General features: G+C 48.7%; 3 protein-coding genes across 7 annotated transcripts in view; all 3 read left to right on the top strand.

The window, feature by feature from the left end:
- The window catches only part of GIGYF1 (GRB10 interacting GYF protein 1), a 38,908-nt gene extending 24,447 nt beyond the window's left edge, over positions 1–14,461 (top strand). The window contains exons 2-26 of one of the 2 annotated variants that reach the window (XM_075261178.1): positions 2,110–2,168; positions 7,167–7,219; positions 7,371–7,500; positions 7,587–7,682; positions 7,761–7,872; positions 7,953–8,061; positions 8,463–8,503; positions 8,629–8,805; positions 8,885–9,105; positions 9,206–9,314; positions 9,452–9,634; positions 9,711–9,850; positions 9,922–10,072; positions 10,162–10,328; positions 10,409–10,500; positions 11,767–11,862; positions 12,240–12,343; positions 12,424–12,506; positions 12,589–12,717; positions 12,796–12,966; positions 13,046–13,209; positions 13,315–13,463; positions 13,547–13,701; positions 13,794–13,923; positions 14,009–14,461. In XM_075261178.1, the coding sequence (XP_075117279.1) occupies positions 7,185–7,219; positions 7,371–7,500; positions 7,587–7,682; positions 7,761–7,872; positions 7,953–8,061; positions 8,463–8,503; positions 8,629–8,805; positions 8,885–9,105; positions 9,206–9,314; positions 9,452–9,634; positions 9,711–9,850; positions 9,922–10,072; positions 10,162–10,328; positions 10,409–10,500; positions 11,767–11,862; positions 12,240–12,343; positions 12,424–12,506; positions 12,589–12,717; positions 12,796–12,966; positions 13,046–13,209; positions 13,315–13,463; positions 13,547–13,701; positions 13,794–13,923; positions 14,009–14,061 (2,997 nt within the window). In that variant the 5' untranslated portion in view covers positions 2,110–2,168; positions 7,167–7,184 and the 3' untranslated portion in view covers positions 14,062–14,461. The remainder of the gene's footprint in view (positions 1–2,109; positions 2,169–7,166; positions 7,220–7,370; positions 7,501–7,586; positions 7,683–7,760; positions 7,873–7,952; positions 8,062–8,462; positions 8,504–8,628; positions 8,806–8,884; positions 9,106–9,205; positions 9,315–9,451; positions 9,635–9,710; positions 9,851–9,921; positions 10,073–10,161; positions 10,329–10,408; positions 10,501–11,766; positions 11,863–12,239; positions 12,344–12,423; positions 12,507–12,588; positions 12,718–12,795; positions 12,967–13,045; positions 13,210–13,314; positions 13,464–13,546; positions 13,702–13,793; positions 13,924–14,008) is intronic. The other variant, XM_075261180.1, reaches the window with a different exon arrangement.
- Positions 14,462–32,473: 18,012 nt separating this feature from the next.
- Positions 32,474–62,128, top strand: ACTL6B (actin like 6B). Of its 3 annotated transcripts, XM_075261193.1 has the most exons (15): positions 32,474–32,551; positions 45,308–45,384; positions 45,551–45,713; positions 49,448–49,548; positions 50,323–50,420; positions 52,548–52,642; positions 52,722–52,828; positions 53,162–53,251; positions 53,869–53,930; positions 54,012–54,126; positions 60,061–60,141; positions 60,255–60,350; positions 61,604–61,690; positions 61,779–61,879; positions 61,911–62,128. In XM_075261193.1, exons 1-14 carry the CDS (start codon positions 32,527–32,529, stop codon positions 61,857–61,859), a joined length of 1,278 nt encoding a protein of 425 aa, XP_075117294.1. In that variant the 5' UTR covers positions 32,474–32,526; the 3' UTR covers positions 61,860–61,879; positions 61,911–62,128. The 3 variants fall into 3 exon arrangements, with proteins under 3 accessions (XP_075117294.1, XP_075117293.1, XP_075117295.1); XM_075261192.1 differs by having other exon boundaries at positions 61,779–62,128; XM_075261194.1 differs by lacking the exons at positions 45,308–45,384; positions 45,551–45,713 and having other exon boundaries at positions 61,779–62,128.
- A 14,762-nt stretch (positions 62,129–76,890) lies between these two features.
- On the top strand, positions 76,891–116,925 carry TFR2 (transferrin receptor 2). 2 transcript variants are annotated; one of them, XM_075261185.1, is made up of 18 exons: positions 76,891–76,938; positions 78,352–78,526; positions 87,964–88,156; positions 88,805–88,945; positions 91,833–91,941; positions 99,029–99,151; positions 99,223–99,300; positions 100,283–100,422; positions 100,547–100,722; positions 102,797–102,916; positions 102,999–103,081; positions 103,155–103,218; positions 105,776–105,843; positions 111,567–111,643; positions 112,064–112,148; positions 112,231–112,458; positions 112,714–112,854; positions 116,182–116,925. In XM_075261185.1, exons 1-18 carry the CDS (start codon positions 76,906–76,908, stop codon positions 116,413–116,415), a joined length of 2,268 nt encoding a protein of 755 aa, XP_075117286.1. In that variant the 5' UTR covers positions 76,891–76,905; the 3' UTR covers positions 116,416–116,925. The 2 variants fall into 2 exon arrangements, with proteins under 2 accessions (XP_075117286.1, XP_075117285.1); XM_075261184.1 differs by lacking the exons at positions 102,797–102,916; positions 102,999–103,081; positions 103,155–103,218 and having other exon boundaries at positions 76,912–76,938.
- Positions 116,926–144,179: the final 27,254 nt, after the last annotated feature.

Raw genomic sequence — 144,179 nt, 5'->3', positions numbered from 1 at the left:
TCCTGTATTATACCCCAGAGCTGCGCTCACTATTCTGCTGGTACAGTCACTGTATACATACATACATTACATTACTTATCCTGTATTATACTCCAGAGCTGCGCTCACTATTCTGCTGGTACAGTCACTGTGTACATACATTACATTACTTATCCTGTATTATACTCCAGAGCTGCGCTCACTATTCTGCTGGTGCAGTCACTGTGTACATACAATACATTACTTATCCTGTGTTACACCCCAGAGCTGCGCTCACTATTCTGCTGGTACAGTCACTGTGCACATACATTACATTACTTCTCCTGTATTATACCCCAGAGCTGCGCTCACTATTCTGCTGGTACAGTCACTGTGCACATACATTACTTCTCCTGTATTATACCCCAGAGCTGCGCTCACTATTCTGCTGGTACAGTCACTGTGTACATACATTACATTACTTATCCTGTATTATACTGCAGAGCTGCGCTCACTATTCTGCTGGTGCAGTCACTGTGTACATACAATACATTACTTATCCTGTATTACACCCCAGAGCTGCGCTCACTATTCTGCTGGTACAGTCACTGTGTACATACATTACATTACTTCTCCTGTATTATACCCCAGAGCTGCGCTCACTATTCTGCTGGTGCAGTCACTGTGTACATACATTACATTACTTCTCCTGTATTATACCCCACAGCTGCGCTCACTATTCTGCTGGTACAGTCACTGTGTACATACATTACATTACTTATCCTGTATTATACCCCACAGCTGCGCTCACTATTCTGCTGGTACAGTCACTGTATACATACATACATTACATTACTTATCCTGTATTATACTCCAGAGATGCGCTCACTATTCTGCTGGTACAGTCACTGTGTACATACATTACATTACTTATCCTGTATTACTCCCCAGAGCTGCGCTCACTATTCTGCTGGTACAGTCACTGTGTACATACATTACTTATCCTGTATTATACTGCAGAGCTGCGCTCACTATTCTGCTGGTACATTCACTGTATACATACATTACATTACTTATCCTGTATTATACTCCAGAGCTGCGCTCACTATTCTGCTGGTACAGTCACTGTGTACATACATTACATTACTTATCCTGTATTATACTCCAGAGCTGCGCTCACTATTCTGCTGGTGCAGTCACTGTGTACATACATTACATTACTTATCCTGTATTATACTCCAGAGCTGCGCTCACTATTCTGCTGGTGCAGTCACTGTGTACATACATTACATTACTTCTCCTGTATTATACTCCAGAGCTGCGCTCACTATTCTGCTGGTGCAGTCACTGTGTACATACAATACATTACTTATCCTGTATTACACCCCAGAGCTGCGCTCACTATTCTGCTGGTACAGTCACTGTGTACATACATTACATTACTTCTCCTGTATTATACTCCAGAGCTGCGCTCACTATTCTGCTGGTACAGTCACTGTGTACATACATTACTTCTCCTGTATTATACCCCAGAGCTGCGCTCACTATTCTGCTGGTACAGTCACTGTGTACATACATTACTTCTCCTGTATTATACCCCAGAGCTGCGCTCAGTGTTGCTTGTTCTGGTGATTTGCATCTATCTTTCCTGCAGTTCTTGTAGTGACTTTCCGTCTTGCTCGCCTGTACTGTTAGCGTTTTGTTCACAAGCTTGCTGACTGTTTCCACTGACAGTTCTTGGTCTCTGCTCTTCATGTCTTTGGTGTGGACCATTTTGGGGTTCCTGTAATGAGATGTGATGTCATCAGTACGTCGCCATGATCAGAGTTGTTAGCTGTATACTTGGTTGTGTTAGTTGTCACATTACTGATGGTTTCCAGTCTGTGTGGTAGGAGCTGTGCCCGCTGGTATGACATCACACGTCCCCTCACATGTAGCCTGCAGATTTGGGTTTTACATTAACCCTTCTTGTTCTGCCTGTGACCCCTTTTTTTTAGAGCCATCTTTAATGGGTCCTCCCCTTGCAGTGGCTGCTCCTCTGTACACACTGCTTTGTTGGTCCTCTCCACTGCTCCCCCTGCAGGTTGGGGTGTATAGTGTCCCCCATGTGTACGCTGCGCCCCCCCTCATTCACGCTCTGTCTCTCATCAGGTCCGGTCGGCAGTTTCATCCCATGAACAGAGATCACTGACGGAGCATTCCAGAAACAGGTGCGTTTCTAGTGGGCGGAGCTCTTACCCCAAGTATATGGATGGTGGGTGGAGCCTGGCACCAGTTGTATGTGTATAATGTGGAGAGGCTTCATACTTAAAGGGGTTGTACAGGCAACGACGGGCAGGCTTTGCAACATTGCAATAAGCTCGGATCAGTGAAAAATAAAGAAATTACCTCCTCGCCCGTCCTAAGCTCCGGCGCCTCCCGGCTCATCTTCTCGGCAGGTCTCTTCTGCGTTGTGCTGGTCAGTGGTCGTGACTGCCGAGACCAAACAGAAGCTTCAGCGCAACACAGAGGAGACCCGGGACAGCAGATGGACCAGGAGGAAGCGGGAGACCCCGGAGCAAAGCGCACAGGCCAGGATGTGCTTTCTATTACTATTGAAACATTAAAAGGGTTGTCCATTTTTGCCTGGACAACCCCTTTAAGACTGTCCAGATACTTTGTACATTCCGCAATACTCCGCTCCATCTCACACTTGTACATTACACCCTCCATCTGACACTATACATTGTACATTACACCCTCCATCTGACACTATATATTGTACATTACACCCCTCCATCTGACACTATATATTGTACATTACACCCTCCATCTGACACTATATATTGTACATTACACCCCTCCATCTGACACTATATATTGTACATTACACCCCTCCATCTCACACTTGTACATTACACCATCTGACACTATACATTGTACATTACACCCCTCCATCTGACACTATACATTGTACATTACACCCCTCCATCTCACACTTGTACATTACACCATCTGACACTATACATTGTACATTACACTCCTCCATCTGACACTATATTGTACAATATACCCTCCATCTGACACTATATATTGTACATTACACCCTCCATCTGACACTATATATTGTACATTACACCCCTCCATCTGACACTATATATTGTACATTACACCCCTCCATCTGACACTATATATTGTACATTACACCCTCCATCTGACACTATATATTGTACATTACACCCTCCATCTGACACTATATATTGTACATTACACTCCTCCATCTGACACTATACATTGTACATTACACCCCTCCATCTGACACTATATATTGTACATTACACCCCTCCATCTGACACTATACATTGTACATTACACCCCTCCATCTGACACTATATATTGTACATTACTCCCCTCCATCTGACACTATACATTGTACATTACACCCCTCCATCTGACATATATTGTACATTACACCCTCCATCTGACACTATATATTGTACATTACACCCCTCCATCTGACACTATATATTGTACATTACACCCCTCCATCTGACACTATATATTGTACATTACATCCCTCCATCTGACACTATATATTGTACATTACACCCCTCCATCTGACACTATATATTGTACATTACACCCTCCATCTGACACTATATATTGTACATTACACCCCTCCATCTGACACTATATATTGTACATTACTCCCCTCCATCTGACACTATACATTGTACATTACACCCCTCCATCTGACATTATATATTGTACATTACACCCTCCATCTGACACTATATATTGTACATTACACCCCTCCATCTGACACTATATTTTGTACATTACACCCCTCCATCTGACACTATACGTTGTACATTACACCCCTCCATCTGACACTATATGTTGTACATTACACCCTCCATCTGACACTATATATTGTACATTACTCCCCTCCATCTGACACTATACATTGTACATTACACCCCTCCATCTGACACTATATATTGTACATTACACCCCTCCATCTGACACTATACATTGTACATTACACCCCTCCATCTGACACTATACATTGTACATTACACCCTCCATCTGACACTATATATTGTACATTACACCCCTCCATCTGACACTATATATTGTACATTACACCCCTCCATCTGACACTATATATTGTACATTACACCCTCCATCTGACACTATATATTGTACATTACACCCTCCATCTGACACTATATATTGTACATTACACTCCTCCATCTGACACTATATATTGTACATTACACCCCTCCATCTGACACTATATATTGTACATTACACCCCTCCATCTGACACTATATATTGTACATTACACCCCTCCATCTGACACTATATATTGTACATTACACCCCTCCATCTGACACTATATATTGTACATTACACCCCTCCATCTGACACTATACATTGTACATTACACCCCTCCATCTGACACTATACATTGTACATTACACCCCTCCATCTGACACTATACATTGTACATTACACCCCTCCATCTGATACTATATATTGTACATTACACCCCTCCATCTGACACTATATATTGTACATTACACCCCTCCATCTGACACTATATATTGTACATTACACCCCTCCATCTGACACTATATATTGTACATTACATCCCTCCATCTGACACTATATATTGTACATTACACCCCTCCATCTGACACTATATATTGTACATTACATCCCTCCATCTGACACTATATATTGTACATTACACCCCTCCATCTGACACTATATATTGTACATTACACCCTCCATCTGACACTATATATTGTACATTACACCCCTCCATCTGACACTATATATTGTACATTACTCCCCTCCATCTGACACTATACATTGTACATTACACCCCTCCATCTGACATTATATATTGTACATTACACCCTCCATCTGACACTATATATTGTACATTACACCCCTCCATCTGACACTATACTTTGTACATTACACCCCTCCATCTGACACTATACGTTGTACATTACACCCCTCCATCTGACACTATATGTTGTACATTACACCCTCCATCTGACACTATATGTTGTACATTACTCCCCTCCATCTGACACTATACATTGTACATTACACCCCTCCATCTGACACTATATATTGTACATTACACCCTCCATCTGACACTATACATTGTACATTACTCCCCTCCATCTGACACTATATATTGTACATTACACCCCTCCATCTGACACTATACATTGTACATTACACCCCTCCATCTGACACTATACATTGTACATTACACCCCTCCATCTGACACTATATATTGTACATTACACCCCTCCATCTGACACTATATATAGTACATTACACCCCTCCATCTGACACTATACGTTGTACATTACACCCCTCCATCTGACACTATATATTGTACATTACATCCCTCCATCTGACACTATACGTTGTACATTACACCCTCCATCTGACACTATATATTGTACTTTACACCCCTCCATCTGACACTATACATTGTACATTACACCCTCCATCTGACACTATACATTGTACATTACACCCCTCCATCTGACACTATACATTGTACATTACACCCCTCCATCTGACACTATATATTGTACATTACACCCCTCTATCTGACACTATATATTGTACATTACACCCCTCCATCTGACACTATATATTGTACATTACACCCCTCCATCTGACACTATATATTGTACATTACACCCTCCATCTGACATTATATATAGTACATTACACCCCTCCATCTGACACTATATATAGTACATTACACCCCTCCATCTGACACTATACATTGTACATTACACCCCTCCATCTGACACTATATATTGTACATTACACCCTCCATCTGACACTATATATTGTACATTACACCCCTCCATCTGACATTATATATAGTACATTACACCCTCCATCTGACACTATATATTGTACATTACACCCCTCCATCTGACATTATATATAGTACATTACACCCCTCCATCTGACACTATATATTGTACATTACACCCCTCCATCTGACATTATATATAGTACATTACACCCCTCCATCTGACACTATACATTGTACATTACACCCCTCCATCTGACACTATATATTGTACATTACACCCTCCATCTGACACTATATATTGTACATTACACCCTCCATCTGACACTATATATTGTACATTACACCCCTCCATCTGACATTATATATAGTACATTACACCCCTCCATCTGACACTATACATTGTACATTACACCCCTCCATCTGACACTATATATTGTACATTACACCCCTCCATCTGACACTATATATTGTACATTACACCCTCCATCTGACACTATACATTGTACATTACACCCTCCATCTGACACTATACATTGTACATTACACCCTCCATCTGACACTATATATTGTACATTACACCCTCCATCTGACACTATATATTGTACATTACACCCCTCCATCTGACACTATACATTGTACATTACACCCTCCATCTGACACTATATATAGTACATTACACCCCTCCATCTGACACTATACATTGTACATTACACCCTCCATCTGACACTATATATTGTACATTACACCCTCCATCTGACACTATATATTGTACATTACACCCTCCATCTGACACTATACATTGTACATTACACCCTCCATCTGACACTATACATTGTACATTACACCCTCCATCTGACACTATATATTGTACATTACACCCTCCATCTGACACTATATATAGTACATTACACCCCTCCATCTGACACTATATATTGTACATTACACCCCTCCATCTGACACTATATATTGTACATTACACCCTCCATCTGACACTATACATTGTACATTACACCCTCCATCTGACACTATACATTGTACATTACACCCTCCATCTGACACTATATATTGTACATTACACCCCTCCATCTGACACTATACATTGTACATTACACCCTCCATCTGACACTATACATTGTACATTACACCCTCCATCTGACACTATACGTTGTACATTACACCCTCCATCTGACACTATACGTTGTACATTACACCCGGCGTTGTGCTCCCTGTGGCGGTGTATAGTTTATAGGATATTTTGTGTCGCGCAGACCCTGTGACCTCCCGATCAGACTCGGTCAGGCTGGGACTATTTTTTGTCTTCCGGGTTTTCCTCGGCTGCTCATCCTTCTGCTTTCTTTCCCAGGTACCTTCAGTTCACACCATGGCTGCTGAAACACTAAATTTTGGGCCAGAATGGTGAGTGGTTGTTACTTGTGCTGGGGTAGTTGTGCACGTTGCCAGGCAGCACTACTGGAGGGTCATGTAGAGTGATGTAGTCAGTGTTTGGGGCTGCAGAGCGCCCCCTGCCTGTGACATGCTGCCAATCTGTGTCTGTTTCTCTCTCCAGGCTTCGCGCACTATCCAGTGGGGGATCCGTCGCTTCCCCTCCTCCTTCCCCCGCTATGCCAAAGTATAAACTGGCGGAGTATCGCTATGGACGAGAGGAGATGTTGGCACTTTATATAAAAGAGAACAAGGTGAGACCCTCGTTTTGGCAGCGCTGCCCCCCTCGGCCTCATGTGATGCTTACTCCAGACTAAGCCTCTCCATCTGACTTCTGCAGGTCCCTGAGGAAATGCAAGACAAGGAGTTTGCTGTGATCCTGAATGAGGAGCCGCTGCAGCCTCTCGCCCTCCTGCCGCTCACAGAGGAGGAGCAGGTACTGATGGGGGGTCTAGAGAACCCCGTCCGCCCTCTCCAGTCTCCCCCATTTCACATCACTTTTCCTTTTCTCCAGAGGAACTTTTCGCTGTCTGTAAACAGTGTTCCTGTGCTACGTCTGATGGGTAAAGGAGCGGCGCCCGCCCCAGGAGGAGTGAGCCGGGGCAGGGGCACTGCACGTGGTCGGGGTAAGCAATGGCTGGTCAGGATCTGATGAGACCCCACTGATCAGGCATAAAGTACTGATATTTCTTTCTGCCCCCATCAGGCCGCGGTCGGGGGGATACTGCTGTCTACCAGCGGGCTCTGGACGATGGGGACTCTGGATTCGGCCGTGGAGGTCGGGAGATTCACCGGAGCCAGAGCTGGGATGACAGGTGAGGGGGCTGTTCACATTAAAGTGTCAGGGATGTATGGTAGGGTATCAGATGAGGATCAGCAGGAGTCAGTCACCCAGACCCCCCAGCCTATCAGCTCTTGCCGTGATTGGGGCGAGTGCTACGGTCCTGTCACTGAAAGCCAAGCACAGCGCCATCAGTCATGTAGTGGCTGTGCTTGGTATGACAGCTCATCACCAGTCACTAGAATGGGACTGAGTTGCCAACAGGCCACGTGACCGATGTATGTAACATCACAGGGCTTTAGGTTTTGGATGGTCCCAGGTGTCGGACACCCACTGGTCTTCAGTCACTGTCCAAGGTATAAGGCCTGCAAATCCCTTTAATGATGCGTACTGATCACATGACCCAGTGTCACTTTGTCATTGTTCTTGTTTCAGGGGGGAGAGACGATTTGAGAAGCCCATCAGGAGGGAAGCAGGTAGGTCACATGAGAGAGCAGCAGTCCTGCGTGGACCATACATGGGGCTTGTCCTGGACATTGGCCGGTGACCCCGACCCCCCCCCCCCCCCCCCCCCCTGAAGTTCTGTGTTCTGTCTCTGCAGTGCGTGTGGGCTTTGAGGAGAGCGCTGGTCCATCTAGGAAAGAGTTTGCCCGTTCAGACAGTGATAACTGGCGCACACTGCGTGACGGCCAAGAGGAGGATGAGGACGGTAACTGGAGGCTGTCTGTGTCCAGGAGAGATGACCGCTGGCGATCTACAAGCCCTGGAGGAAGTACAGGTAAGGTTGGTGGTCCTGGGCCCCCCGCCCCTCACCTCGGTCATATCTCTTCTCATGTATCTTATATGTTAATATTCAGAGGGGCCGCGGTCTGCAGGATGGAGGGATCACGGTGACCGCCGTCGCAAGTTTGACTTTGAGGTGGTGCGGGAGGAGGGTGGCGCAGCTCCACGGGGAAGTGGGCGTGGCAGTGACAACGCACAGGAAGAGGACAGGGACGGGCTCCCCGAATGGTGCATGGAGGATGAAGATGACGAAATGGGAACCTTTGACTCCTCCGGGGCCTTCTTATCATTCAAGGTATTTACATGAGTAGGGGCTGGATGGTCTCGGACCAGTAAAATGGCGGCCATTGTGGGGGTGGACCTTTCCATGACATTGACCATTACTTCCATTACAGAAAAGCCCCAAAGAGACCATTGTAGAAGAGCAGGAGCTGGAGTTCCAGGGTGTGGAGGAAGAAGAAGAGGAGGAGAGAACAGAAGATGCCGACAGAACCGCTCTCAATAGTAAGTTAGGCAGACTCTGCAGCAGCACAGAGCATTTCAGCTGATGTATGCACTGACCCTTCGGGTGGAGGGAAGAACTGGATCCAACAGCAGCACAAAGTATTTCAGAAGTTGACGTACTCTATCGCTTCCTATAGGTGACGAACAGCCGACTCCACCAGAAGATGCTCAGCAGGATCTCCCTTCAAAATCCCCTGAGCAGAACACGTCTGTGTGGTCCACAGGGGGGTATACAGAGGGGGAGCGAGCCCCAGATATATCCCCTACAAATGGAGAAGATGGGACTTTGGTGGAGCCTCCGCCATGTCCCCTAGAAGAAGGTGCGTGTGTGGAGGTCAGCACTGAGGGGAAGGTCAGTGGTTTAAGACGCCCACTAACTCTCCTCCTAACTTATAGGTAACCCCGGACCATTCGCTCCTTCCTCAATCTCCCCACTTTCCTCTCTGCCGACCCCTCCATCTCCCCCCACAGTTGCTGCTACTGAATTTTCTGTGGGGGATCCGGAGGAGGATGAAGGCATGAAACATCTCCAGCAGGTAAGTCTCCGCTATCACTGCTGACATTGGCGTGTGTGGCCGGCCATGACTGATATCCCCCCCTCTTTTAGGAAGCTGAGAAGTTGGTGGCTTCCCTGCAAGATTCCTCCCTAGAAGAAGATGCCTTCTCCTCTAGTCGCTCACATAGTGCTGCTGCTCTGCCCCTGTCCCACGAGGCTGCCATGAAGTGGTTCTACAAGGACCCTCAGGGGGAGATCCAAGGTCTGTGCGTCTTATGACGGCTGGCTGTATGGCGCCCCTTATCCTGTTCTCCTTATCTCACCCCCTTACCCTTTGTTTCTCGCCCGCAGGTCCGTTTAGTACACAAGAGATGGCAGAGTGGTGCCAGGCGGGATATTTCACTATGTCACTCTTAGTGAAGCGAGGCTGCGATGAGGGCTTTCAGCCTTTGGGTGAAGTCATCAAGATGTGGGGTCGGGTACCTTTTGCCCCAGGGCCATCTCCGCCACCCCTGCTGGTGAGTTGTGGTCTTGTAGTTTTTCCACTCTGTGTTGTTCCTCCACCAGTTGCTCTTCAGCATCTTCTCCTTTTTTCTAGGGTAACATTGATCAGCAGTGCCTGAAAAAACAGCAGGAATTAGCTTTGTATCAGCAGATGCAACATCAGTACTTGCTGCAGCTTTTTAGCAGGTAATCCCCTTATTACAAGAGCTTTAGGTGACGGCCCTTGTCTTTCTCTTTCCTCCTCTTTATATCTTTATCACTCTGATCGCTCCCCAATTGTCTTGTATCTTCCTTCTGTGATTCCTCTTTTTATCTCTGCTCCTTTACTTCCTGCAGCAGTGACACTTTGTACAGTAATGTCCAGATAATTGCTGATTCTTATCCTGTTTTGGTTAATGGCTACCATCTTCTCCTTATCTTCCTGATCACACGTATATTGTCGTGTATCTTCACTTTGTGATTCTCCTTTACTCTCTGCAGCATAGGACCTTTGTATAGTAATGTTATACGTGCCAGTTCTGATGACTATTACCATATTCCCCGGCTCCTCCATTTCGCGCACACTTATTGTTGTGTATCTTCCCGTATCTCTGCTCCTTTACTCCCTGCAGCATGGCCCCTTTGTATAGTAATGTTATACGTGCCAGTTCTGATGACTATTACCATATTCCCCGGCTCCTCCATCACACACACTTATTGTTGTGTATCTTCCCGTATCTCTGCTCCTTTACTCCCTGCAGCATGGCCCCTTTGTATAGTAATGTTATACGTGCCAGTTCTGATGACTACTACCATATTCCCCGGCTCCTCCATCACACACACTTATTGTTGTGTATCTTCCCGTATCTCTGCTCCTTTACTCCCTGCAGCATGTCCCTATGTATAGTAATGTTATATGTGCCAGGTCTGATGACTACTACCATATGTCTCCCCTCCCCCGGCTCCTCCATTTCGCGCACACTTATTGTTGTGTATCTTCCCGTATCTCTGCTCCTTTACTCCCTGCAGCATGGTCCCTATGTATAGTAATGTTATACGTGCCAGTTCTGATGACTACTACCATATTCCCCGGCTCCTCCATCACACACACTTATTGTTGTGTATCTTCCCGTATCTCTGCTCCTTTACTCCCTGCAGCATGGTCCCTATGTATAGTAATGTTATATGTGCCAGGTCTGATGACTACTACCATATGTCTCCCCTCCCCCGGCTCCTCCATCACACACACTTATTGTTGTGTATCTTCCCGTATCTCTGCTCCTTTACTCCCTGCAGCATGGTCCCTTTGTATAGTAATGTTATACGTGCCAGGTCTGATGACTACTACCATATTCCCCGGCTCCTCCATTTCGCGCACGTATATTGCTGTGTATCTTCCCGTATCTCTGCTCCTTTACTCCCTGCAGCATAGGCCCTCTCTTTAGTAACGTTGAGCATTGCTGTGTATTGCAGGCAGCAGTATTCTCAGCAGAAATCCAGTGATCTAACTGCTCAGCAACAACAGCAGCTGACACTGTTCCTCCAGCAACTGAACCCCTCAAAATCCAGGTGGGGGTCTCCATTTCACTGTTGTCCTGTCACGCCCCTTGCCACTCCCCCTACTGTAGTTACTTCACCTCTTATATCTACAAGCATTTTGAGGTTCTAAGGGGTTGTTGGGGCTAATATGCACCCTGTGTTAGGAGGAGGGGTAAAGCCGATGACCTGGGGGGGGGGGGCCCCTCATAGATTGAATACTAGTACAATGTCAGTCAGCTGCTGCTAAGCCACTCATACTCTGTAGTGAAGGGACCCCCAGTTCTGGACAGGTGGGGAGAAGGAACTGCTGCCCACCCTGTCCAGAACTGGGGGTCCCTTCACCTACAGAGTCTGCGTGGCTTTGCAGGCAGCTGACTGACATTGTACTAGTATTCAATCTTCTGCAGGGGCTCCCAGGATGCTGCCCTCCTCCCCTCTATGAACCGATCTCTCTCTGTGCCAGACACTGGATCCTTATGGGATCTGAATACCTCAAACACACCGACAGCAGGTAAGTGTCACCTATATATTTGTATCCTCCCCACCCCTGGTCCAGTTCTCGCCCGCATTAACCCTTTGTTTCTCTGTAAGGTGGGGACTCTGCACTGTGGGACCTGCCTGTGACTGCGGTATCTCAGGGGCCAATATTGGAGCAGCTGCAACTGCAACAGAAGGTATTGTTACTGTCCTGACATAGCAGAGCCGCGCGGGTGCGCAGGGTGTAGTGTTTGTACTCATAGTGGGGGATTCACTTAGTTGCAGGAGCGCAGAGAAGCAGAACTCAGGGCCAAGAGAGAAGAGGAGGAGAGGAAGAGGAGGGAGGAGAAGCGGCGTCAAGAGGAGCAGAAGCGCCGGGAGGAGGAGGAGATGTACAGGAGGAAGCAGGTGAGCCTTGTCGTCATCTCGCCCACACTGCCGGAGCTTTCCTTACACCCAGGTCCTTACCCAGACACTCTTTTTCAGTGTCGTCAACAGCAGGAACTTCTTCTGAAACTGATCCAGCAGAGCGGGCAGTCTTCACCCTCCGCCCCGGTGTGGGCCAGTCACGGGAAAGGCGTCTCCCTAAAAGCCATGCTGGAAATGCAGGAGCGTGAGGGGCAGATGCTGAAGCAGAGGGCGCAGTCTGCGCGGACGGTGGGTGGTGTGGGTGTGGGGCTAGTGCTGGATCCTCAGCCTTATGTGTCTGTGTATTGACTGTGTTTTTCCTCCTCAGCATGGTGGTCTAGGGATGTCTGGTGCCCCCATCATTCCCTCTCAGTGGGGGTCTGACTTGGGTTCACTGTGGGGGGGGCTGGAGAAGAGCCCTTGGGAGGAAAGTGTCAAAAGTGGAGCAAGCAGCCGGGGCCTAAGGAATAGCAGAAGTAGCCCCTCGCTGACGTGAGTACTGACCACCCCCCACCATCCTGCATTGTAGCCCATCAGTCTGTATGTGATGTCTCTGTATTACTACCATCACCCGCCATCACTTCTTTCTCCCCGCAGTGACTCCTACACCGCTACCGCCCGCCGCAAAAAAACCGATGACGAGGAGAAGCTTCTGAAACTACTGCAGGGAATCAAACCGTCAGATGGGTTCACTCAGTGGTGCGAGCAGATGTTACACATCCTGAATACATCCAACAACCTGGACGGTGAGAGACGAGCCGCCGCCACGCCGCTCCTGCCAACACGCCCCATCTCCTCGCCCTAACTCCCCTGTCCTCTCTCCCCACAGTCCCCACATTAGTGGCCTTCCTAAAAGAGCTCGAGTCTCCGTACGAGGTCCATGACTATATCCGCTCTTGTCTTGGGGAAACACTTGAAGCCAAAGAATTCGCTAAACAGTTTTTGGAACGACGAGCAAAGTACAAAGCCAGCCAACGTCAGCAGGTGAGTCCGGGGCGCCCCCGCGCCAGGCCTTGTGCTCTAGTCACAGCCAAAGCTCAGAGCCTCACATTCACCCGCTCTCTATTCCGCTGCAGGAAGCCGCCTGGTTAGCGCCCTCCATGTTTCCACAGTCACAGAATTCCAAACCGAGCAGCGGATACGACGTGCAGAGCAGTAAGATGAAGAGGCGGATTCACATGTTACACTCAGATCCCAGCATACTAGGTGGGTGCGGGGAGGGGGAGGGGCTGTCACCACTTGTCACCCACCAATTCCAGGGGCTGACACTTTCTCTTGTCTTTGGGTCCAGGTTACTCTCTTCATGGCTCTCCAAACGAGATGGAAGCTATCGACGACTACTGAGGCGTTCACCTTCCTTCTGACGCCATCTTTACTTAACCCCTGCCGATTTCTTTTTTGTTTTTGTTTTTTTCGGCAGTTGTACTGCACTGCAAACTTTACCCCTTCCCTCTGCACGAGGTGGGGCAGAGACTTGGAAAAAGGAGGGGGTGGGTGTATATCCCACCCAGAGCCAGGGAGGAGGGGGGAGCTAGGCCCTGTTGGTTCCCTCCCCCCACTCCCCTAAACATAATGCACTCATTTTAAAGCACCTTAAAAAAAAATGCACTTTACAGAAACTGATCAAAAAAAAAATCTAATTTTTTTTTTCTTTTGTTTTTTTTCTTTTTATCTAAGAAAATAAAAAAAAAACACCCGAAAGGAGGGAAAACTGGATTTATTGACTTGTGACTGTTTATTAGAAGTGTAAACTTTGTTTTTTTTTTTCTTTAATTCTTAATGTTTTGTTTTTTTTTTTAACTTGACAGTTTCTGACTTTTTTTTTTCCCTTTTTTTGCATTTTAATTTTTTTTTTTTTTGTATCAAAAAGTGAAGTATTCCGGTAACGGATCTGTTAAAAAATAGTAAAAAGAAAAAAAAAAAAAATATTTTGGGAAAAAAAAAAACAGCCAAAAACACTTTCCTCAAAAAAAAAATTTTTGTTTTTGCTAAATATATTTTGTTAAAAAAAAAAGAAAGAAAAAAAACTTAAAAAAAAAGAAAAAAAAACTATAAAAAAAAAAAAATTTCAGCGCTTCTTGCAAAATGACAACGCTCTGCTTTGAGTTCCCTGTTATGTTGGGGAGGGTCGAAGGGGAGAAAAAAAAAAATCCATCAAAACTTGAAGAATGCACTTAGCAATTTTGAAGGGGGGAGGGGTTCGGCATTTTTAATGGTTATTTTTTGCACAGATACAAAAATGTTGTGATTTTTTTTTTTTTTTTTGTTACAAAAATAGCTGAAAAAAAACTCAAAAAAAAAAATATCCTGAACTGTTAAAAAAAAAAAAAAAAAAAAAATATGGTGTCTCCCCTTCCCCCGGTCTAAAGGATGCACTTACTTTTACTTTTCAATACAAGATGCCCATGAAGGATGGCCGACGCTGTTAGCATTACTGAGTGCCAGGACTTGTCGGGGCCCCCGGCGGACGCCCTGACCACATGTTTTATGTCGTGGCCCCCAGCAGGGCGAGTCACCCGATTTTTGGGCCTTTCAGTGTTTATTTGGAGGATTTGCACCCTGCCTTCTGTGTGTGATTTTTTTTTTTTGTTTTTTTGAGGACACGGTACCTGTTCTTACCCCCGATTTTCCCAGAAATGTGGAACGTTTTGTGTTTTCTTCCCCCCTCCCTCGGTTCATGTTTTTATTCTGCTTTTGTTTACAAATGTCCTGACATGGACACCAATGGCGGAGAGGACGGGATGGTGGAAACCCTTGGAAGGAAGCGCCCGGAGAAGACGACAATACAAGAGATGCTTTTGGGTGTGAATGGTGCCGTTGCCTTAATATTGACACCACAGCTCTCCGCCACCCCGTACCGCAACCTTCTCCCCTCTATGGACCATACGGGACCAGCTCAAGAGCTTCTGCAGCAGTCAGGAAGGCGACTCGCGGGCTGCAGGTCCCATCACAAACTCTAGGAGCGCCACCTCCGATCAAGCTAAAGGGTTAATCTGCGGACAAGCCGAGAAATTACTACCCGCCAATGTGGGGGGGAGGGGGATCAGAAATTAACCCTTCGAGGAGGTGCGCTCCGACATCGCAGTGTTTAAAGGCCGCTGGACATTGAGGTGGGGGAGATGGGGACCCCAATGTCTCCTCTTCTCCCCCCGAAACCTTGCAAACTTTATGGAAATATACTGTGTACATAGAACTGCTAAAGGAAAAACAAACAAAAAAAACGCTAATTTGCCTAAAACCGGAGAAGACGCTGATGATGTTTGCTGTGTGGTTTCATGTTTCTCTTCACCACAAGAATGTATTAGGGCAGGAGCTGGTATCCAGCAAATCCACTGCTCCTGGTCCCCCCACCCCGAGCCCTTGCTATCATGGGAGGGGGACGTGTATATAGTCGGTGCCCTTGTTTTCTGGGGGTGTATACAGTGAGGCCCGCACTCACTGACTTGTATATAGTTGGGGATTCTTCTCGTACAGCTTACAAGTATATTGTGCTGAATGTATAATGTGTGTATATATAATGTCTGTGTACGGCTATACCTATGTGTGGGGAGGGGCTCACACCCTATAGTGTGGACCCCTCTCCCCGTCTCGTGTATAGACCCAGGGCAGATATGGGCACAGAGCGTGTGGTCATATCTGCTCCCCGATCCACGACTCCTGTATCCTAGGTGGGGGCTTCACCTGTGATCCGGGGGGTCCGTGTCTGTGTGTACGTGTTAGGGCATACATACGCGTTCACACTCTACCGCTATTTTGCCTGCTTAATTCCTCTTGAGGTTTTTTTTCTCCTGTTTTTGTGATATTTTTGCCTTATTTCAGTATTAAAAAAAAAAAAAAAAGTTTAAAAAAAAAAAGTTGAAGTGACGAGAATTAGCTTTACACGCTCGGAAAGTGTCACCAGCACGAGGTCTTGTCACGGCAGCGCAACGTCAATCCCACCAACCACAAGACTGGACTGGTACCATCTATTATATAGTAGGAGTGGGGAGGGGGCAATAGTCGCCACCAGGAGTCCAGACACTTAGAGGAACCCAACTGGGCTGTAATCTACTCCTGTCACCCCCAGAGCTGCTGCTGTCACTACTATTGTCTGCCCCGAGCCCGTAGCGTTCCCGCTGTATCGTATTGTGGGGGATGTGGCGTTTTTTTGTTTTGTTTTTTTCTTCTTCTCTACCATACAGTGCCTGGTTAGAAACACTACATCTCCCAGAATGCACTGCAGCCGGTTACACCTCGTACCAATACTGAAACTGGCTGCAGCTCTGGATGTTACTGGAGTAGAAAAATTACTGTAGTTTTAAACATTTTTGTAGGTTTAGCCTGGAAAGCGGTGATCGGAAGTCGTGCGCTGCGTCAGGGATCGCCCCGGGAAGTGCGAGGAGTCGAGAGGTCACCCCCAGACTTAGAGCTGTACCTCACAGGCGTCCGCAGGGCCCATGGGGGGAGGGTTAGTAGTAATAAGTTTCATCATTCGACCACAGGATGGCGCTGTTGTATTGATGTCTCTATGATGGAGCAGCTACCACTATGATGAATAAAGAAGCTTCTCTGTGCAGATATAAAGCTGTCGCCCATGTGTTTTATTGCTGAACGTAGAAAATGTGACAATAAACCAGACTGTACAAATACAGGCTGTGTGTCTTGTGTCCGGGGGGCGCTAGTGAGGTTGTTTTGTCTAATAAAGCCTTCTGTGCTTGGCAGGAGAACCTTCAGTTTGTGGGGTAACTTGGTGCACGCTCACACAGTTGTGGCGGCCATGACTTCATGTCTAGTTCATCTCCTGCCTGACTCTTAGAAACCTTACAAACTTCTTACGTGGCAGTGAGCATGTGACTATGGAAAGACCAGAGCCCCGAATGTTGGGCTGTGAGGGCCCCGATAATGCGTACACAACGTACAGGAACGTGGAGGTCGGGATCTTCGTGTGTGACTGTGGACTGAAGGACGACTTTGTAAGAAATACGACCCACTGACTCGGACTACAAGAATTGGGCGGCATCAGGTTTTGCATATCAAGGCCCATGAATTTGGGGTCAGTTATGGAGGCACTCCAAGTGATCCTTCAAAGTGGCACTGGAGAGAGCTGCCATGTTTGTAAGGTGGGACCTGCAGGGATAATAACACTACAACGCTTACTGATAAATCACTGACTTTGGTAGACTCGATATTCCTACATGGCGAAATATATACTTGTAAGTGTAGTGGAAACAAGACGGACATGTCTGCCGCTTATACTGAGTCACTCATTCAGAATAATAGCAGGGAAAGGGCTCAATGGGTGACCCCATTCATTCTGTGGAATAGTGTGGCAATTGTGGCCCATAGTTAAGGTAGGAAGGGCAAATAGCAGGTTAGTTATAGTGCTCAAACTTCTGAAGTAACTGGAAGAGAGAAGTCCAGCAAATCCAAGGCTGCTCAACTAAAACTACCTGAAAAGTGACAACTGAAACCTGAACGACACAGAAGGAGGCGGAGAACTGCTGGTCCAATAAATGAAGAATAGCCAAAATGGCAAATGCTTAGCCAATGATCAACACCAGGAAGACAAAAGATGTGACGTCACCGGAGATCACAACCAGAAGATGTGAGGTTACCAGTGAGAACTACTACAACCAGAAGATGTGAGGTTACCAGTGTGTGCTACTACAACCAGAAGATGTGAGGTTACCAGTGAGAACTACTACAACCAGAAGATGAGGTTACCAGTGTGTGCTACTACAACCAGAAGATGTGAGGTTACCAGTGAGTACTACTACAACCAGAAGATGTGAGGTTACCAGAGAGTACTACTACAACCAGAAGATGTGAAGTTACCAGTGAGTACTACTACAACCAGAAGATGTGAGGTTACCAGTGAGTACTACTACAACCAGAAGATGTGAGGTTACCAGTGTGTGCTACTACAACCAGAAGATGTGAAGTTACCAGAGAGTACTACTACAACCAGAAGATGTGAGGTTACCAGTGAGTACTACTACAACCAGAAAATGTGAGGTTACCAGTGAGTACTACTACAACCAGAAGATGTGAGGTTACCAGTGTGTGCTACTACAACCAGAAGATGTGAAGTTACCAGAGAGTACTACTACAACCAGAAGATGTGAGGTTACCAGAGAGTACTACTACAACCAGAAGATGTGAGGTTACCAGTGAGTACTACTACAACCAGAAGATGTGACGTTACCAGTGAGTATTACTACAACCAGAAGATGTGAGGTTACCAGAGAGTACTACTACAACCAGAAGATGTGACGTTAACAGTGAGTACTACTACAACCAGAAGATGTGAGGTTACCAGTGAGTACTACTACAACCAGAAGATGTGAGGTTACCAGTGAGTACTACTACAACCAGAAGATGTGAGGTTACCAGTGTGTGCTACTACAACCAGAAAATGTGAAATTACCAGAGAGTACTACTACAACCAGAAGATGTGAGGTTACCAGTGAGTACTACTACAACCAGAAGATGTGAGGTTACCAGTGTGTGCTACTACAACCAGAAGATGTGAGGTTACCAGAGAGTACTACTACAACCAGAAGATGTGAGGTTACCAGTGAGTATTACTACAACCAGAAAATGTGAAATTACCAGAGAGTACTACTACAACCAGAAGATGTGAGTTTACCAGTGAGAAATACTACAACCAGAAGATGTGAGGTTACCAATGAGTACTACTACAACCAGAAGATGTGACGTTACCAGTGCGTACTACTACAACCAGAAGATGTGACGTTACCAGTGAGTACTACTACAACCAGAAGATGTGAAATTACCAGAGAGTACTACTACAACCAGAAGAAGATGTGACGTTACCAGTGAGTACTACTACAACCAGAAGAAGATGTGACGTTACCAGTGAGTACTACTGCAACCAGAAGATGTGAAGTTACCACTAACTATCAGTAGTTGGAACATACAAGGGCTGAACGCCTCAGCCTTTGTATCTAAACCAAAAGATCCAGACTTCATAGACAGACTAAAAAACATACACATCCAAATCCTCCTAGAGACATGGACCCGGGTAGAAAACGAGTCCCTAACGCCAAAGGGCTACAAGGAATTTTCCATGCCCGCTCAGAAAAATAAGACCACCAAACATGGCCGCCACTCAGGAGGCATACTAATATGGTTTAAGGAGGAGCTCAAAGAACACGTAAAAGCTACCAAATGGAAAACCAATCACATATGGATAAAAATAAGCAGCTCCATCCTCAGCGGCCAGCAGGATATCTATCTCTGTGCAGTATACATCCCCCCACCAGGGTCCCCCTACCATGACACCGACGAGGGCCTACAAAGGGAAGGTGCCCAATTCCAACCCAAAGGCAGAGTACTAATATGCGGAGACCTCAACGCAAGGACAGGCACAGAGATGGACTACCTGCCCCCTGACGACAACCCACATACGCACGGTAGTGAGATCCACCACCCAGAACCCACACAGACAAGAAGAAACAGCCAAGACAGAATTGTCAACAAGAGTGGGAGACAACTGCTGAACATGTGCCGAAGCCTAGGACTGTGCATAATGAACGGACGTATCAGTGGCGGCTCCAGAGGACTCTTCACACTAAACTCCCAAGTGGGCAAAAGCGTGGTGGACTATGCCATTACAGACGCAGACCTGTCAGACATTGAAGACTTCACAATCGCACCTGACTCCCATCTATCAGACCACAACCAGATCCTACTATACATGAGAACCAGGAACAAAACACCCACACATGAGCCCCAACAGTCCGGCCTCTACAACCTACCAAGACATTTCAAATGGGCCAACCACCAGGCCATAGAATATACCAACGCAACCAACCGACCCAAAATCAAGACATTACTCACAAACTTCCATACAAACACCTATCAGCCAGACCAACAGGGAGTCACCAGAGCTGTGAAGGATCTCAAGTACATCCTACAGACCACAGCAGAACTAGCAGGCCTGAAACCAACCAAACCCATAAGACAAACCAACAAACAGTCCCACAAATGGTTCGACAGCGACTGCAGAGCACTACGCCATACCCTAAGAACAGCCTCCAACCAAAAACACAGGGACCCCAACAACAAGGAGGTGAGGGAAGCCTACAACAATCTATGCAAGCAATACAAGGGCACCCTCAGAGAGAAGAAACAGAGGTACCTCTCCCACAAAATACAGAAACTAGAGGATTCCCTCCAGGACAGCTCTTTCTGGGAGACCTGGCACCACATGGGCACAAAGCCCAAGAAAAACTCTCTCCACATCCAAAATGGCAATATCTGGCTCAACTACTTCAGAGGTCTCTACAAAAACATCCCGGAAGAAGAACTAACTCCAGAACAGCAACAGATAATCACCAAACTGAGGGACATGGAGAAAGTCATCAAAGACTTCCAGAACCCTCTGGACTCGCCAATCACCATAAAAGATATACAGGAAAGAATTGTCCTGCTGAAAGGCAAAAAGGCCAGTGGCCCTGACGGCATCCTACCAGAGATGATCAAATACAGCCCTCCAGCAATACACGCGGCACTGGCAAAGCTATTCACCCTCGTGCTCAATGCTGGACACTTCCCCGAAGACTGGAACAAAGGGCTCATAACCCCCATCTACAGGAATGGGGACCAATATGACCCCAACAACTACAGAGGGATCTGCGTCAGCAGCACGCTGGGGAAACTGTTCAACAGCATCATCAATAACAGAATCCTCACCTTCCTCACACAACACGGGGTCCTCAGCAAGAGCCAAGCAGGGTTCATGCCAAACCACCGCACCACAGACCATATCTACACCCTGCACAGCCTCATCAAGACGCACGTCCACAACACCAGAAGAGGCAAGATATTCGCCTGCTTCGTGGACTTTAAGAAGGCGTTCGACTCAGTATGGCACCCAGGCCTACTCCTAAAACTCCTAGAGAGTGGAATAGGAGGAAGAACGTACGACGTCATCAAGAGCTCCTACACCGGAAACCAGTGCAGTGTGAAGGTGAATGGGAAAAGGACAGCATACTTCCAACAGGCCCGAGGGGTCAGACAAGGCTGTAGCCTGAGCCCAACGCTCTTCAACATCTACATCAATGAACTGGCTACAGCCCTGGAGGCCTCACCAACCCCAGGCCTCACCCTGAACGACCGTAAGGTGAAGTTCCTGCTATACGCCGACGACCTCCTACTCCTGTCCCCCACCGAGAAAGACCTCCAAGAAAGCCTGTCATTGCTGGAAAAATTCAGCACCACATGGGCCCTACCCATCAACCAGAAGAAGACCAAAGTCATGGTATTCCAGAAGAAGGGCCACAATAAAGCCTCCACCACCTCACAATTCACACTGAACGGCTCCACACTGGAGAAAACCAACAACTACACCTACCTGGGGCTGGAGCTCAGCCAATCAGGAAGCTTCAAAGCAGCAATAGAAACCCTGAAAGCAAAAGCCTGCAGAACCTTCTATGCCAGGGGTAGGGAACCTTTGGCTCTTCAGCTGCTGTGAAACTACAACTCCCAGCATGCTCCATTCACTTCCATGGGAGTTCCAAGAACAACAGAGCAAGTATGCATGCTGGGAGTTGTAGTTTTGCAACAGCTGGAGAGCCGTACGTTCCCTACCCCTGTTCTATGCCATCAGAAGACAACTGTACCACCTCAAACCACCGGTGAGGGTCTGACTGAAGATATTTGACGCAGTCATCGCTTTGATCTTTCTCTATGGCAGTGAGGTTTGGGGCCCAGCCACCTACCCAGACCAGAAAAAAATGGGACTCTAGCCCAACAGAGACCTTCCACCTGGAGTTCTGCAAATACCTGCTCCATGTCCACCGCAACACCACCAACATGGCCTGCAGGGCAGAGCTAGGCAGACTCCCCCTATGGCTCACCATATAGAAGAGGGCGCTAGCTTTCCAGGCACACATCCAGGGGAGCAAGCCCGACTCCTACCACCACCAAGCATGGCTAAGCCACCTGAGCAAACCAGACACCCACCAACCAAACAGCCAACCACCCAACCAAAAACACCAACAGATGATAACCAAGGCCGAAATAAAGGCGACCACAGAGGCAAACAGAGAGCGGTACATTGAAGAATGGAGAAATGAAATAAATAACTCCAAGAAACTCACCGTGTACCAATCCCTACAAAGGGACTACACCATGGCCACCTACCTGGAGAGAATACACCACCCCAAGCACAGACATACCCTGAGCCGGTACAGACTGAGCGCCCACAACCTAGAGATAGAGACGGGGCGATACAGGCAGACGTACAAGCCACGGGAGAACAGACTGTGCCAGCACTGTGACCAGGGGGCCCTAGAAGACCAGACCCACTTCCTGCTACACTGCACCAAATACTCAGCTGTGAGGGCCGTCTACTACCAAAGACTCTCTGCCCACATCCCAGACTGGGAGAAGAGAAAAACTCTACATCCTACTGGGAGAAGAAGAGGCCACTGTGGAGATCGCTGCCCAATACGTGTCCAGCTGTCACCAACTAAGAGGAAGATGAGACGCATGGACTATCAAACTCCCCATGGACTATTAAACCCACCACCCAAAAGACCACTAAGCCCATCACCCGTCTACCCCATACGCACCGATACACACATGCCCCAAACAAGAATGACGAGATCCTAAGGACACTCAAACCCCCAACCCACGGACCCCGTACCCACCCCCCTCCACCACCCCAACCCTCCTTTTTACTTAGGCAACACCAAACGTTCTATTCTTTGGTAACGCTAATAAAGCTCATCTGTATCTTGTACAACTAGATGTTGTAAATGTCCTGAACACATGGAAGAAAGAAATCTGAGCCTGGCAATTGTCTGCTGTCCCAATAAGGTGTTGTGATTGTAAGTGTCCCTCGTGTCTGAGTCCGGCCTGGCACCCCTGGATGTGTTTCACTGTAGATGTGTTGGGGCACCCTTACAATATTGTGTTTGGGATTTCTCCGGTCTCCGCTCCGTGTCCTCACTGCTATTCCATACTCCTCCTCTGCCAAGATGAGCCTGAGATCTACTCCATGCATGGCTGATCCCATCGTAAACTATCGTATTGGTCACCTCACAAAGTTTTGTAAGAGGCGCAGATGCCCTCACAATAAGTCACCTCCATAGTCTGAGGCAGATTTGCTTCATGTTAATATTCTAGAGGGAACAACAAATCCTCAGATGTTCATCCTTAGTCATTACCATCAAAGAGGACATAACACGATGGAGCTTATGAGACCAGAAGTCCAACCCCTAGCAGAATTCTTGTGTCGTTTGGAGATGGCATCTCCTCTTCTGTTCTGCTGGAGCTAAAGCCAAGCAGTATAAATAGTAGAAGGTCCAAAAACCACCCTCACACCTGTATACCTCCCATCTCCTAGACCATGCCACCACCACCCTCACACCTGTATACTTCCCATCTCCTAGACCATGCCACCCTCACACCTGTATACCTCCCATCTCCTAGACCATGCCACCACCACCCTCACACCTGAATACCTCCCATCTCCTAGACCATACCAGCACCACCCTCACACCTGTATACTTCCCATCTCCTAGACCATACCACTACCACCCTCACACCTGTATACCTCCCATCTCCTAGACCATGCCACCACCACCTCACACCTGTATACCTCCCATCTCCTAGACCATGCCAGCACCACCCTCACACCTGTATACCTCCCATCTCCTAGACCATACCAGCACCACCCTCACACCTGTATACTTCCCATCTCCCGGACCATACCAGCACCACCCTCACACCTGTATACCTCCCATCTCCCGGACCATACCAGCACCACCCTCACACCTGTATACCTCCCATCTCCCGGACCATACCAGCACCACCCTCACACCTGTATACTTCCCATCTCCAGGACCATACCAGCATCACCCTCACACCTGTATACCTCCCATCTCCAGGACCATACCAGCATCACCCTCACACCTGTATACCTCCCATCTCCAGGACCATACCAGAACCACCCTCACACCTGTATACCTCCCATCTCCTAGACCATACCAGCACCACCCTCACACCTGTATACCTCCCATCTCCTAGACCATACCAGCATCACCCTCACACCTGTATACCTCCCATCTCCTAGACCATACCAGCACCACCCTCACACCTGTGTACTTCCCATCTCCCGGACCATACCAGCACCACCCTCACACCTGTATACTTCCCATCTCCAGGACCATACCAGCACCACCCTCACACCTGTATACCTCCCATCTCCCGGACCATACCAGCACCACCCTCACACCTGTATACTTCCCATCTCCTAGACCATGCCAGCACCACCCTCACACCTGTATACCTCCCATCTCCTGGACCATACCAGCACCACCCTCACACCTGTATACCTCCCATCTCCTAGACCATGCCACCACCACCCTCACACCTGTATACTTCCCATCTCCTAGACCATGCCACCACCACCCTCACACCTGTATACCTCCCATCTCCTGGACCATACCAGCACCACCCTCACACCTGTATACTTCCCATCTCCCGGACCATACCAGCACCACCCTCACACCTGTATACTTCCCATCTCCAGGACCATACCAGCACCACCCTCACACCTGTATACCTCCCATCTCCTAGACCATGCCACCACCACCCTCACACCTGTATACTTCCCATCTCCTAGACCATGCCACCACCACCCTCACACCTGTATACCTCCCATCTCCTGGACCATACCAGCACCACCCTCACACCTGTATAGTTCCCATCTCCAGGACCATACCAGCACCACCCTCACACCTGTATACTTCCCATCTCCAGGACCATACCAGCACCACCCTCACACCTGTATACCTCCCATCTCCTGGACCATACCAGCACCACCCTCACACCTGTATACTTCCCATCTCCCGGACCATACCAGCACCACCCTCACACCTGTGTACCTCCCATCTCCTGGACCATACCAGCACCACCCTCACACCTGTATACTTCCCATCTCCTAGACCATGCCACCACCACCCTCACACCTGTATACCTCCCATCTCCTGGACCATACCAGCACCACCCTCACACCTGTATACCTCCCATCTCCTGGACCATACCAGCACCACCCTCACACCTGTATACCTCCCATCTCCTGGACCATACCAGCACCACCCTCACACCTGTATATCTCCCATCTCCTAGACCATACCAGCACCACCCTCACACCTGTATACCTCCCATCTCCTAGACCATGCCACCACCACCCTCACACCTGTATACTTCCCATCTCCTAGACCATGCCACCACCACCCTCACACCTGTATACCTCCCATCTCCTGGACCATACCAGCACCACCCTCACACCTGTATACTTCCCATCTCCAGGACCATACCAGCACCACCCTCACACCTGTATACTTCCCATCTCCAGGACCATACCAGCACCACCCTCACACCTGTATACCTCCCATCTCCTGGACCATACCAGCACCACCCTCACACCTGTATACTTCCCATCTCCCGGACCATACCAGCACCACCCTCACACCTGTGTACCTCCCATCTCCTGGACCATACCAGCACCACCCTCACACCTGTATACTTCCCATCTCCCGGACAATACCAGCACCACCCTCACACCTGTATACTTCCCATCTCCTAGACCATGCCACCACCACCCTCACACCTGTATACCTCCCATCTCCAGGACCATACCAGCACCACCCTCACACCTGTATATTTCCCATCTCCTAGACCATGCCACCCTCACACCTGTATACTTCCCATCTCCCGGACCATACCAGCATCACCCTCACACTCTTATACCTCCCATCTCCTAGACCATGCCACCCTCACACCTGTATACCTCCCATCTCCTAGACCATGCCACCACCACCCTCACACCTGTATACTTCCCATCTCCCGGACCATACCAGCACCACCCTCACACCTGTATATCTCCCATCTCCTAGACCATACCAGCACCACCCTCACACCTGTATACCTCCCATCTCCTAGACCATGCCACCACCACCCTCACACCTGTATACCTCCCATCTCCTGGACCATACCAGTACCACCCTCACATCTGTATACCTCCCATCTCCTGGACCATACCAGCACCACCCTCACACCTGTATACTTCCCATCTCCTAGACCATGCCACCCTCACACCTGTATATTTCCCATCTCCTAGACCATGCCACCCTCACACCTGTATACCTCCCATCTCCTAGACCATACCAGCACCACCCTCACACCTGTATACCTCCCATCTCCTGGACCATACCAGCACCACCCTCACACCTGTATACCTCCCATCTCCTGGACCATACCAGCACCACCCTCACACCTGTATACTTCCCATCTCCCGGACCATACCAGCACCACCCTCACACCTGTATACCTCCCATCTCCTGGACAATACCGGCACCACCCTCACACCTGTATACTTCCCATCTCCCGGACCATACCAGCACCACCCTCACACCTGCATACTTCCCATCTCCTAGACCATGCCACCACCACCCTCACACCTGTATACCTCCCATCTCCTGGACCATACCAGCACCACCCTCACACCTGTATAGTTCCCATCTCCAGGACCATACCAGCACCACCCTCACACCTGTATACTTCCCATCTCCAGGACCATACCAGCACCACCCTCACACCTGTATACCTCCCATCTCCTGGACCATACCAGCACCACCCTCACACCTGTATACTTCCCATCTCCCGGACCATACCAGCACCACCCTCACACCTGTATACTTCCCAACTCCTAGACCATGCCACCACCACCCTCACACCTGTATACCTCCCATCTCCTGGACCATACCAGCACCACCCTCACACCTGTATACCTCCCATCTCCTGGACCATACCAGCACCACCCTCACACCTGTATATCTCCCATCTCCTAGACCATACCAGCACCACCCTCACACCTGTATACCTCCCATCTCCTAGACCATGCCACCACCACCCTCACACCTGTATACTTCCCATCTCCTAGACCATGCCACCACCACCCTCACACCTGTATACCTCCCATCTCCTGGACCATACCAGCACCACCCTCACACCTGTATACTTCCCATCTCCAGGACCATACCAGCACCACCCTCACACCTGTATACTTCCCATCTCCAGGACCATACCAGCACCACCCTCACACCTGTATACCTCCCATCTCCTGGACCATACCAGCACCACCCTCACACCTGTATACTTCCCATCTCCCGGACCATACCAGCACCACCCTCACACCTGTGTACCTCCCATCTCCTGGACCATACCAGCACCACCCTCACACCTGTATACTTCCCATCTCCCGGACAATACCAGCACCACCCTCACACCTGTATACTTCCCATCTCCTAGACCATGCCACCACCACCCTCACACCTGTATACCTCCCATCTCCAGGACCATACCAGCACCACCCTCACACCTGTATATTTCCCATCTCCTAGACCATGCCACCCTCACACCTGTATACTTCCCATCTCCCGGACCATACCAGCATCACCCTCACACTCTTATACCTCCCATCTCCTAGACCATGCCACACTCACACCTGTATACCTCCCATCTCCTAGACCATGCCACCACCACCCTCACACCTGTATACTTCCCATCTCCCGGACCATACCAGCACCACCCTCACACCTGTATATCTCCCATCTCCTAGACCATACCAGCACCACCCTCACACCTGTATACCTCCCATCTCCTAGACCATGCCACCACCACCCTCACACCTGTATACCTCCCATCTCCTGGACCATACCAGCACCACCCTCACACCTGTATACTTCCCATCTCCTAGACCATGCCACCCTCACACCTGTATATTTCCCATCTCCTAGACCATGCCACCCTCACACCTGTATACCTCCCATCTCCTAGACCATACCAGCACCACCCTCACACCTGTATACCTCCCATCTCCTGGACCATACCAGCACCACCCTCACACCTGTATACCTCCCATCTCCTGGACCATACCAGCACCACCCTCACACCTGTATACTTCCCATCTCCCGGACCATACCAGCACCACCCTCACACCTGTATACCTCCCATCTCCTGGACAATACCGGCACCACCCTCACACCTGTATACTTCCCATCTCCCGGACCATACCAGCACCACCCTCACACCTGCATACTTCCCATCTCCTAGACCATGCCACCACCACCCTCACACCTGTATACTTCCCATCTCCTAGACCATGCCACCCTCACACCTGTATATTTCCCATCTCCTAGACCATGCCACCCTCACACCTGTATATCTCCCATCTCCTAGACTATGCCACCCTCACACCTGTATACTTCCCATCTCCCGGACCATACCAGCATCACCCTCACACTCTTATACCTCCCATCTCCTAGACCATGCCACCCTCACACCTGTATACCTCCCATCTCCTAGACCATGCCACCACCACCCTCACACCTGTATACCTCCCATCTCCTAGACCATGCCACCACCACCCTCACACCTGTATACTTCCCATCTCCCGGACCATACCAGCACCACCCTCACACCTGTATATCTCCCATCTCCTAGACCATACCAGCACCACCCTCACACCTGTATACCTCCCATCTCCTAGACCATGCCACCACCACCCTCACACCTGTATACTTCCCATCTCCTAGACCATGCCACCACCACCCTCACACCTGTATACCTCCCATTTCCTAGACCATGCCACCACCACCCTCACACCTGTATACCTCCCATCTCCTAGACCATACCAGCACCACCCTCACACCTGTATACCTCCCATCACCTAGACCATGCCACCACCACCCTCACACCTGTATACCTCCCATCTCCTAGACCATACCAGCACCACCCTCACACCTGTATACCTCCCATCACCTAGACCATGCCACCACCACTCTCACACCTGTATACCTCCCATCTCCTAGACCATGCCACCACCACCCTCACACCTGAATACCTCCCATCTCCTAGACCATGCCACCACCACCCTCACACCTGTATACCTCCCATCTCCTAGACCATGCCAGCACCACCCTCACACCTGTATACCTCCCATCTCCTGGACCATACCAGCACCACCCTCACACCTGTATACTTCCCATCTCCTAGACCATGCCACCCTCACACCTGTATATTTCCCATCTCCTAGACCATGCCACCCTCACACCTGTATACCTCCCATCTCCAGGACCATGCCACCCTCACACCTGTATACTTCCCATCTCCCGGACCATACCAGCATCACCCTCACACTCTTATACCTCCCATCTCCTAGACCATGCCACCCTCACACCTGTATACCTCCCATCTCCTAGACCATGCCACCACCACCCTCACACCTGTATACCTCCCGTCTCCTAGACCATGCCACCACCACCCTCACACCTGTATACTTCCCATCTCCCGGACCATACCAGCACCACCCTCACACCTGTATACTTCCCATCTCCTAGACCATACCAGCACCACCCTCACACCTGTATATCTCCCATCTCCTAGACCATACCAGCACCACCCTCACACCTGTATACCTCCCATCTCCTAGACCATGCCACCACCACCCTCACACCTGTATACTTCCCATCTCCTAGACCATGCCACCACCACCCTCACACCTGTATACCTCCCATCACCTAGACCATGCCACCACCACCCTCACACCTGTATACCTCCCATCTCCTAGACCATACCAGCACCACCCTCACACCTGTATACCTCCCATCACCTAGACCATGCCACCACCACTCTCACACCTGTATACCTCCCATCTCCTAGACCATGCCACCACCACCCTCACACCTGAATACCTCCCATCTCCTAGACCATACCAGCACCACCCTTACACCTGTATACCTCCCATCTCCTAGACCATACCAGCACCACCCTCACACCTGTATACCTCCCATCTCCTAGACCATGCCACCACCACCCTCACACCTGTATACTTCCCATCTCCTAGACCATTCCACCACCACCCTCACACCTGTATACCTCCCATCTCCTAGACCATGCCACCACCACCCTCACACCTGTATACTTCCCATCTCCCAGACCATACCAGCACCAACCTCACACCTGTATACCTCCCATCTCCAGGACCATACCAGCACCACCCTCACACCTGTATACTTCCCATCTCCTAGACCATACCACCACCACCCTCACACCTGTATACCTCCCATCTCCTAGACCATACCAGCATCACCCTCACACCTGTATACTTCCCATCTCCCAGACCATGCCACCACCACCCTCACACCTGTATACTTCCCATCTCCCGGACCATACCAGCACCAACCTCACACCTGTATACCTCCCATCTCCTAGACCATACCAGCATCACCCTCACACCTGTATACTTCCCATCTCCTAGACCATGCCACCACCACCCTCACACCTGTATACCTCCCATCTCCTAGACCATGCCAGCACCACCCTCACACCTGTATACCTCCCATCTCCTAGACCATGCCACCACCACCCTCACACCTGTATACCTCCCATCTCCTAGACCATGCCAGCACCACCCTCACACCTGTATACCTCCCATCTCCTAGACCATACCAGCACCACCCTCACACCTGTATACCTCCCATCTCCTAGACCATACCAGCATCACCCTCACACCTGTATACTTCCCATCTCCCAGACCATGCCACCACCACCCTCACACCTGTATACCTCCCATCTCCTAGACCATGCCACCACCACCCTCACACCTGTATACCTCCCATCTCCTAGACCATGCCAGCACCACCCTCACACCTTTATACCTCCCATCTCCTAGACCATGCCACCACCACCCTCACACCTGTATACCTCCCATCTCCTAGACCATGCCACCACCACCCTCACACCTGTATACCTCCCATCTCCTAGACCATGCCAGCACCACCCTCACACCTGTATACCTCCCATCTCCTAGACCATACCAGCACCACCCTCACACCTGTATACCTCCCATCTCCCGGACCATACCAGCACCACCCTCACACCTGTATACCTCCCATCTCCAGGACCATACCAGCACCACCCTCACACCTGTATACCTCCCATCTCCCGGACCATACCAGCACCACCCTCACACCTGTATACCTCCCATCTCCTAGACCATGCCACCCTCACACCTGTATACCTCCCATCTCCTAGACCATGCCACCCTCACACCTGTATACTTCCCATCTCCTAGACCATGCCAGCACCACCCTCACACCTGTATACTTCCCATCTCCTAGACCATGTCACCACCACCCTCACACCTGTATACCTCCCATCTCCTAGACTGTGTAGGGCCCCCCACTTTCTGTACCTCCAGGCACTGTAATCGTCACTCTTGGTACATGACCCAAAGTTGCTATTTGCTCTTAAGGAGCCTTATATAATCACAGCAGCACAACCAGGCGCCTTCCACTCCCTCGGTGGATATTGTTTTATACCCTGGGTGTATATAGTTTACATGTACTGGTTGGTAACCTCTACCCCCCACCTTACATACTAGCGGCTGCTCCCCTGGATAGTGTCAGCCACCCTCCTCTTCTGCAGCTTGCTATACAGAGCTGTATGACTGTATGCTATATGTCATCAGCTGGTGAGTTATTTGTACGCTGCCCCTTTAAGAGCCCCCCCTTCTTCTTGAGAATGGTTTAATGTCAGCCGACACAGTCGTTTCTTAAAGATCCTCTGAGTGACTTTCCTGTAGACCAATGAGGAGACAGAAATGAGTCAGGCCTGAACACCCATTGGAGCATCCCCAGAGCTGGCAGCAGGAGGGCGGACCCCACTTAAAGGGGCAGAAGGTAATGATCAGAGCTGCCCAGACATTGTGTCCTCAGGTGTCCAGACAGAATGAGTGGAGGAGTGTATGGGGGAGGTAAAATCTGCACTGCATCCTCCGCTGCCTGCCCACTGCATGCTGGGAACTCACCCTGTCTATGTAGCATGTCACCATTAACCCCTGGTTACCCATCTACCTCATGTTTCCTCTCAAATGCATCCTATAGTGCCTGCTCTGCCTGCTGCAATACCCTGCGCCCACAACACCCTCTGCACAGCCTGAAGCCTGCTCTACCTGAACTGAGTATATCCTAATTTACCTGTACTCACTACATCCTGCTCTACCTGTACTCACTACATCCTGCTCTGCCTGTACTCACTACGTCCTGCTCTACCTGTACTCACTACATCCTGCTCCACCTGTACTCACTACGTCCTGCTCTACCTAAACTGACTACATCCTGCTCTACCTGTACTCACTACGTCCTGCTCTACCTAAACTGACTACATCCTGCTCTACCTGTACTCACTACGTCCTACTCTACCTGTACTCCCTACATCCTACTCTACCTGTACTCCCTACATCCTGCTCTACCTGTACTCACTACGTCCTGCTCTACCTGTACTCACTACATCCTGCTCTACCTGTACTGACTACATCCTACTCTACCTGTACTCACTACATCCTGCTCTACCTGTACTCACTACATCCTACTCTACCTGTACTCCCTACATCCTGCTCTACCTGTACTCACTACATCCTGCTCTACCTGTACTCACTACATCCTGCTCTACCTGTACTGACTACATCCTGCTCTACCTGTACTCACTACATCCTGCTCTACCTGTACTCACTATATCCTGCTCTACCTGTACTCACTACATCCTGCTCTACCTGAACTGAGTATATCCTAATTTACCTGTACTCACTACATCCTGCTCTACCTGTACTCACTACATCCTGCTCTACCTGTACTCACTACATCCTGCTCTGCCTGTACTCACTACGTCCTGCTCTACCTGTACTCACTACATCCTGCTCCACCTGTACTCACTACGTCCTGCTCTACCTAAACTGACTACATCCTGCTCTACCTGTACTCACTACGTCCTACTCTACCTGTACTCCCTACATCCTACTCTACCTGTACTCCCTACATCCTGCTCTACCTGTACTCACTACATCCTGCTCTACCTGTACTCACTACGTCCTGCTCTACCTGTACTCACTACATCCTGCTCTACCTGTACTGACTACATCCTACTCTACCTGTACTCCCTACATCCTGCTCTACCTGTACTCACTAAATCCTGCTCTACCTGTACTCACTACATCCTACTCTACCTGTACTCCCTACATCCTGCTCTACCTGTACTCACTACATCCTGCTCTACCTGTACTCACTACATCCTGCTCTACCTGAACTGAGTATATCCTAATTTACCTGTACTCACTACATCCTGCTCTACCTGTACTCACTACATCCTGCTCTACCTGTACTGACTACATCCTGCTCTACCTGAACTGAGTATATCCTAATCTACCTGTACTCACTACATCCTGCTCTACCTGTACTCACTACATCCTGCTCTGCCTGTACTCACTACGTCCTGCTCTACCTGTACTCACTACATCCTGCTCTACCTGTACTCACTACATCCTGCTCCACCTGTACTCACTACGTCCTGCTCTACCTAAACTGACTACATCCTGCTCTACCTGTACTCACTATGTCCTGCTCTACCTAAACTGACTACATCCTGCTCTACCTGTACTCACTACGTCCTGCTCTACCTAAACTGACTACATCCTGCTCTACCTGTACTCACTACGTCCTGCTCTACCTAAACTGACTACATCCTGCTCTACCTGTACTCACTACGTCCTACTCTACCTGTACTCCCTACATCCTACTCTACCTGTACTCCCTACATCCTGCTCTACCTGTACTCCCTAAATCCTGCTCTACCTGTACTCCCTACATCCTGCTTTACCTGTACCCACTACATCCTGCTCTACCTGTACTCACTACATCCTGCTCTACCTGTACTCACTACATCCTGCTCTACCTGTACTCACTACGTCCTGCTCTACCTGTACTCACTACATCCTACTCTACCTGTACTCACTACGTCCTGCTCTACCTAAACTGACTACATCCTGCTCTACCTGTACTCACTACGTCCTACTCTACCTGTACTCCCTACATCCTACTCTACCTGTACTCCCTACATCCTGCTTTACCTGTACTCACTACATCCTGCTCTACCTGTACTCCCTACATCCTGCTCTACCTGTACTCACTACATCCTGCTCTACTTGTACTCACTACGTCCTGCTCTACCTGTATTCACTACATCCTGCTCTACCTGTACTGACTACATCCTGCTCTACCTGTACTCACTACATCCTACTCTACCTGTACTCCCTACATTCTGCTCTACCTGTACTCACTACGTCCTGCTCTACCTGTACTCACTACATCCTACTCTACCTGTACTCACTACGTCCTGCTCTACCTAAACTGACTACATCCTGCTCTACCTGTACTCACTACGTCCTGCTCTACCTGTACTCCCTACATCCTACTCTACCTGTACTCCCTACATCCTGCTTTACCTGTACTCACTACATCCTGCTCAACCTGTACTCCCTACATCCTGCTCTACCTGTACTCACTACATCCTGCTCTACTTGTACTCACTACGTCCTGCTCTACCTGTACTCACTACGTCCTGCTCTACCTGTACTCACTACATCCTGCTCTACATGTACTGACTACATCCTGCTCTACCTGTACTCACTACATCCTACTCTACCTGTACTCCCTACATCCTGCTCTACCTGTACTGACTACATCCTGCTCTACCTGTACTCACTACATCCTGCTCTACCTGTACTCACTACATCCTGCTCCACCTGTACTCACTACATCCTACTCTACCTGTACTCACTACATCCTGCTCTACCTGTAATCACTACATCCTGCTCTACCTGTACTCACTACATCCTGCTCTACCTGTACTGACTACGTCCTGCTCTACCTGTCCTCACTACGTCCTGCTCTACCTGTACTCACTACATCCTGTTCTGCCTGTACTCACTACGTCCTGCTCTACCTGTACTCACTACATCCTGCTCTACCTGTACTCACCACATCCTGCTCTACCTGTACTCACTACATCCTGCTCCACCTGTACTCACTACATCCTACTCTACCTGTAATCACTACATCCTGCTCTACCTGTACTCACTACGTCCTGCTCTACCTGTACTCACTACATCCTGCTCTACCTGTATTCACTACGTCCTGCTCTACCTATACTCACTACATCCTACTCTACCTGTACTCACTACATCTTGCTCTACCTGTACTCACTATTTCCTGCTCTACCTGTACTCACTACATCCTGCTCTACCTGTACTCACTACATCATACTCTACCTGTACTCACTACATCCTACTCTACCTGTACTCACTACATCCTACTCTACCTGTACTCACTACGTCCTGCTCCACCTGTACTCACTACATCCTACTCTACCTGTACTCACTACATCCTGCTCTACCTGTGCTGACTACATCCTAATCTACCTGTACTGACTACGTCCTGCTCTACCTGTACTCACTACATCCTGCTCTACCTGTACTGAGTATATCCTAATCACCTGTACTCACTACATCCTAATCTACCTGTACTCACTACATCCTGCTCTACCTGTACTGACTACATCCTACTCTACATGTACTCACTACATCCTACTCTACCTGTACTCACTACATCCTGCTCTACCTGTGCTCACTACATCCTACTCTACCTGTACTCACTATATCCTGCTCTACCTGTACTCACTACATCCTGCTCTACCTGTACTCACTACATCCTGCTCTACCTGTAGTGACTACGTCCTGCTCTACCTGTACTCACTACATCCTGCTCTACCTGTACTCACTATTTCCTGCTCTACCTGTACTGAGTAAATCCTAATCTACCTGTACTGACTACGTCCTGCTCTACCTGTACTCACTACATCCTGCTCTACCTGTACTCACTATTTCCTGCTCTACCTGTACTGAGTATATCCTAATCACCTGTACTCACTACATCCTAATCTTCCTGTACTCACTACATCCTGCTCTACCTGCACTCACTACATCCTGCTCTACCTGTACTCACTATTTCCTGCTCTACCTGTACTGAGTATATCCTAATCACCTGTACTCACTACATCCTAATCTTCCTGTACTCACTACATCCTGCTCTACCTGTACTCACTACATCCTGCTCTACCTGTACTCACTATATCCTGCTCTACCTGTACTCACTACGTCCTGCTCTTCCTGTACTCACTACATCCTGCTCTACCTGTACTCACTACATCCTGCTCTACCTGTACTGACTACATCCTACTCTACCTGTACTCACTACATCCTACTCTACCTGTACTCACTACATCCTGCTCTACCTGTGCTGACTACGTCCTACTCTACCTGTACTCACTACATCCTGCTCTACCTGTACTCACTATTTCCTGCTCTACCTGTACTGAGTATATCCTAATCTACCTGTACTGACTACGTCCTGCTCTACCTGTACTCACTACATCCTACTCTACCTGTACTCACTACATCCTGCTCTACCTGTACTCACTATTTCCTGCTCTACCTGTACTGAGTTTATCCTAATCTACCTGTACTGACTACGTCCTGCTCTACCTGTACTCACTACATCCTGCTCTACCTGTACTCACTATTTCCTGCTCTACCTGTACTCACTACATCCTGCTCTACCTGTACTCACTATTTCCTGCTCTACCTGTACTGAGTATATCCTAATCTACCTGTACTGACTACGTCCTGCTCTACCTGTACTCACTACATCCTACTCTACCTGTACTCACTACATCCTGCTCTACCTGTACTGACTACATCCTACTCTACCTGTACTCACTACATCCTGCTCTACCTGTACTCACTACATCCTGCTCTACCTGTACTGAGTATATCCTAATCACCTGTACTCACTACATCCTGCTCTACCTGTACTCACTACATCCTGCTCTACCTGTACTCACTACATCCTACTCTACCTGTACTCACTACATCCTGCTCTACCTGTACTCACTACATCCTACTCTACCTGTACTCACTACGTCCTGCTCCACCTGTACTCACTACATCCTGCTCTACCTGTACTCACTACATCCTACTCTACCTGTACTCACTACGTCCTGCTCTTCCTGTACTCACTACATCCTGCTCTTCCTGTACTCACTACATCCTGCTCTACCTGTATTCACTACATCCTGCTCTACCTGTACTCACTACGTCCTGCTCTTCCTGTACTCACTACATCCTGCTCTACCTGTACTCACTACATCCTGCTCTACCTGTACTCACTACATCCTGCTCTACCTGTACTGACTACGTCCTGCTCTACCTGTACTCACTACATCCTGCTCTACCTGTTCTCACTACATCCTGCTCTACCTGTACTCACTACGTCCTGCTCTACCTGTACTCACTACATCCTGCTCTACCTGTACTCACTATGTCCTGCTCTACCTGTACTGACTACATCCTGCTCTACCTGTACTGACTACATCCTGCTCTACCTGTATTCACTACATCCTGCTCTACCTGTACTGAGTATATCCTAATCACCTGTACTCACTACATCCTAATCTACCTGTACTCACTACATCCTGCTCTACCTGTACTCACTACATCCTGCTCTACCTGTACTCACTACATCCTGCTCTACCTGTACTCACTACATCCTGCTCTACCTGTACTCACTACATCCTACTCTACCTGTACTCACTATATCCTGCTCTACCTGTACTCACTACATCCTGCTCTACCTGTACTCACTACATCCTGCTCTACCTGTACTCACTACATCCTGCTCTACCTGTACTCACTACATCCTACTCTACCTGTACTCACTACATCCTGCTCTACCTGTACTCACTATTTCCTGCTCTACCTGTACTGAGTATATCCTAATCTACCTGTAATGACTACGTCCTGCTCTACCTGTACTCACTACATCCTACTCTACCTGTACTCACTACATCCTGCTCTACCTGTACTCACTATTTCCTGCTCTACCTGTACTGAGTATATCCTAATCTACCTGTACTGACTACGTCCTGCTCTACCTGTACTCACTACATCCTGCTCTACCTGTACTCACTACATTCTACTCTACCTGGACTCACTACATCCTGCTCTACCTGTACTCACTATTTCCTGCTCTACCTGTACTCACTACATCCTGCTCTACCTGTACTCACTATTTCCTGCTTTACCTGTACTGAGTATATCCTAATCTACCTGTACTGACTATGTCCTGCTCTACCTGTACTCACTACATCCTAATCTACCTGTACTGACTACATCCTACTCTACCTGTACTCACTACATCCTGCTCTACCTGTACTCACTACATCCTGCTCTACCTGTACTGAGTATATCCTAATCACCTGTACTCACTACATCCTGCTCTACCTGTACTCACTACATCCTACTCTACCTGTACTCACTACATCCTGCTCTACCTGTACTCACTACATCCTACTCTACCTGTACTCACTACGTCCTGCTCCACCTGTACTCACTACATCCTGCTCTACCTGTACTCACTACATCCTACTCTACCTGTACTCACTACGTCCTGCTCTTCCTGTACTCACTACATCCTGCTCTACCTGTACTCACTACATCCTACTCTACCTGTACTCACTACGTCCTGCTCTTCCTGTACTCACTACGTCCTGCTCTTCCTGTACTCACTACGTCCTGCTCTTCCTGTACTCACTACGTCCTGCTCTACCTGTACTCACTACATCCTGCTCTACCTGTACTCACTACATCCTGCTCTACCTGTACTCACTACATCCTGCTCTACCTGTACTGACTACGTCCTGCTCTACCTGTACTCACTACATCCTGCTCTACCTGTACTCACTATATCCTGCTCTACCTGTACTCACTACGTCCTGCTCTACCTGTACTCACTACGTCCTGCTCTACCTGTACTCACTACATCCTGCTCTACCTGTACTCACTATGTCCTGCTCTACCTGTACTGACTACATCCTGCTCTACCTGTACTGACTACATCCTGCTCTACCTGTATTCACTACATCCTGCTCTACCTGTACTCACTATATCCTGCTCTACCTGTACTCACTACATCCTAATCTACCTGTACTCACTACATCCTGCTCTACCTGTACTCACTACATCCTGCTCTACCTGTACTCACTATATTCTACTCTACCTGTACTGAGTATATCCTAATCTACCTGTACTCACTACATCCTGCTCTACCTGTACTCACTACATCCTGCTCTACCTGTACTCACTATTTCCTGCTCTACCTGTACTCACTACGTCCTGCTCTACCTGTACTGACTATGTCCTGCTCTACCTGTACTGACTACGTCCTGCTCTACCTGTACTGACTACGTCCTGCTCTACCTGTACTGACTATGTCCTGCTCTACCTGTACTGACTATGTCCTGCTCTACCTGTACTGACTACGTCCTGCTCTACCTGTACTCACTACATCCTGCTCTACCTGTACTCACTATATCCTGCTCTACCTGTACTCACTACGTCCTGCTCTACCTGTTCTCACTACGTCCTGCTCTACCTGTACTCACTACATCCTGCTCTACCTGTACTCACTATATCCTGCTCTACCTGTACTCACTACATCCTGCTCTACCTGTACTCACTACATCCTGCTCTACCTGTACTCACTACATCCTGCTCTACCTGTACTCACTATATCCTGCTCTACCTGTACTCACTATATCCTGCTCTACCTGTACTCACTACGTCCTGCTCTACCTGTACTCACTACGTCCTGCTCTACCTGTACTGACTACATCCTGCTCTACCTGTACTGACTACATCCTGCTCTACCTGTATTCACTACATCCTGCTCTACCTGTACTCACTATATCCTGCTCTACCTGTACTCACTACATCCTAATCTACCTGTACTCACTACATCCTGCTCTACCTGTACTCACTACATCCTGCTCTGCCTGTACTCACTACGTCCTGCTCTACCTGTACTCACTACATCCTGCTCTACCTGTACTCACTACGTCCTGCTCTACCTGTACTGACTATGTCCTGCTCTACCTGTACTGACTACATCCTACTCTACCTGTACTCACTACATCCTGCTCTACCTGTACTCACTACGTCCTGCTCTACCTATACTCACTACGTCCGGCGCTACCTGTACTGACTACATCCTACTCTACCTGTACTCACTACATCCTACTCTACCTGTACTCACTACATCCTACTCTACCTGTACTCACTACATCCTACTCTACCTGTACTCACTACATCCTGCTCTACCTGTACTCACTATTTCCTGCTCTACCTGTACTGAGTATATCCTAATCTACCTGTACTGACTACGTCCTACTCTACCTGTACTCACTACATCCTGCTCTACCTGTACTCACTATTTCCTGCTCTACCTGTACTGAGTATATCCTAATCTACCTGTACTGACTACGTCCTGCTCTACCTGTACTCACTACATCCTGCTCTACCTGTACTCACTACATCCTGCTCTACTTGTACTCACTACATCCTGCTCTACCTGTACTCACTACATCCTACTCTACTTATACTCACTACATCCTGCTCTACCTGTACTCACTACATCCTGCTCTACCTGTACTCACTACATCCTGCTCTACCTGTACTGAGTATATTCTAATCTACCTGTACTGACTACATCCTGCTCTACCTGTACTCACTACATCCTGCTCTACCTGTACTCACTACATCCTACTCTACCTGTACTCACTACATCCTGCTCTACCTGTACTCACTATTTCCTGCTCTACCTGTACTCACTACATCCTGCTCTACCTGTACTCACTATTTCCTGCTCTACCTGTACTGAGTATATCCTAATCTACCTGTACTGACTACGTCCTGCTCTACCTGTACTCACTACATCCTAATCTACCTGTACTGACTACATCCTACTCTACCTGTACTCACTACATCCTGCTCTACCTGTACTCACTACATCCTGCTCTACCTGTACTGAGTATATCCTAATCACCTGTACTCACTACATCCTGCTCTACCTGTACTCACTACATCCTACTCTACCTGTACTCACTACATCCTGCTCTACCTGTACTCACTACATCCTACTCTACCTGTACTCACTACGTCCTGCTCCACCTGTACTCACTACATCCTGCTCTACCTGTACTCACTACATCCTACTCTACCTGTACTCACTACGTCCTGCTCTTCCTGTACTCACTACATCCTGCTCTTCCTGTACTCACTACATCCTGCTCTACCTGTATTCACTACATCCTGCTCTACCTGTATTCACTACATCCTGCTCTACCTGTACTCACTACGTCCTGCTCTTCCTGTACTGACTACATCCTGCTCTATCTGTACTCACTACATCCTGCTCTACCTGTACTCACTACATCCTGCTCTACCTGTATTGACTACGTCCTGCTCTACCTGTACTCACTACATCCTGCTCTACCTGTACTCACTATATCCTGCTCTACCTGTACTCACTACATCCTACTCTACCTGTACTCACTACATCCTGCTCTACCTGTACTCACTACATCCTACTCTACCTGTACTCACTACATCCTACTCTACCTGTACTCACTACGTCCTGCTCTACCTGTACTCTCTACATCCTGCTCTACCTGTACTCACTATGTCCTGCTTCACCTGTACTGACTACATCCTGCTCTACCTGTACTGACTACATCCTGCTCTACCTGTATTCACTACATCCTGCTCTACCTGTACTCACTATATCCTGCTCTACCTGTACTGAGTATATCCTAATCTACCTGTACTGACTACGTCCTGCTCTACCTGTACTCACTATATCCTGCTCTACCTGTACTCACTATTTCCTGCTCTACCTGTACTCACTACATCCTGCTCTACCTGTACTCACTACATCCTGCTCTACCTGTACTCACTATTTCCTGCTCTACCTGTACTCACTACATCCTACTCTACCTGTACTCACTACATCCTGCTCTACCTGTACTCACTACATCCTGCTCTACCTGTACTCACTATATTCTACTCTACCTGTACTGAGTATATCCTAATCTACCTGTACTGACTACGTCCTGCTCTACCTGTACTCACTACATCCTGCTCTACCTGTACTCACTATTTCCTGCTCTACCTGTACTCACTACATCCTGCTCTACCTGTACTCACTACATCCTGCTCTACCTGTACTCACTATTTCCTGCTCTACCTGTACTCACTACATCCTGCTCTACCTGTACTCACTACATCCTGCTCTACCTGTACTCACTATTTCCTGCTCTACCTGTACTCACTACATCCTACTCTACCTGTACTCGCTACATCCTGCTCTACCTGTACTCACTACATCCTGCTCTACCTGTACTCACTACGTCCTGCTCTACCTGTACTCACTACATCCTGCTCTACCTGTACTCACTATTTCCTGCTCTACCTGTACTCACTACATCCTGCTCTACCTGTACTCACTACATCCTGCTCTACCTGTACTCACTATTTCCTGCTCTACCTGTACTCACTACATCCTGCTCTACCTGTACTCACTACATCCTGCTCTACCTGTACTCACTATTTCCTGCTCTACCTGTACTCACTACATCCTACTCTACCTGTACTCACTACATCCTGCTCTACCTGTACTCACTACATCCTGCTCTACCTGTACTCACTACGTCCTGCTCTACCTGTACTCACTACATCCTGCTCTACCTGTACTTACTACATCCTGCTCTACCTGTACTCACTACGTCCTGCTCTACCTGTACTGACTATGTCCTGCTCTACCTGTACTGACTACATCCTACTCTACCTGTACTCACTACATCCTGCTCTACCTGTACTCACTACGTCCTGCTCTACCTATACTCACTACGTCTGGCGCTACCTGTACTGACTACATCCTACTCTACCTGTACTCACTACATCCTACTCTACCTGTACTCACTACATCCTACTCTACCTGTACTCACTACATCCTGCTCTACCTGTACTCACTATTTCCTGCTCTACCTGTACTGAGTATATCCTAATCTACCTGTACTGACTACGTCCTACTCTACCTGTACTCACTACATCCTGCTCTACCTGTACTCACTATTTCCTGCTCTACCTGTACTGAGTATATCCTAATCTACCTGTACTGACTACGTCCTGCTCTACTTGTACTCACTACATCCTGCTCTACCTGTACTCACTACATCCTGCTCTACCTGTACTTACTACATCCTGCTCTACCTGTACTGACTACGTCCTGCTCTACCTGTACTCACTACATCCTGCTCTACCTGTACTCACTACATCCTGCTCTACCTGTACTCACTACATCCTGCTCTACCTGTACTCACTACATCCTGCTCTACCTGTACTTACTACATCCTGCTCTACCTGTACTGACTACGTCCTGCTCTACCTGTACTCACTACATCCTGCTCTACCTGTACTCACTACATCCTGCTCTACCTGTACTGACTACGTCCTGCTCTACCTGTACTCACTACATCCTACTCTACCTGTACTCACTACATCCTGCTCTACCTGTACTCACTATTTCCTGCTCTACCTGTACTGAGTTTATCCTAATCTACCTGTACTGACTACGTCCTGCTCTACCTGTACTCACTACATCCTGCTCTACCTGTACTCACTATTTCCTGCTCTACCTGTACTCACTACATCCTGCTCTACCTGTACTCACTATTTCCTGCTCTACCTGTACTGAGTATATCCTAATCTACCTGTACTGACTACGTCCTGCTCTACCTGTACTCACTACATCCTAATCTACCTGTACTGACTACATCCTACTCTACCTGTACTCACTACATCCTGCTCTACCTGTACTGACTACGTCCTGCTCTACTTGTACTCACTACATCCTGCTCTACCTGTACTCACTACATCCTGCTCTACCTGTACTCACTACATCCTGCTCTACCTGTACTCACTACATCCTGCTCTACCTGTACTTACTACATCCTGCTCTACCTGTACTGACTACGTCCTGCTCTACCTGTACTCACTACATCCTGCTCTACCTGTACTTACTACATCCTGCTCTACCTGTACTGACTATGCCCGGCGCTACCTGTACTCACTACATCCTGATTAGAAATGTAGGCCACAACATCATGTTTTATTAGGAAATGTAGGCATCAGCATCTATTAGAGATTTCCACCCAGGTCCATCAGCAGTGTAGACTTTGACATCAGAGATCTTCAGCTAGGCCCTCAAGGGTGTAGGCCTAAGCATCAGACACCAATAGAGATCTCCATCTAGGTCCCTCAGGGGTGTAGGCCTAAGCATCAGACACCAATAGAGATCTCCATCTAGGTCCCTCAGGGGTGTAGGCCTCAGCATCAGACACCATTAGAGATCTCCATCTAGGTCCCTCAGGGGTGTAGGCCTCAGCATCAGACACCATTAGAGATCTCCATCTAGGTCCCTCAGGGGTGTAGACCTCAGCATCAGACACCATTAGAGATCTCCATCTAGGTCCCTCAGGGGTGTAGGCCTCAGCATCTGACACCATTAGAGATCTCCATCTAGGTCCCTCAGGGGTGTAGGCTTCAGCATCAGACACCATTAGAGATCTCCATCTAGGTCCCTCAGGGTTCAGACCACACCTCTGCCTGAGACAGAACTGTAAGACGAGGTTTACAGTGATTGGATCTTTCTATTTGTGGGCGGAGTTATTTTTGGTCGCTGAGTGTATTATTCCGATTTCCTTTTCTCTTCTTCTCTTCTCGTAGATGAGGTCGGGGCTCTCGTATTTGATATTGGATCCTACTCAGTTCGGGCTGGTTATGCCGGCGAAGATTGTCCCAAGGTATCAACCTACTGAAGAAATTTTGGGCGTCTATAGTTATGGTTTTCGCAGCCTAAGTGAGGTGTCCCCCATGGTTCGGGGTGTTTTGGCCACTGGGTGCAGATGAGGTTGTCTCCCTGCCCCACACAACAACCACCATCATGTATTCTGCTTCTTTATTGTTTAGGCCGACTTTCCGACCACCTTGGGGGTTTTCTCTCCAGATGAGTCTCTATCCTCAGAGCTGGAGAAGGATCGGAAGCTGAGCCGGGTGTATTACATCGATACAACATGTCTACATGTCCCGCGGCCGCTGACCGAGGTCACGTCACCGCTGAAGAACGGCATGAGTGAGACCGATACGCCAAACCAAGCCATGTGTGTTGTCTGCCAGCTCTCCGCCCATCATGTGCCATCCTGTGCTTCCCGGCTGCTCCTTACTGCAATCATTACCCATAATCCTCCATTCCCATGGGTGAGGGCATCTGTAGGGTCAGGGGACAGACATGAAATCGGTAGCCAGTCCCACCCCTAACATGGAAGACAACCCCGAAATGTGGAGGAAAACATGGCTGCCACTCACAAGATAAAACTCAGTGTCACAAAATAGCTACTGAGTGACATAACGATAGTCACATGACCACAGTCACATGATCCAGCTGAGGTAGATTTGCATCACCTCCTCCATAACCTCCTCCTTCTTCATGACCTCCTCCATCACCTCCTCCATAACCTCCTCCTTCTTCATGACCTCCTCCATCACCTCCTCCTTCTTCATGACCTCCTCCATGACCTCCTTCATTACCTCCTCCTTCTTCATGACCTCCTTCATCACCTCCTCCATCACCTACTCCTTCTTCATGACCTCCTCCATCACCTCCTCCATGACCTCCTCCATCACCTCCTCCACCTCCATCACCTCCTCCACCTCCATCACCTCCTCCATCACCTCCATCACCTCCTCCACCTCCATCACCTCCTTCATCACCTCCTCCATTACCTCCTCCACCTCCATCACCTCCTCCATTACCTCCTCCATCACCTCCTCCACCTCCATCACCTCCTCCACCTCCATGACCTCCTCCATCACCTCCTCCACCTCCATCACCTCCTCCATCACCTCCATCACCTCCTCCATTACCTCCTCCTCCACCTCCATCACCTCCTCCATTACCTCCTCCACCTCCATCACCTCCTCCACCTCCATCACCTCCTCCATTACCTCCTCCATCACCTCCTCCACCTCCATCACCTCCTCCATTTCCATCACCTTCTCCATCACCTCCTCCATCACCTCCTCCACCTCCATCACCTCCTCCTTCTTCATGACCTCCTCAATCACCTCCTCCATTACCTCCTCCTTCTTCATGACCTCCTCCATCACCTCCTCCAACTCCATCACCTCCTCCTCCTCCATTACCTCCTCCACCTCCATCACCTCCTCCACCTCCTCCATCACCTCCTCCATCTCCTCCTCCACCTCCATCACCTCCTCCATTACCTCCTCCTCCACCTCCATCACCTCCTCCATTACCTCCTCCACCTCCATCACCTCCTCCACCTCCATCACCTCCTCCATTACCTCCTCCATCACCTCCTCCACCTCCATCACCTCCTCCATTTCCATCACCTTCTCCATCACCTCCTCCATCACCTCCATCACCTCCTCCTTCTTCATGACCTCCTCAATCACCTCCTCCATTACCTCCTCCTTCTTCATGACCTCCTCCATCACCTCCTCCAACTCCATCACCTCCTCCTCCTCCATTACCTCCTCCACCTCCATCACCTCCTCCACCTCCATCACCTCCTCCATCACCTCCTCCATCTCCTCCTCCACCTCCATCACCTCCTCCATATCCTCCTCCACCTCCATCACCTTCTCCATCACCTCCTCCACCTCCATCACCTCCTCCATATCCTCCTCCACCTCCATCACCTCCTCCACCTCCATCACCTCCTCCATCACCACCTCCATCACCTCCTCCTTCTTCATCACCACCTCCATCACCTCCTCCTTCTTCATCACCACCTCCATCACCTCCTCCACCTCCATCACCTCCTCCATATCCTCCTCCACCTCCATCACCTCCTCCACCTCCATCACCTCCTCCATATCCTCCTCCACCTCCATCACCTCCTCCACCTCCATCACCTCCTCCACCGCCATCACCTCCTCCATCACCACCTCCATCACCTCCTCCTTCTTCATCACCACCTCCATCACCTCCTCCTTCTTCATCACCACCTCCATCACCTCCTCCACCTCCATCACCTCCTCCATATCCTCCTCCACCTCCATCACCTCCTCCACCACCATCACCTCCTCCACCGCCATCACCTCCTCCATCACCACCTCCATCACCTCCTCCTTCTTCATCACCACCTCCATCACCTCCTCCTTCTTCATCACCACCTCCATCACCTCCTCCACCTCCATCACCTCCTCCATATCCTCCTCCACCTCCATCACCTCCTCCACCTCCATCACCTCCTCCATATCCTCCTCCACCTCCATCACCTCCTCCACCTCCATCACCTCCTCCACCGCCATCACCTCCTCCATCACCACCTCCATCACCTCCTCCTTCTTCATCACCTCCTCCATTACCTCCTCCTTCTTCATGACCTCCTCCATCACCTCCTCCAACTCCATCACCTCCTCCTCCTCCATTACCTCCTCCACCTCCATCACCTCCTCCACCTCCATCACCTCCTCCATCACCTCCTCCATCTCCTCCTCCACCTCCATCACCTCCTCCATATCCTCCTCCACCTCCATCACCTTCTCCATCACCTCCTCCACCTCCATCACCTCCTCCATATCCTCCTCCACCTCCATCACCTCCTCCACCTCCATCACCTCCTCCACCGCCATCACCTCCTCCATCACCACCTCCATCACCTCCTCCTTCTTCATCACCACCTCCATCACCTCCTCCTTCTTCATCACCACCTCCATCACCTCCTCCACCTCCATCACCTCCTCCATATCCTCCTCCACCTCCATCACCTCCTCCACCTCCATCACCTCCTCCATATCCTCCTCCACCTCCATCACCTCCTCCACCTCCATCACCTCCTCCACCGCCATCACCTCCTCCATCACCACCTCCATCACCTCCTCCTTCTTCATCACCACCTCCATCACCTCCTCCTTCTTCATCACCACCTCCATCACCTCCTCCACCTCCATCACCTCCTCCATATCCTCCTCCACCTCCATCACCTCCTCCACCACCATCACCTCCTCCACCGCCATCACCTCCTCCATCACCACCTCCATCACCTCCTCCTTCTTCATCACCACCTCCATCACCTCCTCCTTCTTCATCACCACCTCCATCACCTCCTCCACCTCCATCACCTCCTCCATATCCTCCTCCACCTCCATCACCTCCTCCACCTCCATCACCTCCTCCATATCCTCCTCCACCTCCATCACCTCCTCCACCTCCATCACCTCCTCCACCGCCATCACCTCCTCCATCACCACCTCCATCACCTCCTCCTTCTTCATCACCACCTCCATCACCTCCTCCTTCTTCATCACCACCTCCATCACCTCCTCCACCACCATCACCTCCTCCACCGCCATCACCTCCTCCATCACCACCTCCATCACCTTCTCCTTCTTCATCACCACCTCCATCACCTCCCTCTTCTTCATCACCTCCTCCTTCTTCATCACCACCTCCATCACCTCCTCCATCACCACCTTCATCACCTCCTCCTTCTTCATCACCTCCTCCATCATCTCCTCCTTCTTTATGACCTCCACCACTACATTGTCCTTCAGATCCTCCTCCTCTTCCATCAGCAGCACAGAGGAGACCGCTCAGATATCTGCAGATACCATCAGACATTTCTCCTCCCACAATGCAGTGCAGCAGGACAGTCTGACTTTAGCTGTATGTGTGATGTCTTTGACTGCAGCTCTGGAGGTGACTAGAGGATAACTACAATGTGACCCTATGTAGATTTAGTGTGGGTCATGGTAATTAGGGGGTGTAGCTTATGACTCCACATTTGGGGTGTTTCTCTGTCCCCCTTATCACTGCTCACTCCTGTTTTCCTCCTATAGTTGAGGACTGGGACGCCTTCCAGGCCATCCTGGACCACACCTTCAACAAGCACCTGAAGTCTGACCCCGCCCTACACCCCATCCTCATGTCCGAAGCACCCGTGAGTATTATCAACCTGTAGGGGGTGGGGCAGGCTCATAGCTCCTCCTGTCTGTATCACCCTGTGGTGGGCGGGGCAATGTCATAGCTCCTCCTGTCTGTATCACCCTGTAGGGGGTGGGGCAGGCTTATAGCTCCTCCTCTGTATCACCCTGCAGGGGGCGGGGCAGCTCATAGCGCCTCCTGTCTGTATCACCCTGCAGGAGGCGAAGAAGGATCATAGCTCCTCCTCTGTATCACCCTGCAGGGGGCGGGGCAGGCTCATAGCTCCTCCTGTCTGTATCACCCTGTAGGGGGTGGGGCAGGCTCCTAGCTCCTCCTGTCTGTATCACCCTGCAGGAGGTGGGGCAGTTCATAGCTCCTCCTGTCTGCATCACCCTGCAAGGGGCGGGGCAGTTCATAGCTCCTCCTGTCTGCATCACCCTGAAGGAGGCGGGGCAGGATCATAGCTCCTCCTCTGTATCACCCTGCAGGGGGCGGGGCAGGCTCATAGCTCCTCCTCTGTATCACCCTGCAGGGGGCGGGGCAGCTAATAGCTCCTCCTCTGTATCACCCTACGGGGGGGGGGGGCAGTCTCATAGGTATATCCTATCTGTATCACCCTGCAGGGGGCGGGGCAGGCTCATAGCTCCTCCTCTGTATCACCCTGCAGGGGGCGGGGCAGCTAATAGCTCCTCCTCTGTATCACCCTACGGGGGGGGGGCAGTCTCATAGGTATATCCTATCTGTATCACCCTGCAGGGGGCGGGGCTTTATTATTCTTTTTGTTTTTCAGTGGAACGCCCGGGCCAAGCGGGAGAAGTTGACAGAACTGATGTTTGAACATTATAATATTCCGGCTTTCTTCCTGTGTAAGACGGCTGTACTGACCGCGTATCTTTTAGGATGACAGAGGGACTAGGGTACAGCTCTCCATGGGAAGATGTCTTGCGGGTTGACATCTTGGGGGGTGATGGTCTGAGGGACGACGTCTCGGGGGTGATGGTCTGAGGGACGACGTCTCGGGGGTGATGGTCTGAGGGATGACGTCTCGGAGCTGATGGTCTGAGGGACGACGTCTCGGGGGTGATGGTCTGAGGGACGACATCTCGGGGGTGATGGTCTGAAGGACGACATCTCGGGGGTGATGGTCTGAGGGACGACGTCTCGGGGGTGATGGTCTGAGGGACGACGTCTCGGGGGTGATGGTCTGAAGGACGACGTCTCGGGGGTGATGGTCTGAGGGACGACGTCTCTGGGGTGATGGTCTGAGGGACGACGTCTCGGGGGTGATGGTCTGAGGGACGACGTCTCGGGGGTGATGGTCTGAGGGACAACATCTCAGGGGTGATGGTCTGAGGGATGACGTCTCGGGGGTGATGGTCTGAGGGACGACGTCTCGGGGGTGATGGTCTGAGGGACGACGTCTCGGGGGTGATGGTCTGAGGGACGACGTCTCGGAGGTGATGGTCTGAGGGATGACGTCTCGGAGGTGATGGTCTGAGGGACAACGTCTCTGGGGTGATGGTCTGAGGGACGACGTCTCGGGGGTGATGGTCTGAGGGACAACATCTCAGGGGTGATGGTCTGAGGGATGACGTCTCGGGGGTGATGGTCTGAGGGACGACGTCTCGGAGCTGATGGTCTGAGGGATGACGTCTCGGAGCTGATGGTCTGAGGGACAACGTCTCTGGGGTGATGGTCTGAGGGACGACGTCTCGGGGGTGATGGTCTGAGGGATGACGTCTCGGAGCTGATGGTCTGAGGGATGACGTCTCGGAGGTGATGGTCTGAGGGACAACGTCTCTGGGGTGATGGTCTGAGGGACGACGTCTCGGGGGTGATGGTCTGAGGGACAACATCTCAGGGGTGATGGTCTGAGGGATGACGTCTCGGGGGTGATGGTCTGAGGGACGACGTCTCGGGGGTGATGGTCTGAGGGACAACATCTCAGGGGTGATGGTCTGAGGGACGACGTCTCTGGGGTGATGGTCTGAGGGACGACGTCTCGGGGGTGATGGTCTGAGGGACAACATCTCAGGGGTGATGGTCTGAGGGACAACATCTCAGGGGTGATGGTCTGAGGGACGACGTCTCGGGGGTGATGGTCTGAGGGATGACGTCTCGGAGGTGATGGTCTAAGGGACAACGTCTCTGGGGTGATGGTCTGAGGGACGACGTCTCGGGGGTGATGGTCTGAGGGACAACATCTCAGGGGTGATGGTCTGAGGGATGACGTCTCGGGGGTGATGGTCTGAGGGACGACGTCTCGGGGGTGATGGTCTGAGGGACGACGTCTCGGGGGTGATGGTCTGAGGGATGACGTCTCGGGGGTGATGGTCTGAGGGACGACGTCTCGGGGGTGATGGTCTGAGGGACGACGTCTCGGGGGTGATGGTCTGAGGGATGACGTCTCGGAGGTGATGGTCTAAGGGACAACGTCTCGGAGCTGATGGTCTGAGGGACGACGTCTCGGGGGTGATGGTCTGAGGGACGACATCTCGGGGGTGATGGTCTGAGGGACGACGTCTCTGGGGTGATGGTCTGAGGGACGACGTCTCGGGGGTGATGGTCTGAGGGACGACGTCTCGGGGGTGATGGTCTGAGGGACGACGTCTCGGGGGTGATGGCCTGAGGGACGACGTCTCGGGGGTGATGGTCTGAGGGACGACGTCTCGGGGGTGATGGTCTGAGGGACGACGTCTCGGGGGTGATGGTCTGAGGGACGACGTCTCGGGGGTGATGGTCTGAGGGACGACGTCTCGGGGGTGATGGTCTGAGGGACGACGTCTCGGGGGTGATGGTCTGAGGGACGACGTCTCGGGGGTGATGGTCTGAGGGACGACGTCTCGGGGGTGATGGTCTGAGGGACGACGTCTCGGGGGTGATGGTTTGGGATCCGAATACTTGGGGGTGATGGTCTGAGGGACGGCGTCTCGGGGGTGATGGTTTGGGATCCGAATACTTGGGGGTGATGTCCTGCAGGTTTTTGTGTTTTCCTTAACCCCTTGTTCGCTGCAGCTTTGCTAACGGCAGATCCACAGGCTTAGTATTAGATAGCGGAGCCACACACACCACCGCCCTCCCGGTGCATGATGGGTATGTTCTCCAGCAAGGTGAGTGACCTCCTGATCCCCCATACTGGGCGTGTACCACTTCTCACCCCAGTAACTTGGAGCCTTTGTCCTATGGCAGGTATCGTGAAGTCGCCCCTGGCCGGAGATTTCATCACTATGCAGTGCAGGGAGTTATTCCAGGAGATGGGAGTAGAAATCGTCCCGCCCTACATGATCGCCTCAAAGGTAATCAGCAGGCAGCCAGGAGGGGGCGCAGTCACTGTATACATGTATACATACAGAGTAAGTGTGAAGGTGCCAAGTATAACCCCACATCTAGAGCCAGAGACATCACATATTAAGGGGGTGTCCTCTATACTGAGAGCAAAGAGTGACCCTATTCACATAGGACCTAGAACACCCCTCGCCCTACCAATATTCAGCCGCGGTGCACCCCATGAAAGGGACACTCATGGGGCAGAGTTGTATGAACCTTGCATCTTTGTAGTCTGGTTGTGGTGACTGTTGTAAAGTACCAGACATGGCCGACACTCTGACCCGTGTCCTCTCTGTGCTCAGGAACCCGTGCGGGAAGGATCCCCCCCAAACTGGAGGAAGAAGGAGAAACTGCCGACTGTCACCAAGTCCTGGCAAAACTACATGAGTAACGTGAGTGTCGCTGATAGTGTGTACACGTGTGTGATTGTATCTGAGTGTGTGACTATATATCAGTGTGTGGCTGTGTCTGACTGTATGTGAGTGTGTAATATAGTATAGTCAGTGTAGTGTGACTATATATCAGTGTGCGATTGTATCTGAGTGTGTGACTGTGTCTGACTGTATGTGAGTGTGTAATATAGTATAGTCAGTGTTGTGTGTGACTATATATCAGTGTGCGATTGTATCTGAGTGTGTGACTGTGTCTGACTGTATGTGAGTGTGTAATATAGTATAGTCAGTGTTGTGTGTGACTATATATCAGTGTGCGATTGTATCTGAGTGTGTGACTGTGTCTGAGTGTATGTGAGTGTGTAATATAGTATAGTCAGTGTAGTGTGTGACTATATATCAGTGTGCGATTGTATCTGAGTGTGTGTGTGAGTCTGCTTGTATGAAGCACAGCTACTTGTGTTACATGAGGAGAAGGAGTCAGAGGGTGATGAGGGTAGTTGTTGTAGCAGTTATGTTGGATGATGAGAGTGGTAGTATTTGTGTATATGATGCAGTATTGTGTGGGATGCTTAGGGTAGTAGTTGTGTACTACATGTGTTGTTGTTGACCCTCAGGAGGTGATTCAGGATTTCCAGGCTTCAGTCCTTCAGGTCTCTGATTCTCCTTATGATGAACAGTAAGCTCACCTATATCCATATGTACTAACTGTATATTACATACTGGGGATGATACAGTCTGACTACAACTCTCTCTGCAGAGTGGCTGCTCAGATGCCAACAGTCCATTATGAGATGCCCAATGGCTACAACACGGACTATGGAGCAGAGAGACTGCGGATCCCAGAGGGACTCTTTGACCCGTCCAATGTAAAGGTCTGTGAATATATCTTTAGATATCACACATGTAATACAGACTCTGCTCCTCCTTATGTAATATCACACATGTAATACAGACTCTGCTCCTCCTTATGTAATATCACACATGTAATACAGACTCTGCTCCTCCCCTGTGTAATATCACACATGTAATACAGACTCTGCTCCTCCTCCCCTGTGTAATATCACACATGTAATACAGACTCTGCTCCTCCCCCCGTGTAATATCACACATATAATACAGACTCTGCTCCTCCCCTGTGTAATATCACACATGTAATACAGACTCTGCTCCTCCCCCTGTGTAATATCACACATATAATACAGACTCTGCTCCTCCTTGTGTAATATCACACATATAATACAGACTCTGCTCCTCCTCCCATGTGTAATATCACACATGTAATACAGACTCTGCTCCTCCTCCTCTGTAATATCACACATGTAATACAGACTCTGCTCCTCCCCCCGTGTAATATCACACATGTAATACAGACTCTGCTCCTCCTCTCCAGTGTAATATCACACATGTAATAAGGACTCTGCTCCTCCTCCAGTGTAATATCACACATGTAATACAGACTCTGCTCCTCCTTGTGTAATATCACACATATAATACAGACTCTGCTCCTCCCCCCGTGTAATATCACACATGTAATACAGAATCTGCTCCTCCCCCCCGTGTAATATCACACATGTAATACAGACTCTACTCCTCCTTCCCCTGTGTAATATCACACATGTAATACAGACTCTGCTCCTCCTTGTGTAATATCACACATATAATACAGACTCTGCTCCCCCCTGTGTAATATCACACATGTAATATAGACTCTGCTCCTCTTCTCCAGTGTAATATCACACATTTAATAAAGACTCTGCTCCGCCCCATGTAATATCACACATGTAATACAGACTCTGCTCCTCCCCCTGTGTAATATTACACATGTAATACAGACTCTGCTCCTCCTTGTGTAATATCACACATTTAATAAGGACTCTGCTCCGCCCCATGTAATATCACACATGTAATACTGAGTCTGCTCCTCCTCCCCCTGTGTAATATCACACATGTAATACAGACTCTGTTTCTCCCCCTGTGTAATATCACCCATGTAATACAGACTCTGCTCCTCCCCCCGTGTAATAGTAATATCACACATGTAATACAGGCTCTTCTCCTCCCCCTGTGTAATATCACACATATAATACAGACTCTGCTCCTCCCCCCTGTGTAATATCACACATGTAATATAGACTCTGCTCCTCCACCTGTGTAATATCACACATGCAATACAGACTCTGCTCCTCCTGTGTAATATCACACATGTAATACAGACTCTGCTCTCCCTGTGTAATATCACACATGTAATACAGTCTCTGCTCCTCCTCCCCTGTGTAATATCACACATGTAATACAGACTCTGCTCCTTCCCCTATGTGATATCACACATGTAATACAGACTCTGCTCCTCCCCCTGTGTAATATCACACATGTAATACAGACTCTGCTCCTCCTCCTCCCTGTGTAATATCACACATGTAATACAGACTCTACTCCTCCCCCTGTGTAATATCACACATGTAATACAGACTCTGCTCCTCCCCCTGTGTAATATCACACATGTAATACAGACTCTGCTCCTCCCCTGTGTAATATCACACATGTAATACAGACTCTGCTCCTCCTCCCCTGTGTAATATCACACATGTAATACAGACTCTGCTCCTCCTCCCCTGTGTAATATCACACATGTAATACAGACTCTGCTCCTCCTCCCCTGTGTAATATCACACATGTAATACAGACTCTGCTCCTCCTCCCCTGTGTAATATCACACATGTAATACAGACTCTGCTCCTCCCCTGTGTAATATCACACATGTAATACAGACTCTGCTCCTCCCCTGTGTAATATCACACATGTAATACAGACTCTGCTCCTCCTCCCCTGTGTAATATCACACATGTAATACAGACTCTGCTCCTCCCTCTGTGTAATATCACACATGTAATACAGACTCTGCTCCTCCCCCTGTGTGATATCACACATGTAATACAGACTCTGCTCCTCCCCCCTGTGTAATATCACACATGTAATACAGACTCTGCTCCTCCTCCCATGTGTAATATCACACATGTAATACAGACTCTGCTCCTCCTCCCTGTGTAATATCACACATGTAATACAGACTCTGCTCCTACACCCCTGTGTAATATCACACATGTAATACAGACTCTGCTCCTCCCCCTGTGTAATATCACACATGTAATACAGACTCTGCTCCTCCCCTGTGTAATATCACACATGTAATACAGACTCTGCTCCTCCCCTGTGTAATATCACACATGTAATACAGACTCTGCTCCTCCCCTGTGTAATATCACACATGTAATACAGACTCTGCTCCTCCTCCCCTGTGTAATATCACACATGTAATACAGACTCTGCTCCTCCCTCTGTGTAATATCACACATGTAATACAGACTCTGCTCCTCCCCCTGTGTGATATCACACATGTAATACAGACTCTGCTCCTCCCCCCTGTGTAATATCACACATGTAATACAGACTCTGCTCCTCCTCCCATGTGTAATATCACACATGTAATACAGACTCTGCTCCTCCTCCCTGTGTAATATCACACATGTAATACAGACTCTGCTCCTACACCCCTGTGTAATATCACACATGTAATACAGACTCTGCTCCTCCCCCTGTGTAATATCACACATGTAATACAGACTCTGCTCCTCCCCGGTGTAATATCACACATGTAATACAGACTCTGCTTCTCCTCTCTGTGTAATATCACACATGTAATACAGACTCTGCTCCTCCCCCTGTGTGATATCACACATGTAATACAGACTCTGCTCCTCCCCCCTGTGTAATATCACACATGTAATACAGACTCTGCTCCTCCTCCCATGTGTAATATCACACATGTAATACAGACTCTGCTCCTCCTTGTGTAATATCACACATGTAATACAGACTCTGCTCCTCCCCCCGTGTAATATCACACATGTAATACAGACTCTGCTCCTCCCCCTGTGTGATATCACACATGTAATACAGACTCTGCTCCTCCTCTCTGTGTAATATCACACATGTAATACAGACTCTGCTCCTCCCCCTGTGTAATATCACACATGTAATACAGACTCTGCTCCTCCCCCTGTGTAATATCACACATGTAATACAGACTCTGCTCCTCCCCCCTGTGTAATATCACACATGTAATACAGACTCTGCTCCTCCCTCTGTGTAATATCACACATGTAATACAGACTCTGCTCCTCCCCCTGTGTGATATCACACATGTAATACAGACTCTGCTCCTCCCCTGTGTAATATCACACATGTAATACAGACTCTGCTCCTCCTCCCCTGTGTAATATCACACATGTAATACAGACTCTGCTCCTCCCTCTGTGTAATATCACACATGTAATACAGACTCTGCTCCTCCCCCTGTGTGATATCACACATGTAATACAGACTCTGCTCCTCCCCCCTGTGTAATATCACACATGTAATACAGACTCTGCTCCTCCTCCCATGTGTAATATCACACATGTAATACAGACTCTGCTCCTCCTCCCTGTGTAATATCACACATGTAATACAGACTCTGCTCCTCCCCCTGTGTAATATCACACATGTAATACAGACTCTGCTCCTCCCCTGTGTAATATCACACATGTAATACAGACTCTGCTCCTCCCCTGTGTAATATCACACATGTAATACAGACTCTGCTCCTCCCCTGTGTAATATCACACATGTAATACAGACTCTGCTCCTCCTCCCCTGTGTAATATCACACATGTAATACAGACTCTGCTCCTCCCTCTGTGTAATATCACACATGTAATACAGACTCTGCTCCTCCCCCTGTGTGATATCACACATGTAATACAGACTCTGCTCCTCCCCCCTGTGTAATATCACACATGTAATACAGACTCTGCTCCTCCTCCCATGTGTAATATCACACATGTAATACAGACTCTGCTCCTACACCCCTGTGTAATATCACACATGTAATACAGACTCTGCTCTTCCCCCTGTGTAATATCACACATGTAATACAGACTCTGCTCCTCCCCTGTGTAATATCACACATGTAATACAGACTCTGCTCCTCCCCTGTGTAATATCACACATGTAATACAGACTCTGCTCCTCCCCTGTGTAATATCACACATGTAATACAGACTCTGCTCCTCCTCCCCTGTGTAATATCACACATGTAATACAGACTCTGCTCCTCCCTCTGTGTAATATCACACATGTAATACAGACTCTGCTCCTCCCCCTGTGTGATATCACACATGTAATACAGACTCTGCTCCTCCCCCCTGTGTAATATCACACATGTAATACAGACTCTGCTCCTCCTCCCATGTGTAATATCACACATGTAATACAGACTCTGCTCCTCCTCCCTGTGTAATATCACACATGTAATACAGACTCTGCTCCTACACCCCTGTGTAATATCACACATGTAATACAGACTCTGCTCCTCCCCCTGTGTAATATCACACATGTAATACAGACTCTGCTCCTCCCCGGTGTAATATCACACATGTAATACAGACTCTGCTTCTCCTCTCTGTGTAATATCACACATGTAATACAGACTCTGCTCCTCCCCCTGTGTGATATCACACATGTAATACAGACTCTGCTCCTCCCCCCTGTGTAATATCACACATGTAATACAGACTCTGCTCCTCCTCCCATGTGTAATATCACACATGTAATACAGACTCTGCTCCTCCTTGTGTAATATCACACATGTAATACAGACTCTGCTCCTCCCCCCGTGTAATATCACACATGTAATACAGACTCTGCTCCTCCCCCTGTGTGATATCACACATGTAATACAGACTCTGCTCCTCCTCTCTGTGTAATATCACACATGTAATACAGACTCTGCTCCTCCCCCTGTGTAATATCACACATGTAATACAGACTCTGCTCCTCCCCCTGTGTAATATCACACATGTAATACAGACTCTGCTCCTCCCCCTGTGTGATATCACACATGTAATACAGACTCTGCTCCTCCCCCCTGTGTAATATCACACATGTAATACAGACTCTGCTCCTCCTCCCATGTGTAATATCACACATGTAATACAGACTCTGCTCCTCCCCCTGTGTAATATCACACATGTAATACAGACTCTGCTCCTCCCCCCGTGTAATATCACACATGTAATACAGACTCTGCTCCTCCCCCTGTGTAATATCACACATGTAATACAGACTCTGCTCCTCCCCCTGTGTGATATCACACATGTAATACAGACTCTGCTCCTCCCCCTGTGTAATATCACACATGTAATACAGACTCTGCTCCTCCCCCTGTGTGATATCACACATGTAATACAGACTCTGCTCCTCCTCTCTGTGTAATATCACACATGTAATACAGACTCTGCTCCTCCCCCCGTGTAATATCACACATGTAATACAGACTCTGCTCCTCCCCCCGTGTAATATCACACATGTAATACAGACTCTGCTCCTCCCCCCGTGTAATATCACACATGTAATACAGACTCTGCTCCTCCCCCTGTGTAATATCACACATGTAATACAGACTCTGCTCCTCCCCCTGTGTAATATCACACATGTAATACAGACTCTGCTCCTCCCCTGTGTAATATCACACATGTAATACAGACTCTGCTCCTCCCTGTGTAATATCACACATGTAATACAGACTCTGCTCCTCCCCCTGTGTAATATCACACATGTAATACAGACTCTGCTCCTCCCTGTGTAATATCACACATGTAATACAGACTCTGCTCCTCCCCCTGTGTAATATCACACATGTAATACAGACTCTGCTCCTCCCCCTGTGTAATATCACACATGTAATACAGACTTGTATTCTCTTATAGGGTCTCTCTGGAAACACGATGCTGGGGGTTGGACATGTGGTCACCAGTAGTATTGGCATGTGTGATATTGACATCCGACCTGTAAGTATCCGACTTTCTCATGACAACTCACTACAAATTGCAAAGATATGGTTTTCACTCTGTACATAAGCATATTAAATACACCCCTTCCCCCCACCATGTTATCCTCACAGGGTCTGTACGGAAGTGTCATTGTCACTGGGGGAAATACACTACTCCAGGGCTTCAATGACCGACTGAATCGTGAGCTGTCTCAGAAGACCCCACCGGTAAGACCAGCAGTTTCTCCATATCCACCTCGTGATTGTGTTTCCTAGAAGTTCCAGAGATCTAAAGACTCATGGTGGAGGGCCCAGGAGAGGCACCAGAGATCTATAGATGCTCTTGACAGGCCCAGGAGGGGCTCCAGAGATCTAAAGACAGGGATGGAGGAGGCAGGAGAGGCTCCAGAGATCTATAGACACAGGTGGAAGGCCCAAGAGAGGCACCAGAGATCTATAGATACAAGTAGAAAGCCCAGGAGAGGCTCCAGAGATCTAAAGATAGGGGTGGAGGGGGCAGGAGAGGCACCAGAGATCTATAGACACAGGTGGAAGGCCCAGGAGGGGCTCCAGAGATCTAAAGACAGGGATGGAGGAGGCAGGAGAGGCTCCAGAGATCTATAGACACAGGTGGAAGGCCCAAGAGAGGCACCAGAGATCTATAGATACAAGTAGAAAGCCCAGGAGAGGCTCCAGAGATCTAAAGATAGGGGTGGAGGGGGCAGGAGAGGCACCAGAGATCTATAGACACAGGTGGAAGGCCCAGGAGGGGCTCCAGAGATCTAAAGACAGGGATGGAGGAGGCAGGAGAGGCTCCAGAGATCTATAGACACAGGTGGAAAGCCCAAGAGAGGCACCAGAGATCTATAGATAGGGGTGGAGGGGGCAGGAGAGGTACCAGAGATCTATAGACACAGGTGGAAGGCCCAGGAGAGGCTCCAGAGATCTAAAGATAGGGGTGGAGGGGGCAGGAGAGGCACCAGAGATCTATAGACACAGGTGGAATGCCCAGGAGAGGCTCCAGAGATCTATAGATGCGGGTGGAGGGCCCAGGAGAGGCTCCAGAGATCTATAGACAGGGATGGAGGAGGCAGGAGAGGCTCCAGAGATCTATAGACACAGGTGGAAGGCCCAGGAGAGGCTCCAGAGATCTATAGACAGGGATGGAGGAGGCAGGAGAGGCTCCAGAGATCTAAAGATAGGGGTGGAGGGGGCAGGAGAGGAACCAGAGATCTCTGGACGGGGGTGGAAGGCCCAGGAGAGGCACCAGAGATCTCTGGACGGGGGTGGAAGGCCCAGGAGAGGCACCAGAGATCTCTGGACGGGGGTGGAAGGCCCAGGAGAGGCACCAGAGATCTCTGGACGGGGGTGGAAGGCCCAGGAGAGGCTCCAGAGATATATGTATGTATAGACAAAGGCCCAGGAGAGGCACCAGACTGTGGACTGGTCCTGTTGTGTCTTATTTTGCTCTTCTCCCGCAGAGCATGCGCCTGAAGCTCATCGCCAGTAACAGTTCCATTGAGCGGCGCTTCAGCTCCTGGATCGGGGGATCTATCCTGGCCTCCCTGGTGAGATCTGTGTCTCCATTCTGAGGGTTTGTTACAATGTGCCACTGCCCAGAAGCTGGATGATAAACCTCCTCCTGTCTTCTTGTAGGGAACGTTCCAGCAGATGTGGATATCAAAGCAGGAATATGAGGAAGGAGGGAAGCAGTGTGTGGAGCGGAAGTGTCCGTAAGACCCCTGCCCGGACCCTGAGTCCAGCTGTCCTAGAACCCAGAATATCCAGCCTCTACTTATCTCTGCTCCTGGGAAAGCTGAGTAGCATTCAGATCAGCGGCCTTTATAGGTCTGGGGTTGTCACTCAGCTTTCCCATGAACAGAAATGATGGTCAGCTACAATTGGACACAAGGGGGCGACTCAAGGACTGACTATATCTCTCTTAAAGGGAAACATCCCTTATACTTATCTCATCATCTATAAGATCTAACCTGGAGATGGAATAAAAGGACAAGAAAATCCAAGTGTGAGGCTGAATGTGTCCTGTCACCTAATGTACGAGCTCTGACAACCAGCTGTATATATCATGTCTGAGAGGTAGTCACAGCCCCGCCCCGTTACTGACAACCAACCTGTATATATCATGTCTGAGAGGTAGTACAAGCCCCGCCCCCTGTATATATCATGTCTGAGAGGTAGTCACAGCCCCGCCCCCTGTATATATCATGTCTGAGAGGTAGTCACAGCCCCGCCCCCTGTATATATCATGTCTGAGAGGTAGTCACAGCCCCGCCCCCTGTTACTGACAACCAACCTGTATATATCATGTCTGAGAGGTAGTCACAGCTCCGCCCCCTGTTACTGACAACCAACCTGTATATATCATGTCTGAGAGGTAGTCACAGCCCCGCCCCCTGTTACTGACAACCAGCTGTATATACCATGTCTGAGAGGTAGTCACAGCCCCGCCCCCTGTATATATCATGTCTGAGAGGTAGTCACAGCCCCGCCCCCTGTTACTGACAACCAGCTGTATATATCATGTCTGAGAGGTAGTCACAGCCCCGCCCCCTGTTACTGACAACCAGCTGTATATACCATGTCTGAGAGGTAGTCACAGCCCCGCCCCCTGTATATATCATGTCTGAGAGGTAGTCACAGCCCCGCCCCCTGTATATATCATGTCTGAGAGGTAGTCACAGCCCCGCCCCCTGTTACTGACAACCAACCTGTATATATCATGTCTGAGAGGTAGTCACAGCCCCGCCCCCTGTTACTGACAACCAGCTGTATATACCATGTCTGAGAGGTAGTCACAGCCCCGCCCCCTGTATATATCATGTCTGAGAGGTAGTCACAGCCCCGCCCCCTGTATATATCATGTCTGAGAGGTAGTACAAGCCCCGCCCCCTGTTACTGACAACCAACCTGTATATATCATGTCTGAGAGGTAGTACAAGCCCCGCCCCCTGTTACTGACAACCAACCTGTATATACCATGTGTGAGAGGTAGTCACAGCCCTGCCCCTGTATATCATGTCTGAGAGGTAGTCACAGCCCCGCCCCCTGTTACTGACAACCAGCTGTATATATCATGTCTGAGAGGTAGTCACAGCCCCGCCCCCTGTATATATCATGTCTGACAGGTAGTCACAGCCCCGCCCCTGTATATATCATGTCTGAGAGGTAGTCACAGCCCCGCCCCCTGTATATATCATGTCTGAGAGGTAGTCACAGCCCCGCCCTCTGTATATATCATGTCTGAGAGGTAGTCACAGCCCCGCCCCCTGTATATATCATGTCTGAGAGGTAGTCACAGCCCCGCCCCCTGTATATATCATGTCTGAGAGGTAGTCACAGCCCCACCCCCTGTATATATCATGTCTGAGAGGTAGTCACAGCCCCGCCCCCTGTATATATCATGTCTGAGAGGTAGTCACAGCCCCGCTCCCTGTATATATCATGTCTGAGAGGTAGTCACAGCCCCGCCCCCTGTATATATCATGTCTGAGAGGTAGTCACAGCCCCACCCCCTGTATATATCATGTCTGAGAGGTAGTCACAGCCCCGCCCCCTGTATATATCATGTCTGAGAGGTAGTCACAGCCCCGCTCCCTGTATATATCATGTCTGAGAGGTAGTCACAGCCCCGCCCCCTGTATATATCATGTCTGAGAGGTAGTCACAGCCCCACCCCCTGTATATATCATGTCTGAGAGGTAGTCACAGCCCCGCCCCCTGTTACTGACAACCAGCCTGTATATATCATGTCTGAGAGGTAGTCACAGCCCCGCCCCCTGTATATATCATGTCTGAGAGGTTGTCACAGCCCCGCCCCCTGTATATATCATGTCTGAGAGGTAGTCACAGCCCCGCCCCCTGTATATATCATGTCTGAGAGGTAGTCACAGCCCCGCTCCCTGTATATATCATGTCTGAGAGGTAGTCACGGCCCCGCCCCCTGTATATATCATGTCTGAGAGGTAGTCACAGCCCCGCTCCCTGTATATATCATGTCTGAGAGGTAGTCACAGCCCCGCCCCCTGTATATATCATGTCTGAGAGGTAGTCACAGCCCCGCCCCCTGTTACTGACAACCAACCTGTATATATCATGTCTGAGAGGTAGTCACAGCCCCGCCCCCTGTTACTGACAACCAGCTGTATATACCATGTCTGAGAGGTAGTCACAGCCCCGCCCCCTGTATATATCATGTCTGAGAGGTAGTCACAGCCCCGCCCCCTGTTACTGACAACCAACCTGTATATATCATGTCTGAGAGGTAGTCACAGCCCCGCCCCCTGTTACTGACAACCAGTCTGTATATATCATGTCTGAGAGGTAGTCACAGCCCCGCCCCCTGTATATATCATGTCTGAGAGGTAGTACAAGCCCCGCCCCCTGTTACTGACAACCAACCTGTATATATCATGTCTGAGAGGTAGTACAAGCCCCGCCCCCTGTTACTGACAACCAACCTGTATATACCATGTGTGAGAGGTAGTCACAGCCCCGCCCCTGTATATATCATGTCTGAGAGGTTATCACAGCCCCACCCCCTGTTACTGACAACCAGCTGTATATATCATGTCTGAGAGGTAGTCACAGCCCCGCCCCCTGTATATATCATGTCTGAGAGGTAGTCACAGCTCCGCCCCCTGTTACTGACAACCAGCTGTATATATCATGTCTGAGAGGTAGTACAAGCCCCGCCCCCTGTTACTGACAACCAACCTGTATATACCATGTGTGAGAGGTAGTCACAGCCCCGCCCCCTGTTACTGACAACCAGCTGTATATATCATGTCTGAGAGGTAGTCACAGCCCCGCCCCCTGTATATATCATGTCTGACAGGTAGTCACAGCCCCGCCCCCTGTTACTGACAACCAACCTGTATATATCATGTCTGAGAGGTAGTCACAGCCCCGCCCCCTGTATATATCATGTCTGAGAGGTAGTACAAGCCCCGCCCCCTGTTACTGACAACCAACCTGTATATATCATGTCTGAGAGGTAGTACAAGCCCCGCCCCCTGTTACTGACAACCAACCTGTATATACCATGTGTGAGAGGTAGTCACAGCCCCGCCCCTGTATATATCATGTCTGAGAGGTTATCACAGCCCCACCCCCTGTTACTGACAACCAGCTGTATATATCATGTCTGAGAGGTAGTCACAGCCCCGCCCCCTGTATATATCATGTCTGAGAGGTAGTCACAGCTCCGCCCCCTGTTACTGACAACCAGCTGTATATATCATGTCTGAGAGGTAGTACAAGCCCCGCCCCCTGTTACTGACAACCAACCTGTATATACCATGTGTGAGAGGTAGTCACAGCCCCGCCCCCTGTTACTGACAACCAGCTGTATATATCATGTCTGAGAGGTAGTCACAGCCCCGCCCCCTGTATATATCATGTCTGACAGGTAGTCACAGCCCCGCCCCTGTATATATCATGTCTGAGAGGTAGTCACAGCCCCGCCCCCTGTATATATCATGTCTGAGAGGTAGTCACAGCCCCGCCCCCTGTATATATCATGTCTGAGAGGTTGTCACAGCCCCGCCCCCTGTATATATCATGTCTGAGAGGTAGTCACAGCCCCGCCCCCTGTACATATCATGTGTGAGAGGTAGTCACAGCCCCGCCCTCTGTATATATCATGTCTGAGAGGTAGTCACAGCCCCGCCCCCTGTATATATCATGTCTGAGAGGTAGTCACAGCCCCGCCCCCTGTATATATCATGTCTGAGAGGTTGTCACAGCCCCGCCCCCTGTATATATCATGTCTGAGAGGTAGTCACAGCCCCGCCCCCTGTATATATCATGTCTGAGAGGTAGTCACAGCCCCACCCCCTGTATATATCATGTCTGAGAGGTAGTCACAGCCCCGCCCCCTGTTACTGACAACCAGCCTGTATATATCATGTCTGAGAGGTAGTCACAGCCCCGCCCCCTGTATATATCATGTCTGAGAGGTTGTCACAGCCCCGCCCCCTGTATATATCATGTCTGAGAGGTAGTCACAGCCCCGCTCCCTGTATATATCATGTCTGAGAGGTAGTCACAGCCCCGCCCCCTGTATATATCATGTCTGAGAGGTAGTCACAGCCCCGCCCCCTGTTACTGACAACCAGCTGTATATATCATGTCTGAGAGGTAGTCACAGCCCCGCCCCCCTGTATATATCATGTCTGAGAGGTAGTCACAGCCCCGCCCCCTGTATATATCATATCTGAGAGGTAGTCACAGCCCCACCCCCTGTATATATCATGTCTGAGAGGTAGTCACAGCCCCGTCCCCTGTATATATCATGTCTGAGAGGTAGTCACAGCCCCGCCCCCTGTATATATCATATCTGAGAGGTAGTCACAGCCCCGCCCCCTGTATATATCATGTCTGAGAGGTTGTCACAGCCCCGCCCCCTGTATATATCATGTCTGAGAGGTTGTCACAGCTCCGCCCCCTGTATATATCATGTCTGAGAGGTTGTCACAGCCCCGCCCCCTGTATATATCATGTCTGAGAGGTAGTCACAGCTCCGCCCCCTGTATATAGCATGTCTGAGAGGTAGTCACAGCCCCGCCCCCTGTATATACCATGTCTGAGAGGTAGTCACAGCCCCGCCCCTGTATATACCATGTCTGAGAGGTTGTCACAGCCCCGTCCCCTGTATATATCATGTCTGAGAGGTTGTCACAGCTCCGCCCCCTGTATATATCATATCTGAGAGGTAGTCACAGCCCCGCCCCCTGTATATATCATATCTGAGAGGTAGTCACAGCCCCGTCCCCTGTATATACCATGTCTGAGAGGTTGTCACAGCCCCGTCCCCTGTATATATCATGTCTGAGAGGTAGTCACAGCCCTGTCCCCTGTATATATCATGTCTGAGAGGTAGTCACAGCCCCGCCCCCTGTATATATCATGTCTGAGAGGTTGTCACAGCCCCGCCCCCTGTATATATCATGTCTGAGAGGTAGTCACAGCCCCGCCCCCTGGTCCTGACATATAATGCCGCCATATTACACAGACCCCATTAGTTGGTGATAGTGGCTGTTACTGACGGCAGGTATCGGGGGTAGCGATGAGGTTTGGGCACCCTGGCACATGGTAGTGTAGCGGTGTGGGCGCCCCCTGGTGCTGATTGGCGCCCTGTGTCCAGGTGAGTGACCCTGAGCGGTGGCGCCAGGAGGCTGCAGACAACAGGCCGCTGACTAGGGGGGGCCGACGCTGTGACATCACATGTTTACCAGACACGAGGCGTCCGCTCTGCCACAAGTCTTTGGCGTAACTTCACTTACACAACACACTGAGGTCCGGGACGTGTCGCAGCCGCTCGGGGTGGACTTTGCTTTACCTGTATTTAGACATCGGAGGAGAGCGAGGAGCGAGGTGAGTGGAGCCGCCATGTATATATGTATATAGGGGCTGGGGTCGCGACCTCAGAGCGGGGCGGGGGAACATGTCTACATATGGGGCTGATATATATATACACAAGTAGCTGGTACTGTCTGAGTATACAGCAGGTGGATTCAGCAACACCAATGTGCCCCAACACCATAACATGTAATGGAGGACGAGGCGCCTGAAATCTCCATGGCAACCAGATGTCACCTGGGCAAGGAAAATGAAAGCAGTCACCTGATTGGTGGAGAGCGGCGAGATGACAGAGCGCTGTATATAGATATATATACTGTCCTGTGTGTAAGATACATATATATATATATACCACCCCCACACACGTGTTCTGCCACCGCCACCGCTTACGTCAGCTCTCAGTGTCGCCATCTCTTGGTCATGGTCGGCACATCAAGAAATTCTGAAGCAGAAACAACAAACTTTATTCGTCTCTTCACAGAGCGACACATACAACAAGACCCCCAGCCCACTACCCAGTATATACACAGTGTTATATACTAATACAATGTTGTGCCACTGCCCAGTATATATATACGCACAGTGTGTGATATACATATCTATATAGTGTGTGATATACAGTATATATATCTACACCACAGCAGAACTAGCAGGCCTGAGACAGACAAAGCCCAAGAGACCGACTAACAAACAGTCCCACAAATGGTTCGACAGCGACTGCAGAGCACTACGCCATACCCTAAGAAGAGCCTCCAACCAAAAACACAGGGACCCCAACAACAAGGAGGTGAGGGAAGCCTACAACAATCTATGCAAGCAATACAAGGGCACCCTCAGAGAGAAGAAACAGAGGGACCTCTCCCACAAAATACAGCAACTAGAGGACTCCCTCCAGGACAGCTCATTCTGGGAGACCTGGCACCACATGGGCACAAAGCTCAAGAAAAACTCTCTCCACATCCAAAATGGCAATATCTGGCTCAACTACTTCAGAGGTCTCTACAAAAACATCCCGGAAGAAGAACTAACTCCAGAACAGCAACAGATAATCACCAAACTGAGGGACATGGAGAAAGTCATCAAAGACTTCCAGAACCCTCTGGACTCGCCAATCACCATAAAGGATATACAGGAAAGAATTGCCCTGCTGAAAGGCAAAAAGGCCAGTGGCCCTGACGGCATCCTACCAGAGATGATCAAATACAGCTCTCCAGCAATACACGCGGCACTGGCAAAGCTATTCACCCTCGTGCTCAATGCTGGACACTTCCCCGAAGACTGGAACAAAGGGCTCATAACCCCCATCTACAAGAATGGGGACCAATATGACCCCAACAACTACAGAGGGATCTGCGTCAGCAGCACGCTAGGGAAACTGTTCAACAGCATCATCAATAACAGAATCCTCACCTTCCTCACACAACACGGGGTCCTCAGCAAGAGCCAAGCAGGGTTCATGCCAAACCACCGCACCACCGACCATATCTACACCCTGCACAGCCTCATCAAGACGCACGTCCACAACACCAGAAGAGGCAAGATATTCGCCTGCTTCGTGGACTTTAAGAAGGCGTTTGACTCAGTATGGCACCCAGGCCTACTTCTAAAACTCCTAGAGAGTGGAATAGGAGGAAGAACGTACGACGTCATCAAGAGCTCCTACACCGGAAACCAGTGCAGTGTGAAGGTGAATGGGAAAAGGACAGCATACTTCCAACAGGCCCGAGGGGTCAGACAAGGCTGTAGCCTGAGCCCAACGCTCTTCAACATCTATATCAATGAACTGGCTACAGCCCTGGAGGCCTCACCAACCCCAGGCCTCACCCTGAACAATCGAGAGGTGAAGTTCCTGCTATACGCCGACGACCTCCTACTCCTGGCCCCCACCGAGAAAGACCTCCAAGAAAGCCTGTCAGTGCTGGAAAAATTCAGCACCACATGGGCCCTACCCATCAACCAGAAGAAGACCAAAATCATGGTATTCCAGAAGAAGGGCCACAATAAAGCCTCCACCACCTCACAATTCACACTGAACGGCTCCACACTGGAGAAAACCAACAGCTACACCTACCTGGGGCTGGAGCTCAGCCAATCAGGAAGCTTCAAAGCAGCAATAGAAACCCTGAAAGCAAAAGCCTGCAGAACCTTCTACGCCATCAGAAGACAACTGTACCACCTCAAACCACCGGTGAGGGTCTGGATGAAGATATTTGACGCAGTCATCTCCCCGATCCTTCTCTATGGCAGTGAGGTTTGGGGCCCAGCCACCTACCCAGACCAGTCACAGTGGGATTCCAGCCCAACAGAGAACTTCCACCTGGAGTTCTGCAAATACCTGCTCCATGTCCATCGCAACACCTCCAACATGGCCTGCAGGGCAGAGCTAGGCAGACTCCCCCTATGGCTCACCATGCAGAAGAGGGCGCTATCATTCTGGACACACATACAGGGCAGCAGTCCTGGCTCTTACCACCACCAAGCCTGGCTGAGCCACAGAGCCCCGAGAAAAACTAATACCCCCCAACCAAACAACAGCCATCTGCCAAGCCAAAACCCCCAACATGCCCTGAACAAGGCTCAAATAAAAGGAGTCATTGAGAGAGACAGAGAGCGGTACATCGAGGAATGGAGAAGCGCAATAAATAACTCCAAGAAACTCACCGTGTACCAATCCCTACAAAGGGACTACACCATGGCCACCTACCTGGAGAGAATACGCCACCCCAAGCACAGACAGACCCTGAGCCGGTACAGACTGAGCGCCCACAACCTAGAGATAGAGACGGGGCGATACAGACAGACGTACAAGCCACGGGAGAAGAGACTGTGCCAGCACTGTGACCAGGGGGTCCTAGAAGACCAGACCCACTTCCTGCTACACTGCACCAAATACTCAGCTGTGAGGGCCGTCTACTACCAAAGACTCTCTGCCCACATCCCAGACCGGGAGAAGAAGAAACTCTACATCCTACTGGGAGAAGAAGAGGCCACTGTGGAGATCGCTACCCAATACGTGTCCAGCTGTCACCAAACCAGAGGAAGATGAGACTCCACGGACTGTTATATTTATCCCAAAACACCCGCCCCACCCCCACCCCCACCTCCCCATATAGCAGTCACCAACTAAGAGGAAGATGAGACTCCACGGACTGTTATGCCCCAAACCACACTATATACTGTAAGAGAGGTCACACTATATACTGTATACTGTAAGAGCGGTCACACTATATACTGTATACTGTAAGAGAGGTCACACTATATACTGTATACTGTAAGAGAGGTCACACTATATACTGTATACTGTAAGAGAGGTCACACTATATACTGTATACTGTAAGAGCGGTCACACTATATACTGTATACTGTAAGAGCGGTCACACTATATACTGTATACTGTAAGAGAGGCCACACTATATACTGTATACTGTAAGAGAGGTCACACTATATACTGTATACTGTAAGAGCGGTCACACTATATACTGTATACTGTAAGAGCGGTCACACTATATACTGTATACTGTAAGAGCGGTCACACTATATACTGTATACTGTAAGAGAGATCACACTATATACTGTATACTGTAAGAGCGGTCACACTATATACTGTATACTGTAAGAGCGGTCACACTATATACTGTATACTGTAAGAGCGGTCACACTATATACTGTATACTGTAAGAGCGGTCACACTATATACTGTATACTGTAAGAGCGGTCACACTATATACTGTATACTGTAAGAGAGGTCACACTATATACTGTATACTGTAAGAGCGGTCACACTATATACTGTATACTGTAAGAGCGGTCACACTATATACTGTATACTGTAAGAGCGGTCACACTATATACTGTATACTGTAAGAGCGGTCACACTATATACTGTATACTGTAAGAGCGGTCACACTATATACTGTATACTGTAAGAGAGGTCACACTATATACTGTATACTGTAAGAGCGGTCACACTATATACTGTATACTGTAAGAGCGGTCACACTATATACTGTATACTGTAAGAGAGGTCACACTATATACTGTATACTGTAAGAGTGGATATACTGTATACTATAAGAGTGGTTACTATGGATTGCACTGTCAGTGAGTATATATGTATATTATTGTTGGTTCTGTGTTATATTCTCTCTGTACATGTTGTGGACAGTTTGGCGGTATTCTGTGGCCCCTCTACCACTTGCTATATGACATCTCTTCTGACCCCCCCCAGACTTCTCATTCCTCGTATTTCTTGCTGTGTTTCGATGATGTCCTGATGTATAAGATGCCTTTGGGTGATTTTCTGCTGATATTGGGCTCTGGGGTGAGGGTGTGACCCCATTACGGTTCCACATTAGCCACATGTGTATGTACCGATAGTCTTATCACAGGCGTGTCTATGGCGGAGACGCTGGATAGAAATATCCTGTGAATATTACTGGGAACTCCCCCCATCTCTCAGAATCTGCTGACTAGGCACACCCCGAGACGGAGCTGGATACAGCCCTATATGTGGTACAAGGCAGCACGGGGGCAGTCACTGATCTGTCTTCCATTGGGAAGGGTTGGGGGGTGATGGGGTCTGTGGCCATTCTAAACATCTCACCTGGTAGATGAGGAGCAGGAGTGAAGGATTCCCTAGATGAGCTGTCAGATAGAGGAGGAGAGAAGCGGCTGACAACATTTCTAGTGGCTTCTATCTCATGGTAACAAGCAACTGAGATCCAACATATCAATCCAGGGGCAGAGGGGCACGGACCACACAAAAGAACCAAGATGACTCCTTCTATACATGTGTGATGCCAATATAAAGCCACTGGTAGAGCACCACCTTTAGACCACCACTGATAGACCATATCCTGAAGACCACCCCCTGTAGACTGCCACTGGTAGACGACCCCCTGTAGACTGCCACTGGTAGACCACCCCCTGTAGATCACCACTGATAGACAATCCCCGGAAGACCACCCACTGTAGACTGCCACTGGTAGACCACCCCCTGTAGACCACCACTGATAGACCAACCCCTGTAGACTGCCACTGGTAGACCACCCCCTGTAGACCACCACTGATAGACCATCCCCTGAAGACCACCCACTGTAGACTGCCACTGGTAGACCACCCCCTGTAGACCACCACTGATAGACCAACCCCTGTAGACTGCCACTGGAAGAGCACCGCCTGTAGACTGCCACTGGTAGAGCACCGCCTTTAGACCACCACTGATAGACCATCCCCTGAAGACCACCCCATGTACACTGCCACTGGAAGAGCACCCTTTTTAGATCGCCACTGATAAACCACCTCCTGTAGACTCCCCCTGTAGACAACCATCCTCATGAAGGTCTACAATATATCCAACTCTACAAAATCATCATATTATTCTGATAGTAGGTACATCCACTGGCCCCTCCATGATAGCAGCTACACCCACCGGCCCCTCCATGATAGCAGCTACATCAACCGGCCCCTCCATGATAGCAGCTACATTCACCGGCCCCTCCATGATACCAGCTACATCCACCGGCCCCTCCATGATAGCAACTACATCCACCGGCCCCTCCATGACACCAGCTACATCCACCGGCCCCTCCATGATACCAGCTACATCCACTGTCCCCTCCATGATACCAGCTACATCCACTGTCCCCTCCATGATAGCAGCTACATCCACTGTCCCCTCCATGATAGCAGCTACATCCACTGTCCCCTCCATGATACCAGCTACATCCACCGGCCCCTCCATGATAGCAGCTACATCCACTGTCCCCTCCATGATAGCAGCTACATCCACCGGCCCCTCCATGATAGCAGCTACATCCACCGACCCCTCCATGATAGCAGCTAAATCCACCGGCCCCTCCACAATAGCAGCTACATCCACCGGCCCCTCCACGATAGTAGCTACATCCACCGGCCCCTCCACGATATCAGCTACATCCACCGGCCCCTCCACGATAGCAGCTACATCCACCGGCCCCTCCATGATAGCAGCTACATCCACCGGCCCCTCCATGATAGAGCTACATCCACCGGCCCCTCCATAATAGCAGCTACATCCACCGGCCCCTCCATGATAGCAGCTACATCCAACGGCCCCTCCATGATACCAGCTACATCCACCGGCCCCTCCATGATACCAGCTACATCCACCGGCCCCTCCATGATATCAGCTACATCCACCAGCCCCTCCATGATAGCAGCTACATCCACCGAACCCTCCATGATAGCAGCTACATCCACCGGCCCCTCCATGATAGTAGCTACATCCACCGGCCCCTCCATGATAGCAGCTACATCCACCGGCCCCTCCATGATAGCAGCTACATCCACCAGCCCCTCCATGATAGCAGCTACATCCACCGGCCCCTCCATGATAGTAGCTACATCCACCGGCCCCTCCATGATAGCAGCTACATCCACCGGCCCCTCCATGATAGCAGCTACATCCACCAGCCCCTCCATGATAGCAGCTACATCCACCGACCCCTCCATGATAGCAGCTACATTCACCGGCCCCTCCATGATAGCAGCTACATCCACCGGCCCCTCCATGATACCAACTACATCCACCAGCCCCTCCATGATAGTAGCTACATCCACCGGCTCCTCCATGATAGTAGGTACATCCACCGGCCCCTCCATGATAGCAGCTACATTCACCGGCCCCTCCATGATAGCAGCTACATCCACCGGCCCCTCCATGATAGTAGCTACATCCACCGGCCCCTCCATGATAGCAGCTACATCCACCAGCCCCTCCATGATAGTAGCTACATCCACTGGCCCCTCCATGATAGCAGCTACATCCACCGGCCCCTCCCGGATAGTAGCTACATCCACCGGCCTCTCTATGATAGCAACTACATCCACCGGCCCCTCCATGATACCAGCTACATTCACCGGCCCCTCCATAATAGCAGCTACATCCACCGGCCCCTCCATAATAGCAGCTACATCCACTGGCCCCTCCATGATAGCAACTACATCCACCGGCCCCTCCATGATAGCAACTACATCCACCGGCCCCTCCATGATAGAGCTACATCCACCGGCCCCTCCATGATAGCAGCTACATCCACTGGCCCCTCCATGATAGCAACTACATCCACCGGCCCCTCCATGATAGTAGCTACATCCACCGGCCCCTCCATGATACCAGCTACATCCACTGGCCCCTCCATGATAGTAGCTACATCCACCGGCCCCTCCATGATACCAGCTACATTCACTGGCCCCTCCATGATAGTAGCTACATTCACCGGCCCCTCCATGATAGCAGCTACATCCACCGGCCCCTCCATGATAGCAGCTACATCCACCGGCCCCTCCATGATACCAGCTACATCCACCGGCCCCTCCATGATAGCAGCTACATTCACCGGCCCCTCCATGATAGCAGCTACATCCACTGGCCCCTCCATGATACCAGCTACATCCACCGGCCCCTCCATGATAGCAGCTACATCCACCGGCCCCTCCATGATAGCTGCTACATCCACCGGCCCCTCCATGATAGCAACTACATCCACCGGCCCCTCCATGATAGCAGCTACATCCACCGACCCCTCCATGATACCAGCTACATCCACCGGCCCCTCCATGATAGCAGCTACATCCACTGGCCCCTCCATGATAGTAGCTACATTCACCGGCCCCTCCATGATAGCAGCTACATCCACCGGCCCCTCCATGATAGCAGCTACATCCACCGGCCCCTCCATGATACCAGCTACATCCACCGGCCCCTCCATGATACCAGCTACATCCACCGGCCCCTCCATGATAGCAGCTACATCCACCGGCCCCTCCATGATAGCAGCTACATCCACCGGCCCCTCCATGCTAGCAGCTACATCCACCGGCCCCTCCATGATACCAGCTACATCCACCGGCCCCTCCATGATAGCAGCTACATCCACCGGTCCCTCCATGATAGCAGCTACGTCCACCGGCCCCTCCATGATAGCAGCTACATCCACCGGCCCCTCCATGATAGCAGCTACATCCACCGGCCCCTGCATGATAGCAGCTACATCCACCGGCCCCTCCATGATAGCAGCTACATCCACCGGCCCCTCCATGATAGCAGCTACATCCACCGGCCCCTGCATAATAGCAGCTACATCCACCGGCCCCTCCATGATAGCAGCTACATCCACCGGCCCCTCCATGATAGCAGCTACATCCACCGGCCCCTCCATGATAGCAGCTACATCCACCGGCCCCTCCATGATAGCAGCTACATCCACTGGCCCCTCCATGATAGCAGCTACATCCACCGGCCCCTCCATGATACCAGCTACATCCACCGGCCCCTCCATGATAGCAGCTACATCCACCGGCCCCTCCATGATAGCAGCTACATCCACCGGCCCCTCCATGATACCAGCTACATCCACCGGCCCCTCCATGATAGCAGCTACATCCACCGGTCCCTCCATGATAGCAGCTACGTCCACCGGCCCCTCCATGATAGCAGCTACATCCACCGGCCCCTCCATGATAGCAGCTACATCCACCGGCCCCTGCATGATAGCAGCTACATCCACCGGCCCCTCCATGATAGCAGCTACATCCACCGGCCCCTCCATGATAGCAGCTACATCCACCGGCCCCTCCATGATAGCAGCTACATCCACCGGCCCCTCCATGATAGCAGCTACATCCACTGGCCCCTCCATGATAGCAGCTACATCCACCGGCCCCTCCATGATACCAGCTACATCCACCGGCCCCTCCATGATAGCAGCTACATCCACCGGCCCCTCCATGATAGCAGCTACATCCACCGGCCCCTCCATGATACCAGCTACATCCACCGGCCCCTCCATGATAGCAGCTACATCAACTGATCCCACCATGATAACTACCACCACCACTGACCCCACCATGGTAATTACCACCACCACTGACCCCACCATGGTAACTACCACCACCACTGACCCCACCATGGTAACTACCACCACCACTGACCCCAACATGGTAACTACCACCACCACTGACCCCACCATGGTAATTACCACCACCACTGACCCCACCATGGTAACTACCACCACCACTGACCCCACCATGGTAACTACTACCACCACTGACCCCACCATGGTAACTACCACCACCACTGACCCCACCATGGTAATTACCACCACCACTACTACTACCACCCACCCCAGTGGCCTAGTCTGAGATGAGTTTGTACTTTTCCTCCTATGGAGATGCTGTGGATGGCTCAGGTGGGGGCTGTCACGTGTATTTGCACCACATCTTCTAAATGCCACATTTGGTCCATATTTCATATTTCACCCTCTTCCATGCCTTATAGTTGGGAGTGGTCCTCTATTGGGCGGGTCTCCATATGGCCACTCAGATATGTGACACTTCTCATATACTCTCTGCAGGTTATGATATGGAATCAGTGCGACAGATATTCCACGGCGCGGTGAGTGCACGCTGTATATTATCCATGTATATATTCACCCCCTTTATATGTATCCATATCCTCCTCTCTTTATCATATATGTATATAATCCTCTGTATATTACATATGTCCATATCCTCCTCTACATATGATACACATATATTATCACCCCCTGTATATTACATGTGTCCATATCCTGATTTATATGATACATGTATGTAATGACCCCCTGTATATTATGTATGTCCATATCCTCCTCTATATATGATATTTGTATGTAATGACCCCCTGTATATTATGTATGTCCATATCCTCTATATATGATATTTGTATGTAATGACCCCCTGTATACTACATGTGTCCATATCTTCCTCTATATACGATATTTGTATGTAATGACCCCCTGTATACTACATGTGTCCATATCCTCCTCTATATATGATATTTGTATGTAATGACCCCCTGTATATTACATATGTCCATATCCTCCTCTACATATGATACACATATATAATCACCCCCTGTATATTACATGTCTCCATATCCTGATTTATATGATACATGTATGTAATGACCCCCTGTATATTATGTATGTCCATATCCTCCTCTATATATGATACATGTATGTAATGACCCCCTGTATACTACATGTGTCCATATCCTCCTCTATATATGATATTTGTATATAATGACCCCCTGTATACTACATGTGTCCATATCCACCTCTATATATGATATTTGTATGTAATGACCCCCTGTATACTACATATGTCCATATCCTCCTCTATATATGATATTTGTATGTAATGACCCCCTGTATATTATGTATGTCCATATCCTCCTCTACATATGATACACATATATAATCACCCCCTGTATATTACATGTCTCCATATCCTGATTTATATGATACATGTATGTAATGACCCCCTGTATATTATGTATGTCCATATCCTCCTCTATATATGATACATGTATGTAATGACCCCCTGTATACTACATGTGTCCATATCCTCCTCTATATATGATACATGTATGTAATGACCCCCTGTATACTACATGTGTCCATATCCTCCTCTATATATGATACATGTATGTAATGACCCCCTGTATACTACATGTGTCCATATCCTCCTCTATATATGATACATGTATGTAATGACCCCCTGTATATTATGTATGTCCATATCCTCCTCTATATATGATATTTGTATGTAATGACTCCCTGTATACTACATGTGTCCATATCCTGCTCTATACATGTTACATTTGTGTACTAGTCATATCATGGTGTGCGATGTCCCATTAGATTTAACAGGAGACTTTAGTGTTTGGTTTGTTATCTAGTGAGGTATTAGATTCGGTCATGGGTGCACATACTTTTGCACTGTACATGTGATGTATGCCATCCTTATCTCTTCTCACCCTATACAGATGCCATCCCAGTCATATTCTGTATATCGTGGGGTAGAAGAGGAGGATGAGGCCGAGCTTCACATCGCGGAGGCTCCTTATGGGGCCCAGAGGTCAAATCCAAAGTTTTCCAAGTTGTGGATCTCACCGCTGTACCTAAAAGTCCTGTGTGGCGTCATCGTGGCAGCGTGTATTGGTCAGTGCCCGGGGTATATCTGTGGTGTGGTATATACAGATATAGTAAGAGAGAGGGAAGTATTATATCATCTGTCCCAAGGCTGAGAGGATGTGCGACGTGCAAATGTAGCCCCACCCACTTGTACATTCACTCCACTCATTTCCATCTCTTTCAGCCCCTCACAATATAATCCATCTATAGTCACATTATTACAATATTATCTACCCACACACTATAAAGTCCCCTCTCCTGGTGCACCCACAGTTTAATCTCCCCCTCCAGCTGCCCCAGTATAACTGGGGGCAACTAGAGGGTGACAGAAGTCTGTGGGGGTAGTTGGTTGGGACATTAAACTGTGGGGGTAGTTGGGGGAAACTCCTCACTCCCTTCGCTCTCCTTCTCCCCTCTCCTCTCCCCTCACCTTGCTCTCCCTCTCTCCTCACCTTGCTCTCCCTCTCCCCTCACCTTGCTCTCCCTCTCCCCTCACCTTGCTCTCCCTCTCCCCTCTCCTCATTCCCCGCTCCTCCCCTTGTTTTCCTTCTCCTCCCCTCTCTGCTCCTCTCCCCCTCCATTCACTCTCCTCTCCTCTCTGCTCCTCTCCTCTCCCCCTCTCTCCTCATTCCCCCGCTCCTCCCCTCTCTGCTCCTCTCCTTGCTCTCCTTCTCCCCTCTCCCCTCTCCTCTCCTCACCTCTCCTTGTTCTCCTTCTCCTCCCCTCTCTGCTCCTCTCCCCCTCGCTCTCCTTCTCCCCTCACTACCCCACTCCTCACCTCCTCTCCTCGCTCCCCTGCTCCTCCCTGTCAGGATCTGAGATGTATATAAAATCGTCTTGAATGTGGTTGTATATATTTGCTGGTTTGGTCTGGGTATTTGAGTCGGTGTCCTGAGACTCTCTGGTCGTTCTCTTTACCTCTGAGCTGTTCAGTTAGATGTTGGGTCTCGGCCTCAGTGTATACTTGAGCTGGCTTTGTGTCTCAGTAGATGCGGCTTCAGGTGTCATCAACCTATCCGGTTAATGACACCTGAAGCTGAGATAAGAGCAGTGTAATATTGTATATGAACATAAATTCATAACAGTAGTGAAGCCATGTCATTTATCAGGATACAAAGTAGCCGATGTGTTACTCCAGGTTACAGAGTATCTATGGGGCAAATCTCATCCAAGTGAGTAGGATATACAGTATAAGACTATATATAATAGTAGTAGGATATACAGTATAAGACTATATATAATATGAGTAGGATATAAAGTATAAACTATATATAATATTAGTAGGATATACAGTATAACACTATATATAATAGTAGTAGGATATACAGTATAACACTATATATAATAGTAATAGGATATAAAGTATAACACTATATATAATATTAGTAGGATATACAGTATAACACTATAATATGAGTAGGATATACAGTATAACACTATAAATAATATTAGTAGGATATACAGTATAACACTATATATAATAGTAGTAGGATATACAGTATAACACTATATATAATAGTAGTAGGATATACAGTATAACACTATATATAATAGTAGTAGGATATGCAGTATAACACTATATATAATAGTAGTAGGATATACAGTATAACACTATATATAATATTAGTAGGATATAAAGTATAAACAATATATAATATTAGTAGGATATACAGTATAACACTATATATAATAGTAGTAGGATATACAGTATAACACTATATATAATATGAGTAGGATATACAGTATAACACTATATATAATATGAGTAGGATATACAGTATAACACTATATATAATATTAGTAGGATATACAGTATAACACTATATATAATAATAGTAGGATATACAGTATAACACTATATATAATATGAGTAGGATATACAGTATAACACTATATATAATATGAGTAGGATATACAGTATAACACTATATATAATATTAGTAGGATATACAATATAACACTATATATAATAATAGTAGGATATACAGTATAACACTATATATAATAGTAGGATATGCAGAATAACACTATATAGAATAGTAGTAGGATATACAGTATAACACTATATTTAATAGTAGTAGGATATACAGTATAATACTATATATAATAGTAGTAGGATATACAGTATAACACTATATATAATATTAGTAGGATATACAGTATAACACTATATATAATATTAGTAGGATATACAGTATAACACTATATATAATAGTAGTAGGATATACAGTATAACACTATATATAATAGTAATAGGATATAAAGTATAACACTATATATAATATTAGTAGGATATACAGTATAACACTATAATATGAGTAGGATATACAGTATAACACTATAAATAATATTAGTAGGATATACAGTATAACACTATATATAATAGTAGTAGGATATACAGTATAACACTATATATAATAGTAGTAGGATATACAGTATAACACTATATATAATAGTAGTAGGATATACAGTATAACACTATATATAATAGTAGTAGGATATACAGTATAACACTATATATAATATTAGTAGGATATAAAGTGTAAACAATATATAATATTAGTAGGATATACAGTATAACACTATATATAATAGTAGTAGGATATACAGTATAACACTATATATAATATGAGTAGGATATACAGTATAACACTATATATAATATGAGTAGGATATACAGTATAACACTATATATAATATTAGTAGGATATACAGTATAACACTATATATAATAATAGTAGGATATACAGTATAACACTATATATAATATGAGTAGGATATACAGTATAACACTATATATAATATGAGTAGGATATACAGTATAACACTATATATAATATTAGTAGGATATACAATATAACACTATATATAATAATAGTAGGATATACAGTATAATACTATATATAATATTAGTAGGATATACAGTATAACACTATAATATGAGTAGGATATACAGTATGACACTATATATCATATCAATAGTGTATACAGTATAACACTATATATATTATTAGTAGTATGTACAGTATAACACTATATATAATATTAGTGGTATATGCAGTATAACACTATATATAATAGTAGTAGGATATACAGTATAACACTATATATAATATCAGTAGGATATACAGTATAACACAATATATAATAGTAGTAGGATATACAGTATAACACTATATATAATATCAGTAGGATATACAGTATAACACAATATATAATAGTAGTAGGATATACAGTATAATACTATATATAATAGTAGTAGGATATACAGTATAACACTATATATAATAGTAGTAGGATATACAGTATAACACTATATATAATAGTAGTAGGATATACAGTATAACACTATATATATTAGTAGTAGGATATGCAGTATAACACTATATATAATATCAGTAGGATATACAATATAACAATATATATAATAGTAGTAGGATATACAGTATAACACTATATATAATATGAGTAGGATATACAGTATAACACTATATATAATATTAGTAGGATATACAGTATAACACTATATATAATAGTAGTAGGAAATACAGTATAACACTATATATAATAGTAGTAGGATATACAGTATAACCCTATATATAATAGTAGTAGGATATATAGTATAACCCTATATATAATAGTAGTAGGATATACAGTATAACACTATATATAATATGAGTAGGATATACAGTATAACACTATATATAATAGTAGTAGGATATACAGTATAACCCTATATATAATAGTAGTAGGATATACAGTATAACCCTGTATATAATAGAAGTAGGATATACAGTATAAACTATATATAATAGTAGTAGGATATACAGTATAACACTATATATAATAGTAGTAGGATATACAGTATAACACTATATATAATAGTAGTAGGATATACAGTATAACACTATATATAATAGTAGTAGGATATACAGTATAACACTATATATAATATCAGTAGGATATACAGTATAACACTATATATAATAGTAGTAGGATATACAGTATAACACTATATATAATAGTAGTAGGATATACAGTATAACACTATATATAATAGTAGTAGGATATATAGTATAACACTATATATAATAGTAGTAGGATATACAGTATAACACTATATATAATATTAGTAGGATATACAGTATAACACAATATATAATAGTAGTAGGATATACAGTATAACACTATATATAATAGTAGTAGGATATACAGTATAACACAATATATAATAGTAGTAGGATATACAGTATAACACTATATATAATAGTAGTAGGATATGCAGTATAACACTATATATAATATCAGTAGGATATACAGTATAACCCTATATATAATAGTAGTAGGATATACAGTATAACACTATATATAATAGTAGGATATACAGTATAACACTATATATAATAGTAGTAGGATATACAGTATAACACTATATATAATATTAGTAGGATATACAGTATAACACTATATATAATATCAGTAGGATTTACAGTATAATACTATATATAATAGTAGTAGGATATACAGTATAACACTATATATAATATTAGTAGGATATACAGTATAACACTATATATAATAGTAGTAGGATATACAGTATAACACTATATATAATAGTAGTAGGATATACAGTATAACCCTATATATAATAGTAGTAGGATATACAGTATAACACTATATATAATAGTAGTAGGATATACAGTATAACACTATATATAATATTAGTAGGATATACAGTATAACACTATATATAATAGTAGTAGGATATACAGTATAACACTATATAGAATAGTAGTAGGATATACAGTATAACACTATATATAATAGTAGTAGGATATGCAGTATAACACTATATATAATAGTAGTAGGATATACAGTATAACACTATATATAATAGTAGTAGGATATACAGTATAACACTATATATAATAGTAGCAGGATATACAGTATGACACTATATATAATAGTAATAGGATATACAGTATAACACTATATATAATAGTAGCAGGATATACAGTATAACACTATATATAATAGTAGTAGGATATGCAGTATAACACTATATATAATAGTAGCAGGATATACAGTATAACACTATATATAATAGTAGTAGGATATACAGTATAACACTATATATAATATTAGTGGTATATGCAGTATAACACTATATATAATAGTAGTAGCATATACAGTATAACACTATATATAATATCAGTAGGATATACAATATAACAATATATATAATAGTAGTAGGATATGCAGTATAACACTATATATAATAGTAGTAGGATATACAGTATAACCCTATATATAATATTAGTAGGATATACAGTATAACACTATATATAATAGTAGTAGGATATACAGTATAACCCTATATATAATAGTAGTAGGATATACAGTATAGCACTATATATAATAGTAGTAGGATATACAGTATAACACTATGTATAATATCAGTAGGATAAACAGTATAATACTATATATAATAGTAGTAGGATATACAGTATAATACTATATATAATAGTAGTAGGATATACAGTATAACACTATATATAATAGTGGTAGGATATACAGTATAACACTATATATAATATGAGTAGGATATACAGTATAACATTATATATAATAGTAGTAGGATATACAGTATAACACTATATATAATATTAGTAGGATATACAGTATAACACTATATATAATAGTAGCCGGATATACAGTATAACACTATATATAATAGTAGTAGGATATGCAGTATAACACTATATATAATAGTAGTAGGATATAAAGTATAACACTATATATAATAGTAGCAGGATATACAGTATAACACTATATATAATAGTAGTAGGATATGCAGTATAACACTATATATAATAGTAGTAGGATATGCAGTATAACACTGTATATAATAGTAGTAGGATATACAGTATAACACTATATATAATAGTAGCAGGATATACAGTATAACACTATATATAATAGTAGTAGGATATACAGTATAACACTATATATAATAGTAGCAGGATATACAGTATAACACTATATATAATAGTAGCAGGATATGCAGTATAACACTATATATAATATGAGTAGGATATACAGTATAACATTATATATAATAGTAGTAGGATATACAGTATAACACTATATATAATATTAGTAGGATATACAGTATAACACTATATATAATAGTAGCAGGATATACAGTATAACACTATATATAATAGTAGTAGGATATGCAGTATAACACTATATATAATAGTAGTAGGATATACAGTATAACACTATATATAATAGTAGTAGGATATACAGTATAACACTATATATAATAGTAGTAGTATATACGGTATAACACTATATATAATATGAGTAGGATATACAGTATAACACTATATATAATATTAGTGGTATATGCAGTATAACACTATATATAATATTAGTAGGATATACAGTATAACACTATATATAATAGTAGGATATACAGTATAACACTATATATAATAGTAGTAGGATATACAGTATAACACTATATATAATAATAGTAGGATATGCAGTATAACACTATATATAATAGTAGTAGGATATACAGTATAACACTATATATAATAGTAGTAGGATATGCAGTATAACACTATATATAATAGTAGTAGGATATACAGTATAACACTATATATAATAGTAGTAGGATATACAGTATAACACTATATATAATAGTAGTAGTATATACGGTATAACACTATATATAATATGAGTAGGATATACAGTATAACACTATATATAATATTAGTGGTATATGCAGTATAACACTATATATAATATTAGTAGGATATACAGTATAACACTATATATAATAGTAGTAGGATATACAGTATAACACTATATATAATAATAGTAGGATATGCAGTATAACACTATATATAATAGTAGTAGGATATACAGTATAACACTATATATAATAGTAGCAGGATATACAGTATAACACTATATATAATAGTAGTAGGATATACAGTATGACACTATATATAATAGTAGTAGGATATGCAGTATAACACTATATATAATAGTAGTAGGATATACAGTATAACACTATATATAATAGTAGCAGGATATACAGTATAACACTATATATAATAGTAGTAGGATATACAGTATGACACTATATATAATAGTAGTAGGATATGCAGTATAACACTATATATAATATGCGTAGGATATACAGTATAACACTATATATAATAGTAGTAGGATATACAGTATGACACTATATATAATAGTAGCAGGATATACAGTATAACACTATATATAATAGTAGTAGGATATACAGTATGACACTATATATAATAGTAGCAGGATATACAGTATAACACTATATATAATAGTAGCAGGATATACAGTATAACACTATATATAATAGTAGTAGGATATACAGTATGACACTATATATAATAGTAGTAGGATATGCAGTATAACACTATATATAATAGTAGCAGGATATACAGTATAACACTATATATAATAGTAGTAGGATATACAGTATAACACTATATATAATATCAGTAGGATATGCAGTATAACACTATATATAATAGTAGCAGGATATACAGTATAACACTATATATAATAGTAGTAGGATATACAGTATAACACTATATATAATAGTAGTAGGATATACAGTATAACACTATATATAATAGTAGTAGGATATGCAGTATAACACTATATATAATAGTAGTAGGATATACAGTATAACACTATATATAATAGTAGTAGGATATACAGTATAACACTATATATAATAGTAGTAGGATATACAGTATAACACTATATATAATAGTAGTAGGATATACAGTATAACACTATATATAATATCAGTAGGATATACAGTATAACACTATATATAATAGTAGTAGGATATGCAGTATAACACTATATATAATAGTAGTAGGATATACAGTATAACACTATATATAATAGTAGTAGGATATACAGTATAACACTATATATAATAGTAGCAGGATATACAGTATAACACTATATATAATAGTAGTAGGATATACAGTATGACACTATATATAATAGTAGTAGGATATGCAGTATAACACTATATATAATAGTAGCAGGATATACAGTATAACACTATATATAATAGTAGCAGGATATACAGTATAACACTATATATAATAGTAGTAGGATATACAGTATGACACTATATATAATAGTAGTAGGATATGCAGTATAACACTATATATAATAGTAGTAGGATATACAGTATAACACTATATATAATAGTAGCAGGATATACAGTATAACACTATATATAATAGTAGTAGGATATACAGTATGACACTATATATAATAGTAGTAGGATATGCAGTATAACACTATATATAATATGCGTAGGATATACAGTATAACACTATATATAATAGTAGTAGGATATACAGTATGACACTATATATAATAGTAGCAGGATATACAGTATAACACTATATATAATAGTAGTAGGATATACAGTATGACACTATATATAATAGTAGCAGGATATACAGTATGACACTATATATAATAGTAGTAGGATATACAGTATAACACTATATATAATAGTAGTAGGATATGCAGTATAACACTATATATAATATGCGTAGGATATACAGTATAACACTATATATAATAGTAGCAGGATATACAGTATAACACTATATATAATAGTAGTAGGATATACAGTATGACACTATATATAATAGTAGTAGGATATGCAGTATAACACTATATATAATAGTAGCAGGATATACAGTATAACACTATATATAATAGTAGTAGGATATACAGTATAACACTATATATAATATCAGTAGGATATGCAGTATAACACTATATATAATAGTAGCAGGATATACAGTATAACACTATATATAATAGTAGTAGGATATACAGTATAACACTATATATAATAGTAGTAGGATATACAGTATAACACTATATATAATAGTAGTAGGATATGCAGTATAACACTATATATAATAGTAGTAGGATATACAGTATAACACTATATATAATAGTAGTAGGATATACAGTATAACACTATATATAATAGTAGTAGGATATACAGTATATCACTATATATAATAGTAGTAGGATATACAGTATAACACTATATATAATATCAGTAGGATATACAGTATAACACTATATATAATAGTAGTAGGATATGCAGTATAACACTATATATAATAGTAGTAGGATATACAGTATAACACTATATATAATAGTAGTAGGATATACAGTATAACACTATATATAATGGGATAGAGAGATAATGTAACAATTAAACAGCGCTCCAAAAATCAATCACAAGAAGGTAATGATGTATTCTACAGCTATTATCTATATGTGATGATATGTTATAGTCTAGTTCTAGTGATTTCCGGTCGCCCTTTCTGACACGTCTTTTCCTTCGTCCGCAGCCTTTATCCTCGGATATGTCGCTACTCTCCATTCTTGTACGTGTGATACTAATGGCGGAGACGTCGCATCAGATGAAAGTTCTGAAACTTATGATCCAGTTGAATCTGAACCTGTAAGAATGGACTGGACAGAACTGAAGGATCAATTCACCAAGTACCTGCTGGACGGGGAGAAGATGGAGGAGAAGATACGGTAAGAAGTACATAGAGCTGCCCCACCCCCTGCAGGGTGACACAGGGGAGGAGCTATGAGCCTGCCCTGCCTTCTGCAGGGTGATACAGACAGGAGGAGCTATGAGCCTGCCCCACCCCCTGCAGGGTGATACAGAGGAGGAGCTATGAGCCTGCCCCGCCCCCCTGTAGGGTGATACAGAGGAGGAGCTATGAGCCTGCCCCGCCCCCTGTAGGGTGATACAGAGGAGGAGCTATGAGCTTGCCCCGCCCCCTGTAGGGTGATACAGAGGAGGAGCTATGAGCCTGCCCCGCCCCCTGCAGGGTGATACAGACAGGAGGAGCTATGAGCCTGCCCCGCCCCCTGTAGGGTGATACAGAGGAGGAGCTATGAGCCTGCCCCGCCCCCCTGTAGGGTGATACAGAGGAGGAGCTATGAGCCTGCCCTGCCCCCTGTAGGGTGATACAGAGGAGGAGCTATGAGCCTGCCCCGCCTTCTGCAGGATGATATCAAGGAGGAGTTATGAGCTTGCCCTGCCCCCTGCAGGGTGATACAGACAGGAGGAGCTATGAGCCTGCCCCGCCCCCTGTAGGGTGATACAGATAGGAGGAGCTATGAGCCTGCCCAACCCCTGCAGGGTGAGTATTGTAATGTATGTTGTGTTTACAGAAAGTTCTCATCCAGCCCTCACCCCGCGGGGTCACTGGAGGACGGGGACCTGGCAGACTCCATACTGCAGACATTTCGGAGCTACAACCTGGACCACACCTGGGTGCAGAGTCTCTTCTCTGAGCTGCAGTTTCCTAACAGGTAGACAAGTTTGGTAGTGACTGCGCCCTCACCCGTCTCTCTCCCGCCCTCACCCGTCTCTCTCCCGCCCTCACCCGTCTCTCTCCCACCCTCACCCATCTCTCTCCCGCTCTCACCCGTCTCTCTCCCGCCCTCACCCGTCTCTCTCCCGCCCTCACCCGTCTCTCTCCCGCTCTCACCCATCTCTCTCCCACCCTCAACCATCTCTCTCCCGCCCTCACCCACCTCTCTCCCGCTCTCACCCGTCTCTCTCCCACCCTCAACCATCTCTCTCCCGCCCTCACCCGTCTCTCTCCCGCCCTCACCCTTCTCTCTCCCACCCTCACCTGTCTCTCTCCCGCCCTCACCCGTCTCTCTCCCACCCTCACCCGTCTCTCTCCCGCTCTCACCCGTCTCTCTCCCACCCTCACCCGTCTCTCTCCCACCCTCACCCGTCTCTCTCCCGCTCTCACCCGCTCTCACCCATCTCTCTCCCACCCTCACCCGTCTCTCTCCCGCCCTCACCCGTCTCTCTCCCGCCCTCACCCTTCTCTCTCCCACCCTCACCTGTCTCTCTCCCGCCCTCACCCGTCTCTCTCCCACCCTCACCCGTCTCTCTCCCGCTCTCACCCGTCTCTCTCCCACCCTCACCCGTCTCTCTCCCACCCTCACCCGTCTCTCTCCCGCTCTCACCCGCTCTCACCCGTCTCTCTCCCACCCTCACCCGTCTCTCTCCCGCCCTCACCCGTCTCTCTCCCGCCCTCACCCGACTCTCTCCCGTCTCTCTCCCACCCTCACCCGTCTCTCTCCCGCTCTCACCCGTCTCTCTCCCGCCCTCACCCGACTCTCTCCCGTCTCTCTCCCGCCCTCACCCATCTCTCTCCCACCCTCACCCACCTCTCTCCCGCTCTCACCCGTCTCTCTCCCGCTCTCACCCGTCTCTCTTCCGCTCTCACCGGTCTCTCTCCCACCCTCACCCTTCTTTCTCCCGCCCTCACCCATCTCTCTCCCACCCTCACCCATCTCTCTCCCACCCTCACCCATCTCTCTCCCGCCCTCACCCGTCTCTCTCCCACCCTCACCCTTCTTTCTCCCGCCCTCACCCATCTCTCTCCCGCTCTCACCCGTCTCTCTCCCACCCTCACCCATCTCTCTCCCGCTCTCACCCGTCTCTCTCCCACCCTCACCCATCTCTCTTTCGCCCTCACCCGTCTCTCTCCCGAACTCACCCGTCTCTCTCCCGCTCTCGCCCATCTCTCTCCCGCTCTCGCCCATCTCTCTCCCGCTCTCGCCCATCTCTCTCCCGCTTTCACCCGTCTCTCACCCGCTCTCACCCGTCTCTCTCCCACCCTCACCCGTCTCTCTCCCGCTCTCACCCGTCTCTCTCCCGCCCTCACCCGACTCTCTCCCGTCTCTCTCCCGCCCTCACCCATCTCTCTCCCACCCTCACCCACCTCTCTCCCGCTCTCACCCGTCTCTCTCCCGCTCTCACCCGTCTCTCTTCCGCTCTCACCCGTCTCTCTCCCACCCTCACCCATCTCTCTCCCGCCCTCACCCGTCTCTCTCCCGCCCTCACCCGTCTCTCTCCCACCCTCACCCATCTCTCTCCCGCCCTCACCCATCTCTCTCCCGCCCTCACCCATCTCTCTCCCACCCTCACCCACCTCTCTCCCGCTCTCACCCGTCTCTCTCCCGCTCTCACCCGTCTCTCTTCCGCTCTCACCCGTCTCTCTCCCACCCTCACCCATCTCTCTCCCGCCCTCACCCGTCTCTCTCCCGCCCTCACCCGTCTCTCTCCCGCCCTCACCCACCTCTCTCCCGCCCTCACCCGTCTCTCTCCCACCCTCACCCATCTCTCTCCCGCCCTCACCCATCTCTCTCCCACCCTCACCCACCTCTCTCCCGCTCTCACCCGTCTCTCTCCCACCCTCACCCACCTCTCTCCCGCTCTCACCCGTCTCTCTTCCGCTCTCACCCGTCTCTCTCCCACCCTCACCCTTCTTTCTCCCGCCCTCACCCGTCTCTCTCCCACCCTCACCTGTCTCTCTCCCGCCCTCACCCATCTCTCTCCCGCCCTCACCTGTCTCTCTCCCGCCCTCACCCATCTCTCTCCCGCCCTCACCTGTCTCTCTCCCGCCCTCACCCGTCTCTCTCCCACCCTCACCCATCTCTCTCCCGCTCTCACCCGTCTCTCTCCCACCCTCACCCACCTCTCTCCCGCCCTCACCCGTCTCTCTCCCACCCTCACCCGTCTCTCTCCCGCTCTCACCCGTCTCTCTCCCACCCTCACCCACCTCTCTCCCGCCCTCACCCGTCTCTCTCCCACCCTCACCCGCCTCTCTCCCGCTCTCACCCACCTCTCTCCCACCCTCACCCATCTCTCTTTCACCCTCACCCGTCTCTCTCCCACCCTCACCCGTCTCTCTCCCACCCTTACCCATCTCTCTCCCGCTCTCACCCGTCTCTCTCCCACCCTCACCCGTCTCTCTCCCACCCTTACCCATCTCTCTCCCGCTCTCACCCGTCTCTCTCCCACCCTCACCCACCTCTCTCCCGCTCTCACCCGTCTCTCTTCCGCTCTCACCCGTCTCTCTCCCACCCTCACCCTTCTTTCTCCCGCCCTCACCCATCTCTCTTTCACCCTCACCCGTCTCTCTCCCGCCCTCACCCGTCTCTCTCCCACCCTCACCCATCTCTCTCCCGCTCTCACCCGTCTCTGTCCCACCCTCACCCGTCTCTCTCCCGCTCTCACCCGTCTCTCTCCCACCCTTACCCATCTCTCTCCCGCTCTCACCCGTCTCTCTCCCACCCTCACCCGTCTCTCTCCCGAACTCACCCGTCTCTCTCCCGCTCTCGCCCATCTCTCTCCCGCCCTCACCCGTCTCTCTCTCGTCATCTCCCTTTACAGTTCTCGTCCCAACAGCCTGAAAATTGTTAATGGCAGCGAAATCATAGAAGAAATATCCATAGGTGACCCGACTGTATACAGTCCATACAGCGCCTCCAGGAGGGCGAAGGTAAGTGTGACGACTGGGGGGGGCTGGGCTGTCACTATTATGGGGGGCTGTGGCTGTCACTATTATGGGGGCTGTGGCTGTCACTATTATGGGGGGCTGTGGCTGTCACTATTATGGGGGCTGTGGCTGTCACTATTATGGGGGCTGTGGCTGTCACTATTATGGGGGCTGTGGCTGTCACTATTATGGGGGCTGTGGCTGTCACTATTATGGGGGGCTGTGGCTGTCACTATTATGGGGGCTGTGGCTGTCACTATTATGGGGGCTCCGGCTGTCACTATTATGGGGGGCTCTGGCTGTCACTATTATGGGGGGCTTTGGCTGTCACTATTATGGGGGCTTTGGCTGTCACTATTATGGGGGCTGTGGCTGTCACTATTATGGGGGCTGTGGCTGTCACTATTATGGGGGGCTCTGACTGTCACTATTATGGGGGGCTGTGGCTGTCACTATTATGGGGGGCTCAGGCTGTCACTATTATGGGGGCTGTGGCTGTCACTATTATGGGGGGCTCAGGCTGTCACTATTATGGGGGCTCTGGTTGTCACTATTATGGGGGCTGTGGCTGTCACTATTATGGGGGGCTCTGACTGTCACTATTATGGGGGGCTGTGGCTGTCACTATTATGGGGGGCTCTGGTTGTCACTATTATGGGGGCTCTGGCTGTCTCTATTATGGGGGCTGTGGCTGTCACTATTATGGGGGCTGTGGCTGTCACTATTATGGGGGCTGTGGCTGTCTCTATTATGCGGGGCTGTGGCTGTCACTATTATGGGGGCTGTGGCTGTCACTATTATGGGGGCTGTGGCTGTCACTATTATGGGGGCTGTGGCTGTCTCTATTATGGGGGGCTGTGGCTGTCACTATTATGGGGGCTGTGGCTGTCACTATTATGGGGGCTGTGGCTGTCACTATTATGGGGGCTCTGGCTGTCACTATTATGGGGCTGTGGCTGTCACTATTATGGGGGCTGTGGCTGTCACTATTATGGGGGCTCTGACTGTCACTATTGTGGGGGCTGTGGCTGTCTCTATTATGGGGGGCTGTGGCTGTCTCTATTATGGGGGGTTCTGGCTGTCATTATTATGGAGGCTGTGGCTGTCACTATTATGGGGGCTGTGGCTGTCACTATTATGGGGGCTGTGGCTGTCACTATTATGGGGGCTGTGGCTGTCACTATTATGGGGGCTGTGGCTGTCACTATTATGGGGGGCTGTGGCTGTCACTATTATGGGGGCTGTGGCTGTCACTATTATGGGGGGCTCTGGCTGTCACTATTATGGGGGGCTCTGGCTGTCACTATTATGGGGGCTGTGGCTGTCACTATTATGGGGGCTGTGGCTGTCACTATTATGGGGGCTGTGGCTGTCACTATTATGGGGGCTCTGGCTGTCACTATTATGGGGGCTGTGGCTGTCACTATTGTGGGGGCTTTGGCTGTCACTATTATGGGGGCTGTGGCTGTCACTGTTATGGGGGGCTGTGGCTGTCACTGTTATGGGGCTGTGGCTGTCACTATTATGGGGGCTGTGGCTGTCACTATTATGGGGGCTGTGGCTGTCACTATTATGGGGGCTGTGGCTGTCACTATTATGGGGGCGCTCAGGCTGTCACTATTATGGGGGGCTGTGGCTGTCACTATTATGGGGGCTGTGGCTGTCACTATTATGGGGGCTGTGGCTGTCACTATTATGGGGGCTGTGGCTGTCACTATTATGGGGGCTGTGGCTGTCACTATTATGGGGGGCTCAGGCTGTCACTATTATGGGGGGCTCAGGCTGTCACTATTATGGGGGGCTCTGGCTGTCACTATTATGGGAGCTGTGGCTGTCACTATTATGGGGGGCTGTGGCTGTCACTATTATGGGGGCTGTGGCTGTCACTATTATGGGGGGCTGTGGCTGTCACTATTATGGGGGCTGTGGCTGTCACTATTATGGGGGCTGTGGCTGTCACTATTATGGGGGGCTGTGGCTGTCACTATTATGGGGGCTGTGGCTGTCACTATTATGGGGGGCTCTGGCTGTCACTATTATGGGGGGCTCTGGCTGTCACTATTATGGGGGCTGTGGCTGTCACTATTATGGGGGCTGTGGCTGTCACTATTATGGGGGCTGTGGCTGTCACTATTATGGGGGCTCTGGCTGTCACTATTATGGGGGCTGTGGCTGTCACTATTGTGGGGGCTTTGGCTGTCACTATTATGGGGGCTGTGGCTGTCACTATTATGGGGGGCTCTGGCTGTCACTATTATGGGGGCTTTGGCTGTCACTATTATGGGGGCGCTCAGGCTGTCACTATTATGGGGGCGCTCAGGCTGTCACTATTATGGGGGCTGTGGCTGTCACTATTATGGGGGCTGTGGCTGTCACTATTATGGGGGCTGTGGCTGTCACTATTATGGGGGGCTGTGGCTGTCACTATTATGGGGGCTGTGGCTGTCACTATTATGGGGGATATAGCGGTCACTATTATGGGGGCTGTGGCTGTCACTATTATGGGGGCGCTCAGGCTGTCACTATTATGGGGGGCTGTGGCTGTCACTATTATGGGGGCTGTGGCTGTCACTATTATGGGGGGCTCTGGCTGTCACTATTATGGGGGGCTCTGGCTGTCACTATTATGGGGGCTGTGGCTGTCACTATTATGGGGGCTGTGGCTGTCACTATTATGGGGGCTGTGGCTGTCACTATTATGGGGGCTCTGGCTGTCACTATTATGGGGGCTGTGGCTGTCACTATTGTGGGGGCTTTGGCTGTCACTATTATGGGGGCTGTGGCTGTCACTATTATGGGGGGCTCTGGCTGTCACTATTATGGGGGCTTTGGCTGTCACTATTATGGGGGCGCTCAGGCTGTCACTATTATGGGGGCGCTCAGGCTGTCACTATTATGGGGGCTGTGGCTGTCACTATTATGGGGGCTGTGGCTGTCACTATTATGGGGGCGCTCAGGCTGTCACTATTGTGGGGGCTGTGGCTGTCACTATTATGGGGGGCTCTGGCTGTCACTATTATGGGGGCTGTGGCTGTCACTATTATGGGGGCTGTGGCTGTCACTATTATGGGGTGCTGTGGCTGTCACTATTATGGGGGGCTCTGGCTGTCACTATTATGGGGGCTGTGGCTGTCACTATTATGGGGGCTGTGGCTGTCACTATTATGGGGGGCTCTGGCTGTCACTATTATGGGGGGCTGTGGCTGTCACTATTATGGGGGGCTGTGGCTGTCACTATTATGGGGGGCTGTGGCTGTCACTATTATGGGGGCTGTGGCTGTCACTATTATGGGGGCTCCGGCTGTCACTATTATGGGGGGCTCTGGCTGTCACTATTATGGGGGGCTTTGGCTGTCACTATTATGGGGGCTTTGGCTGTCACTATTATGGGGGCTGTGGCTGTCACTATTATGGGGGCTGTGGCTGTCACTATTATGGGGGGCTCTGACTGTCACTATTATGGGGGGCTGTGGCTGTCACTATTATGGGGGGCTCAGGCTGTCACTATTATGGGGGCTGTGGCTGTCACTATTATGGGGGGCTCAGGCTGTCACTATTATGGGGGCTCTGGTTGTCACTATTATGGGGGCTGTGGCTGTCACTATTATGGGGGGCTCTGACTGTCACTATTATGGGGGGCTGCTGCTGTCACTATTATGGGGGGCTCTGGTTGTCACTATTATGGGGGCTCTGGCTGTCACTATTATGGGGGCTCTGGCTGTCTCTATTATGGGGGCTGTGGCTGTCACTATTATGGGGGCTGTGGCTGTCACTATTATGCGGGGCTGTGGCTGTCACTATTATGGGGGCTGTGGCTGTCACTATTATGGGGGCTGTGGCTGTCACTATTATGGGGGCTGTGGCTGTCACTATTATGGGGGCTGTGGCTGTCTCTATTATGGGGGGCTGTGGCTGTCACTATTATGGGGGCTGTGGCTGTCACTATTATGGGGGCTGTGGCTGTCACTATTATGGGGGCTCTGGCTGTCACTATTATGGGGGCTGTGGCTGTCACTATTATGGGGGCTGTGGCTGTCACTATTATGGGGGCTCTGACTGTCACTATTGTGGGGGCTGTGGCTGTCTCTATTATGGGGGGCTGTGGCTGTCTCTATTATGGGGGGTTCTGGCTGTCACTATTATGGAGGCTGTGGCTGTCACTATTATGGGGGCTGTGGCTGTCACTATTATGGGGGCTGTGGCTGTCACTATTATGGGGGGCTGTGGCTGTCACTATTATGGGGGCTGTGGCTGTCACTATTATGGGGGGCTCTGGCTGTCACTATTATGGGGGGCTCTGGCTGTCACTATTATGGGGGCTGTGGCTGTCACTATTATGGGGGCTGTGGCTGTCACTATTATGGGGGCTGTGGCTGTCACTATTATGGGGGCTCTGGCTGTCACTATTATGGGGGCGCTCAGGCTGTCACTATTATGGGGGGCTGTGGCTGTCACTATTATGGGGGCTCTGGCTGTCACTATTATGGGGGCGCTCAGGCTGTCACTATTATGGGGGGCTGTGGCTGTCACTGTTATGGGGCTGTGGCTGTCACTATTATGGGGGCTGTGGCTGTCACTATTATGGGGGCTGTGGCTGTCACTATTATGGGGGCTGTGGCTGTCACTATTATGGGGGCGCTCAGGCTGTCACTATTATGGGGGGCTGTGGCTGTCACTATTATGGGGGCTGTGGCTGTCACTATTATGGGGGCTGTGGCTGTCACTATTATGGGGGCTGTGGCTGTCACTATTATGGGGGGCTCAGGCTGTCACTATTATGGGGGGCTCAGGCTGTCACTATTATGGGGGGCTCTGGCTGTCACTATTATGGGAGCTGTGGCTGTCACTATTATGGGGGGCTGTGGCTGTCACTATTATGGGGGCTGTGGCTGTCACTATTATGGGGCTGTGGCTGTCACTATTATGGGGGGCTGTGGCTGTCACTATTATGGGGGCTGTGGCTGTCACTATTATGGGGGCTGTGGCTGTCACTATTATGGGGGGCTGTGGCTGTCACTATTATGGGGGCTGTGGCTGTCACTATTATGGGGGGCTCTGGCTGTCACTATTATGGGGGGCTCTGGCTGTCACTATTATGGGGGCTGTGGCTGTCACTATTATGGGGGCTGTGGCTGTCACTATTATGGGGGCTGTGGCTGTCACTATTATGGGGGCTCTGGCTGTCACTATTATGGGGGCTGTGGCTGTCACTATTGTGGGGGCTTTGGCTGTCACTATTATGGGGGCTGTGGCTGTCACTATTATGGGGGGCTCTGGCTGTCACTATTATGGGGGCTTTGGCTGTCACTATTATGGGGGCGCTCAGGCTGTCACTATTATGGGGGCGCTCAGGCTGTCACTATTATGGGGGCTGTGGCTGTCACTATTATGGGGGCTGTGGCTGTCACTATTATGGGGGCGCTCAGGCTGTCACTATTATGGGGGCTGTGGCTGTCACTATTATGGGTGCTGTGGCTGTCACTATTATGGGGGGCTCTGGCTGTCACTATTATGGGGGCTGTGGCTGTCACTATTATGGGGGGCTTTGGCTGTCACTATTATGGGGGCTGTGGCTGTCACTATTATGGGGTGCTGTGGCTGTCACTATTATGGGGGGCTGTGGCTGTCACTATTATGGGGGCTGTGGCTGTCACTATTATGGGGGCTGTGGCTGTCACTATTATGGGGGGCTGTGGCTGTCACTATTATGGGGGCTGTGGCTGTCACTATTATGGGGGGCTCAGGCTGTCACTATTATGGGGGGCTCTGGCTGTCACTATTATGGGGGGCTCTGGCTGTCACTATTATGGGGGCTGTGGCTGTCACTATTATGGGGGGCTCTGGCTGTCACTATTATGGGGGCTGTGGCTGTCACTATTATGGGGGCTGTGGCTTTCACTATTATGGGGGCTGTGGCTGTCACTATTATGGGGGTGCTGTGGCTGTCACTATTATGGGGGCTGTGGCTGTCACTATTATGGGGGCTGTGGCTGTCACTATTATGGGGGCTGTGGCTGTCACTATTATGGGGGCTGTGGCTGTCACTATTATGGGGGGCTCTGGCTGTCACTATTATGGGGGCTGTGACTGTCACTATTATGGGGGCTGTGGCTGTCACTATTATGGGGGGCTCTGGCTGTCACTATTATGGGGGCTGTGGCTGTCACTATTATGGGGTGCTGTGGCTGTCACTATTATGGGGGGCTGTGGCTGTCACTATTATGGGGGCTGTGGCTGTCACTATTATGGGGGCTGTGGCTGTCACTATTATGGGGGCTGTGGCTGTCACTATTATGGGGTGCTGTGGCTGTCACTATTATGGGGGGCTGTGGCTGTCACTATTATGGGGGCTGTGGCTGTCACTATTATGGGGGTCTGGCTGTCACTATTATGGGGGCTGTGGCTGTCACTATTATGGGGGGCTCTGGCTGTCACTATTATGGGGGGCTCTGGCTGTCACTATTATGGGGGCTCTGGCTGTCACTATTATGGGGGGCTCTGGCTGTCACTATTATGGGGGCTGTGGCTGTCACTATTATGGGGGCTCTGGCTGTCACTATTATGGGGGGCTCTGGCTGTCACTATTATGGGGGCTGTGGCTGTCACTATTATGGGGGCTCTGGCTGTCACTATTATGGGGGCTCTGGCTGTCTCTATTATGGGGGGCTGTGGCTGTCACTATTATGGGGGGCTCTGGCTGTCACTATTATGGGGGCTGTGACTGTCACTATTATGGGGGCTGTGGCTGTCACTATTATGGGGGGCTCTGGCTGTCATTATTATGGGGGCTGTGGCTGTCACTATTATGGGGGCTGTGGCTGTCACTATTATGGGGGCTGTGGCTGTCACTATTATGGGGGGCTGTGGCTGTCACTATTATGGGGGCTGTGGCTGTCACTATTATGGGGGGCTGTGGCTGTCACTATTATGGGGGCTGTGGCTGTCACTATTATGGGGGGCTGTGGCTGTCACTATTATGGGGGCTGTGGCTGTCACTATTATGGAGGCTGTGGCTGTCACTATTATGGGGGGCTCTGGCTGTCACTATTATGGGGGCGCTCCGTTACCCTCTGTCCCCCATTATTTGCAGGGCGGTCTGGTCTTTGCCAATTACGGGCGACAGGAAGATTTCCAGAGTCTGAGCTCCTGGCAGATCCCGGTGAGCGGATCCCTGGTCATTGTGCGCGTGGGATTAATAAGCTTTGCAGAGAAGGTGAGCATCAGATCCCGGGCCCCGGGGCCACAACCCCTCCCCCATCACTGTAACACTCTCATCTCCTGCAGGTCTTCAATGCTGAGCGTGCCGGAGCTGTGGGGGTGCTGATATACCCCGAGGAGGGCGAGAACCCCGTGTACGGACACGTGAGTGACTGCAGAGCATCTCACCTCCTCTGTACACTCTGCAGAGCATCTCACCTCCTCTGTACACTCTGCACAGCATCTCTCTCTCCTCCCCTATAGCCCCTGCATCTATAGCCCCAGCATCTCTCCTCCTCAATACACTCTGCAGAGCATCTCTCCTCCCTATAGACCTTGCAGAGCATCTCTCTCCTCCTCTATACACTCTGCACAGCATCTTTCCTCCCTATAGACCTTGCAGAGCATCTCTCTCTCCTCCTCTATACACTCTGCAGAGCATCTCTCCTCCCTATAGACCTTGCAGAGCATCTCTCTCTCCTCCTCTATACACTCTGCAGAGCATCTCTCCTCCCTATAGACCTTACAGAGCATCTCTCTCTCCTCCTCTATACACTCTGCAGAGCATCTCTCCTCCTCAATACACTCTGCAGAGCATCTCTCCTCCCTATAGACCTTACAGAGCATCTCTTTCTCCTCCTCTATACACTCTGCAGAGCATCTCTCCTCCTCAATACACTCTGCAGAGCATCTCTCCTCCTCAATACACTCTGCAGAGCATCTCTCTCTCCTCCTCTATAGCCCCTGCAGAGCATCTCTCCTCCCCTATAGCCCCTGCAGAGCATCTTTCTCTCCTCCCCTATAGCCCCTGCAGAGCATCTCTCTCTTCCTCTGTAGCCCCTGCAGAGTATCTCTCCTCCTCTATAGCTCCTGCAGAGCATCTCTCCTCCCCTATAGCCCCTGCAGAGCATCTCTCCTCCCCTATAGCCCCTGCAGAGCATCTCTGTCCTCCTCTGTATAGCCCCTGCAGAGCATCTCTCCTCCCCTATAGCCCCTGCAGAGCATCTCTCTCTGTTCCTCCGTAGCCCCTGCAGAGTATCTCTCCTCCTTTGTATAGCTCCTGCAGAGCATCTCTCCTCCCCTATAGCCCCTGCAGAGCATCTCTCCTCCCCTGTAGCCGCTGCAGAACATCTCTTCTCTCTTACAGGTTCACTATGGCACTGGTGATCCCAACACTCCTGGTTTCCCGTCCTTCAATCACACTCAGTTTCCCCCCTTTAAATCCTCCGGACTCCCCCAAATCCTGGCGCAGCCCATCAGTTTGTCCGCGGCGAGGTCACTGCTGGGGTAGGCGACACGACCATCGTCCTGCAGAGCTCTATTCATAGTTCTGCTGCAGTCACAAGGTCTGAGTAATGGGAATGTATCTGCAGCTCTGGATGTGACTGGAGCTTTGTGTTCCTCTGTGCAGGAGACTGTCCGGCATCTCTGTCCCGGCTTTATGGCAAGCCAAGGATTTCGTCTACCGCGGTCTGGGCCCCGAACTGCTGACGGCCGACTACAAGGTGCAGCTGGAGGTGACCAATGTGGCGGTCAGCACCGAACTGCACAATGTGTTTGGCAGCATTACTGGTCGCTACGAGCCTGGTGAGCAGATTGTACACCTGTACCCCTATATACCCCTGTACCCCCATATACCTGTACCCCCATATACCTGTACCCCATATACCTGTACCCTATATACCCCCTGTACCCCATATACTCCCTGTACCCTATATACCCCCTGTACCCCCATATACCTGTACCCCAATATACCTGTACCCCATATACCTGTACCCCATATACCTGTACCCCAATATACCTGTACCCCTATATACCTGTACCCCATATACCTGTACCCCATATACCTGTACCCCATATACTCCCTGTACCCCATTTACCCCCTGTACCCCATATACCCCCTGTACCCCATATACCTGTACCCCATATACCTGTACCCCTATATACCTGTACCCCATATACCTGTATCCCTATATACCTGTACCCCATATACCTGTACCCCATATACTCCCTGTACCCCATATACCCCCTGTACCCCTATATAACTGTACCCCATATACCTGTACCCCAATATACCTGTACCCCCATATACCTGTACCCCATATACTCCCTGTACCCCATATACCACCTGTACCCCATATACTACCTGTACCCCTATATACCTGTACCCCATATACCTGTACCCCTATATACTCCCTGTACCCCCATATACCTGTACCCCATATACCCCCTGTGCCCCCATATACCTGTACCCCATATACTCCCTGTACCCCTATATACCTGTAACCCTATATACCTGTACCCCATATACCTGTACCCCTATATACCTGTACCCCTATATACCCCCTGTACCCCTATATACCTGTACCCCATATACCTGCACCCCCATATACCTGTACCCCTATATACCTGTACCCCATATACCTGTACCCCATATACCCCCTGTACCCCTATATACCTGTACCCCTATATACCCCCTGTACCCCATATACCTGTACCCCTATATACCCCCTGTACCCCATATACCCCCTGTACCCCTATATACCTGTACCCCATATACCCCTATACATGTACCCCATATACCCCCTATACCCCTATATACCTGTACCCCATATACCCCCTGTACCCCCATATACCTCCTGTACCCCATATACCCCTATACATGTACCACTGTACCCCCATATACCTGTACCCCTATATACCTGTACCCCTATATACCTGTACCCCATATACTCCTATACATGTACCCCATATACCCCCTGTACCCCCTGTACCCCATATACCCCTATACATGTACCCCATATACCTGTACCCCATATACTCCCTGTACCTCATATACTCCCTGTACCCCATATACCCCTATACATGTACCCCATATACTCCCTGTACCCCATATACCCCCTGTACCCCATATACCTGTACCCCATATACCCCTATACATGTACCCCATATACCCCCTGTACCCCATATACTCCTGTACCCCATATACCCCCTGTACCCCATATACCCCCTGTACCCCATATACATGTACCCCATATACCCCTATACATGTACCCCATATACCCCCTGTACCCCATATACCCCCTGTACCCCATATACCCCTATACATGTACCCCATATACCCATATACATGTACCCCATATACCCCCTGCACCCCATATACCCCCTGAGCCCTATATAACCCCCTATACCCCTGCACATAATCTGTACCCCCTATAACTCCATTACCCCTTGTGCTCACTATATCCCCTGCACCCCATATACCCCCTGCACCCCCATATACCCCCTGCACTCCATATACCCCTATACATGTACCCCATATACCCCCTGCACCCCATATACCCCTATACATGTACCCCATATACCTCCTGTACCCCATATACCCCCTGTACCCCATATACCTGTACCCCATATACCTGTACCCCTATATACCTGTACCCCATATATCCCCTGCACCCCCATATACCCCCTGAGCCCTATATAACCCCCTATACCCCCTGTATCCCATATACCCCCTGCACCCCATATACCCCCTGAGCCCTATATAACCCCCTATACCCCCTGTATCCCATATACCCCCTGCACCCCATATACCCCCTGAGCCCTATATAACCCCCTATACCCCGGTACCCCCCGCACTAACCCTCCTCTGTGCCCCTAGAGCATTACATCGTGGTAGGAGCCCAGAGGGATTGCTGGGGCCCAGGCGCTGCCAAGTCTGGGGTGGGCACTGCCACCTTGCTGGAGCTGGCCCGAACCATGGCCATGATGGTGCACAATGGTGAGTGGGGCCGTGCGGGCTGGATGCAGCAGAGCTGTCCTTGGTGTAGTAGAGCTGAGTGTACCCAGTGTCTGTCTTCCAGGCTTCAAGCCGCGCCGCAGCATCTTGTTTGTCAGCTGGGACGGAGGAGACTTTGGCAGTATCGGGGCGACGGAGTGGTTGGAGGTATGAGACTGATAGAATGGAGGCTGCAGCGCCCCCTCAGGAAGAGGCCGCTAACTGCAGGTTTGTATTTCAGGGCTACCTCAGCATGCTGCACCTGAAGGCGGCCGTCTACATGAGCCTGGACACCCCGGTTCTAGGTAAGGCACCCCAGTCTTGGCTCAGGAGTTCTACTTTACATCACAGGGTCCCAGGTCTCTGCAGTCACTGAATGAGAATCCACCGAGCTAAGACTGCTCACAGCTGAGGGTTCGTTACAGGTGTCTCCAGGCAGGTACAGAAGAGCAGATCCAAAAATCAGGTGAAGTGATGGGGCCCTGGAGGTGTCACCGGGCCCGGACCACAAGGAGACAGTTCCAGACTGTGCCAGGAGGAACAACCTGAGGCGGCAATACTCTGCAGGGAGTTGCCACCACCACTAGGACCCAGGGCAGGAGGTGACCAGACGGGGGACAACCACAGGCACTGGCACATCATCTCATGGTCCCTGCCATAGACCTGTACACGGCTGACTTTAGGCACAACTCCTCCAGCTGTTACTTACAGAAGTCCTCCGATGACTCTGCTATAGTCGGCCTCACCACAGACGGGGGCGACAACGAGTACAGAGACTTAAACCGGGACTGTGTGGACTGGGGTCAGCGGAACCAGCTCAGGATTAATGCTGGGAAGACCAAGGAGATGGTGGAGGACTTTAGTAAGCGGAGAAGTGCTCCGACCCCGGTGGAGATCCAGGGGACATGTATGGAGATAGTCAGGACCTATAAGTACCTGGGCGTGCTCCTCAATAATAAACTAGACTGGGCCGATCACCTGGAGGCGCTGCACAGAAAGGGCCACAGCGGAGTCTACCTGCTCAGGAGGGCGAGGGCGCCGGGGGTCCAGGGGCCACTTCTTAGGGCCTTTTCCATCTTCTCCGGAGTGACCTGCTGGGGGCGCTGTATACCAGCCAGGGACAGGAATAGACTTGTCAGGCTGATCAGGAGGGCCGGCTCTGTCCTGGGGGGCCCCCTGGACCCAGTACAGGTGGGGGGTGACAGAAGGACACTGTCTGTGGTGACCTCCATGCGGGAGAACAAATCCCACCCCATGTATGAGACATGATAGCACCGGGCAGTCCTGTCAGTGACCGTCTGCTGCACCCCAAGTGTGAGAAGGAGCTATCAGCATCCTTAACATCATGAACGACTCAGTTATAAAGTCTTTTAATCATAATGTGGATTTTAATTGCTAAATCAGTATTTCTGTCCCAGGATGCTGCCCTCTATAGGGTGGTGTACAGAGTGCACTCTGCTCTCCTAATTCCAGCCAGGAGAATAGATTTGCATATTTTTTACCCATAATCCCTAGCGGAGCAGGAATGACTTGTAAGTCTCTGTACTGCCTATGTAGGCACACGCTCTCCCTAATGTGGACGAGTGTCCCCATACCCTTATCTGCTGCAGTAACACTGAGTATCCGCACTGTGCCACTTATCTTATCTTATCTCTTACCCTACAAGGGGGCACTCACTTATACACACAGCTGTACACTAGGTAACAGGAGAGATCTCTGCTGCAGATACAGTGTAACAAACCCTCAGTAGTGAGACGTCTGGGTTAAGGAGGGGATAGCAGCCTCTTATATTATCACTGACAGTGAGTAGAGGAGATGAGACTCCATAACCCCTCCTGGCAGCCCCTCCATAACTCTTCCTGGCAGCCCCTCCATAACCCTTCCTGGCATCCCCTCCATAACCCTTCCTGGCAGCCCCTCCTTATCCCTCCCTGGCAGCCCCTCCATAACCCTTCCTGGCAGCCCCTCCATAACTCTTCCTGGCAGCCCCTCCATAACCCTTCCTGGCAGCCCCTCCATAACCCTTCCTGGCAGCCCCTCCTTATCCCTCCCTGGCAGCCCCTCCATAACCCTCCCTGGCAGACCCTCCATAACCCTCCCTGGCAGACCCTCCATAACCCTTCCTGGCAGCCCCTCCATAACCCTTCCTGGCAGCCCCTCCTTATCCCTCCCTGGCAGCCCCTCCATAACCCTCCCTGGCAGCCCCTCCATAACCCTCCCTGGCAGACCCTCCATAACCCTTCCTGGCAGTCCCTCCATAACCCTTCCTGGCAGCCCCTCCATAACCAATCCTGGCAGCCCCTCCATAACCCTCCCTGGCAGCCCCTCCATAACCCTTCCTGGCAGCCCCTCCATAACCCTCCCTGGCAGCCCCTCCATAACCCTTCCTGGCAGTCCCTTCATAACCCTTCCTGGCAGCCCCTCCATAACCAATCCTGGCAGCCCCTCCATAACCCTTCCTGGCAGCCCCTCCATAACCCTTCCTGGCAGCCCCTCCATAACCCTTCCTGGCAGCCCCTCCATAACCCTTCCTGGCAGTCCCTTCATAACCCTCCCTGGCAGCCCCTCCATAACCCTTCCTGGCAGCCCCTTCATAACCCTTCCTGGCAGCCCCTCCATAACCAATCCTGGCAGCCCCTCCATAACCCTTCCTGGCAGTCCCTTCATAACCAATCCTGGCAGCCCCTCCATAACCCTTCCTGGCAGTCCCTTCATAACCCTCCCTGGCAGCCCCTCCATAACCCTTCCTGGCAGTCCCTTCATAACCCTTCCTGGCAGCCCCTCCATAACCAATCCTGGCAGCCCCTCCATAACCCTTCCTGGCAGCCCCTCCCTCACACCTTTATCTTGTGATTTTTTTAGGTGATGAAAACTTTCTGGCAAAAACCAGTCCGCTGTTCAGTAACCTGATAGAAACCATCATAAAGCAGGTAGGTGAGAGCGCTGTATACTGTACCTGAGAGGGGGCTGTATACTACCCCAGACGCTCCCCATCTAACCCACTGTCTCTGCTCTCTGTATACCTCTCCTCTCCTCTGTATACCTCTCCTCTCCTCTGTACATGTCTCTGTATACCTCTCCTCTGTATGTCTCTGTATACATCTCCTCTCCTCTGTATACCTCTCCTCTCCTCTGTATGTCTTTGTATACCTCTCCTCTCCTCTGTATGTCTCTGTATACCTCTCCTCTCCTCTGTATGTCTCTGTATACCTCTCCTCTCCTCTGTATGTCTCTGTATACCTCTCCTCTCCTCTGTACATGTCTTTGTATACCTCTCCTCTCCTCTGTATGTCTCTGTATACCTCTCCTCTCCTCTGTATGTCTCTGTATACCTCTCCTCTCCTCTGTATGTCTCTGTATACCTCTCCTCTCCTCTGTATGTCTCTGTATACCTCTCCTCTCCTCTGTATGTCTCTGTATACCTCTCCTCTCCTCTGTATGTCTCTGTATACCTCTCCTCTCCTCTGTATGTCTCTGTATACCTCTCCTCTCCTCTGTATGTCTCTGTATACCTCTCCTCTCCTCTGTATGTCTCTGTATACCTCTCCTCTCCTCTGTATGTCTCTGTATACCTCTCCTCTCCTCTGTATGTCTCTGTATACCTCTCCTCTCCTCTGTATGTCTCTGTATACCTCTCCTCTCCTCTGTACATGTCTCTGTATACCTCTCCTCTGTATGTCTCTGTATACCTCTCCTCTGTATGTCTCTGTATACCTCTCCTCTCCTCTGTATGTCTCTGTATACCTCTCCTCTCCTCTCCTCTGTATGTCTCTGTATACCTCTCCTCTCCTCTGTATGTCTCTGTATACCTCTCCTCTCCTCTGTATGTCTCTGTATACCTCTCCTCTCCTCTGTATGTCTCTGTATACCTCTCCTCTCCTCTGTACATGTCTCTGTATACCTCTCCTCTGTATGTCTCTGTATACCTCTCCTCTCCTCTGTACATCTCTCCTCTCCTCTGTACATGTCTCTGTATACCTCTCCTCTGTATACCTCTCCTCTCCTCTGTATGTCTCTGTATACCTCTCCTCTGCATACCTCTCCTCTCCTCTGTATGTCTCTGTATACCTCTCCTCTGTATGTCTCTGTATACCTCTCCTCTCCTCTGTACATGTCTTTGTATACCTCTCCTCTCCTCTGTATGTCTCTGTATACCTCTCCTCTCCTCTGTACATGTCTCTGTATACCTCTCCTCTCCTCTGTATACATCTCCTCTCCTCTGTATGTCTCTGTATACCTCTCCTCTCCTCTGTATGTCTCTGTATACCTCTCCTCTCCTCTGTACATGTCTTTGTATACCTCTCCTCTCCTCTGTATGTCTCTGTATACCTCTCCTCTGTATGTCTCTGTATACCTCTCCTCTCCTCTGTATGTCTCTGTATACATCTCCTCTCCTCTGTACATGTCTCTGTATACCTCTCCTCTCCTCTGTATGTCTCTGTATACCTCTCCTCTCCTCTGTATGTCTCTGTATACCTTTCCTCTCTGTGTGTCTCTGTATACCTCTCCTCTGTACATGTCTCTGTATACATCTCCTCTCCTCTGTATGTCTCTGTATACCTCTCCTCTCCTCTGTATGTCTCTGTATACCTCTCCTCTCCTCTGTATGTCTCTGTATACCTCTCCTCTCCTCTGTATGTCTCTGTATACCTCTCCTCTCCTCTGTATGTCTCTGTATACCTCTCCTCTCCTCTGTATGTCTCTGTATACCTCTCCTCTCCTCTGTATGTCTCTGTATACCTCTCCTCTCCTCTGTATGTCTCTGTATACCTCTCCTCTCCTCTGTATGTCTCTGTATACCTCTCCTCTCCTCTGTACATGTCTCTGTATACCTCTCCTCTGTATGTCTCTGTATACCTCTCCTCCCCTCTGTATGTCTCTGTATACCTCTCCTCTCCTCTGTATGTCTCTGTATACCTCTCCTCTGTATGTCTCTGTATACCTCTCCTCTCCTCTGTACATGTCTCTGTATACCTCTCCTCTCCTCTGTATGTCTCTGTATACCTCTCCTCTCCTCTGTATGTCTCTGTATACCTCTCCTCTCCTCTGTATGTCTCTGTATACCTCTCCTCTCCTCTGTACATGTCTCTGTATACCTCTCCTCTGTATGTCTCTGTATACCTCTCCTCCCTCTGTATGTCTCTGTATACCTCTCCTCTCCTCTGTATGTCTCTGTATACCTCCCCTCTGTATGTCTCTGTATACCTCTCCTCTCCTCTGTATGTCTCTGTATACCTCTCCTCTGTATGTCTCTGTATACCTCTCCTCTCCTCTGTACATGTCTCTGTATACCTCTCCTCTCCTCTGTATGTCTCTGTATACCTCTCCTCTCCTCTGTATGTCTCTGTATACCTCTCCTCTCCTCTGTATGTCTCTGTATACCTCTCCTCTCCTCTGTATACCTCTCCTCTCCTCTGTACATGTCTCTGTATACCTCTCCTCTGTACATGTCTCTGTATACCTCTCCTCTCTGTATGTCTCTGTATACCTCTCCTCTCCTCTGTATGTCTCTGTATACCTCTCCTCTCCTCTGTATACCTCTCCTCTCCTCTGTACATGTCTCTGTATACCTCTCCTCTGTACATGTCTCTGTATACCTCTCCTCTGTACATGTCTCTGTATACCTCTCCTCTCCTTTGTACATATCTCTGTATACCTCTCCTCTCCTCTGTATGTCTCTGTATACCTCTCCTCTCCTCTGTATGTCTCTGTATACCTCTCCTCTCCTCTGTATGTCTCTGTATACCTCTCCTCTCTGTATGTCTCTGTATACCTCTCCTCTCCTCTGTACATGTCTCTGTATACCTCTCCTCTCCTCTGTATGTCTCTGTATACCTCTCCTCTCCTCTGTATGTCTCTGTATACCTTTCCTCTCTGTACGTCTCTGTATACCTCTCCTCTCCTCTGTATGCCTCTGTATACCTTTCCTCTCTGTATGTCTCTGTATACCTCTCCTCTGTACATGTCTCTGTATACATCTCCTCTCCTCTGTATGTCTCTGTATACCTCTCCTCTCCTCTGTATGTCTCTGTATACCTCTCCTCTCCTCTGTATGTCTCTGTATACCTCTCCTCTCCTCTCTATGTCTCTGTATACCTCTCCTCTCCTCTGTACATGTCTCTGTATACCTCTCCTCTGTATGTCTCTGTATACCTCTCCTCTCCTCTGTATGTCTCTGTATACCTCTCCTCTCCTCTGTATGTCTCTGTATACCTCTCCTCTGTACTTGTCTCTGTATACATATCCTCTCCTCTGTATGTCTCTGTATACCTCTCCTCTCCTCTGTATGTCTCTGTATACCTCTCCTCTCCTCTGTACATGTCTCTGTATACCTCTCCTCTCCTCTGTATGTCTCTGTATACCTCTCCTCTCCTCTGTACATGTCTCTGTATACCTCTCCTCTCCTTTGTACATGTCTCTGTATACCTCTCCTCTCCTCTGTATGTCTCTGTATACCTCTCCTCTCCTCTGTATGTCTCTGTATACCTCTCCTCTCTGTATGTCTCTGTATACCTCTCCTCTCCTCTGTACATGTCTCTGTATACCTCTCCTCTCCTCTGTATGTCTCTGTATACCTCTCCTCTCCTCTGTATGTCTCTGTATACCTCTCCTCTCCTCTGTATGTCTCTGTATACCTCTCCTCTCTGTATGTCTCTGTATACCTCTCCTCTCCTCTGTATGTCTCTGTATACCTCTCCTCTCCTCTGTACATGTCTCTGTATACCTCTCCTCTCCTCTGTACATGTCTTTGTATACCTCTCCTCTCCTCTGTATGTCTCTGTATACCTCTCCTCTCCTCTGTATGTCTCTGTATACCTCTCCTCTCCTCTGTACATGTCTCGTATACCTCTCCTCTCCTCTGTACATGTCTCTGTATACCTCTCCTCTCCTCTGTATGTCTCTGTATACCTCTCCTCTCCTCTGTATGTCTCTGTATACCTCTCCTCTCCTCTGTACATGTCTCTGTACACCTCTCCTCTCCTCTGTATGTCTCTGTATACCTCTCCTCTGTATGTCTCTGTATACCTCTCCTCTCCTCTGTATGTCTCTGTATACCTCTCCTCTGTATACCTCTCCTTTGTACATGTCTCTGTATACCTCTCCTCTCCTCTGTATGTCTCTGTATACCTCTCCTCTCCTCTGTATGTCTCTGTATACCTCTCCTCTCCTCTGTATGTCTCTGTATACCTCTCCTCTCCTCTGTATGTCTCTGTATACCTCTCCTCTGTATGTCTCTGTATACCTCTCCTCTCCTCTGTATGTCTCTGTATACCTCTCCTCTCCTCTGTACATGTCTTTGTATACCTCTCCTCTCCTCTGTATGTCTCTGTATACCTCTCCTCTCCTCTGTATGTCTCTGTATACCTCTCCTCTCCTCTGTATGTCTCTGTATACCTCTCCTCTGTATACCTCTCCTTTGTACATGTCTCTGTATACCTCTCCTCTCCTCTGTATGTCTCTGTATACCTCTCCTCTCCTCTGTATGTCTCTGTATACCTCTCCTCTCCTCTGTATGTCTCTGTATACCTCTCCTCTGTATGTCTCTGTATACCTCTCCTCTCCTCTGTATGTCTCTGTATACCTCTCCTCTCCTCTGTATGTCTCTGTATACCTCTCCTCTGTATGTCTCTGTATACCTCTCCTCTGTATGTCTCTGTATACCTCTCCTCTGTATGTCTCTGTATACCTCTCCTCTCCTCTGTATGTCTCTGTATACCTCTCCTCTCCTCTGTACATGTCTTTGTATACCTCTCCTCTCCTCTGTATGTCTCTGTATACCTCTCCTCTCCTCTGTATGTCTCTGTATACCTCTCCTCTCCTCTGTATGTCTCTGTATACCTCTCCTCTCCTCTGTATACCTCTCCTCTCCTCTGTATGTCTCTGTATACCTCTCCTTTGTACATGTCTCTGTATACCTCTCCTCTCCTCTGTATGTCTCTGTATACCTCTCCTCTCCTCTGTATGTCTCTGTATACCTCTCCTCTCCTCTGTATGTCTCTGTATACCTCTCCTCTGTATGTCTCTGTATACCTCTCCTCTCCTCTGTATGTCTCTGTATACCTCTCCTCTCCTCTGTATGTCTCTGTATACCTCTCCTCTCCTCTGTATGTCTCTGTATACCTCTCCTCTGTATGTCTCTGTATACCTCTCCTCTCCTCTGTATGTCTCTGTATACCTCTCCTCTCCTCTGTACATGTCTTTGTATACCTCTCCTCTCCTCTGTATGTCTCTGTATACCTCTCCTCTCCTCTGTATGTCTCTGTATACCTCTCCTCTCCTCTGTATGTCTCTGTATACCTCTCCTCTCCTCTGTATGTCTCTGTATACCTCTCCTCTCCTCTGTATGTCTCTGTATACCTCTCCTCTGTATGTCTCTGTATACCTCTCCTCTCCTCTGTATGTCTCTGTATACCTCTCCTCTCCTCTGTATGTCTCTGTATACCTCTCCTCTCCTCTGTATGTCTCTGTATACCTCTCCTCTCCTCTGTATGTCTCTGTATACCTCTACCTCTCCTCTCCTCTGTATGTCTCTGTATACCTCTCCTCTCCTCTGTATGTCTCTGTATACCTCTCCTCTCCTCTGTATGTCTCTGTATACCTCTCCTCTCCTCTGTATGTCTCTGTATACCTCTCCTCTCCTCTTCTCTTGCAGGTTGATAATCCTCGTCAGAGTAAACAATCGATCTATGATTATATGAGGATGAAATCGAGTAACTGGAAATCAGACGTGTAAGTGACACAATATCCTGACACACGTGATGTGACTTCAGCTCCAGCTCATACATGACCAGTGACCAATGAGAGTCCATTATGGCCACCGTCATGGCGTCTTCTTCGTCATGGGCTTGCTGAGTCTTTACTTTAGGACATTGCGCCCCTCTATGGGGCAGCCCCACTAAGATTCCCATATTACACACATGGCAGGATCCTGACTCCGGCCCAGTCTTAGCCACCAGAGGTCTCATGACTGGCCAGAGCTGGAGACCTCTCTCCACTCTGACCTCCGAGGGTGCGTGTATCATAGGGGGGGTTGGTGACCCTAAGTCCTGGCTGTTCTACTTCATCTGATGATAAGACGTACAATGTTCAGCTTTTTGGGGTGACTTGAGAAGTTCTCCGACCTGATGACCTCCTCATTGTTCTCGGCAGCATCGTTCCTCTGCAGAAGGACAGCAGCGCCTTTGCTTTTACCGCGTTTGCCGGGGTTCCTGCTCTGGAGTTCTCCTTTATAGAGGTAACGTCTCCACCCTGTCCTGTATCTACTGTCCCTGGACTGTCCTCACACCCACCACATTATTAATGGTCGTGTCCTCCAGGCCTCACAGTCCTATAAGTTCCTGGACACGAAGCAGGACACGTACGACAAGCTGAACCAGATTGTGAATGGCCGCCTTCCATCCATTGCTCTGTCGGTGGCACAAGTGGCCGGGCTCACCCTCATCAAGCTTTCCAATGAGCACATCCTTCCGCTGGACTACACGGCCTACAACGATGTTCTGCTGAAGCACCTGGTGACTCTACAGACTCATTATACCAAGCTGAAGGTAAGAGTCCTGGAGGGCGGTGGGACAGGGCACACGTCCTCAATCCTTAGGGGGTCACAAAGGGTATTGAGCCCCCCACAACATGATACCCGTCTGACCATCCAGAAGTGTCTATGAGGAGGTCGGCAGTAACGTACCACACATGTCCCTCCTCGCTCTGGACGCCATGATGAGAACTCTGTATAGTAAGATTTCTGCAGATTTTAGGGGCTGGGGCATCATTCACACCCTGCAATAGATTGTTCTGTCTTGCAGTCGCGGGGTCTCTCTCTTGATTGGCTTTTTTCTGCGCGGGGCGATTACACTCGAGCTACGCAAAGACTGAAGAAAGCCATCGCCGAGTCCGACATCCACAATGAAAAGATCATCCAGTTCTTCAATGTCCGCATTATGAGGGTGAGTGATGTCTGTGGGGTCACCAGGAGGGTGAGTGATGTCTGAGGGGGCACCAGGAGGGTGAGTGATGTCTGTGGGGGCACCAGGAGGGTGAGTGATGTCTGTGGGGGCACCAGGAGGGTGAGTGATGTCTGTGGGGTCACCAGGAGGGTGAGTGATGTCTGTGGGGGCACCAGGAGGGTGAGTGATGTCTGTGGGGGCACCACGAGGGTGAGTGATGTCTGTGGGGGCACCAGGAGGGTGAGTGATGTCTGTGGGGGCACCAGGAGGGTGAGTGATGTCTGTGGGGGCACCAGGAGGGTGAGTGATGTCTGTGGGGGTCCCCATGAGGGTGAATGATGTCTGTGGGGGCACCACGAGGGTGAGTGATGTCTGCAGGGGCACCATGAGGGTGAGTGATGTCTGCGGGGGCACCATGAGGGTGAGTGATGTCTGCGGGGGCACCATGAGGGTGAGTGATGTCTGCGGGGGCACCATGAGGGTGAGTGATGTCTGTGGGGGCACCATGAGAGTGAGTGATGTCTGTGGGGTCACCACGAGGGTGAGTGATGTCTGTTGGGGCACCACGAGGGTGAGTGATGTCTGTGGGAGTCCCCATGAGGGTGAGTGATGTCTGTGGGAGTCCCCATGAGGGTGAGTGATGTCTGTGGGGGCACCACGAGGGTGAGTGATGTCTGCGGGGGCACCACGAGGGTGAGCGATGTCTGTGGGGGCACCACAAGGGTGAGTGATGTCTGTGGGGGCACCACGAGAGTGAGTGATGTCTGTGGGGGCACCACTAGGGTGAGCGATGTCTGTGGGGGCACCACGAGGGTGAGCGATGTCTGTGGGGGCACCACGAGGGTGAGCGATGTCTGTGGGGGCACCACGATGGTGAGCGATGTCTGTGGGGGCACCACGAGGGTAAGTGATGTCTATGGGGGCACCACGAGGATGAGTGATGTCTGTGGCGGCACTACGAGGGTAAGTGATGTCTGTGGCGGCACCACGAGGGTGAGTGATGTCTGTGGGGGCACCAGGAGGGTGAGTGATGTCTGTGGGGGCACCACGAGGGTGAGTGATGTCTGTAGGGTCACCACGAGGATGAGTGATGTCTATGGGGGCACCACGAGGATAAGTGATGTCTGTGGCGGCACCACGAGGGTAAGTGATGTCTGTGGCGGCACCACGAGGGTGAGTGATGTCTGTGGGGGCACCAGGAGGGTGAGTGATGTCTGTGGGGGCACCACGAGGATAAGTGATGTCTGTGTCGGCACCACGAGGGTAAGTGATGTCTGTGGCGGCACCACGAGGGTGAGTGATGTCTGTGGGGGCACCAGGAGGGTGAGTGATGTCTGTGGGGACACCAGGAGGGTGAGTGATGTCTGTGGGGTCACCAGGAGGGTGAGTGATGTCTGTGGGGGCACCAGGAGGGTGAGTGATGTCTGTGGGGTCACCACGAGGGTGAGCGATGTCTGTGGGGTCACCACGAGGGTGAGCGATGTCTGTGGGGGCACCACTAGGGTGAGTGATGTCTGTGGCGGCACCACGAGGGTGAGTGATGTCTGTGGGGGCACCACTAGGGTGAGCGATGTCTGTGGGGGCACCACGAGGGTGAGTGATGTCTGTGGGGTCAACACGAGGATGAGTGATGTCTATGGGGGCACCACGAGGATAAGTGATGTCTGTGGCGGCACCACGAGGGTAAGTGATGTCTGTGGCGGCACCACGAGGGTGAGTGATGTCTGTGGGGGCACCAGGAGGGTGAGTGATGTCTGTGGGGGCACCACGAGGATAAGTGATGTCTGTGGCGGCACCACGAGGGTGAGTGATGTCTGTGGGGGCACCAGGAGGGTGAGTGATGTCTGTGGGGTCACCACGAGGGTGAGTGATGTCTGTGGGGTCACCACGAGGGTGAGCGATGTCTGTGGCGGCACCACGAGGGTGAGTGATGTCTGTGGGGTCACCACGAGGGTGAGTGATGTCTGTGGGGTCACCACGAGGGTGAGTGATGTCTGTGGGGTCACCACGAGGGTGAGCGATGTCTGTGGGGTCACCACGAGGGTGAGTGATGTCTGTGGGGTCACCACGAGGGTGAGCGATGTCTGTGGCGGCACCACGAGGGTGAGTGATGTCTGTGGGGTCACCACGAGGGTGAGTGATGTCTGTGGGGTCACCACGAGGGTGAGTGATGTCTGTGGGGTCACCACGAGGGTGAGTGATGTCTGTGGCGGCACTATGAGGGTAAGTGATGTCTGTGGCGGCACCACGAGGGTGAGTGATGTCTGTGGGGGCACCAGGAGGGTGAGTGATGTCTGTGGGGGCACCACGAGGGTGAGTGATGTCTGTAGGGTCACCACGAGGATGAGTGATGTCTATGGGGGCACCACGAGGATAAGTGATGTCTGTGGCGGCACCACGAGGGTAAGTGATGTCTGTGGCGGCACCACGAGGGTGAGTGATGTCTGTGGGGGCACCAGGAGGGTGAGTGATGTCTGTGGGGGCACCACGAGGATAAGTGATGTCTGTGTCGGCACCACGAGGGTAAGTGATGTCTGTGGCGGCACCACGAGGGTGAGTGATGTCTGTGGGGGCACCAGGAGGGTGAGTGATGTCTGTGGGGGCACCAGGAGGGTGAGTGATGTCTGTGGGGTCACCACGAGGGTGAGTGATGTCTGTGGGGTCACCACGAGGGTGAGCGATGTCTGTGGGGGCACCACTAGGGTGAGTGATGTCTGTGGCGGCACCACGAGGGTGAGTGATGTCTGTGGGGGCACCACTAGGGTGAGCGATGTCTGTGGGGGCACCACGAGGGTGAGTGATGTCTGTGGGGTCACCACGAGGATGAGTGATGTCTATGGGGGCACCACGAGGATAAGTGATGTCTGTAGCGGCACCACGAGGGTAAGTGATGTCTGTGGCGGCACCACGAGGGTGAGTGATGTCTGTGGGGGCACCAGGAGGGTGAGTGATGTCTGTGGGGGCACCAGGAGGGTGAGTGATGTCTGTGGGGTCACCACGAGGGTGAGTGATGTCTGTGGGGTCACCACGAGGGTGAGCGATGTCTGTGGCGACACCACGAGGGTGAGTGATGTCTGTGGGGTCACCACGAGGGTGAGTGATGTCTGTGGGGTCACCACGAGGGTGAGTGATGTCTGTGGGGTCACCACGAGGGTGAGCGATGTCTGTGGCGGCACCAGGAGGGTGAGTGATGACTGTGGGGGCACCACTAGGGTGAGCGATGTCTGTGGCGGCACCACTAGGGTGAGCGATGTCTGTGGGGGTCCTGTCTACTTGGGTGAGATTTGCTGATCTTCTCGTGACTTTCTTTCCCTTCTCATCTTGTAGGTAGAGTTCTACTTCTTGTCCCAGTACGTATCTGCCATCAGTTCTCCGTACCGTCACATCCTCCTGGGCCGAGGCGAGCATACTCTGGAAACTTTGCTGGAACATCTCAGTCGGGACCAGAATGACATTGATGACAGTGAGCTGCGGAAGCAAATTGCCCTTTTCACATGGACCCTGGTGGGGGCGGCCAATGCTCTGAGCGGGGAAGTGTGGGAGGTCCAGCGAAGCTTCTAGACGTGTGGGTGTGAGGAGGAGTCTTCAGCCTTGTGTATCTCTGACAGGGCTCACTACCAATGGTCTCGCTCGCTATAGCAGGTGCCAGGAATGGTGAAGTAATAGCTATCAGCGACAGGGCTCGCTATAAGTTACTGTTACCGGGGCCAATATCTCCTCCATGTTCCTATTGCCTAGACCTTGAGCGCCGTCTTCGGAGAGCTCTGGCAATGACCTAAGTGACAGATGTCTCCGAGCAGCGTCTTGAGGGTCTGGGTTTCTTATGTAGCTCCTCAGCCATCATGGCAGGAGACAGTGAAGGTCCAGTTTTATGGCCGCCCTCCACGGTAGTTTTCGGACATGTCTATAGGGTATGAGGATTCCCCTTAGAGGTAAACTTGCCGCTAATGCAGATTTGCTTTGGTTTTGCTTTCCATATGAAGCTGATCCCGATATTGTCCCGGTCGGCCATGATCACGGTTTGTCACTGACAGTGCTCAGTACGTTGTTGTGTGGCTGATGTACGTTCCCGCCTGGTTACTTCTTCTTCCATTAAAGGTTGAGCGCTTTGGTAACAACTTGAGATTATTTTTTCTATGCGATCCCATAAGATGTGCGTGACAGGTGACAGGTGGCCATGACACGATGGGTGGGATGGACATGGCGGCAGCAATGCATGGAGTCATGGTGTCCACATAGCCTCAGTGTCATGGGAACTAGTCTGGTGCTCTGTAGCCTCCCCTACATGGTCCACCTGTGGCAAGGTCTTCTTCAGCAGACCACTAGCTTACTGTAGGTACCCTCAACATGACCCAATATGGCCAATTACCCCCTCACCACCTACAACACAACTACAACACAACTACACCGGTATATAACACAGCTACTCCGGTATATAACACAGCTACACCGGTATATAACACAACTACACCGGTATATAACACAGCTACACCGGTATATAACACAACTACACCGGTATATAACACAACTACACCTGTATATAACACAACTACACCGGTATATAACACAGCTACACCGGTATATAACACAACTACACCGGTATATAACACAACTACACCGGTATATAACACAACTACACCGGTATATAACACAACTACACCTGTATATAACACAACTACACCGGTATATAACACAGCTAACACCGGTATATAACTCAACTACACCGGTATATAACACAACTACACCGGTATATAACACAACTACACCTGTATATAACACAACTACACCGGTATACTAACACAACTACACCGGTACTATAACACAACTACACCGGTATATAACACAACTACACCGGTATATAACACAACTACACCGGTATATAACACAACTAACACCGGTATATAACACAGCTACACCGGTATATAACACAACTACACCGGTATATAACACAACTACACACCGGTATATAACACAACTACACTGTATATAACACAGCTACTCCGGTATATAACACAACTACACCTGTATATAACACAACTACACCGGTATATAACACAGCTACTCCGGTATATAACACAACTACACCGGTATATAACACAGCTACACCGGTATATAACACAACTACATCCTGTATATAACACAACTACACCGGTATATAACACAGCTACTCCGGTATATAACACAACTACACCGGTATATAACACAACTACACCTGTATATAACACAACTACACCGGTATATTAACACAGCTACACCGGTATATAACACAACTACACCGGTATAATAACACAACTACACCCGGTATATAACACAACTACACGTGTATATAACACAACTACACCGGTATATAACACAACTACAACCGGTATATAACACAACTACACCGTATATAACACAACTACACCGGTATAGATAACACAACTACACCGGTATATATAACACAACTACACCGGTATATAACACAGCTACACCGGTATATAACACAACTACACCGGTATATAACACAGCTACACCGGTATATAACACAACTACACACTGTATATAACACAACTACACCGGTATATAACACAACTACACCTGTATATAACACAACTACAACCGGTATATAACACAGCTACACCGGTATATAAACACAGCTACACCGGTATATAACACAGCTACACCGGTATATAACACAGCTACACCTGTATATAACACAACTACACCGGTACTATAACACAACTACACCGGTACATAACACAACTACACCGGTACATAACACAACTACACCGGTATATAACACAACTACACCGGTATATAACACAGCTACACCGGTATATAACACAGCTACACCGGTATATAACACAGACTACACCCGGTATATAACACAACGTACACGGTATATAACACAGCTACACCGGTATATAACACAGCTACACCTGTATATAACACAACTACAACCGGTATATAACACAGCTACACCGGTATATAACACAGCTACACCCGGGTATATAACACAAGCTACACCGGTATATAACACAGCTACACCGGTATATAACACAGCTACACCGGTATATAACACAACTACACCGGTATATAACACAACTACACCGGTATTATAACACAACTACACCGGTATATAACACAACTACACCGGTATATAACACAACTACACCGGTATATAACACAACGTACACCGGTATATAACACAACTACACCGGTATATAACACAACTACACCGGTATATAACACAACTACACCGGTATATAACACAGACTACACCGGTAGTATAACACAACGTACAACCGGTATATAACACAGCTACACCGGTATATAACACAACTACACCGGTATATAACACAACTACACCGGTATATAACACAGACTACACCGGTATATAACACAACTACCACCGGTATATAACACAACCCTACTACACCGGTATATAACACAACTACAACCGTATATAACACAACTACACCGGTATATAACACAACTACACCGGTATAATAACACAGCTACACCCGGTATATAACACAACTACACCCTGTATATAACACAACTACACCGGTATTAACACAGCTACACCGAGTATATAACACAAGCTACACCGTATATAACACAACTACACCGGTATATAACACAGACTACACCGGTATATAACACAAGCTAACACCGGTATATAACACACAGCTACACCGGTATATAACACAACTACACCGGTATATAACACAACTACACCGGTATATAACACAACTACACCTGTATATAACACAAGCTACACCGGTATATAACACAGCTACACCGGTATATAACACAACTACACCGGTATATAACACAACTACACCGGTATATAACACAGCTACACCGGTATATAACACAACTACACCGGTATATAACACAACTACACCGGTATATAACACAACTACACCGTATAACAACTCGGTATATAACACAGCTACACCGGTATATAACACACTACACCGGTATATAACACAGCTACACCGGTATATAACACAACTACACCGGTATATAACTCAACTACCCGGTATATAACACAACGACACCGTATATAACACAACTACACCGGTATATAACACAGCTACACGTATATAACACAGCTACACCTGTATATAACACAGCTACACCGGTATATAACACAAGCTACACCGGTATAATAACACAGCTACACCGGTATATAACACAACTACACCGGTATATAACACAACTACACCGGTATATAACACAGCTACACGGTATATAACACAGCTACACCGGTATATAACACAACTACACCGGTATATAACAGAGCTACACCGGTATATAACACAAGCTACACCGGTATATAACACAAGCTACACCGGTATATAACACAGCTACACCGGTATATAACACAACTACACCGGTATATAACACAGCTACACCGGTATATAACACAGCTACACCGGTATATAACACAGCTAACACCGGTATATAACACACTACACCGGTATATAACACAGCTACCACGGTATATAACACAGCTACACCGGTATATTAACACAGCTACACCGGTATATAACACAACTACACCTGTATATAACACAGCTACACCGGTATATAACACAAGCTACACACCGGTATATAAACACAGCTACACCGGTATATAACACAGCTACACCGGTATATAACACAGCATACACCGGTATATAACAACTACCCGGTATATAACACTACATCGGTATATAACACAACTACACCGGGTATATAACACAACTACAACCGGTATATAACACAACTACACCGGTACTATAACACAGCTACAGCCGGTATATAACACAGCTACACCGGTATATAACACAGCTACACCGGTATATAACACAACTACACCGGTATATAACACAACTACACCGGTATATAACACAACTACACCCGGTATATAACACAGCTACACCGGTATATAACACAGCTACACCGGTAGATAACACAACTACACCGGTATATAACACAACTACACCGGTATATAACACAACTACACCGGTATATAACACAACTACACCGGTATATAACACAGCTACACCGGTATATAACACAACTACACCGGTATATAACACAGCTACACCGGTATATAACACAACTACACCGGTATATAACACAGCTACACCGGTATATAACACAGCTACACCGGTATATAACACAACTACACCGGTATATAACACAGCTACACCGGTATATAACACAACTACACCGGTATATAACACAACTACACCGGTATATAACACAACTACACCTGTATATAACACAGCTACACCGGTATATAACACAACTACACCGGTATATAACACAACTACACCGGTATATAACACAGCTACACCGGTATATAACACAACTACACCGGTATATAACACAACTACACCGGTATATAACACAGCTACACCGGTATATAACACAACTACACCGGTATATAACACAACTACACCGGTATATAACACAACTACACCTGTATATAACACAGCTACACCGGTATATAACACAGCTACACCGGTATATAACACAGCTACACCGGTATATAACACAACTACACCGGTATATAACACAACTACACCGGTATATAACACAACTACACCGGTATATAACACAACTACACCTGTATATAACACAGCTACACCGGTATATAACACAGCTACACCGGTATATAACACAGCTACACCGGTATATAACACAACTACACCGGTATATAACACAACTACACCGGTATATAACACAACTACACCGGTATATAACACAACTACACCTGTATATAACACAGCTACACCGGTATATAACACAGCTACACCGGTATATAACACAGCTACACCGGTATATAACACAACTACACCGGTATATAACACAACTACACCGGTATATAACACTACATCGGTATATAACACAACTACACCGGTATATAACACAACTACACCGGTATATAACACAACTACACCGGTATATAACACAGCTACACCGGTATATAACACAACTACACCGGTATATAACACAACTACACCGGTATATAACACAACTACACCGGTATATAACACAACTACACCGGTATATAACACAGCTACACCGGTATATAACACAGCTACACCGGTATATAACACAACTACACCTGTATATAACACAGCTACACCGGTATATAACACAGCTACACCGGTATATAACACAGCTACACCGGTATATAACACAACTACACCGGTATATAACACAGCTACACCGGTATATAACACAACTACACCGGTATATAACACAGCTACACCGGTATATAACACTACATCGGTATATAACACAACTACACCGGTATATAACACAACTACACCGGTATATAACACAACTACACCAGTATATAACACAACTACACCATTGTCTCCTTCTCCTGCGTGGTCCCTTTATCTTCTGCAGCTCACCAGGCCTTGACAATCTGAGAGATATGGAGAAGATATATAGAGTATATACCACTGCCCATAGTGACAACTATATATACAGCACCGGACTGTGCACACAGAAGTAGTCATTTCCCTTCCCCACTTGGTGGCTCTGGAATCAGGTCATGTGACTGGTCTGGCAGCCATCTTGTCCCTCAGTACGCACCTTGTGCCTCTTTCTTGGCGTCTCTTCAGAGTTTTGCGGCAATGGTCGGTACCAGCACGGCACTTGGCGTTCTTCCGCTTCACGAGTCTCTTACCGGCTGACAACCCAGAAGAGATAGAACAGGAGCCGTGTTATAGAAGTGCCCGGTGTGAACATGACATCTCCTTCCACGCGACATGGCACAGACTGAACAGCGGGCAATAAGAGGGGCAAAATCTAACAGGAAGCCAGAGGTGCCAAAAAGTGTGACCCTGCTGAGGTCCTCCAAAGTGATCCCTACTGGGAGGACCATTGGTGACAACTGTGCACTCGTCTGCGGTAAACTCTGCTATGGCAATAGTGGTAACCCTGGTGGAGGATCAGGTGTATGGGCAGCTATTAGTCAGCGACTACTCCTCTGTCAGCAGATATACCATACCTACCTACAGGGGCAGAAGATTAGACGCTTACCTCCCTTCTGTCTCCTGGAAGAAAACATATAGAAATGGGAATCTGTGGATGAGTCTGCTGAGCGCGGGGCCCTGGCATCCATATTTTCTACTGGCCCCTCTAACCAGACACAATATCACCATCATGACCATACCATGACCATCACGCAATGAAGACCATCATGTAATGAAGACCATCAGAAGCCATCCAGGGCTTTCCCTTTCTGTAGATCACATGCCCTGGGGTTGTCACGGCAGCACCAACAAGCGCCATATTGGGGAACTCTATAGATAAGTAACAAGGATGGAGGAGGCCGGGGATATGTCATAAGGATGGAGGAGGCCGGAGATATGTCATAAGGATGGAGGAGGCCGGAGATATGTCATAAGGATGGAAGAGGCCGGGGATATGTCATAAGGAGGGAGGAGGCCGAGGATATAACATAAAGATGGAGGAGGCCGGGGATATGTCATAAGGATGGAGGAGGCCGGAGATATGTCATAAGGATGGAGGAGGCCGGAGATATGTCATAAGGATGGAGGAGGGGGGGATATGTCATAAGGAGGGAGGAGGCCGAGGATATAACATAAAGATGGAGGAGGCCGGGGATATGTCATAAGGAGGGAGGAGGCCGGGGATATGTCATAAGGATGGAGGAGGCCGGAGATATGTCATAAGGATGGAGGAGGCCGGAGATATGTCATAAGGATGGAGGAGGGGGGGATATGTCATAAGGAGGGAGGAGGCCGAGGATATAACATAAAGATGGAGGAGGCCGGGGATATGTCATAAGGATGGAGGAGGCCGGAGATATGTCATAAGGATGGAGGAGGCCGGAGATATGTCATAAGGATGGAGGAGGCCGGGGATATGTAATAAGGATGGAGGAGGCCGGGGATATGTCATAAGGATGGAGGAGGCCGGAGATATGTCATAAGGATGGAGGAGGCCGGGGATATGTCATAAGGATGGAGGAGGCCGGAGATATGTCATAAGGATGGAGGAGGCCGGGGATATGTCATAAGGATGGAGGAGGCCGAGGATATAACATAAAGATGGAGGAGGCCGGAGATATGTCATAAGGATGGAGGAGGGGGGGATATGTCATAAGGAGGGAGGAGGCCGAGGATATAACATAAAGATGGAGGAGGCCGGGGATATGTCATAAGGATGGAGGAGGCCGGAGATATGTCATAAGGATGGAGGAGGCCGGAGATATGTCATAAGGATGGAGGAGGCCGGGGATATGTAATAAGGATGGAGGAGGCCGGGGATATGTCATAAGGATGGAGGAGGCCGGAGATATGTCATAAGGATGGAGGAGGCCGGGGATATGTCATAAGGATGGAGGAGGCCGGAGATATGTCATAAGGATGGAGGAGGCCGGGGATATGTCATAAGGATGGAGGAGGCCGGGGATATGTCATAAGGATGGAGGAGGGGGGGATATGTCATAAGGAGGGAGGAGGCCGAGGATATAACATAAAGATGGAGGAGGCCGGGGATATGTCATAAGGATGGAGGAGGCCGGAGATATGTCATAAGGATGGAGGAGGCCGGAGATATGTCATAAGGATGGAGGAGGCCGGAGATATGTCATAAGGATGGAGGAGGGGGGGATATGTCATAAGGAGGGAGGAGGCCGAGGATATGTCATAAGGATGGAGGAGGCCGGAGATATGTCATAAGGATGGAGGAGGCCGGGGATATGTCATAAGGATGGAGGAGGCCGGAGATATGTCATAAGGATGGAGGAGGCCGGAGATATGTCATAAGGATGGAGGAGGGGGGGATATGTCATAAGGAGGGAGGAGGCCGAGGATATAACATAAAGATGGAGGAGGCCGGGGATATGTCATAAGGAGGGAGGAGGCCGAGGATATAACATAAAGATGGAGGAGGCCGGGGATATGTCACAAGGATGGAGGAGGCCGGGGATATGTCACAAGGATGGAGGAGGCCGGGGATATGTCATAAGGATGGAGGAGGCCGGGGATATGTCACAAGGATGGAGGAGGCCGGGGATATGTCATAAGGATGGAGGAGGCCGGGGATATATCACAAGGATGGAGGAGGCCGGGGATATGTCATAAGGATGGAGGAGGCCGGGGATATGTCATAAGGATGGAGGAGGCCAGGGATATGTCATAAGGATGGAGGAGGCCGAAGATATGTCACAAGGATGTAGGAGACCCGGGATATGTCATAAGGTATATCTCCGACCTCCTCTATCCTTATGCAATATCCCCAGCCTCCTCAATCCTCATGACTTAACCCCGGCCTCCTCCATCTTTATGACATATCCCAGCAAGGTTCTGATGTGGTGTTAAGAGAACTCAAGGACCACACTGCCATATTGGCTAACTCTGGGACTGTAAGTGGTAAATCCTGATTGGGGGGCCCCTGTTATAGATATAGCAATGAGTCTGCAAAGGAGATCATTGCCCCCACCCTGAGAAGCAAGATGGCGCCCTCTCTCACCGTAATGCCCATGGACAGAGCACTGTGAGCCATCCCAATGCTGAGGTCCAGCTGCCACCGGATCCTGTCAGAAGAGAAGAATTATCACCTTGGTGACAACGATCATCTAACTAGACATACGGTAAGTAATGGCTACAGAGAACTGTATATATATATACTAGCATCTGTCCGCGACTTCGTCTGCGGGTTGGTGTTGGTGTGAGCCGCTTATATTTAGCCAATTGCTGTTGTGGATGATCTGCCTGATCCTGCGTCTCGGCTCTGCTACATCGCTGCATATGCGCAGCATACTCAGTTGTATGTACATCTCTGCATATGGAGCGTGTACTCAGCTGTGCTACAGCGCTGCCTAAGCTCTGCTACATCTGGACATTTGGATTATAGGGGTGCTCTTGTGTCAGTGTCTGAGCAGCTTCTGTGTTACAAAGGGCTGAAGGGATGTTGGTGAAATTTGCCACAGTTCGATCAGCCTGCTCCCGCGTCTCGGCTCTGCTACATCACTGCACATGTGTAGGATACCCAGCTGTATGTACATGTCTGCATATGGAGAGCCTATAGAGGTGTGTTACAGCGCTGCCTAAGCTCTGCTACATCAGGCAATTGTGGTTACAGGGGTTTGGTTATGTGACTGAGCAGCTTCTGTGTTACAAAGGGCTGAAGGGATGTTGCAGAAATGTGCCAGAGTTCTCCCCCCTCCCCCATCACTGGCAGAATAACACATTCCCCGTCGTACTGAATCTCTACACCCATATACTCCTCTTCCCCACACACAGCCGGCGTGTTCTGTAGTCTCCTGATCTTCCAACAGACTCCATTTTCTTCAGCTTTCACACTGAGCAGCTTCATCCTATATAGCTCCGCCCACAAAATAGTGTGTAGCTCCGCCCACTGCCTAGCATGATCCTATCCAAGAATGGCTCAAGGACCTGTCATGATGTCATCACCGGTCCTTTAGTGTAGAGTGAACCTACATTTCTTCACCGCGGTCGTGTAGTGACGTCATATATACCGGGATACAAAGTAGCCGATGGTCTAATCAGAGTCCTGTCTGTGTGTGCGGCAGATTACACGCAAATCCGTACACACGTGTCTGCGAGACCGAGGAACAAACACGCAAATCCGTACACACGTGTCTGCGAGACCGAGGAACAAACACGCAAATCCGTACACACGTGTCTGCGAGACCGAGGAACAAACACGCAAATCCGTACACACGTGTCTGCGAGACCGAGGAACAAACACGCAAATCCGTACACACGTGTCTGCGAGACCGAGGAACAAACACGCAAATCCGTACACACGTGTCTGCGAGACCGAGGAACAAACACGCAAATCCGTACACACGTGTCTGCGAGACCGAGGAACAAACACGCAAATCCGTACACACGTGTCTGCGAGACCGAGGAACAAACACGCAAATCCGTACACACGTGTCTGCGAGACCGAGGAACAAACACGCAAATCTGTACACACGTGTCTGCGAGACCGAGGAACAAACACGCAAATCCGTACACACGTGTCTGCGAGACCGAGGAACAAACACGCAAACTATCACATGTATAATAATAGGGAAGGACAGGAAGACCATAGCAACCAGTCACAGCCCATAGCAACCAGTCACAGCTCATAGCAACCAATCACAGCCCATAGCAACCAGTCACAGCCCATAGCAACCAGTCACAGCTCATAGCAACCAATAACAGCCCATAGCAACCAATCACAGCTCATAGCAACCAATCACAGCTCATAGCAACCAATCACAGCTCATAGCAACCAATCACAGCTCATAGCAACCAATCACAGCCCATAGCAACCAATAACAGCCCATAGCAACCAATCACAGCTCATAGCAACCAATCACAGCCCATAGCAACCAATAACAGCCCATAGTAACCAATCACAGCTCATAGCAACCAATCACAGCTCATAGCAACCAATAACAGCCCATAGCAACCAATCACACCCCATAGCAACCAGTCACAGCCCATAGCAACCAATAACAGCCCATAGCAACCAATCACACCCCATAGCAACCAATCACAGCTCATAGCAACCAATCACAGCCCATAGCAACCAATAACAGCTCATAGCAACCAATCACAGCTCATAGCAACCAATAACAGCCCATAGCAACCAATCACAGCCCATAGCAACCAGTCACAGCCCATAGCAACCAATCACACCCCATAGCAACCAATCACAGCCCATAGCAACCAATCACAGCCCATAGCAACCAATCACAGCCCATAGCAACCAGTCACACCCCATAGCAACCAATCACAGCCCATAGCAACCAGTCACAGCCCATAGCAACCAATCACACCCCATAGCAACCAATCACAGCCCATAGCAACCAGTCACAGCCCATAGCAACCAATCACACCCCATAGCAACCAATCACAGCCCATAGCAACCAATCACAGCCCATAGCAACCAATCACACCCCATAGCAACCAATCACAGCCCATAGCAACCAATCACAGCCCATAGCAACCAATCACACCCCATAGCAACCAATCACAGCCCATAGCAACCAGTCACAGCCCATAGCAACCAATCACACCCCATAGCAACCAATCACACCCCATAGCAACCAGTCACACCCCATAGCAACCAATCACAGCCCATAGCAACCAATCACAGCCCATAGTAACCAGTCACAGCCCATAGCAACCAATAACAGCCCATAGCAACCAATCACAGCTCATAGCAACCAATAACAGCCCATAGCAACCAATAACAGCTCATAGCAACCAATCACAGCTCATAGCAACCAATAACAGCCCATAGCAACCAATAACAGCTCATAGCAACCAATCACAGCTCATAGCAACCAATAACACCCCATAGCAACCAATCACAGCTCATAGCAACCAATCACACCCCATAGCAACCAGTCACACCCCATAGCAACCAATCACAGCCCATAGCAACCAATCACACCCCATAGCAACCAGTCACACCCCATAGCAACCAATAACAGCCCATAGCAACCAGTCACACCCCATAGCAACCAATCACAGCCCATAGCAACCAATCACACCCCATAGCAACCAATAACAGCTCATAGCAACCAATAACAGCCCATAGCAACCAATCACAGCTCATAGCAACGAATCACAGCCCATAGCAACCAGTCACACCCCATAGCAACCAGTCACAGCTCATAGCAACCAATCACACCCCATAGCAACCAGTCACACCCCATAGCAACCAATCACAGCCCATAGCAACCAATCACAGCTCATAGCAACCAATAACAGCTCATAGCAACCAATAACAGCCCATAGCAACCAATCACAGCTCATAGCAACGAATCACAGCCCATAGCAACCAGTCACACCCCATAGCAACCAGTCACAGCTCATAGCAACCAATCACACCCCATAGCAACCAGTCACACCCCATAGCAACCAATCACAGCCCATAGCAACCAATCACAGCCCATAGCAACCAATCACAGCCCATAGCAACCAATCACAGCTCATAGCAACCAATCACAGCTCATAGCAACCAATCACACCCCATAGCAACCAATCACACCCCATAGCAACCAGTCACAGCCCATAGTAACCAATCACAGCTCATAGCAACCAATCACAGCTCATAGCAACCAATAACACCCCATAGCAACCAATCACAGCCCATAGCAACCAATCACACCCCATAGTAACCAATCACAGCCCATAGCAACCAATCACAGCCCATAGCAACCAATCACAGCCCATAGCAACCAATAACAGCCCATAGCAACCAATCACAGCCCATAGCAACCAGTCACACCCCATAGCAACCAGTCACAGCTCATAGCAACCAATCACAGCCCATAGCAACCAATCACAGCCCATAGCAACCAATAACAGCCCATAGCAACCAATAACAGCTCATAGCAACCAATCACAGCTCATAGCAACCAATAACAGCTCATAGCAACCAATCACAGCTCATAGCAACCAGTCACAGCTCATAGCAACCAATCACAGCCCATAGCAACCAATAACAGCCCATAGCAACCAGTCACAGCTCATAGCAACCAATAACAGCCCATAGCAACCAATCACAGCCCATAGCAACCAGTCACAGCCCATAGTAACCAATCACAGCTCATAGCAACCAGTCACACCCCATAGCAACCAATCACACCCCATAGCAACCAATCACAGCTCATAGCAACCAATAACAGCCCATAGCAACCAGTCACAGCTCATAGCAACCAATCACACCCCATAGCAACCAGTCACACCCCATAGCAACCAGTCACACCCCATAGCAACCAATCACACCCCATAGCAACGAATCACAGCCCATAGCAACCAGTCACACCCCATAGCAACCAGTCACAGCTCATAGCAACCAGTCACACCCCATAGTAACCAATCACAGCCCATAGCAACCAATCACACCCCATAGCAACCAATCACAGCCCATAGCAACCAATCACACCCCATAGCAACCAATCACAGCTCATAGCAACGAATCACAGCTCATAGCAACCAATAACAGCCCATAGCAACCAATAACAGCCCATAGCAACCAATCACACCCCATAGCAACCAGTCACACCCCATAGCAACCAATCACAGCTCATAGCAACGAATCACAGCTCATAGCAACCAATAACAGCCCATAGCAACCAATAACAGCCCATAGCAACCAATCACACCCCATAGCAACCAGTCACACCCCATAGCAACCAATCACAGCTCATAGCAACGAATCACAGCCCATAGCAACCAGTCACACCCCATAGCAACCAGTCACAGCTCATAGCAACCAATCACACCCCATAGCAACCAGTCACAGCTCATAGCAACCAATCACACCCCATAGCAACCAGTCACACCCCATAGCAACCAATCACAGCCCATAGCAACCAGTCACAGCCCATAGCAACCAATCACAGCTCATAGCAACCAATCACAGCTCATAGCAACCAGTCACAGCTCATAGCAACCAATCACAGCCCATAGCAACCAATCACAGCTCATAGCAACCAATCACACCCCATAGCAACCAGTCACAGCTCATAGCAACCAATCACAGCCCATAGCAACCAATCACAGCCCATAGCAACCAATAACAGCCCATAGCAACCAATCACAGCTCATAGCAACCAATCACAGCTCATAGCAACCAGTCACAGCTCATAGCAACCAATCACAGCCCATAGCAACCAATCACAGCTCATAGCAACCAATCACACCCCATAGCAACCAATCACAGCCCATAGCAACCAATCACAGCTCATAGCAACCAATCACACCCCATAGCAACCAGTCACAGCCCATAGTAACCAATCACAGCTCATAGCAACCAATCACAGCCCATAGCAACCAGTCACACCCCATAGCAACCAGTCACAGCTCATAGTAACCAATCACAGCCCATAGCAACCAATAACAGCTCATAGCAACCAATCACAGCTCATAGCAACCAATAACAGCCCATAGCAACCAGTCACACCCCATAGTAACCAATCACAGCTCATAGCAACCAATCACAGCCCATAGCAACCAATAACAGCCCATAGCAACCAATAACAGCTCATAGCAACCAATCACAGCTCATAGCAACCAATAACAGCCCATAGCAACCAATCACACCCCATAGCAACCAGTCACAGCCCATAGCAACCAATAACAGCCCATAGCAACCAATCACAGCTCATAGCAACCAATCACAGCCCATAGCAACCAGTCACAGCCCATAGCAACCAATCACAGCCCATAGCAACCAATCACAGCCCATAGCAACCAATCACAGCCCATAGCAACCAATCACACCCCATAGCAACCAATCACAGCTCATAGCAACCAATCACACCCCATAGCAACGAATCACAGCCCATAGCAACCAATCACACCCCATAGCAACCAATCACAGCTCATAGCAACCAATCACAGCCCATAGCAACCAATAACAGCCCATAGTAACCAATCACAGCTCATAGCAACCAATCACAGCCCATAGCAACCAATCACAGCCCATAGCAACCAATCACAGCCCATAGCAACCAATCACACCCCATAGCAACCAATCACAGCCCATAGCAACCAATAACAGCCCATAGCAACCAGTCACAGCTCATAGCAACCAATCACAGCCCATAGCAACCAATCACAGCTCATAGCAACCAATCACACCCCATAGCAACCAATCACAGCCCATAGCAACCAATCACACCCCATAGCAACCAATCACACCCCATAGCAACCAGTCACAGCCCATAGTAACCAATCACAGCCCATAGCAACCAATCACAGCCCATAGCAACCAATAACAGCCCATAGCAACCAATAACAGCCCATAGCAACCAATCACAGCTCATAGCAACCAATAACACCCCATAGCAACCAATCACAGCTCATAGCAACCAATCACAGCCCATAGCAACCAGTCACACCCCATAGCAACCAGTCACAGCTCATAGTAACCAATCACAGCCCATAGCAACCAATCACAGCCCATAGCAACCAATAACAGCCCATAGCAACCAATAACAGCCCATAGCAACCAATAACAGCTCATAGCAACCAATCACAGCTCATAGCAACCAATCACAGCTCATAGCAACCAATCACAGCTCATAGCAACCAATAACAGCCCATAGCAACCAGTCACACCCCATAGCAACCAATCACAGCTCATAGCAACCAATCACAGCCCATAGCAACCAATCACAGCTCATAGCAACCAATCACACCCCATAGCAACCAATCACAGCTCATAGCAACCAATCACAGCCCATAGCAACCAATCACACCCCATAGCAACCAATCACACCCCATAGCAACCAATCACAGCCCATAGCAACCAATCACAGCTCATAGCAACCAGTCACACCCCATAGCAACCAATCACAGCCCATAGCAACCAATCACAGCCCATAGCAACCAATCACAGCCCATAGCAACCAATCACACCCCATAGCAACCAGTCACACCCCATAGCAACCAATCACAGCCCATAGCAACCAATCACAGCCCATAGTAACCAGTCACAGCCCATAGCAACCAATAACAGCCCATAGCAACCAATCACAGCTCATAGCAACCAATAACAGCCCATAGCAACCAATAACAGCTCATAGCAACCAATCACAGCTCATAGCAACCAATAACACCCCATAGCAACCAATCACAGCTCATAGCAACCAATCACACCCCATAGCAACCAGTCACACCCCATAGCAACCAATCACAGCCCATAGCAACCAATCACACCCCATAGCAACCAGTCACACCCCATAGCAACCAATAACAGCCCATAGCAACCAGTCACACCCCATAGCAACCAATCACAGCCCATAGCAACCAATCACACCCCATAGCAACCAATAACAGCTCATAGCAACCAATAACAGCCCATAGCAACCAATCACAGCCCATAGCAACCAATCACAGCTCATAGCAACCAGTCACACCCCATAGCAACCAATAACAGCCCATAGCAACCAATCACAGCTCATAGCAACGAATCACAGCCCATAGCAACCAGTCACACCCCATAGCAACCAGTCACAGCTCATAGCAACCAATAACAGCTCATAGCAACCAATCACACCCCATAGCAACCAGTCACACCCCATAGCAACCAATCACAGCCCATAGCAACCAATCACAGCCCATAGCAACCAATCACAGCCCATAGCAACCAATCACAGCTCATAGCAACCAATCACAGCTCATAGCAACCAATCACACCCCATAGCAACCAATCACACCCCATAGCAACCAGTCACAGCCCATAGTAACCAATCACAGCTCATAGCAACCAATCACAGCTCATAGCAACCAATAACACCCCATAGCAACCAATCACAGCCCATAGCAACCAATCACAGCCCATAGCAACCAATCACACCCCATAGTAACCAATCACAGCCCATAGCAACCAATCACAGCCCATAGCAACCAATAACAGCCCATAGCAACCAATCACAGCCCATAGCAACCAGTCACACCCCATAGCAACCAGTCACAGCTCATAGCAACCAATCACAGCCCATAGCAACCAATCACAGCCCATAGCAACCAATAACAGCCCATAGCAACCAATAACAGCTCATAGCAACCAATCACAGCTCATAGCAACCAATCACACCCCATAGCAACCAATCACAGCTCATAGCAACCAATAACAGCCCATAGCAACCAATCACAGCTCATAGCAACCAATCACAGCCCATAGCAACCAATAACAGCCCATAGCAACCAATCACAGCTCATAGCAACCAATCACACCCCATAGCAACCAGTCACACCCCATAGCAACCAGTCACAGCTCATAGCAACCAATAACAGCCCATAGCAACCAATCACAGCCCATAGCAACCAGTCACAGCCCATAGTAACCAATCACAGCTCATAGCAACCAATAACAGCCCATAGCAACCAGTCACACCCCATAGCAACCAATCACAGCTCATAGCAACCAATAACAGCCCATAGCAACCAATAACAGCCCATAGCAACCAGTCACACCCCATAGCAACCAATCACACCCCATAGCAACCAATCACAGCTCATAGCAACCAATAACAGCCCATAGCAACCAGTCACAGCTCATAGCAACCAATCACACCCCATAGCAACCAGTCACACCCCATAGCAACCAGTCACACCCCATAGCAACCAATCACACCCCATAGCAACGAATCACAGCCCATAGCAACCAGTCACACCCCATAGCAACCAGTCACAGCTCATAGCAACCAGTCACACCCCATAGTAACCAATCACAGCCCATAGCAACCAATCACACCCCATAGCAACCAATCACAGCCCATAGCAACCAATCACACCCCATAGCAACCAATCACAGCTCATAGCAACGAATCACAGCTCATAGCAACCAATAACAGCCCATAGCAACCAATAACAGCCCATAGCAACCAATCACACCCCATAGCAACCAGTCACACCCCATAGCAACCAATCACAGCTCATAGCAACGAATCACAGCCCATAGCAACCAGTCACACCCCATAGCAACCAGTCACAGCTCATAGCAACCAATCACACCCCATAGCAACCAGTCACACCCCATAGCAACCAATAACAGCCCATAGCAACCAATCACAGCTCATAGCAACCAATCACAGCCCATAGCAACCAGTCACAGCCCATAGCAACCAATAACAGCCCATAGCAACCAATCACAGCCCATAGCAACCAATCACAGCTCATAGCAACCAATCACACCCCATAGCAACCAGTCACAGCTCATAACAACCAATCACAGCCCATAGCAACCAATCACAGCCCATAGCAACCAATAACAGCCCATAGCAACCAATCACAGCTCATAGCAACCAGTCACAGCCCATAGCAACCAATAACAGCCCATAGCAACCAATAACAGCTCATAGCAACCAATCACAGCTCATAGCAACCAATAACAGCCCATAGCAACCAGTCACAGCCCATAGCAACCAATCACACCCCATAGCAACCAATCACAGCCCATAGCAACCAATCACAGCCCATAGCAACCAATCACAGCCCATAGCAACCAATCACACCCCATAGCAACCAATCACAGCTCATAGCAACCAATCACACCCCATAGCAACGAATCACAGCCCATAGCAACCAATCACACCCCATAGCAACCAATCACAGCTCATAGCAACCAATCACAGCCCATAGCAACCAATCACAGCCCATAGCAACCAATCACACCCCATAGCAACCAATCACAGCTCATAGCAACCAATCACAGCCCATAGCAACCAATAACAGCCCATAGCAACCAATCACAGCTCATAGCAACCAATCACAGCTCATAGCAACCAGTCACAGCCCATAGCAACCAATCACACCCCATAGCAACCAATCACACCCCATAGCAACCAGTCACAGCCCATAGTAACCAATCACAGCCCATAGCAACCAATCACAGCCCATAGCAACCAATAACAGCCCATAGCAACCAATAACAGCCCATAGCAACCAATCACAGCTCATAGCAACCAATAACACCCCATAGCAACCAATCACAGCTCATAGCAACCAATAACAGCCCATAGCAACCAATCACAGCCCATAGCAACCAGTCACACCCCATAGCAACCAGTCACAGCTCATAGTAACCAATCACAGCCCATAGCAACCAATCACAGCCCATAGCAACCAATAACAGCCCATAGCAACCAATAACAGCCCATAGCAACCAATAACAGCTCATAGCAACCAATCACAGCTCATAGCAACCAATCACAGCTCATAGCAACCAATCACAGCTCATAGCAACCAATCACAGCTCATAGCAACCAATAACAGCCCATAGCAACCAGTCACACCCCATAGCAACCAATCACAGCCCATAGCAACCAATCACACCCCATAGCAACCAGTCACAGCCCATAGCAACCAGTCACACCCCATAGCAACCAATCACAGCCCATAGCAACCAATCACAGCCCATAGCAACCAATCACAGCCCATAGCAACCAATCACACCCCATAGCAACCAATCACAGCCCATAGCAACCAATCACAGCCCATAGTAACCAGTCACAGCCCATAGCAACCAATAACAGCCCATAGCAACCAATAACAGCTCATAGCAACCAATAACACCCCATAGCAACCAATCACAGCTCATAGCAACCAATCACAGCTCATAGCAACCAATAACAGCCCATAGCAACCAATCACAGCCCATAGCAACCAGTCACAGCCCATAGTAACCAATCACAGCTCATAGCAACCAATAACAGCCCATAGCAACCAGTCACACCCCATAGCAACCAGTCACAGCTCATAGCAACCAATCACAGCTCATAGCAACCAATAACAGCCCATAGCAACCAGTCACAGCTCATAGCAACCAATCACAGCTCATAGCAACCAATCACAGCCCATAGCAACCAATCACAGCTCATAGCAACCAGTCACAGCTCATAGCAACCAATCACAGCTCATAGCAACCAATCACAGCCCATAGCAACCAATAACAGCCCATAGCAACCAATAACAGCTCATAGCAACCAATCACAGCTCATAGCAACCAATCACAGCTCATAGCAACCAATCACACCCCATAGCAACCAATCACAGCTCATAGCAACCAATAACAGCCCATAGCAACCAATCACACCCCATAGCAACCAGTCACAGCTCATAGCAACCAATAACAGCCCATAGCAACCAATCACACCCCATAGCAACCAATCACAGCTCATAGCAACCAATCACAGCTCATAGCAACCAATCACACCCCATAGCAACCAGTCACAGCTCATAGCAACCAATAACAGCCCATAGCAACCAATCACAGCTCATAGCAACCAATAACAGCTCATAGCAACCAATCACAGCTCATAGCAACCAATCACACCCCATAGCAACCAGTCACAGCTCATAGCAACCAATCACAGCTCATAGCAACCAATAACAGCCCATAGCAACCAATAACAGCCCATAGCAACCAATCACAGCCCATAGCAACCAATAACAGCTCATAGCAACCAATCACAGCTCATAGCAACCAATAACAGCCCATAGCAACCAGTCACACCCCATAGCAACCAATCACACCCCATAGCAACCAATCACACCCCATAGCAACCAGTCACAGCTCATAGCAACCAGTCAAAGCTCATAGCAACCAGTCACACCCCATAGTAACCAATCACAGCTCATAGCAACCAATCACAGCCCATAGCAACCAATCACACCCCATAGCAACCAATCACAGCCCATAGTAACCAATCACACCCCATAGCAACCAATCACAGCCCATAGCAACCAATCACAGCCCATAGCAACCAATCACACCCCATAGCAACCAATCACAGCCCATAGCAACCAATCACAGCCCATAGTAACCAATCACACCCCATAGCAACCAATCACAGCCCATAGCAACCAATCACAGCCCATAGCAACCAATCACAGCCCATAGCAACCAATCACAGCCCATAGCAACCAATCACACCCCATAGCAACCAATCACAGCCCATAGCAACCAATCACAGCCCATAGTAACCAGTCACAGCCCATAGCAACCAATAACAGCCCATAGCAACCAATCACAGCTCATAGCAACGAATCACACCCCATAGCAACCAATCACACCCCATAGCAACCAATCACAGCCCATAGCAACCAATCACAGCCCATAGCAACCAATCACAGCCCATAGCAACCAATCACAGCTCATAGCAACCAATCACAGCTCATAGCAACCAATAACACCCCATAGCAACCAATCACACCCCATAGCAACCAGTCACAGCCCATAGCAACCAATCACAGCTCATAGCAACCAATCACAGCTCATAGCAACCAATCACACCCCATAGCAACCAATCACAGCTCATAGCAACCAATAACAGCCCATAGCAACCAGTCACACCCCATAGCAACCAGTCACACCCCATAGCAACCAATAACAGCTCATAGCAACGAATCACAGCTCATAGCAACCAATAACAGCCCATAGCAACCAATCACACCCCATAGCAACCAGTCACACCCCATAGCAACCAATAACAGCTCATAGCAACGAATCACAGCTCATAGCAACCAATAACAGCCCATAGCAACCAGTCACACCCCATAGCAACCAATCACACCCCATAGCAACGAATCACAGCTCATAGCAACCAATAACAGCCCATAGCAACCAATCACACCCCATAGCAACCAGTCACACCCCATAGCAACCAATAACAGCTCATAGCAACCAATAACAGCCCATAGCAACCAATCACAGCCCATAGCAACCAGTCACACCCCATAGCAACCAATAACAGCTCATAGCAACCAATAACAGCCCATAGCAACCAATCACAGCCCATAGCAACCAGTCACAGCCCATAGTAACCAATCACAGCTCATAGCAACCAATCACACCCCATAGCAACCAGTCACACCCCATAGCAACCAATCACAGCCCATAGCAACCAATCACAGCCCATAGCAACCAATCACAGCTCATAGCAACCAATCACAGCTCATAGCAACCAGTCACAGCTCATAGCAACCAGTCACAGCCCATAGCAACCAATAACAGCCCATAGCAACCAATCACAGCCCATAGCAACCAGTCACAGCCCATAGCAACCAATAACAGCCCATAGCAACCAATCACAGCCCATAGCAACCAATCACAGCTCATAGCAACCAATCACACCCCATAGCAACCAATCACAGCCCATAGCAACCAATCACAGCTCATAGCAACCAATCACACCCCATAGCAACCAATCACACCCCATAGCAACCAGTCACAGCCCATAGTAACCAATCACAGCTCATAGCAACCAATCACACCCCATAGCAACCAATCACAGCTCATAGCAACCAATCACACCCCATAGCAACCAATCACACCCCATAGCAACCAGTCACACCCCATAGCAACCAATCACAGCTCATAGCAACCAATAACAGCCCATAGCAACCAATCACAGCCCATAGCAACCAGTCACACCCCATAGCAACCAGTCACAGCTCATAGCAACCAATCACAGCCCATAGCAACCAATCACAGCCCATAGCAACCAATAACAGCCCATAGCAACCAATCACAGCTCATAGCAACCAATCACAGCTCATAGCAACCAGTCACAGCTCATAGCAACCAATCACAGCCCATAGCAACCAATCACAGCTCATAGCAACCAATCACACCCCATAGCAACCAATCACAGCCCATAGCAACCAATCACAGCTCATAGCAACCAATCACACCCCATAGCAACCAATCACACCCCATAGCAACCAGTCACAGCCCATAGTAACCAATCACAGCTCATAGCAACCAATCACACCCCATAGCAACCAGTCACACCCCATAGCAACCAATCACAGCCCATAGCAACCAATAACAGCCCATAGCAACCAATCACAGCCCATAGCAACCAATCACAGCCCATAGCAACCAATAACAACCCATAGCAACCAATAACAGCTCATAGCAACCAATCACAGCTCATAGCAACCAATAACAGCACATAGCAACCAATCACAGCTCATAGCAACCAATAACAGCCCATAGCAACCAATCACAGCTCATAGCAACCAGTCACAGCTCATAGCAACCAATAACAGCCCATAGCAACCAATCACAGCTCATAGCAACCAATCACACCCCATAGCAACCAATCACAGCTCATAGCAACCAATCACACCCCATAGCAACCAGTCACACCCCATAGCAACCAGTCACAGCTCATAGCAACCAATAACAGCCCATAGCAACCAATCACAGCCCATAGCAACCAGTCACAGCCCATAGTAACCAATCACAGCTCATAGCAACCAGTCACACCCCATAGCAACCAGTTACAGCTCATAGCAACCAATCACAGCCCATAGCAACGAATCACAGCCCATAGCAACCAGTCACAGCCCATAGTAACCAATCACAGCTCATAGCAACCAGTCACACCCCATAGCAACCAGTCACAGCTCATAGCAACCAATCACACCCCATAGCAACGAATCACACCCCATAGCAACCAGTCACACCCCATAGCAACCAATCACACCCCATAGCAACCAATCACACCCCATAGCAACCAATCACAGCCCATAGCAAGCAATCACAGCTCATAGCAACCAGTCACAGCTCATAGCAACCAATCACAGCCCATAGCAACCAATAACAGCCCATAGCAACCAATAACAGCTCATAGCAACCAATCACAGCCCATAGCAACCAATCACACCCCATAGCAACCAATCACAGCCCATAGTAACCAATCACAGCTCATAGCAACCAATCACAGCTCATAGCAACCAGTCACAGCTCATAGCAACCAGTCACAGCTCATAGCAACCAATCACAGCTCATAGCAACCAGTCACAGCTCATAGCAACCAGTCACACCCCATAGCAACCAATCACACCCCATAGCAACGAATCACAGCCCATAGCAACCAGTCACAGCCCATAGCAACCAATAACAGCCCATAGCAACCAATCACAGCTCATAGCAACCAATCACAGCTCATAGCAACCAATCACACCCCATAGCAACCAATAACAGCCCATAGCAACCAATCACAGCCCATAGCAACCAATCACAGCTCATAGCAACCAATCACAGCTCATAGCAACCAATCACACCCCATAGCAACCAATAACAGCCCATAGCAACCAGTAACAGCCCATAGCAACCAATCACAGCCCATAGCAACCAATCACACCCCATAGCAACCAATCACAGCTCATAGCAACCAATCACAGCTCATAGCAACCAGTCACAGCCCATAGCAACCAATAACAGCCCATAGCAACCAATAACAGCCCATAGCAACCAATCACAGCCCATAGCAACCAATCACAGCCCATAGCAACCAGTCACAGCCATTTCTCGGTGTTGGGACACAATGTGACAAGGTGCGGTGGGATCTGTAGCAAAGTTTTCAGAATAAATTTGGTAAATGTCCTCCAAGTAGAAACTGTATTTGGTGTTGGGTGAGAGGATTGGTCCTGAGCGGTGATCACGTCCTGGGACAGTCCCGGCCACCTTCAGAGAGGACAGTGATGGACGCCGAGGAGCCACAAACCCCAGAATGGAGGATCTTACAAGGCAATGTGGGACTTATCTCTGGGGGGACATCAAGGACTCGGAGAATCCGACCCCCCAACCACAGCATCGGAACAACCTGACACCGTGTCTGACTGAAACATATGAAGGAGATGCGGACACGTGACCTCTGTCACCACATGACATGGAACATCTGTGGTGTATACATAAGATTGGACAGACCCCGGGGGTGACCGCGCACCATTACTTATCCATTACCCTCCAGGCACTGAGAGGGGGAGACCCTAGAGGGCGCTGCAGAGCAACCAAAAACAGGGCTCAAAAGGATCCGGACCACACCCATAGCAGGGAGAGGGGCTCAACTCCAGAGAGAGTGCAGACAGCGGGAGAGAGACAGCAGGAGAGAGACAGCAGGAGAGAGTGCAGACAGCAGGAGAGAGAGCGCAGGAGAGAGACAGCAGGAGAGAGTGCAGACAGCAGGAGAGAGAGCGCAGGAGAGAGAGCGCGGGAGAGAGAGAGCGCGGGAGAGAGAGCGCAGGAGAGAGACAGCAGGAGAGAGAGCGCAGGAGAGAGAGAGTGCAGACAGCGGGAGAGAGAGCGCGGGAGAGAGAGAGCGCAGGAGAGAGAGCGCGGGAGAGACAGCGCAGGAGAGAGACAGCAGGAGAGAGAGCGCAGGAGAGAGAGAGTGCAGACAGCAGGAGAGAGAGCGCAGGAGAGAGAGCGCAGGAGAGAGAAAGTGCAGACAGCGGGAGAGAGCGCAGGAGAGAGAGAGTGTAGACAGCAGGAGAGAGAGTGCAGGAGAGAGAGAGTGCAGGAGAGAGAGAGTGCAGGAGAGAGAGAGTGCAGACAGCGGGAGAGAGGACTCCCTCCAGGACAGCTCATTCTGGGAGACCTGGCACCACATGGGCACAAAGCCCAAGAAAAACTCTCTCCACATCCAAAATGGCAATATCTGGCTCAACTACTTCAGAGGTCTCTACAAAAACATCCCAGAAGAAGAACTAACTCCAGAACAGCAACAGATAATCACCAAACTGAGGGACATGGAGAAAGTCATCAAAGACTTCCAGAACCCTCTGGACTCACCAATCACCATAAAAGATATACAGGAAAGAATTGTCCTGCTGAAAGGCAAAAAGGCCAGTGGCCCTGACGGCATCCTACCAGAGATGATCAAATACAGCCCTCCAGCAATACACGCGGCACTGGCAAAGCTATTCACCCTCGTGCTCAATGCTGGACACTTCCCCGAAGACTGGAACAAAGGCCTCATAACCCCCATCTACAAGAATGGGGACCAATATGACCCCAACAACTACAGAGGGATCTGCGTCAGCAGCACATAGCTGGGGAAACTGTTCAACAGCATCATCAATAACAGAATCCTCACCTTCCTCACACAACACGGGGTCCTCAGCAAGAGCCAAGCAGGGTTCATGCCAAACCACCATTGCACCACAGACCATATCTACACCCTGCACAGCCTCATCAAGACGCACGTCCACAACACCAGAAGAGGCAAGATATTCGCCTGCTTCGTGGACTTTAAGAAGGCGTTCGACTCAGTATGGCACCCAGGCCTACTCCTAAAACTCCTAGAGAGTGGAATAGGAGGAAGAACGTACGACGTCATCAAGAGCTCCTACACCAGAAACCAGTGCAGTGTGAAGGTGAATGGGAAAAGGACAGCATACTTCCAACAGGCCCGAGGGGTCAGACAAGGCTGTAGCCTGAGCCCAACGCTCTTCAACATCTATATCAATGAACTGGCTACAGCCCTGGAGGCCTCACCAACCCCAGGCCTCACCCTGAACGACCGGGAGGTGAAGTTCCTGCTATATGCCGATGACCTCCTACTCCTGGCCCCCACCGAGAAAGACCTCCAAGAAAGCCTGTCAGTGCTGGAAAAATTCAGCACCACATGGGCCCTACTCATCAACCAGAAGAAGACCAAAGTCATGGTATTCCAGAAGAAGGGCCACAATAAAGCCTCCACCACCCCACAATTCACACTGAACGGCTCCACACTGGAGAAAACCAACAGCTACACCGACCTGGGGCTGGAGCTCAGCCAATCAGGAAGCTTCAAAGCAGCAATAGAAACCCTGAAAGCAAAAGCCTGCAGAACCTTCTACACCATCAGAAGACAACTGTACCACCTCAAACCACCGGTGAGGGTCTGGATGAAGATATTTGACGCTGTCATCTCCCCGATCCTTCTCTATGGCAGTGAGGTTTGGGGCCCAGCCACCTACCCAGACCAGTCAAAGTGGGATTCCAGCCCAACAGAGAACTTCCACCTGGAGTTCTGCAAATACCTGCTCCATGTCCATCGCAACACCTCCAACATGGCCTGCAGGGCAGAGCTAGGCAGACTCCCCCTATGGCTCACCATACAGAAGAGGGCGCTAGCTTTCCAGGCACACATCCAGGGGAGCGACTCCTACCACCACCAAGCATGGCTAAGCCACCTGAGCAAACCAGACACTCACCAACCAAACAACAGCCAACCACCAAACCAAAAACACCAACAGATGATAACCAAGGCCGAAATAAAGGCGACCACAGAGGCAAACAGAGAGCGGCACATTGAAGAATGGAGAAACGAAATAAATAACTCCAAGAAACTCACCAATGTGTACCAATCCCTACAAAGGGACTACACCATGGCCACCTACCTGGAGAGAATACGCCACCCCAAGCACAGACAGACCCTGAGCCGATACAGACTGAGCGCCCACAACCTAGAGATAGAGACGGGGCGATACAGACAGACGTACAAGCCACGGGAGAAGAGACTGTGCCAGCACTGTGACCAGGGGGCCCTAGAAGACCAGACCCACTTCCTGCTACACTGCACCAAATACTCAGCTGTGAGGGCCGTCTACTACCAAAGACTCTCTGCCCACATCCCAGACCGGGAGAAGAGGAAACTCTACATCCTACTGGGAGAAGAAGAGGCCACTGTGGAGATCGCTGCCCAATACGTGTCCAGCTGTCACCAAACCAGAGGAAGATGAGACTCCATGGACTGTTATATTTATCCCAATACACCCACCCCCACCTCCAACCCCCCCCCATATAGCAGTCACCAACTAAGAGGAAGATGAGACTCCACGGACTGTTATAACCCAAACCACCCCCCATACCCACCACCCACCCAACCCAACTCCCCCCCCCCCCCCCGCCCACTTTACTAGCTTTGGCAATGCCAAATACCTATTCGGACGTGCCAATAAAGCATTTTTTGATTTGATTTGATATCAGTACTAGGTGTATATACAGGGCAGTATATCAGTACTAGGTGTATATACAGGGCAGTA

Source organism: Leptodactylus fuscus (genome assembly GCF_031893055.1).
Source record: "Leptodactylus fuscus isolate aLepFus1 chromosome 5 unlocalized genomic scaffold, aLepFus1.hap2 SUPER_5_unloc_1, whole genome shotgun sequence".
NCBI lineage: Eukaryota > Metazoa > Chordata > Amphibia > Anura > Leptodactylidae > Leptodactylus > Leptodactylus fuscus.
Note: the sequence above shows the minus strand (reverse complement) of the source record. Positions and strands in the feature narration are given on the sequence as shown.

What these genes read in the sequence shown, in the direction of transcription:
- ACTL6B (XM_075261193.1), top strand. Translation starts at nt 32,527, where the DNA reads ATGAGTGGAGGAGTGTATGGGGGAG. An exon ending in CCGGCGAAGATTGTCCCAAG is followed by an intron (nt 45,385 to 45,550) that starts GTATCAACCTAC and finishes TTTATTGTTTAG; the next exon opens with GCCGACTTTCCGACCACCTT. An exon ending in GATTCTCCTTATGATGAACA is followed by an intron (nt 53,931 to 54,011) that starts GTAAGCTCACCT and finishes CTCTCTCTGCAG; the next exon opens with AGTGGCTGCTCAGATGCCAA.
- TFR2 (XM_075261185.1), top strand. Translation starts at nt 76,906, where the DNA reads ATGGAATCAGTGCGACAGATATTCCACGGCGCG. An exon ending in AGAACCCCGTGTACGGACAC is followed by an intron (nt 99,301 to 100,282) that starts GTGAGTGACTGC and finishes TCTCTCTTACAG; the next exon opens with GTTCACTATGGCACTGGTGA. An exon ending in TGGAGTTCTCCTTTATAGAG is followed by an intron (nt 112,149 to 112,230) that starts GTAACGTCTCCA and finishes CGTGTCCTCCAG; the next exon opens with GCCTCACAGTCCTATAAGTT.